Genomic DNA, 117396 nt, shown 5'->3' with positions numbered 1-117396 from the left:
TGCTAGTTTGGATTACTCTTTTGGATTCAAGCAATCTGTGAGTTACCAAGTACCAGATAGATGTTTTGAATAAGTATCAGTATTTAAGAACCTTTAAAAATGACAGTAGAGGATTTTTATTTTAAGAGCTAGCAAATATGAATGTTTCCTTTAATATGGATTGTTGCTGTGTTGATGAAGAATTTCTTAGATTTTCTACTTGTTCACATTAGTTAGGTCATTTTTATTTCCAAAAATGGGAAAAATTTCAAGGATAATTGTTGTTTTGAAAACATTAATAGGACCTTTATGTGACTCTAGCCAAGTATAAAGCACCAGAAACAATCTGGAAAAGGGATGTGCATCAAAATAGATTATGAGTCTAGTCTATTTTGAGGAAATTTCAGAAAAGAATAGAATTCAGCATTTCTTAAGCGAATGGAGGACTATCTTACACTTCTTTACATTTAAAGTCTTTTCTTTGACTAGGAAGTTAACAGGAGGCAAATTAGGAACAAAAGCACTGCGGAAGGATCTAAGGCGTGCAGACTGGAGCTAGTGTTACAATTTATATGATGACAGGTGGCAGCAGGCCCTGTAAGTTCTGGTGCCACCCTGCTTCTGCCATAACTTTCCTTGAGGAGGGCTTGGGGGTTGGTGCCAGTGTGAACCGTGCTGTGGGTCCCAGAAGCACAGGGTTAATAACTGCCTTTGATCCTATCTTAGTATCTTCTAGTGGAGCCAAAGATTTTGAAATGCAAAGGCTGCATAACAGTTTATTTTATCAGACTCCGAAAAGCAGAATTTAATGCTCTTCCAGTGTGGAAGGGGAAGGAATGAGAATGGATTACAGGGGACACGAGTTAGAGAGGGAGGATTAAAAACAAACATTACTGGGCATGTTTGTGTCCTCCCCCTTATCAAAGTAGAGAGGGTCCATTCCTGTTGCCATACTTTCAGGAATAGTTTTCCAATTCTTGGCATCAGGTACTAGTTTTAGCTAGCTTTTTGTCACTGTGACCAAAACACCTGACAAGAACAACTTGGAGGAGGGAAGTGTTTTAGGTGCTCAAGGTTTTCGAAGTCCTGGTCCATAGATGCCACCTCCAAAGCTCTGGGCCCAAGCTGAGGCAGAGCATCATGGGGAAAGGGCCCCAAGGCAAAGGCTTGTTAGTGCATGGCAGCATGGAAGCAGAGGTGGTGGGGAGGGGTGACAGGGAAGATGCTCCTTTCCAGGTTACTCCCCTAGTGACCTACCTCCTCCAACCACTCCCCACCTGTTTACAGTGACCACCCAGTCAGTCCATTCAAACCAGAATGGACTGATAGATTACTGCCCTGTAATCCAGTCATTTCACCTGTGAGTATTCCTGCACTAACAGGAGATTTTGCAGGGCACCTCATGTCCATATCAGAACACTACTTAAGTGCCTTGTGTTTAGTGTGAACTTGCAGCCTTCCCTTGCTCACTTAACCTACCCTTCAGATCTGGTAAATGTCACTTGTTTTGTTTGGGAATGCCTGCTAGTAAGTTGTCATTTGTGCTTGATTGTTTACATGTGTTATTTATTTTTATGTTTTGTTGTTGATGATGGCCTTTTGTTTATTCATAGGCTGTGCTGAGAATCGAACCCAGTGCCTCACACATGCTAGACAATTGTTCTGCTGAGCTACATGTGTTATTTTTTACTCTTTATTCCTTTAAGATGAGTGTGGGATATTTCTTTTTTGTCTCTTCCTCCTCCTCCTCCTCCCTTTCCCCCCTCTCCTCACCCCCTCCCCCCTTCATCTTCATCTTAAAAAATAAAGCAGCTGCCTGAGGAAGGGGCACAGTTTAGCCATAGTGGTTAAGAGAAACACCACTTTCTCTATCTGTAAAAAATGGGAGTAGTATTAAAGTTCACCTTTTTAAATAGAAAATGACACTACATAATTTGAATTTGTGTTTTTTTTTTTTTTTTTCTAAGTGTTCTAATGTCAAAGCCATAAACTTTCACAGAATTGGTGGTAAAGGCCAAACTGACTTTCTAATGAATAATGAATATAATTTTTTTATGGCTTCAACTGTGAAATCTTGAATAGAGCTGTAGGATACTGTAAATTTTTATTTTTTATTTCATTGTCCTTTTTTTTTAAGTAAGAAACTCAAGTAATAGGTGTAGATTTATTTGGGAAAAAGAAATACAGAGGAGGCTAAAATTCTTCTGATTACCTTTTCCCAGTCCCTTTCCCATCTTTTGCTGATACTAGTTTTATGTCTACTTTCTTGATTTTTTTCTATATTTTTGCCTACTTATAAGTATATATCTGCTTATAAGAAAAATGTAGTGTTGGGTATGTGTATTTTACAAAAATAAGGGAGTCCAATATGGTATGTGTCTGTCTACGTCATTTGTTTTAGTTGTTCCATACTGAAGATTTGCTTTTGGTTTGATATAAAAAAATTTTGTTTTTAAAATCCTTTAAAACTGCGTTGTTTAGTGCAGAAGCAAGTAAAATACTGTTATAAGCCGAGTTCTTTTGATTTTTGTCCTTGCATATAAAATACAACTGTTGAAGCAGTGGGAAGAAAACTTTTCTCAGAAAGCTTTTCTGTTTCTCCCCACTGAAGTGAGATCTGACACTGTTTTTAAGCGCTATTATAAATGATCAATTTTTTTAGCAAGTCTTTTTAAAATTGTCCATAAATATACATAACAAAATTTACATTTTAACCATTTAAAAATGAACTTTATTTGTTAGAGCAGTTAGGTTTACAGTAAAATTGAACAGGAAGTGCAGAGAGAGTTGCCATATATGTTCTCACAGGACCTCCCCTTATCAACATCTTTCATGAGAAGGGTACATTTCTTCCAACTGATGAACTTGCATTGATAACATTATTGTCCATTATTTACTTTAGGGTTATTCTTTCCTTTCTTTCCTTTCCTTTTCCTTTTCCTTCTTTCCTACTGGGGAAGCACACAGGGGTGCTTTTTACCACTGAGCTACCTCCCCGGTCCTTTTTTATTTTAAGATAGGTTCTTCCTAAATTGCCCAGCCTGGCCTTGGACTTTCAATACTCCTGCCTCAGCCTCCACAGTTGCTGGTATTACAGGAATATTCTTGGTATTAATGGTTCTATGTTTTTTTTTAAATATGTAATGATAGGTATCCACCATTGTAGTATCACACAGCATAGTTTCTCTGCCCTTGAAATCCTCTGTGATCCACCAGTTTATCCCTCCCTCCTTCAAACTTGTGGCATCCATTGACCTTTGTACCATCTTTATATTTTGCCTTTTTCATAATGTCATGTAGTTGGAATCATATAGTATGTAACCTTTTTAGATTGGCTTTTTTCATTTAGAAGTATGCATTTAGGTTTTCTTCTTTTTTTTGGATGGTACTAGGAATTGTATCCAAGGGCATTCTACCACTAAATACATCCCAGGCCTTTTAATTTTATTTTGAGACAGGGTTTTGCTGTTCTCAAATTTGTGATCTTCCTGCCTCAGCCTCCCAAGTCAGTAGCTGGGATTATAGGTGTGTACCACCTTTTCATGGCTTAATAACATTTCTTTTTAGCATTGAATAATAATCCATTGTCTGAATGTACTAAAATTTATTCATTGACTTAACTGAAGGACATCTTGATTGCTTTCATGTTTGGGCCATTGTGGATACAGATGCTTTAAATAATCAGTGTGCAAGTTTCCAAAGTGTCTGTACCATTTTGTATTCCCACCAGTAGCTTTCAGCAAGGAGTCCCTGTTTCTCCACACTATTGTCTGCACTTGGTGGTTTATTTTGACCCTTTTAATAGATGTGTATCTTATTATTTTAATTTTCAGTTTTCTAATGATATATGATGTTGAACATGTTTTGTATACTTCTTTCTGTATATCTTCTTTGTTGAAAGTTTCTGTCTTTTGCCAGTTTTCAGTAGGTTATTTATTTTCTTACTCTTGTGTTTTCAGAATTTTTTGTATTTAACTCTTCATAAAGTGTATCATATTTTGATCAGAATTGCATTGAATATATAGAGATCAGTTTGGTAGTAATTGACATCATGGCAACATTGAATCTTCCTATCCATGAATATGTAATCTCCATTTGTTTAGTTCCTTTGATATCTTTTATTAGAGTTTTATAGTTTTTCTTATGTTCATCTTGTACATATTTTGTTAGTTTTATACTTAAGTATTTCATTTGGGGAGTGTGCTAATGTAAATATTTTGTCGTTGTTCTTTTGTTGAAACGGGGTCTCCTTGTGTTGCCCAGGAATTCCATACCTGCCTGGAACTCCTGGGCTCAGACAATTCTCTTGCTTCAGCCTCTTAGTTAGCTGGACTATGGGCATGTGCCATGGTACTTGGCTGTAATGTGTTTTTAAAATTTCAAATTCCATTTTAATTGCTGGTATATTAACTTTGTATCCTGCAACCTTGGCATAATCCCTTCTTATGGCAGGAAGTTGTGTGTCTGCATTCTTTTGGATTTTGTACATAGATGATCTTTTTTTTCCCCTTGGGCAGTGCTGGGGATTGAACCCAGGGCCTTGTGCTTGACAGGCAAGCACTCTACGAACTCAGCTATATCCCCAGCTTATATGATCATCTTAATCTGTGAACAGTTTTATTTCTTCCTTCCCAAGCTATATACTTTTAATTTTCTTTTATTGTCCTATCTTGTCCTTGCATTAGTTAGGACTTGGAGCACAGTATTGAAAAGGAATGTCCAGAGGTTATGTCCTTTGCCCTGTTCTTGATTCTAATGGGAAAGCTTCAAGTTTCTGACCATTAATTGTGATGTTAACTATAGATTTTTATAGGTATTATTTATCAGTTTGAGGAAGCTTCCCTGTATTCCTAGTTTTCTTAATTATTTCTTTTCCTCCTGGTCCTTTTGCTGTTGTTCCTGGTGCTGGGGAATCACAACTAGGGCCTCTTGCATGCTACTAAGCTACTGTATATTCCCAGCCCCTCTATTCCTAGTTTTCTGTTGTTTTTATTGTAAATGTTTATTGGAATTTGCCATATGCTATTTCTACATCTATTGATAGGATCATATGATTTTTTTTTTCTTCTCTAGCCTGTTGATGGATGGATTAAATAATTGATTTTCATATGTTAAAGAGATCTGAGGTAAGTAATTGGTTGTGGTTTGTAATTCTTTTTATACATAACTGAATTTGGTTTCCTAATAATTTGTTGAGGGTTTTTCATGAGAGATACTGTTCATGAGAGATACTGATCTGGACTTTTCTTGTAATATCTTTCTCTGATTTTGATATCCTGGTAATGCTGGTTTCATAGAATAAGTTATGAAGTATTCTCTATGCTTCTTTCCATCTTCTGAAAGAGATTGTAGAGAATTGTTATAATTTTTTTCCTTAAAAATTTTGTCTGATTCACTGGTAAACCAATTTGGGCCTGGTGCTTTTTGTTTTTTTTGAAGCTCATTAATTACTGACTCAATTTTCAGAAATGTTGTCTATTAAGATTGTGTCTTTTGTATAAGTTTTGGCAGATTGTCTCTTTTAGGGAATTGTTTTATTTCATCAAGGTTATCAAAATTTTGAGCATAGAGTGATTGTTCCTTTATTTCCCTTTCAATTTAATTTTCCGTCTTTTCTTCCTTCCTTTCCTTTCCTTTCTCTTGTTTTTTTTTTTTTAAATGGTGCTGGGGATCCAACCCAGGGACTTAGATGCACTAGCACTGAGTTACATCTTTAGCTCCTTATTGTTCTTTTAATGTCCGTGGGAAATGTAGTGAGTGTCCGGTCTTTCATTTCTGATGTTAGTAATTTTTTCCTTGGTTAGCCTGGCTAGAAACCTATCAATTTTATTGTCATTAAAAAAAAAAAAAGAAAGAAAGAAAGAAAGAAAGAAAGAAAACAGAGGCTGGGGATATAGCTAAGTTGGTAGAGTACTTACTTTGCATGCACAAGGCCCTGGGTTCAGTCCCCAGCACCACCAAAGAAAGAAAAAGAGAGAGAGAGAGAGAGAGAACAAGAACGCAAGCTTTGGTTTGTTGATTGTTTTCCCCCCCTCCATTGATTTCCTATTTTTAACTTTATTGATTTCTGCCCTCTTTGTTTCCTTTCTTGTTTTCACTTTGAAGCTAATTTGTGGGCTTTTTCTAGTTTCTTAAGGTAGAACCATAGAGTACTGATTTGAGATTTTTCTTTTCTAACATGTGCATTCAGGGTTGTAAATTTCTAGCTAAGCTCTGCTTTGATTGCATCACACAGGTTTTGAAAAGTGTTTTTATTATCATTTAGTTCAAAATGTTTTTTAACTTTATTTTTTTAAAGCACATTATGTAGAGTATATTATTATTTAATTTTCATGTATTCAGGGATTTTTCCATTTATCTGTTATCGATTTCTAGTTTAGTTTGTGGTCTGAGAGAACATTGTATGATTTCTATTTTAAATTTGTCAAGCTCCGTTTTATGGCCCAGAATGCCATCTATCTTGGTGAACATTCCATGAGAGTTTGAGAAGAATATGCTGATCTACCTGTTATTGGTGGGTGAGGCCATTGTGTCTAGTGAATTAATGGTGTTGAGTTTTTTTTTTTTTTTTTAACCTGCAGGATTTGCCCATTTCTGATAGAGGTATGTTGAAGTCTCCAACTATAATAGTAGATTCAAGCACTCACCACCAAGCTACACCCTCAGCCCTTTTTATTTTTATTTTGAAGCAAGGTCCACTGAGTTTGAGTTGTCCAGGCTGACTTGGAATTTGTGATTCTTCGGCTTCAGCCTCCTGAGCAGGTGGAATTATAGCCATGTGCCATCATGTCTGGCTTTCCTCATATATTTTTACACTGTGTTAGTCACATGCACATTAAGGATTGTTGTTTCTTTAAGTATTCACCCCTTTATTGTTATGTAGTATGCTTTTTTTTTTTTTCTTTTTTAACTCGGAAAACTTCCTACTCTGAAATGTGCTCTGTCTGAAATTAATACAGCTACTTCTGCTATCTTTTGATTAGTGTTAGCATGGCTCATCTTTATCACTTATTAATCTGTGTGTCTTCATATTTTGAGTGGGTTTCTTGTAGCTATTTTTTTTATCTGCTCTGAATATCTTTTTTATTTGGTGTTCTTAGACCACTGACGGTTATTGATACAATTAGAAAACATCTACCATAGCAATTTCTGGTTTGTTTTTTTGCACCTGTTCTTTGTTCCTGTTTTTGTTGTTCAGACTTTTTCTGCCTTTTGTGATGTAATTGATAATTTTATGATCCCATTTTTTCTGCTTTCCTAGCATATAAATTAAGTTTTTTTTTCTTTTTGTAATGGTAGTACAAATACACACCACATGTTCCTAGTTCATTCTTTCTGTCTCTTGTACCATCTTGGTTGTTCATTTCATAAATAAACATTAATACAGAAGTGCACATAATTGAGGACATTGTTACTATATTTTGGACAAACTTACCTGGTATCAGTTAAGAATAAGAAATGAACAGTTTCTTTTTTTAAAGTTATCGATGGACAAAGTACCTTTATTTTATTGATTGATTTTTATGTGGTGCTGAGGATCAAACCTAGTGCCTCACACTTGCTAGGCGAGCTCTCCACTACTGAGCCCCAGCTCCAGCCCTTGTAAAACATTTTTTAAAATCTGGTCATTGTCCAGTGCTCTTTTAATGTGTAGAGTCAGGTTTCTGACCTATATCATTTCCTTCTCTGAAGTACTTTTTGCAAAGAATTTCCTTGATTTTCGTCCTTCTAGTAAGTCTTTATTTATCCTACAATTTGAAGGATAATTTTGCAGGGTATAAAATTCAAGGTTGGTGGTTTTGTTGTTTCTCTCGCAGCATTTTAAATGTTTTGTTCCATTCTGTTGCTTGCATGGTTTCTGAGAAGTATATGATTCTTGCTGTGCTCCTGTGGGAAAAGTATGCTATCCCCTCTGCCCCCATCCTTTTTTTTTTTTTTTTTTTTTTTTTTTTGTTTCTTTCAAGAGTTTTTCTTTAATTTTCTGACTCTTAATTATAATAGGCCTAGTTCTGGTTTTTGGCATTATTTGTTCTCTTGAGTTCCCTGTACCTAAGGTTTGGAATCTGATTAATTTGGGGGATTTTCTTAGTCAGTTTTGCTTCAAATATTTCTTTTTTCCTTTTCTTTCTGTGCATCTCATGCATAGGTAACAGACTTTGTAGTTACCTCACAGTTCTTAGGTATTTTGTTTGGTTTCCCTATGCCCCCAGCCATTTTTCCTCTTTGCTTTGCAGTTTTGAAAGTTTATATTGTGATAGCCTCAAGCTTAGTGATTCCTTCCTCCGCTGTGTCTGGCCCAGTCTCCTGATGGAGCCTGTTGAAGGCATTCCTCACTCCTGTCAGTGTGTTTTCTGAGCATTTCTTTTTCTTTCCTAGACTTGCTATTTCTGTTTACATTATCCTTCTGTTTTTATGTGTTGTCTTAAGTTTTTTTTACTAAAGCCCTTAGCACATTAATCTTGGCATTAAGACACTTCTTATGTAATATTGCTACCTTTCCTGTCATATGTGACTGGTTCTGATACTTTCTCAATTTTTTAGGCTATGGATTTTGCCCCACATTATTGCTTATAGTTTTTCATTGGAGGGCGGACCCAGTGCACTTGGCAAAAGGAAGTGCAGTAAACAGGCCTTCAGTAGTGTGACAAGTGGGGGACTGGAAGCCTTCTGTCATGTTGTGATTAATTCTCAGTCTGTTGGTGAGCCTGTGGCCCTGGTCTGTGACCTCTGCCAGTGTTAAGTCTGCCCCTGCTCCATGCCAGGTCTGTTAGATTCTGGTAAAATACTTGTTATTCTTTCTTTCCTTTCTTTATTTCTTTCAGTACTGGAATTTAACCCAGGGTGCTGTACCACAGAGCTATATCCCCAACCCCTTTTTACTTCTTGTTTTGTGACAGGATTTTGCTACATTGCTGAGTCTGTTCTTGACTGATCCTTCTCTCTCATCCTCTCAAGTCTCTGGGATTCCAGGCATGTGTCCCTACACCCAGCTCTGTTCTTTTTTCTCTTCCTTTCCTTTCTTCCCCACTTGAGGTGCAGTCTTGCTGTGTTCCTCCGTCTGCCCTCAAAACTCCTGGGTTCCCGATCCTCCTACCTTAGCCACCTAAGTAGCTAGGAGTACAGGTGTGCACCACTGTTCTTGTTCCCAGCTATAAAATCATTTTTCTTGAGAAAAGGTCTTGTTAAAAACAAAATGATCTGGTATATTTCAGTGTTCTAGAACCATATTCTACATTGCAAACTGGTTCCTTATCCCCTTGTCCTGTGAGAAGCAAAAGGTGGTTTTTTCTCTAATATTCAGTGTCAGAATCTGGTAGAGCTGCTGGAGGTAAACCATGGGGATCTTCTGTCACTAGGTCTACCCTGGAGTTTTTAACTCTGGGTTGTCCATACAGCTCATTATTGACTCCAGCAGTTCATTATAGTTCTTGTTTTCTTACCCTTCCTCCTATGGTAAGGTGTGATGCTCCAGATCTTACTGTCGCTCTAGTCTGGTGGGGTGGGCAGTAGCCCTTTTACCTTACTTTTCTGACAGATCTAAAAGTTGTTGGCTTTTAGTTTGCTCCACTTTGTACTTATTGCTAAGAGGGAGTGGTGACTTCCAAGCTCATAAGTTGTGGACTAGAAACTGGAAGTTCATGTTAACCACTTAAAATATGCAGCTCCTTGGCATTAAGTACATTCACACTGTACCACCATCCAACTCCAGGATGGGCTTTGTCTTCCCAAACAAGCTCCATACCCAGTGAACACTGACTCCTCATTGCCCTTTCCAGCCACTGGCAACCACCATTCAGTCTGTGTAGGAATTTGACTGTTTAATTACCTCATGTAAGTAGAATCATGCAGTATTTGTCCTTTCGTGACTGCCTTCAAGCATGTCTTTAGTGTTCATTCCATGTTGCAGCATATGCCAGAATATCTTCCCTTTTAAAGCTTGAATTACATTCCATTGTGTGTGTGCGTGTGTGTGCACGCGCGCATGCATGTGCACTGACCCATTCATCCATTGATGACACTACAGTGCTTCTGTCTTTTGGCTAGGACAGTAAGGCTGATAGGAACATGGATATACACATATCAGATTTTTAGGGTGTATCCCCAAAAGTGAAATGTCTGGTTTATATGGCAATCTTTTTTTCCTTTTCTGAGGAGTTGTCATACTGTTTTCAATGACAGCTGCTTTACATTATCTTCCCAATGCATTGGGGTGCCAATTTGTCTACAATAGCACATCTTTTTGAACTCATACATATGAACTGTACAAAGGTATTTAAAGCACTGTTGGTTGCTTAAATATTTCTGGCAGCAAAATCCAGGAAAGAGTTTTCTTTGTAGAATTTGCAAGTTCTGTTCCATTTTCCTGGTGTTCTTCCTACCATTTTTGACTTTTACTCTTTAATTTTGTTTCAGGCCACTTGCACATTTTGTTCTTCAGCTTTTCTTATTTTGGACACTACCCCTTGGGAGATCTCTACTTTTAAGGCTGAACTGCATATGTGTGCTTATGATGCTCACATCTACCCCGAACCCTGATGTACTCTGTTCTCAGTTTCAGTGATTACTAAGTGTTTCCACCCATGCTCATTCTGTTCCCAATCCGTTATTACCCTAGTAAAGTAGTGTTTAAGTGCTGCTGAACTTGAATCGCAGGGCTGCTAAATACTAGTTTTTGATCTCTTAGTTTCAGTTTCTTGCACAGTAAGTTATTATGAGGATTAAATAATAGTTCACGTAACGTTCATATTATAGCATACATGGATTATAAATGTATATTCATTACTACTTGTTCTTTGTACAAGTTTTCTTTTTTGATAAATTTATTTTTAAACACCATGAGGTATTTTCAGTTTTTAATCTTGTATATCATACTGCTCTTTAAAAAACTGGTACTCCTATTCAGTGTATGTCTAGTGTATGTCCACTGTATCGGCAGTAGATGAATATACCTGTTGCCTCAGATTCCCCTCTCAATATTAGTTTTTTAACTGTTTATCGTTTGTTTCGTTATTCCCTGGTTATTAATTCCTTGTGGATTTTTCACTAAGAAAACTAATGAAGAATGAGTGAAATGCTAAACATTTTCAGATCTTGGCTTTCACTTTGAGTTCTCCTTGGAGGAGTGTTCTGTTCATATTGTTGGACCATCGCCCATTTTCTGTTTCATTGTTCCCACTGGGCACTGTACAAGCCTAAAAGTGACCCTCGGGGTTTTGAAAGGGCTTCATTTTCATACCTGTACTTGATTATCACTCCCCTGTCATGTGTATTTCACAAGTCCCCCAAAACAAATTTTTTATCAGAAAGTTTTATTGCAATGTAATAATGGTTTAATTAGTTAATTTCTTGGACTTAGTGTTTTCAGCTGTTACAGGGCATAAATCAGATTTATTCAACAAATGTTTAAGTGCCTGGAAATTACCAGGCACAAAAATGTTAAAGAACTGCCTGGCGCATATTAGGTCCCTTGTAAATAGTAGTAGCTGTTGTGGTAGTTCCACCTGTGGTATAGGCTTTACTTTTAACAATTTGGGAGGCACCAGTATGGAGGAAGGAGGGTGCCGTTTCAGTCTTCACCTAGCCATTTCTTATGATATCTGGGTCAGTTAATGTCTCTATAATTCAGATTGTGGCTAGAAAGAAAAAAGAACTTACGATCGTTGTAAAGTTCCAATGAAAATGTGTGACCTACATTTGGTAAAGTGAAGTTCAGATGCTGAAGTCCTTAAAAAACAAACTTTTCTTAGCTTCTTCACAAATATAGATTGTATCATCCTTTTATTGAAAAATAACACAAATACCATAGAGTTCACCTGCTTAAAGCCTAGGATTTGTTTCTTGGTACATTCTTAGAGTTGTGCAACTGTCACCAGTCTCCTAGAATGTTTTAATTACTCTGAAAAGAAACTTTGTACTCTTTAATACTCTCATTTCTCTCCCATCCCCCCAGCCTTAGAGGTAACCACTAATATACTTTGTGTTTTATGTATTTGTTCTGGGCATGTCATATAATGGAATCATGTAATCTGTGGTCTTTTGTGACTGGCCTCTTAACCCTATTCATATTTTGAAGATTTTTCTGTGTCATAGCATGTAACAGTACATCTTTTTTTTTCAAATAATACCCATTGTATGGAAACTTTGCCTTTTGTTTGTTCTTTCAGCAGTTGGTGGATATTTCTGATTTTTAGTTTTTATGAATACTAGTGGTGTGAACATTCGTTTACAAAGTTTCAGTGGTCATGTGTCTTCATTTCTTCATTTATGAATATGTATATGAATGAATGGAATTGTTCAGTCATATGGTAGTTCTATTTAACCTTTGGAGAAAATACCAGATTGTTCTCTGAAGTGACTGCACCATTTTACATTCCCACCAGCTGTTGGTGAGGATTCATTCTGACCATATCTGTGCTGACACTTGTTATTGTGTGTCTTTTTGATAATAATGACTGTGGAGTGTGTGGTTTTGATTTGTATTTCCCTGAGGGCTAGTGATAGAGGATATCTTTTCTTATTGGCTGTTTTTCTGTCTTTGGAGAAATGCCTGTTTAAATTATTTGCCCATTTTTAAATTGGGTTGAATTTATTGTTGGGTTGCAAGAGTTTCTTTTAGTATTCTGTGCACTAGTTTCTTAAAACAGACGTGCGATCTGTGTTTTCTCCACCAGAATTGTCTTTTCACCCTCCCACCCCACTTTTTTCCACTTTTTTTTTTTTTTTTTTTTTTTTTTTTTTTTTTTTTTTGATTACTGGGGATTGAACAGAGGGATGCTTAACCACTGAGCTACGTCCCCAGCCCCTTTTATTTTTTATTTTGAGGCAGGGTCTCACTAAGTTGCTTAGCTTTGCTAAGTTGTTGAGGCTGGCCTGGAACATATCCTTCTGCCTCAGCCTTCTGAGTCGCTGGGATTCTAGGCATGTGCCACTGTACCCAGCATCTTTTCAATTCTTGGTGATGTCATTGAAGCAAAAAACAATTTAACCTAATGAAGTACAGTTTATGCACTTTTTTTTTTGTCTCTTGTGTTTTTGGTGTCGTATTTAAGGAGGCTTTGCCATATCCAAACTATAGTTTTACTCCATGTTTTCTTCTAAGAATTTTGACATCATTTTAAAATGACTTTGTTTCTTTGGATAAAGAACTTCAGATACAGTCATTGTTATTATTACTTATTATTAGATATTGAGGTGCTTGTGTTTGTGAATGACCTGGATTGTTTGCTCTGTGGTGTTCCCCACAGTGTCCTGTGTTCTCTGTAGATTTTTTTCTATGATTTTCTATTATAAACGCTGAACATTTTTATATGCAACTTTGTATTCAGTGTAAACAAACACCTTAAAATGAACATAATGAACACCTTAAAATGGATTAATAGTAGAATTAGTGTGTCAAAGCTTGCATAGAGGGCTGGGGATATAGCTCAGTTGGTAGAGTGCTTGCCCCTTGTACACAAGCCCCTGGTTCAATCCCCAGCACCGAAATAAATAAATAATAAATAAATAAATAAATAATAAATTAATTAATTAATTAATTAAAAAAAATAGAGCCACAGGAGGCTGAATAAGGAGGAGCTCGAGTTCAAAGCCAGCCTTAAGCAACTTAGCAAGACCCTGTCTCAAAACAAAACAAAAAAAAAGACTGGGATGTGGTTCAGTGGTTTAGCCCTAGGTTCAATCCCTGGTACCAAAAAAAGGGTCATATAGATTTTAACACCTTTTGATATCTATGGTGAGAAAAATTACCCCAGTTTTACTTTTAGCAAACTGTTTCAGGCCAGTTTCATATTAAATTTTAACTCCCCTTTTTTATTTAGAGGAAAATTTGAACATGCCCAGAAATAGATCATTATAATGAACCTTCAGTTACCCACCTCCAATAGCTGTCTACCTGATATCAGTCTTGTTCAACTGACTTTCTTCATCCCCTATTCCTCTCCTACATTGTTACTATTTAAGAACTCTGTGGATCTGTAATGAAAATATAGAAAGGTATACATACCATAAGTAAGTTTTTTTTTTTTTCCATAAGTAAGTTTTATAAGTTGAAACCCACCTGAGTAATCAGTCCCCCAGATGTTCCCTTGTGTTCACTTCCAGTCATACCCATCCCTCCAAGGGCAACCAGTATTCTGATACCTAAAAGCCCTGATTAGTTTTGCCCAATTTTGTTCATCAAATAAGTAGAATATTGCAATTATACACTGGTTGTGTCTGTCTTCTTTCTTTGGACATTGTTTGAGATTATCCATGTTATTACATGGAGTCATTCTTTGTTTTTGTTACTGTATGTAATTTCATTGTATAAAATTGTCGTTATGGACATTTGGATAGATGCTAGTGTTGAGCTATTATAAATAACACTGCTCAGAACTTTCAAAGTTTGTATTAACATGGGTAAACATTTCTGTTGGGAATATTCCCAAGAGTGAAATTGCTCTGTCATCAGGGTATGCATATAGTTGGTGTCAGAAAACTGACAGAATCTACTAAGGTGGTCATACACTTTTACCAGCAGTATGTGGAAACTTCCACTCTGATATTTGATATTTTTCATCACTTCGTTTTATTTAATTTTTTGGTACTGGGGATTGAATTCAAGGTAACTTTACACACTGAATCACATCCCCAACCCTTTTTATATTTTATTTCGAGACTGGGTCCTTGCTAAGTTGCTAAGGCCGACCTCAAACTTGTGATCCTCTTGCCTCAGCCTCCCGAGTCACTGGAATTACAGACGTGCACCTGCACCTGCCTCATCTTTTTGTTGGAGTCAGATAACTGTAGTGATATCCTGAGGTAGTTGCAATTTGCACCAGTGAAGTTAAGCACCTTTTCAAACTTTCAGTGGTCTCTTGGATAGCCTTTCTTTATGAAGGATGTATTTAAGTCTTAAGCTGTTTTTTTTTTTTTTTTTTTAAATCAGTTTGTTTATTGTATTAGCTCTTTATTTACGTTTGCATGATAAATTATCCCCAAACTCAGTGACTGAAATAGCAGTGCACATGACTCATTTTCAGTTTCTGTGGATGAGGAAACCTGGGAGTAGCATGGAAAGGCAGAGTTTTGGCTTTGGTGTGATCGTTCCCCTGAAGGCTTGATGGAGCTGGAGGTTCCTTTCCATGGCCTCTCATTCATCTGCTGGCATGGTAGTTCTGGTTGGTGGTGGAGGCCTTGGGTCCTTTTTACCTGGATCTTTGTCAGGCATGCCTGTGTTGTGATGTCAGGACAAGGTGACTGACATGCCCTTGAAAGAGAGAAATTCAACAGAAGGAGCACTGTGGAAGCTAGAAGTCAAACTTCATCTAATTTTGCCACGTTGTATTTGTTAGAAGAGAGCCACTCAAGGCCCAGCTTATATCCAAGAGGAGGGGAGTGGGCTTCTCTTTTTTGAGAGGAGAAATGAGTGTCAAAAAAGTTTTGAACTTACTTTAAAATACAGCACTTGAAGTCTTTTGTTCTAAATCACATCTTTGGGTGGATATACATGCGAGTATTTCACCTGTCCTGCAGGTTGTTATCTTGTCTTTTTTTGATTTTTTTATAGTTTTAGCTGTAGATGGACACAATACCTTTATTTTATTTATATTTTTATTTTAATGTGATACTGAGGATTGAACCCAGTACCTCGCACATGGTAGGCAAGCGCTCTATCACTGAGCCACAACCCCAGCCCAGTTATCATGTCTTTTGAGGAACATAGTACTACTCATTTTTTCCTTTTTGGTCAGCCCTGATCATATTATTTTGAAGGCAATCACTGAGTAATTTCTTTTTCTTCTCTAAGTGTGTCAGTGTATATCTTTAAAAATTTTTAAAGTTTGTTCTAATTAGTTATATATGACAATAGAATGCATTTATGCATTTTGATAAATCATACATAAATGCAGTTAAAATTTCTCATTTTTCTGATTGTACATATTGTAGGATCACATTGTTCATGCAGTCATATATGTACATGAGGTGTATCTTTAAAAGACAACTTTTTAAAATTTTTGTTTTAACCGTAAGTTATAAAACTGCCACATCTTAAAAAAAACCAAAAAAACAAAAAAACAAAAAACACCAAATTGCTTGATATTGTCCAATACCTAGTAAGAGTTGAAATTCACAGTTGTTTCAAACATCACCCAGTTTTCTAATTTTGGCAAATCAGCATCCAAATAAGGTCTACCCTTTTAAAAATCTATAGTTTCCCCATTCTTGCCCTGCTCCCTAGTGTCTGTGGGAAACCTTGACTGTTCTGTGGCGTTTCCCACAGTGTTCTGACCTGTTTCTTGTATACCAATAGTTGGGTCTTGAGAAAGTGTTCCTCCCACCCTCCCCCCCCCCCTTCCCTGGGCCTTAACCCAGGGGTGCTTTCCCACTGAGCTACACCTTAGCCCTTTTTATTTTTTATTTTGAGACAGGTCTTGCTAAGTTGACCAGGCTGGCCTTGAACTTGTGATCCTCCTGCCTTAGCTCTGGGCAGCTGGCATTGCAGCTGTATGCCACTGTGCCCAACTTGAGGAGATTTCTTAAACTGGTGTAGCTTCTTTGGTTGTGTTCTGTCTCTGGGGATGGAATGTGGAGCCAAACTGAAAAATTTTAAGGACTTCCAGTCTAAATCACATTGAAACTCATTTAGGTTTGAGTTGATCTACTTAAAATGCCAGGCTGTTCATTTTGGAATGCAGTTTTCACCTCATCCCTGGTCCATTTTCAAGGCCACGTGACAGTGCATTTTCTCTAGTGAGAACACCGACTAAGCCTTGTCATTTTGAGTGAGACACACCCTCTTAGGTTGTTTAAAGTGGTGCAGGACCTAGTCAGCAGGGTCCAACTCTTTTAAGACAGGACTTGCTGTGTTGTCCAGGCTGGTGTCACACTCCTGGATTCAAAGGATCCTCCTACCTCAGCCTCCTGAGTACTGCAAGAACTGCAGGCATGCATCACATGCCTGGTAGGGTCCAAGTCTTGACAGCCAGACAACAAACTTGGCCTGTTTGTTGTCTACTTTTTTGGTTCCTCGTACTGCTTTTTAGAGTTGATAACCAATGGTTTAAGGATTTATGACTCAGTAGTCTTAAGTTCTTTTCCAGCCATCTTAGATTTCTAGGTATTCTCAATCTCTGTCTATCCTAACAGAAACGTTTGTGATGAAAAGTTAGAAAAATTAATGACAGGTATTTAGCATGAACATTAAAAAAGTAGATGTTATTTATTGAAATGCATGTAGATCCAAACATTTTCTTAATTCCAGTTTTATTTTAACAGTGTCTTTCAACTTTAATTAAATTTTTAGTGTTTTGCTTTTATGTGAGCACACATAAATTTCACCAACTTTTGGCCTTTAACTCAGTTGGCAAACATCTGGGTGCCTGACCTGTGGCAGGTGCAGTACTTTCTATGCTTTGGTCATACCTAGTTAAAGAAGATGGACATGGTGCTGGTGAAAGATGTGATGAAATGCTCAGGACAGTGTCAGTAGAGATAAAAAGCAAGTTGCATAGGTGATCTTAAATTTTCTAGTAGTCAGAGGAAAAAAAGAGAATAAATGTAATTTTGATTTTATATATATTGTTTAATCCAGTATATCCAGAATGTAATTTCAGCATGTAATCAATATGAATAAAATTAATGAGATATTTTCACTTTCTTAGTTTTTGAAATCCATTGCACGTTTTATATTCATAGCACATCTCAATCCAAACTAGTCAGATTTCAAGGGCTCAGAAGCCTATGTGACTGCCACAGTAGACAGTGTGGATCAGAATTTTGTCATCATCATTATTGCTCACGAGTTGCAGGGCACTCTGATCAAGTACCCAAGTAGAAAGTGCCCTGGAGGGGATGACAGGAGAACAGGGAGGTAAATTGGGAGGCTCTGTCCATTTTCCAGGCAGTGGCAGAAGGCGAAGAGAAGGGAGAGAAGAGGAAGGTGAAATTCAAGTTTTGATGCATTGGACTAGGACAGAGAGGAACCAGGGCTGCTTTCCAAACTGTGTTTCACATCTGAGTGTGCCTTTTACTGGGATGGAAAAGACTTGTTGAAGGAGAGGTTTAGTTGGATGACAAGTGTGTGATGGAAGCACAGGTTCTCTTTGGTGATAATAAATAAGATATGCTTGTGAGACATTCAAGGGGAAAGGTCTGCTATTATTCGGGTACCTGTATTTGAAGTGCAGAGATGGTCCTTTTGGCTTTATAAATTTGGATAGAGACTGTGTTCTACAGGTGTATATATAAAACCCATAAAAATGGTTTCATTTATTTTAAAAAACTTGTTTGAGTCTCCTCTGGGTCCCCCCGCCCACCACCACCACCAGTTGCTGGTAAACTGAATAAAATGATGTGAGTTTACTCCCAACCAACTTGGGAGAGTATCCCAGGCATCGTTCACGGGTTGGTCAGCTTGAGAGAGTCTGTAGGAAATGTTCACAGTCCCTACATTATTAGTTGTGAAGAGGAGAGGAAAGGAGGGGCCCCCCAGGCAAGGAGACTGAGAAATGGTCAGGGAGAAACCAAGAGAGCTGCTGTTCAGAGGAACCAGCCATAATGATGTTTTATAAGGAGGGTCTACAGGGGACTGCCCTGAGTGCTGCTGCGACAAGGTTAAGATGAGGACAAAAGAGTTTCATTTGGATTTAGCCCCATCTGGAGGTCATTGGTGACTTGAAAGGGCTGTTTGAGTTGAGTGGTACAGATAGGTCCAAATTGCAGTGAGTTGAAGAGGGAATGCTGTCAAACAAAGAGTTCATTTTCTTATTTTTAAGTAACTACTACAAATCATTGAGACCAGCCCAGTAGAAAAACGGACTAAGGGCATAATAAGCACCATTGGCAGAAAATTGGAGTTGAAGCGGCCCTTAAACGTGAATGAAGCCCGCCCTCACCCATAGGAGTAAAGCAAGGTGTCATTGCTGTGAGCATGGGACCAGGTGTTCACACATTGCTGGTGGGAATGTGGCATGTGTAACCTCTGTGGAGAAGTGCATATCCTCTTATCCAGAGGTTCCACTTCTGGGAACTCTGGCATTCTTTGTAATAGTGAAAATTTAAAAGTAAATGGTCATTAATGGTGACTTGGTTTAGCCAGCAGTAAAACAAAGGAAAGTACATACTATGTAAAACATTATCTTCTCCGAGAAATGATTTTTGGAGTCTTTTCCATCATGCTATAAATCAAGTTCTTTGAGAGCAATTCCCCCTCCCCCGTTTTAAAGATTGAGAAACTTAGTGGTGGGTCTGGTGTAGGCCACAGGAGCTCTGTAGCAGTGTGTTTTTGAAATGAGCTGTGGTGAGCTCGTTAGTCGTTCTGCTTGGCCCTTCTACCTTTTAGCACTTTTGTATAAATCATTGATCCACATTCCTTTCTGCAGATGTCCGTTAAGATGGTTTTCAGGGGACTCTGCTGTTGTATATGTGTATCAAGTTACACACTACAGGAAAGGTAGGTATGGCAAGTCTACAAACTTCAAACTTTATGGGTGAATTCACACTCCAGTTTATCCTACTGAATTTATAACCGAATCAAGAGAGCATCACGTTTTACTTGGTTTGACTCATTGACAAAGTAAGCAAGTGTCTGATGCTATTTGAGAATCTGAATGTTGCAATAGGGATTATCCTGTACCCAGTGTCAGGGGCAGCTCACTGTGGGGGGAAGGGAACAACTCAGACCTCTTTGAGCTGTAAGTTCTCATGCCACCCACAAGAATCTGGCTCTGCTGACCTTTGTGCAGTTTGGCTTTCTTTAAGATAGCAGTATATTTATGTGTGGAACTAAAGTGAAAGAAAGAAAAGAAAAACTAGGCACATCCAAACAGAACCAAACCAGTTTCCCAGCAAGAGTACACTGATACTCTACAACTTTAATTCTCTACCATTGGGACTTTCTACTATTCAGCCTTTGATTAACTTAAATTGAGGTAATGGTGTTCATGGATTAGTTTTTTATTTATTTCTTTGACTATCCTGGTTTCCCTTGTATTTCTTTACTTCTTAGATCCATAAGAATGAAGGATTTTAAGATTTGCATGTGTTAAGTAATCATTTGGCTTAAATCCCCCATTTTAAAGGTAGGAAAACAAGCTCAGAGAGAGGACTTGCCAGATGTTGACTGAACTGAATCTATGTCCCTTCCCCATTAAGTTGGGTGATGTGTGGAGGAATGATATGATAACTTTATATTGTCAGTTAAGGTACCCTACCATCATTTTAAGGGGAGTGTGATTTTAATTACACTGCCACTCTTCCAGTAAAGACTATCACTTTATGTCCTATACTAGTTCATTTGGAATTATGGAGATCTAGTTGAATTTTATTTATTTATTTATTTTGAGAAAATTGAGACCTCTAGAGATGTGAACGTACCTGTCTGGGATTATAGACCTTAAACATTTAGTCTGTGCTGTGTGTGTGTGTGTTGGTGTTGATGTGTGTGGTGTGTGTGTGGTGTGTGTGTGTGGTTTATACGCAAAGTTTTTTTGCAAGGGATACCAAGGATCGAACTCAGAGGCACTTGACCACTGAGCCACATCCCTAGCTCTGTTTTGTATTTTTATTTAAGAGACAGGGTCTCACTGAGTTGCTTAGTGCCTTTGCTTTTGCTTTAAACTGTCTTTGCACTCTTGATCCTTCTGCCTCAACCTCCTGAGTCCCTGGGATTACAGGCATGCACCACCGCGCCTGGCCCTGTGTTTAGTTTGAATATGTGCTTAGAGAGTGATATCTAGTAGAACTTTGTGTGATACTGTATTTTATGTGCACTGTCAGTATGGCTTTTTAATATAAATAGTTAAAATTAAACAAAATTTAAAATTTAGTTCCTTAGCCCTACTATCCACCTTGGAGGTGCTCAGTTACTATGTGTGGTGAGTAGATACTGAATTAGATAGCTCAAGTCTAGAGTAATTACTTTGATAAATGTGTGTGTGTGTGTGTATCTTTGAGAAGTTCAGAAATGTTAGTGGTGTATACCAAGGCAAAAACGGATCACATTCAAAACCAGAAGCAAAAACTGAACTCTTGAGTTTGTGATGTTGATACAGCTGGTTTTGACTTGGGTCTGTCTTTGTTACTGTTTCACCCACTTATTTAAAGGACATATGAAATTTTTAATTTTTTAGCTATAAATTGACAAATTATAATTGTATGTATTTATGGATACAAAATGATTTTATGACTTACTAATATACTGTGGAGTAATTAAGCACAAAACTACTATATCTTCTCAAATATGTTCTCTCAAACATCTTCTCAAAAACATTTTTTGTATTAGAATATTTGAAACTTAGTGATTTCAAATATACATTACTGTGTTCACTGTGGCATACAGTATCTCAAAAGAGGAAATGTGTCCCTTCTAATTGAGGCTTTGTACCCTTTGATTGTCACTCCACTCCCAACAGTCTCTGTACTTTCATCTCAATTGCTTGCCAAGATGCCATATACAAAGTTTTGGTGTCTTTCTTGCTATTGTTCTTTGGATTATGAAAGTTTCAGTTTTCGTGTCAAATAAAATTCGAGCGTGTACTTCGCTGAGCCAATATGTATAGTGTGGTAATTGAGGGTGTGTAGTCATTGGTACCACGCTCTGCATCCTTGCCCATTGTTGTTAGAGCAGGCACAGGTGGTTCTCTGGGCTTTTACTTTGGATGCTAATTTTCTAATTTATGACTTGGCTCCATTTTAATAGCAGTTTAGATCGGGTTGGTTTCAGGTATGCCTGCAGTGATTTGAGTGTCCATTAGGGTGCGTAGCCAGACAGTGATGCAGTCCAACCAGGTGCCAAAGTCCCTCCTTACAGTACTTTACATATATGATATTACCTTCAGAATGTGGCAATAAGGATTTACCTTGGATGCTTTGAACTTTACACAGAAGTATGTTTACATTCTTGGTCTGGTGATTTAAAAAATTTACTGGTGCATTATAATTGTATATAATAGTGTGAGTCATTATGCCAAATTTGTACATACACATAATTTTATCAGTTTTATTGTCCATTACCTTCCCTTTTCCTTTCCTCTTCCCTCCCCCAATCTGATATGGTATTCTTGTCTTGATTTGGTTTGGTGTTTCTGCCCCCAAGCCCCACAATTTTTTTATTTTTTTTATTTTTTTTTTACGTACTAGGGATTGACCCAGGGGCATGTTACACTGAGCTATATACCCAACCCATTTTGACTTTATTTTGAAACAGGGGTCTTGATAAATTGCAGAGGCTGAGTTTGAATTTGCCATCCTGCCATCTTGGGGATAGTTGGGGTTGCAGGCACAGGCCACCATGTTCAAAGATTCCTCTGAAGACATGGAAGTTTAATTTGTCTAAGTTGTATCTCCCAAATATGGGTGTTTGTGCAATTATCTTTTTTTCTTTAATTTTTATTGTAAACAAATGGGATGCATGTTGTTTCTGTTTGTACATGGAGTAACTGCATACCATTTGCGTAATCGTACGTTTACCTAGGGTAATGATGTTTGATTCATTCTGTTAGTTTTTCCTTCCTCCCACCCCTCCCACCCCTCTTTTCCCTCTATACAGTCCCTCCTTCCTTCATTCTTGCCCCCCTCCCACCCCCATTATGTGTCATCATCCACTTATCAGCAAGATCATTTGTCCTTTGGTTTTTTGAGATTGGCTTATCTCACTTAGCATGATATTCTCCAATTTCATCCATTTGCCTGCAAATGCCATAATTTTATTATTCTTTATGGCTGAGTAATATTCCATTGTATATATATACACCACAGTTTCTTTATCCATTCATCAATTGAAGGATATCTAGGTTGGTTCCACAATCTGGCTGTTGTGAATTGAGCAGCTATGAACATTGATGTGGCTGTATCTCTATAGTATGCTGATTTTAAGTCCTTTGGTATAGGCGGAGGAGTGGGATAGCTGGGTCAAATGGTGGGTCCACTCCAAGTGTTCTAAGGAATCTCCACACTGCTTTCCAGAGTGGCTGCACTAATTTGCATCCCCACCAGCAATGTATGAGTGTACCTTTTCCCCTACATCCTCTCCAACACCTATTGTTGCTTGTATTCTTGATAATCGCCATTGTAATTGGGGTGAGATGGAATCTTAGTGTAGTTTTGATTTGCATTTCTCTTATTACTAAAGACGGTGAACATTTTTTCTATGTTTGTTGATTGCTTGTAGATCTTCTGTGAAGTGTCTGTTCATATCCTTAGCCCATTTGTTGATTGGGTTATTTGTATTCTTGGTGTAGAATTTTTTGAGTTCTTTATATATTCTGGAAATTAGTGCTCTATCTGAAGTATGAGTGGCAAAGATTTTCTCCCACTCTGTAGGCTCTCTCTTCGCATTTGTGCAATTATTTTAAAAAATAATTTTAGTTTTGCAGTACTGGGGATCCAGTCCAGGGCCTCGCATGCCAAGCAAGCAGTGAGTTACACCCCCAGCCCTTTTTATTTTATTTTGTAACAGTCTCACTTAAGTTGCCTAGGCTGGCCTCAAACTTGTGATCCTCCTGCCTCAGCTCTCAAGTAGCTGATACTACAGGGGTGCACCAATTTGTCCAGCTGTGCAAGTCAGTTTTGATGATTTTTGTATTCAAAATTTTGTGGATGAGGGCTGGGGTTGTAGCTCGGTGGTAGAACACTTGCCTAGCCTGTGTGAGGCACTGGGTTTGATTTCAGCACTGCATATACATAAATAAATAAATGAAATTAAGGTCCTTTGATAACTAAAGAAATACTTTTAAAAATAAAGGTATTGTGTCCATCTGCAACTAAAAATATTTAAAAAAATTTTTTGTAGATGATTTTTTTTTAATTAAATTCATGGTGTGCTAGGCATTGAAGACAAAATGAACAGACCTTCATAGAGATGGATTATCTTCCCCATCCTGTTGTCTTCCGTCTCTTTAGACTTGAGTGTTTTCAAGAGCATGTATGAGGACACTTGCATCTATGGGATGGTTGGGATCCACATAAGATGACATTGATAAGGATGGTCTGACTTAGGGCTTCTCGATGCTAGTAAGGCTAGGGGTCCGTGCTTTGTGTGTCCAGGCTTTTTACTATCACCTCTCTGTAACTGAGTGTGCATTCATAGTTAGATGTGACATGTGACATAGGAGAAAATGTTTTCTGATATAACTGTGGCTTTCTCCTGTGAATCTGTAGTAGCCAGAATATTGTGGTATTTATATTAAGATTTATGTGATAGCACAGAGAGCAGATCATTACTGCTTTCTTTTCTAAACTGAGTAAGGATAGTAACTAATACTATAATTGAAAAGCACTTGTCCAATGCTAGCACATGCTTGGGTTGCTCCCATGTTTAGCCATTGTGAATAATGCAGTGTGAACATAGGTGCACAAATATCCCTGAGATCCTGCTTTCAGTTCTTTTTGAGTATGGAATCAGAAATGGAATTGTTAGGTCATATGGCAAATTTTTTTGGTAATTCTATTTTTTAATTCTTTGAGCAATCAACATGCTGCTTTCCACAGTAGATGTATCATTTTTCATTTTACATTTCTGCCAACAGCACACAAGGGTTCCAATTTTCGCGTACCCTTGCAGACACTTAACTATTTTTTTTTTTTTCTTCTTTTTTTGATGCTGGGGATGAAACCCCAAGGCCTTGAACATACTAGGCAAGCACCATCACTGAGCTTTACCCCCAGACCTTCATTATCATTTTGTTTTCCTATTTTATTCCTGAGAAATATGCCTATCAGATTTTTTTATTCTTTTGGAGCGACCTGGGCTCTTTTATGACCTGGGTCATGAAGTTTCATGGGGATATTTCTTGGTGTGGGTGTGTTTCAGGAACTTTTGGGAATTATTTCTTCGATTTTTCTCCCATCTGTTCTCTTTGTTATCTTCCAATATTTTGATTCAGTTCTTAATTTTTGCTGTGAAGTTTTAAAATTTCTAGGGCTCTTTCTTCTTTGTACCCTTTAAACAATGTCCTCTAACAGATGGATTTTTAAAATATCTTTCTATATCAATTACATTTTTGTTCTCATTAATTAATCTTTTGTTTGTTTTGTTGCTTTTCATGATAGAAGCTTTCTAGAGGTATGTGTAATCCTTGGTTTTTGTTCATGCTTATAAGATGGGAATGCACAACAGAGAGAGTTGGATCATGTGAAATTGACATTCTTTCCCAGCATTATCTGCTATAAAAATGGTAGAAAAAGTGATGACACCTGGGTATCTAAGGGCATACTTAGTTTTTAGTTCTTCATTTCTAAGTAACATTCTCCACTAAAGGAGCTGGGACTCCTTGGAGAAATGACTGATTTCAGAACTGAGGCAGAGAATGTACAGAAGGAACCTGGAACATGTTGTTACGAGAGGAAAGGAGAAAGTGCTTGAGAAGTATGAGTAGCACACATGAGCCTGTTTGAAAGGGCTCCCACAAGCTGAATCTGGGGCAACTTGAACATAAGAATAAATAATGATGCTAATAAATAAGAATCTGTGAGTGCATGCTGATACTGTACTCAGGAAAGAAAGAAGGTGGGGAGAGAGGAACACACCTTTCTGCAGTTAAAATGTCACCAACACATGCAGAAGGAGCAGTAGACTACAAGTGCTCCATCATGTTCAAGTATCATAGTGTAACTTGCCAGTAGGCTATAAAGCTACTGTATGACCATTCTAAGAACACAGTCTAAGTATCTTCCTACAGAGCACTTAACAAGGAAAATGTTTACTTTACAGTGAAGAAATTTGACAAATCTCTTACCAAGTGGTCAAAGTTACCACCTGTAATGGGTGGTATGGAAACAAAGCTTGGTTCTGTAGTGTTCCTATGAGAAATGTATCACTTTTATTCCTTGAAGATGTTAGTGAAATGAAGGAGAGAACTGAAGAACTGTCTCAGATGAGGAAGGAAGGAGCTGTGGCATTGATATACAGGACACTGTATGGCAGTTGGTCAGACTGGTGTATGGACTGTGTAGTCTCTATTCAACAGTCTACAAGTTAAATTCCATTAAATTCCTGATTTTGACATGTCTTCTGTGACTATGTGAGGGAGTTCCCTGCTCCTAGGTAATAGACTTTGATGGAGGCTATGAGGGTAACCAGCAGCTGGCGGCAGAGCTCAGTGACAGAGCACGTGCTGGTAATGTGGAGTCTGGGTTCAGCCCACAGCTGAGATGGAGGAGTGAGTGAATGCAAGGGATTATGATGGCTCAGTCACCCTCAGTTGTCTGGGTGGGTGGGAGGTACAGGAAGCAGGGCAGTGACTTCATTTACACGTCTAGGTGAAGAGGCTTTTTGAGTGGCTAATTGGAAGCTCCATTCGTGGTGGGGCTCATTGGCTTGACCATGACAGCAGTTGACACCTTGGGTTTGGAGTCCCAGTGAATTTCCAGCTTTTTTGCCCCAGGTCCTTCTTTTATTCATGGTTTTATTCCTGGGTCCCAAGAGTCAAGGTCTTACCTGCTGGCAAGGAGAGGAGGAATCTGTGAGGGAGTCTGGGTTGGGTGCGTGCCTTGGGACTGTGTCTGAGTGTTTGCTCTGTGGTTCACGTATGGCAAGCCCACTCCCAGCTGGGTAGGGGTCTCCCAGTTCAGAGAATGGTCTTTCAACCTGGGGTCCTCTGCTGGTGTGGGATGTGAGGAGAGGAAGTGATTTAAGTGTCCATTAAATAACTTTTTAGTCAATTTTCTCTCTCTCTTACTTTACAGGTCCCCTCCAATTTTGTTGTTTCCTCCTGGTCCTTGTGAATTGTGCCTTTAAGAAAAGAAAACAAGCAAACAACCAAATGACCGAAACAGGTCTTTGTTAGAGTTTAGACCTTATTTTAGTATAAGGTCTTTATTCACTGTTTACCCAGTGTATTTGCCCACCATTGCATTTTTTCAATCTAGTTTCTCAGACTCTTAAATTTTAGAATGAGCAGTTTCTTAGCATGAATGATATAGATCTGGTGTTTTCTACATTAGTCTAAGTGAATAAACTATGAGCAATTAAAGGCCTTTTTCCAGAAGAATAGATTATGTCTCCACATAGGTAAGCCCTGGATTCACATGGTGGCAAAATGTTTGATAGCTGGGTTTTTTGCCATCTCTGAAAGTGAGTGTGGAGCACAGTACTGGTAACACTGCTGGGAGCCTGTGATCAGATCAGCCTGCGAGTGGGCAAAGTGGATGGTTGTGAGTGACATGAGAAATGATTGCAGATTGGCTTGGAAGGTCCTGGAAGATCCTGGAACCGTGCAAATTTAAATGCCAAATTTTGTGCGTGCATGCATTTTGGGAAGTACGTAACTACCAGATTCTTAAAGGGATCTAGAACCCTAACACAGAATGACTGTCATGGAATTACCTGTGACGTTTTGTTTGTTTTGGGAGAGTGGTACTGGAAACGGAACCCAGGGTCTTTCGCTTGCTAGGGCAGCACTCTACCATTGAGTTACACCACAGCAGTAGTGCAGTTTTTGTACTACCATGATAAATTCGTGTGTCTGAGGACTCCAGCAGTTTATAATGAATCTTTTCTTAAAATTTTAAACAGGAATTCTACTTTGCCAGAAATTCAACTTTATTTTCCAAGTGTATGTTCAAAAATAACTTATCGGGTAAAAAGGTTTGTTTTGGTTGGTTGGTTGGTTTTTGGTACTGGGGGTTGGTTGAATGCAAGGGTGCTTTACCACTGAGGTACTGCTACTTCAGCCTTCTGAATTGAAGCTACCACATTTGGCTAAAATGGTTTTTTTTATGATTAAATATACTCCTTTTCATTTTCACCTATGTTTGTTTTTGGTTTTCTTGATTCATTTTGTTTGTCTTAAAAGGCATTTAGCATTGTTTCTGTTTATCTTGAGAGGAAGTTGAGTTGAGATGAAAATGTAGTGTGAGTTTTATGGAAGAAAGGCATTTGATGAACAGCATTCTGCATGTTGCCTTGTAGACTACATCTTTTAGGATTTCTAATGAATGTAGTCTTCACAGTTGGAATCTTTTTCTGCAACACTAAGTTGTATATGAAGTACCTTGGAAAATAATTTATATTCCTTCTCTCTGTAGCATTTGGTTAATTGAGACTGGATTTGTCTACAACTGGACAATGACCTTAATGTTCTACTCCTGATAAAAGTTAAAATTGTTATATTACTTGGGGGGCATGTAAAGGAAAATTCTTTTAAACTTTGTTTTACTATTCTAAAGTATGGCACCTTCATAGCCAACCTTAGGTGGGATAAGAATGTCACTGATGTTTTCATAAAGATAAGAGTACATGCTTTTCCTCTTAACTTGCTGATAGTACTGCTGTAGCATCTGTACTTATTTCTGGGATATTGCTCAGAGTGGGCTAAAAGCCTGGGTAGGGAGATGACAGAACCTTTTTTATTTGTCCTCATAGAATAATTTCAATTAACTGAATTAACTTTTTAAATCTCTGAAGTATAGTTCAATGGGAATCAAAACCCTGAGTCATTGTCTTTTATTGGCAGTTGTCATCAGACCATAAATGAACATGTGTGGTTATCTGCTGCTTTTTTTTTTTTTTTTTTTTTAATAGGAGTGCTTCTGTTTCATACCATATTCCACTTTATTCCTGCGACCCTGCTAATGTGGTAAATTGGAAGACAGCTGTTGCCAGGATAACCTGTAATGGGCAAGGAGCCACAGAAGAGAAAATTTTTCTTTTAATTTTTAACCTTGGTTTGAAAGGTAAGATCATTAGGAGTTTCCTTCCATGAATTATAACAAAGAAATCAATATTTTCTGGGAGGCCTAGGTGAACCAGGTCTAGGGCAATCTCTTTGAACTGTGTATGCTACGATTCTGTGATGTTTTAGGAATAAAACAGCAGCCTCTGTGGTCTGCTTCAATAAATCTAGGAATCTGCAGAATTCAAGGGATTCCCGGATGCCAGGAGGGTTTGAGTTGTGTACTAAGGACCAGCCAGGTCTAACAAACTGAAGAAGTGTGTAAAGAAAGTACTGGTAGAGATCTGAGACCCAGCCACTGTTGCCAGGTCATCTCATTTTGTGTGTGTGTGTGTGTGTGTGTGTGTGTGTGTGTGTGTGTGTTGTTTGTTGTATACCAGCCAAAGGACATTTGATTTCTAGCCAGCCACCCGTCTCCTTTTGAATCCTAATTGCTGTCACTTTGGAACTTTTTTGCTGGAACTTACTTTTTGTTAGATCAGAGATGGTCTTTGCATGTTTGACATTTGACTCAGTTGGCATCTAACAGGAAGTCACACAGTAGAGCCTTTTGCGCAGTCATGCAAACATATTTAATCTAGTTTCATTGGGACCAGTGCATCTCAGGGAGAGGGTGGACGCAAACATTGAAGCTGTTGCCTTTTGGAATTGCTGCTAGCTCCAAGTCTTGCAAGGTTTAGTCACTTCTTACTGTTTTTTTTTCTTCCTGATGATCAGTTACTCAACAAGACCTGATAGTTCTACCCTTGTGGGGACTCCGTAAACTTTCCTTTTCTGCCGATTTCCATTGCTCTGAAGCTACATCAGGCTTTATTACCTTAGGAGATCCTCTAACAGGTCTCTACTTCTAACCCCCTGGGGATTATTTTTTTCCTAGACATGAAGAATGTCACTTGGTGTATGACCTCCCCACCCCTCACCAAAATAGTCCCGGTCAACCTTGGCAGGCTCCTGTGTGCTTATACAGTGATGCTTTGACACCTGGCCCTCAAATTATGTTCTCTAGCTGTGCCTCCACATAATTCTTCTGTATGAATACTGTGTAGAGAATTCTGTCCACGTATTTATTCACCTCTTGCCGCCTTCTGAGTTTTCTTGTTTTATGTATTTGGTTTCACATCTTTGAGGGCTCAACTTTCTTCCTACTTTCTTTCATCAAATCTTTCTGAATTGTTCCAGGTCCTTTGTGAACTCTTTGAGCATCTTAAATTATTTTAAGATTGTTTTTAACTAGATTTTAAGTTCTTTGTGAGTGAGGAGTTATAAATTCTACTTTATATCTTTAGTACTTTTTATATAATAAGAATCACTGATGATTTGATGATAAGGTCTAAAATTTCAAAGACATTTCTCAGGATAATACTTGTGAGACTTTCTTACTGTTTGCCTCCCTCCTCTTTGTTTTATTTTGATTTTATTTGCTGACAGAGGTCCTTAGCTTTGGCAGCCTCTAGAACAATTCCTTACTTTTAATATTCTTCCTTTTTCTTCTTTCATTCATCTCTGAGCATCAGCCTCCTTTCCCCTCCTAAGATAAGGTCACTTTCTTTAAAAACCACTTAGATGTTTCTAAAAGCCCTCACGTCCATTCGAATTGGTTAAGAAGGATTCCTAAAGTAGAACAGCATTAGAGGTGTGGACCAGTGTATTACAGAGGCTAGACAGTAAATATTATATGATTTATAGTACAAAAAAAAAAAAGCTGAGAGGTGGATATTATGAAGGTATTTATATAACAGGAAAAATTTCACAGGCTCTTATAATGATGAGATTCAAAATATAATTGAGTTCAATTTTCTAAAATATAAGTCTGTCTATTAATAGGGAAATTGGAATTCTTTTTTATAGGGGGATAACATTTTACATAATTGGTGTTCAAAGTTAGAGTTGCTCTCTCATCAAAATCTATTGCAGATTTTGTATCTCGTCTATTACCGTGATCAGTGAAAAGATTTTACATACTTTATCTTTGAAAATGCCTTTTTATACAGATAGGTATTGTCATATTTGGTTATTAGTCCCCACGCATATACCTTCAGGAGAGTATGTTCATTTCTTCAAATGCATGTATAGGATTTCATTAGATTCTTTTGATATTTGCTTTTTAGCATGTCATTGCTTTGTGAATTAGTCACTTCCATTTGGAGGTTAGTGGAAGGCTCCTTATTGAACAACTAAATGGATTTTTTAATATGGAATTTTCCCCCCCCTTACATCAGGGTCTGATAAATGCCATTTAACTGTGGTTTGAGCTCAGAAATTATATCCATTGCAAATTGCATGGGAGCGGGGAATCATTTCTTACTTTAACTTTTGATGACAGGTAGTATATGCGGAGCAACTCAACTCCCCTTATGAGCTGAACAAAGTTGTCGAGATGGTATTACGATAGAATAAGGTTTGTGTGTCAACGCTGTTTTACTTTGTAATTTTGGGTTGAGTTCAGTAGGACACAAATGCCTGACTTCAAAGGTGAATTTCCATAGCCATTCAGTGTTGTTGAAGGCTGTTGTTCTAGGTCAGAAAAATTTCAATCTTAGCTTCGAGCTCAAAAAATTCATACTGAAACTTTACCACAGGTAAGCCACCGAGCTGTGTGATAGAGCAAGTCAGAGCTAGTGGTAGTCAAGTCCATGGTGGTGCGGTGCACGGTTGGCACTGCTGATTCAGTAGTGGGCAGTGGAGCAGACTCTCCTCGAACCCACTTACCACTGATCGAGTAGCCATGAGCTGTGAACGCCTTGCGTCTTCATAGTCCTTGTAAATTTGCTCAGCTAAGCCTTTTTTAGCTCGCTACAAAATTTGCCACAGCTTTTTTTCCCTTTATATATCATTTCCCCACATGCAGGTATAGCACATTCTGCTTTAGGTTGTCTGTTTTCAGCTTTGAAAGTATTCTGCTTGTGGCTTCACAAGGACTATTCATAGGCTAAAAATCCAAGCAGCAGGGCTGGTGTTGTGGCTCAGTGGTAGAGGGCTTGCCTAGCACTTGGGAGGCTCTGGGTTTGAGTGGTATTGGGGATCAGGAGGGCTTAACCACTGAGCTACATCCCCAGCCGTTTTAAATATTTTATTTAGAGAGAGGGTCTCACTGAGTTGCTTAGGGCCTTGCTAATTTGCTGAGGCTGACTTTGAACTCGAGATCCCCCACCTCAGCCTCCTAAACTGCTGGGATTACAGGCGTGCACCACTGTGCCCAACCATCTCTCTTCTTGAAGGGTTGTGAAGTATCTCAGTGTATGTGAAACCAGGAAACTCAGAGTTTGGCAGTATTGTAGGTACTTAAAAATTGGTAGCCACAATTAATTATTAATCATGTTTCCACCTTGAGTAGAAAGTCACAGTGTTAAGACAGATAATGTTATTGTGGCTAGAGTAGATTGAAGGCGGTTTTTCATAAGAAACTTTAAAGACCATAGGAAATATTCATTTCTCATATTTTGCATTGAACTTTTATTCCTTTTTATTTTTATTCCTGAGTAGTCTCAACAGTTCATGATTGGACATAATTTTCCTGCCTATTAGGTTACATACTATACAATAATCACAAAAGAAAGCACTTTTTGGAGGTTGTTGTTTTGGGGTTTTTTTTTTTTTTTTTTTTTTTTTTTTGGTACCAGAGGTTGAATCCAGGGGCACTAAACTTCTGAACCACATCCCCATCCCTTTTTATATTTTATTTTGAGATAGTGTCTAGCTAAATTGCTTAGGTCCTTGCTAAGTTGCTGAGGCTGGCATTGAACTTGGATCCTCCTGCCTCAGCCTCCTCCTGAGCTGCTGGGATTACAGGTGTGTGCCACTGTGCCTGGTGAGGTTGATGGTTTGTTGATGCTAGTCTAGGGACTGTTGAGATAGCCCTGAATACTTAATATATAAGCTGATCTAGTTGGCAGGCAAGGAATTTTGAAGATAATAGCTAAAGCTAAAAACAGTGCCTTATGTATTTTTTTTAGTACTGAGGCTTAAACCCAGGGCCTTTATACATGCTAGGCAAGTGCTATACCACTGAGCTACACTCTAGCTTTATTTTAAAATTTTTGAGATGGTCTTGCCAAGTTGTCCAGACTGGTCTGAAACTTGTGATCCTTTTACTTCAACGTCCCAAGTAGCTGGGGGATTACAGGCATATGCCAATTCTGTTTTCTCATATAAAATTGGTTTTTCCAAAATAAACTTGATAGTTAGCTCATTCTTTTTTTTATTTGTTTTCTTTTTAAATCTTTTGCCCTGTAGGGACTGGAACCCAGGGCCTCATGTGTATTTGTGTGCTACCACGTGTGACTGTTGAAAACATTTTTGTTATCAATATGCCAGTTCTGTCTTATAGTATTGGTTATAATTCCAAAATTAACTTGATAGTTCTCTTTCTCTTTCTCTCTCCCCTCCCTCCCTTCCTCCCTCTCTTTTCCTTTAGTTTGTAAAAGCTTATAGTCCATGATGTTTGCACGGTGACAGACTTGCCTAATGGTGTTTCTCAGAATGTGTCTCTGTGGGAGGGCGCATGACTATACATTCAAGCTTTCATAACAAGAATTGGTAGAGGAACATATTGTTTGCTTAATTTAATGTGAACTAGTTGACAAAAGTAAATCTGGATTTTCCTAGGATGCCAGTTGGCCTCTCTCCCTCCTTTCTAAAAAGAGATGTGGTCTCATTCTCTGTTGGCCTTGCTGGTCTGGAACTCCTGGGTTCAAGTCATTCTCCTGCCTCACCCACTAAAGTACCTGGACTACATTGTGTTCATGCCACTAAAGTGAAGTGGATAGGATGTTCCCTGTCTCCTTGCTCTTAGCATCTCAGCAGTGTATTTGACCAGAATGTGAGTAGGTATTTGCTTTCTGGTCATTGTGTATTTCCCAGGTGACTCAGAATTCCAAAGGCAAGCCATAAATTTATCTCATTTGATACCAAAGTGCTGCTCAGGAATGAAGAAAAAGTGAAAACTGGACTTTGAGGAAGAGGAATTATGGTTGACACTGGAGGAGGAATGACCATTAGTATGAAATCTCAGTTGATAACCTCGGTTTTCAAAGTAGAGGCCATCACAAGATCTCACCAGCTTCTCTTAACTGGTCCCTCTTGCACCAGAAATGTCCCTCTTCAGTCCATTGTTCACATTGTAGGGTGCCACATAGTTGGACTCTGGCCTGTGCTCGCTTCCTTTGCCCTCCTTGTTGATGGCTTAGCATGGAGGACAGTGCCCCCAGCACTCCACCAGTAGTCTTTATCATTAGCTACTCCCTTTCCAGAATATGTTCGTCTCTCTGTCTCTTCTCCTTTGTAGGAACACACCTCTGGGGAGAGTACTTGGCACAGCTTCTGTGGACTCTGCTGTCTACTCCTATTCTCAATTGTTTCTGTTATTAAAATCCTTTGATCTCTTCCATAGATGATGTACTGTACATTCTCTCAGTTAGAACTGTGGTTCTGTCTCTGCTTCGGCAATAGCCCTGCAGAGTGCTGTGTGTTCATGCACAGCCCTTTGAGATCTGGCCTTGCATTGCCAACTTATTCCTGTCACCTTCTCAAAGGCTCTTTCTTCTTGTCATCCGACCCTTGGTCCTTCTCCCTAATGTGAATTTCCTAAAGCTTTTGGGTCTTCTGTCCTCTCTGATTTTAGGCAAGTCCTGGAATACTTCATGCTTCTCTGTCACCCACCAAATCCCATCTACCTTTTGAGTCTATGCTTAGACTTCATGGAGCTTCCTCGCTGAGGAATGAGCTTGGAGTTTGAACTTCCTTTGTCTGTATTTTGTTTTCAATTTTACTGTGTTTTTCAAGGAATCAATTAGGTTACTCCTGTTCCTTAGTGCAGTGCCTACTACTACTTAAAAAGTACCTATTGATTAATACAGCACATAGTAAATGGAGTTGATCCTTACTATTTTCAACCAAAGGATCAAATATCAAAGAAGTAACTAATGAAAACTGGGAAAGATTCTGGCCACTTGGGTGGTGCAAAGCTGATTGCTTTTGACATGTTCTTTGGAAATAGTGGCAGAGCAAATAAAATGAAACTGGCTGTGAGTTGTTTTACCCTCTAAAGAAATTCATTGTTTCTGATAAACACTCTGATATTCAATCTAATTAGTGGGAGGAGGTGTGAGCTTGGGTGGTTTTATAAAATTGATATCTTTACTAAACATACACTTTCTAGTTGTCTTAATGGTCTTTTCCTTTCTTACTTTGTGAGAACTCCCTTCAAAGGCAGGCTTTTACTTACTTCTGCCTCTGTGAAAATGACATTTTCTTGGCATTGAACTTTGCTGCCAGGGGGAAGAGTTTATCATTAACTCACCATGCTGAGAGGTATCCTGGCATCATAGTGACTCTGCACTCTCCTATTTATAGATACTTTCCTCCCTGTCCTGTTAGCTACAGGCTGTTTTCAGAAAACCAGTAGCAAACACCAAACCCTTCTTGAGTTCAGCTCTTCATTTGGATCTTGTCACACTCTTCAGTTAGTTCCCTGCATATGTGAATGGGATCCTGGGAAAGTGGTAAGACTCAGGTGTCTGAACACTGCCTGAGTAGAGGAGCCAGCAAGAACAGCCCTGCAGCAGCTTGGTTTGTTCAATACATGCTGTTCCCAGCTTGCTTATAAATGCAGCCAGAGGTCTGGGGTGGCCGAGTCTGTTGCTCCAGGATTAAGCAAGTTGTTTTGGATCCTAAGGGAGGCTGTGAGGACTTGGTTTTCTCAGGATGAGTAAGGAGTCTAGATTTCCCCCGCTATGTTGATCAGATGTCATTATTCCCAACGTGTTTGGAAGACCTGAGCATTTTTTGTTGCTCTTTTTGAGTTAGCTTATAAAACAGAATAAATTCTCAGAGACATGTACTTATTTTAAAATTTGATTAGTTTAATTTAAACCATTACTGACCCATCTGCACCCCTCCAGATCTAGCCTTCTCCATTATTTCAAAATAGAGAATTTGAAAACTTCCTTTCTATTGCTATACATATCCTAGATATTAGAGAGTGAGAAAGTTTTTGGGTTGTAGGGAGGTTGGTTGGTTTGTTTGGTATTGGGGATTGAACCCAGGGATATTTTACCAATGAGCCACACCCCTAGCTCCTTTTGTTTTATTTTGAGACAAGGTCTTGGTAAGTTGGTGAGGCTGGCCTCAAATTTACAATCCTCCTGCCTTAACCTCCTCAGCTGCTATGATTATACGCATCAACCACCATACCCAGCTAGTTTTGGTTTTCTTGTGATTTTTTTTTTTTCATTGAAAAAAATGTCAGCCAAAGTTGTTGTATTTTAAGAATATACATGATTTCTCTTATATATTGTTAATTTAAAAGGAAGGGAAAATATAACCCATAACATATCCCTATCTATCCGATATTGGCCCTTCAGTGAAAAAGTTGCTAATGATTAACTTCGACTGTGGAGATAGATGGAGGGACCATTTTAAGTTACAGAGAGGGATTTTGAATCATGATTGTAGAATAAAATTAAAGCTGCTCTATGTAAATCTGTAGCCACTGGCCACATGTTACTTGTGAGCAGTCCAAATTGCAGCTCACTAGCTGGGCATTGTGGCACATGCCTGTAATCCCAGTTAATCGGTAAGCTGTGGCAGAGGCAGAAGATCGCAGGTTCAAAGCCAGCCTCAGCAAGCGAGGCCCTGTCTCAACATTAAAAACAAAACAGATTACATTGTTTAAGTGTAAAACACACACTGGGGGTTCACCAGTTTTCCTCTCACTTTTACTTTCTGATGTGGCTCTGAGGAAAGTTAAACTTATGTGTGGCTCGCATGGTGTTTATTTTTCTTTTTTTAACCTTTTTTTTTTTTTTTTTTTCTTTTTTCCTTTTTTGGAGTGTTAGTTTTTGTTAAGGCAAGGTCTTGCTATTGTGTGGGCTGGTTTCTAACTGGTGAGCTCAAGTGATCCTCCCACCTCAGCCTTGCTAGTAACTGGGGTTACAGCATGCAGCACCACACAGCTCTCACGTGCTATTTCCACTGGGTAGACTTTGGTTGGATGATAGAAGGAGCTAGTGTTCTAAGAGAGTGGCCTGAGAAAGGGCTTCTGGGGAGGACTGAAAAGGGATTTGGGGTACATAGGAATTTCAGCACGAGTAATGTGTGCTTGCATGCTTTTGTGGACATAAAATCATGTAAGATATGTATTTTAAAGTATTCCCTTCATAGCACATTTTAAAGAAATAGTATTAAAAGTTTCTGACATATTTTGTGGTCTTACTTAGTCTTTCCCATGTGCTATTTGGGCAGAAGCAGCTGCTTCTCCTATTTTTGTACTGTTTGTTTATACTCCATATGTTTAGGTAACTGCAACTATCTAAATTAGAAATATGCACTTTATTGCAAATCAGAATATTGATATCAGATACTCACTTTGAGTTTGGAATCTTAAGGATTCCGGTGGGACCAGTCCTGCAGTGTTAAAGACTGATTTAGCATCATGGTGTATGACCTGTGCAGTCTCACAGGGACCCCACATTCAGAAGTGCTTACTTTAATGCTTTGCTGGTGTCTTGAAATTCATCATAATCTTTGTCTTTTTTGGAACTTTGGGACATTTGTGTTCTGGACCCAGCCAGTCCTGGGTTGTAGGTATTCCATTGTTGGTATAGGGTGGAGACTGGAGGCTTAGCAGAATATAGTTGCTCCTAGTTAGATAGAAATTTGCTAAATTTAAGCAGAGCAACTTCATAGGAGAGTGAGATTTTGAATTTAGAATTCATTAGACTTCTTCCTTGTCATTCCTACATTTGCTACTTATTTGTTGGTAGACCACAAGCAGTTCTGTTTTCAGGGGAAACCAGTAGCTTCTCATGGAATATGACTTTTGGAATGATCATGGGGCATTCTGTCTTTTGGGGAAAATTCACTAATACCAACTTGTCCAGAGGGAGTTGCTGAAATAAATAATACAGTCACGTTTGCTCAGTGTGTTTTTCATGATTATATAAACATTTGAATATGCTTACCGGAGTTTTTGAGGATGAAGACTAAAATGATCTTGATTATTTCTGTGTGAATTAGTTGATAGTGGTTTAAAGTGGTGATGTCAGTAGCATCCGAGAGCCTGTTAGAGATGCACAAGCTCAGTCTGGAGCCCTACAGAATTTAAGCACTATTTCAAAACCCCTGACTGGTTCCTGTGCCTGTGAAAACTTGGAAAGCTTTGCTTTAAAGCCCCCTGGTTGCACTGTTGTGCATGTTTACTGAGTGGTAGCCAAGTGCCTATAGGTTGCAGTTGCTCATTGCCATAACCACATGCTTTGGTGAGGATACTGAGGGCTAAAGATGAATTTCCCAGAGCCTCTGAGTTAGCTGGTAGTTTACCTGGCATTGGAATCCAAGTCTGTTTAGATACCTAGTAGACCTAAAAAAGTTTTGGGGGAAGTGTTTATTTGATGAAAACAAGTGAGTAGAGATGGTTTGCATAAACCATAGTCGGGCCCCTGCTCTCTATTAGCAGTTCCTAAGCAAATTCTACCCATGCTCTGATGTTTTTGTCATACATCTTGCAGATAGTTTACCCACATCTCTATTCAGTTCCTGTATCAGAGACAGGGAATACCTTCTCTCCCAGAGACACTTACTGCTTGAAAACAAAGGGACTGTGCCCCGGATTTCACTCCAGGGAAGGCATTGGTATCACAAAAGTATATTAATGGTTTCAGAGAATCTTTAATGAACACACTTGATCTGAGGTGAATAGGTTATTTTGTCCAGCTTTGTATAAGATGTTATTTTTCAGTAGTCTGAAGTTACTAGTCTGATGACCTCTAAACAGCAGAGGTTATCCTTTGTGACATCAGGTAATAGGTGACTCCTAGGGATCTTCTCCCTTATATTCTAGCCCTTTTGAAGAAGAACTCATTTTCAAACTGTAATCTAACTTAAGGCAATTCTAGGATTTTGAGGAAAGATGGAGGGTGATTTGGTTGCACCAAACCTTTGGTTTGGTGATTGGTTTACTGTATGAATTATATATCCCTAAATCCTATTTAACTGTAGTGCAGGGTATGCATTTAAAGTATATTCGTTTTTACAAAAGCAGAGGCATTTAAAGTATATTCGTTTTTACAAAAGCAGAGTTGTTTAAGTTCTGACTCTTCAGATTCTGCAAATATTTTTAAAAGGACTCTATTTAACCTCAGTGCAGGCATTTGAACTTTGTAGTTGCTTCTTTCTACTTCAAAGGGCACAAATAGAAGCAAGGGCCAAGTCAGGGGTAACTGATTTACCAATCATTTATTTCTAGTCACTTGTTGTTTGGCTAAAAGGAAAACTACATAATTCTTAAGGAGTCTACTGTGGTTACATTTTGATTTTGAGTTTGTGGTATGCCAGTGTATAGAAAACTCCGTGTGAAAATGTCTGTTTCAAAGTGTTCTAATTTGAAAAAATGCTATTCTAATGTAGGATAATGAAGGAAGAAAAGGTATTAGTCATGTAGTGATCGCTAAAAAATATCCTTTCCTTTTGTTCAAATCTTGTGCTTAAAATAAGTATAGTAAAACACAGAGTCATAGGCAGGGGACTGGGAAGCCTGGGTCATGGTGCAGGCCACGCTGCTGGAGCACATGGACCAGGTGAACAATGGCTCTGCGACGGTGAAGGCTGCTTCTGGTTTATTCTCACAGTTTTCTTCCACGTGGTGATTTGGGGACCAAAGCCCCTTCCTTTTCCATTCTTCCATCCCTGAGGGCCTTTCTGGTCTCCATAATCTAGCTAGATGGAAAGAACGTGGAGGTTTTTTGGTTCATGGTATACTGGAGAAAACTTGTGCTCTTGTCATAAGCAGCTGGGGACAGCATTTATGTCTGAGGTTTATGTCCACTGACCTTTTCCCTAAAGTTCCTTTTCTGTTACTTGTATGTCATCTTTGCCCCACTTTTTTAATAATTGTAGAATCAGATTACTGTTTTCTTCACTAGCAAATGTGTTATGGGGTGCCATTCTGCTCCTGTTTTGGGCAGAGAGGTCACTTGGCAGCCTGTGAGTGTGGCCATAGCTTTCTCTCTGGGAGTTGTGTTTCTCTAGCATGTTCTGTGATGTTGTCTGCACTTAATTATCAGCCTAATCACTAGGAGTAAAGAGACAGCTGTACCTCACACTGTTGGCCCCTGCTTTGTGTTGTCCCATGGAGCTTCATGTCCGTCCCCATGTGGATTCTTCTTGTGTGAGGTGTTGAGAGTCTTCCTGGGTGAACCAGTGTGGCAGCTGTCCATCCGAAGGTAGTCTCAGTGCTGTTGCTGCTGATTGATTGAGGATATTGCCAGTGTGTCCTTGAAAGTACGAAAAGACTTTTTAAAAAGAGGTGACTTATGATTCTCTTTACTTTTCATTATATTATCATCTAAAACTTGTTTGTTACTGAGCTTTTTTGTGCTTTCCTTTAAACTATCATATTTTGAATACTACGAACATATACTTACCAGTGAAGTCCAGTGGTTAGCAGCCCATCATGTGAAGTGGATATACCTTTGTAGATTTAGAGTAACATGCTTTGTGCAGTTTTTCTTTTTTTATTCCTGGATTGATCAGTTTGACCAGCAGTGTAAATAAATTTTGCTATGATCTCTATTGTTTGAAAAGTTATTTTGAGGCAGATGTTCATGAGATCATCAAATCAGGATATGTTCCTACCTAATCTAACATGGGTGAGTTTAGCAAAATATATATTTGCAAAAATACATGTGCTTTTCATAAGTTATGTCCTTTCTTTCCTTTACCCAGGACTCTTGTTAGTCCCATGTGAATATTGACATGCTTTTTTGGTGATGATAATGGGAACACTCGGTAGGCAGTGAAGTGCCAGTAGATGTCAAGGTGTTGATTGGGGTTACATGGCATGAGCATGCCTAACAGAACTCAGGTTTAGGAATTCTGCAGTGAGCATCTCCGACAGATAGCAGTGGCTTTTGAATGGTCCTATTCCTACTGAAGACTTTGGTTCCTGCCATCTTGCTATCTCATTGGCCAGAAGTGGTCTTTGAGGTCATTTCATCATAGCAGCCATTAGATTAAGTAGTGGGCCCTCTGTTCATGTTTCTGTTTGTTAACAAGTGAGCACCTTCTTCATCTCTGTAACTTGAAGAAAAGACACTTTTTTCCTTGTGTGGGGAGGGTGGAGATGAACTAGAGGAAGGAATATACATGTAGCATTGTGGAGTAATTGTTTTAAGTTTGATTGTCAAGTGATTTTCCTAATAACCTAGGAGACTCAGTTTCTCTGGATCTTTTTTTATGCCCAGACTCTTTCATGACCTGTCAGAGACTAAAAGTGTGAGTTTGCAGTGGTTAATTTCATAGTACTTCAGAGTTCTAGTTAGGCCTCATCACTTGTCATTGGTTGGTGAAGACAGTACTTCTGTGTGCGTGTGTACTTTGCCCTTCATATAGGGCTTACTTTCTGCCTTTTCCAGCATTAAATTTTTGGCAAAGTGGATGAGTTACTTTTACAGGTTAAGAACATCCCAAGTTTTTAGCTTAGAGCATTTTAGAGCATTTTCAAGTCAACTTTTTTTTTTTAAACCATGGAAAACTGTTTTCTTTTGAGAGGGGGAAAAAAAAAATCTTACCAGTGTTACTCATTTAAAAAGTGTCTTATAGGTTCAGTATAAAATTTATTTTACTTACATATGAGCTAGGATGGCATTTTAGACTGTAAAACTGAACTGAAATTTGAAGTATGAGAAGTTAATATGTAAAGTTGAAATTTTATGAAATACTCTCTGCATTTTGTTTAGACCAGCATGTTTTGGAAATTTGATCTTCACTCATCATCCCACATAGACACACTTCTAGAAAGAGAAGATGTAACACTGAAGGAGTTAATGGATGAGGAAGATGTTTTACAGGAATGTAAAGCTCAGAACCGCAAACTTATAGAGTTTCTGTTAAAAGCAGAATGTCTCGAAGATTTAGTCTCATTCATTATAGAAGAACCACCTCAAGACATGGATGAAAAGATCAGATACAAGTAAGAAAATTCAAACTTCTCTTTAGGGTGGGATGAAGTGAAGTGGGGGTAGAAGATTATAGTTCTTTCTGTCCAAGAATCCCTTAGAGCCATCATAACCATTGACAGAAGATTATGATGGTCAGCAGTGACATCTATAGTGGGACACATAGTTCATTCTAGAACTGAGTTCAGTGAATCACAGAAGTCTAACAGTTATTGTTCCAAATATCACCCAGAAAGTTTTGTGGAAGAGCAATGTGCTTTGTAAACGGTGATGACCAGTTTCTTAAAATAGAGACAGTTCGAGTAAGTATTTTCCCTACTTCACAGAGAGGAAGCTAGAGGTTATATGACTGCCCAGGATCATACAGCAGGTCTGAGTTGGAGCTTGGGTTGTAAAGAGCATTGCTGATAGAACAAAGGCTGAACTTCTGTTACCTGCAGATTAGGGCATGGGTCTTGGTGAACCTTATCAAAGCTATGTTTAAATAAGTGACACTACGGATAACTGCAGTGGATTTATCTACTCATCACTGGTTTAATCTACTTAGAAACAGAAAGAACAACACAGTAGAGCAAGAATCCTTTAGTACCATTGCTTATAACACTTTTATACATACCCCTGGAAACCCTTTGTGAGGACTCCATAGGTCTGTTAATATTGGGGTTTTGGTTATTTTTCTGTATCCAACTCTAGTGAAGCAGTTACTCCCTGCCTCCAGAAAACAGCACCTTCAGGAACAAAACATTGAGGATGCATTAAGTAAACTGAATGGAACAGGAAGGGTCATGACTCCCGCGCCTTGCTTTTCAAGTATCTGTTATTTTCTTCTTGAGAAGCTTATGCTGTCAGGAAAATAGTCCCCGTAAATGCCCTCAAATTGCCTGTGGCTTGTATATTCAAGGATGTCATGTTTTCTGCCGGCCATTAAAATGGATACCTAGCATTTACTGAGAGCCTCCAATAGAAATCAATGCCTTAAAAAAGAAGAAAGAAATCTAGCAGTAGACATACTGGCATGCTTGTATCGCTCAAAAGATAGACACTTTGCTATTTTGGAATTCCTTCCACTGTGAAGTAGCATGTGGGTGAGCACTGCCTGCCTTGGGGCTTATTCTTGCTGGAGGTGCCATGGGTCCCAGAGCACAGGCCTGTGATCAGGACACTTGGAAGGAGCATAGCCCTCCCTTGGTACAAGTTTTGAGAACTCTGGCAAATGGGTTTCCTATCTCGGGTCTGTTTCCTCACATGCTGAATGGAGCTAAGAGTTCTTTAGCTGCAGAAGAGAAGGCACGCCATGTGAAGTGCTTGCTTTAGCAAAAAGAACAGTACTCCCTTTCCCCACCTGTTATGACATACAGTGGGACTCTGAATCTCAACCGTTCTCTTGCTTCACCAATGTTACTGTTTATACTGCCTTGAAGCTGTGGAATCAGGTGTGCCTCCCTGGATACATGGTCTCCTGGATGTTCTGGGTGGCCCCATTTGGAAGGAGCATAAAGAGTTGGGCAGAACAGTACACTGCCATGCATCTGGCCTGGGTAGAACCACCAGCAGTGTGTATGTGTCCTGGATGACTCAGACACCTAGATTAGCATAGAGAGGTTTTTCAGATGGGATAAAAACATTTTTAGGATTAAAATTGACTACAGTCATCCAAGAAAATTTAGGATTTTATGGTTTTGGGATAATGGAGTGATTACTGTATTGGGGTGAACCATGTTAGAAAAAACACATTGCTTGTTGGCTAAGTCCTTGGAGGAAACTATAACAGGATAAGATAAGACAGGCCTGCTGAAGGTATAGGGTGGGAGGAGGAAGTTCAGGAAAGTCCTCATTAGGAAGGTACCATTTGATCAGAGCCATACAGGAAATGAGCGGGTTGCCATGAGGGTCCTTGGTAACATCCAGGCGAAGGGAATAGCAAGTACAGAAGCCCTAACATACATGTGTACTTAGTTTACCCCAGAAACCACATGGCAGCCAAAGAAGGGGCAGTCTTGCTAATGGAGAACAGGAGGAGAGAAAACTAGGCATGAGATCAGCGTGGTCCCAGAAATAGGCCACACGGGGTTACTGGGCTTCATTAGGACTTTTACTTTACCCAGGATGAGACAGGAAGGATCAGGATTATAAACAGGGGTAGTGTTGCCTGACTTGACTTTACAGGGTCCCTCTGCCTGTTCTGGGGCCCTAGACCATGGAGGACTGGAGTGGGGGGCAGGAAGCTGTAGTGATTAGCAGAAAAAGAGCTCAGTGGCTCAGCTGCGGAGGATGGCCAGATTCCTGTTGGACTCTATGAAGTTAGAACTGTAGGGGTCTCTTTTGAGTATTGGGTGGCAGAGGAAGGGCCGAGGATGATTGTCAGTTGAGGAGTACAATGGCTTTACAGCATTGAGGACAGATGCCAGGAAAAGGTCAGGCATTTGGCTTTGACCGTGTCAGGTTTGAGATGCCAAGTGGAGTGTCAAGTGGAGACAAAGGGTAGCAGTAGGTGGTTGGGGGGGATCACCTGCAGAGCTGAGGCAGATGGAAGGGAAGGCTCAGAGAATGGAAATGAAGGGCAGTGTCTGGACCAAAGTTCCACACACACAGGGACTGCGGAGTTAGCAGATGCAAGAGGAAGATCCAGGAGGGGGCTACCACCCTGAAAGCCACAGAAAGTAGACTTCAGAGAGAAGAGAAGGACAGTGGACAGGGGCTGCCACTCCCAAGACACGCTGGAGTTTACAGTGTGGAGATGTGGGCCTCATTGATGGAGGTCTTTTGACGTGATTGAGGGGAAGCCGAGCCTAGGAGAGACCAGTCCCCCAGGCAGGTTCCTCTGATGGGGGCAGGGAGAGCAAGTGGTGGCTAAGGCAGATGGTGAGTCAGGAGAGGTACAGGATGGTTTTGTTTGTGCTGTCTTCCTGAGTGGAGATGATAGTCTGTGCATGTCCTGATTAGAATGAAGGATTGGGCTGTCTTGATGCCTTTTCTGGAACAAGTGTGAGGACAAGTGGAGGGTGACCTCAGGAGCAGGAATAGCCCCCTGCAAGGGGGAGGAGGAAGGCACTGCAGGTCAGGTGGGTAGGGCTGGGTCCTCTGGTTGCTTCTCTGTTTTCAGTATAAGGAAGAGAGGTTGGGGCCACTTGCCCAGGGTTGGAGTGGAGGGCACCTTTGGGTACCTTAGAGACTTATTGAATGTTAAGGAAGGAGGGAGAGACAGTCCCATCCTCTCTGGAACCAGAACTTGGGCTTCCATGTCATGCCCACTTCACAATACATTCTTTTTTGAGTAGGTCACACCTCCATGTCACCTATGGAACATGAATAGCCCCAAGGTGCCTTGCTCAGCTGTGGAGCTTCTGCTCAGAATCTGAGCACACCCAGGTGTGGCCTTTGCTGTGGGCTTGAGCTACCTTTTATTAATCCTTTATTTTCCAGCAAGTTTCACTTTGGGACAGTTGAGGTGGTATGTCCCCCATAACCTCTCACAGGAGCATTTCTGCAAATAACGAGGAATACAAATACCTGTCATTCATTAAACTCTTAATTCGCTTTATGCCAGGCCCTCTGCCCATTTATATATTGTGATCCTCCACAGGATAAGGACCATTGAAACTGACGAACCTAGAAACTGAGGCAGAGAGAGGTTAATTTGCTCAAGGTACCACCAACTTGTAAGTGTGGAGGTAGAATTTGAACTAGATAGTGTGACTCAAAAGCTATAACTTAATCAGTGTATAACCCTGCCCAGGGAAGGAGTTTACGTCATGGCCCCTTTGGTGCCTGTGACATTAAGTGAGTGAGACTTTATGTGAACCATTCCCTACAGAAGACCACTATTCAGAAATGTAATCCTTGTGCCCACACATCTGCCTCCTCCAAGATTTCATTTGGGGACATTCATTGTCTGACCTGACTGGAGACCCTTGGGTGCTGTGGCTGCAGTGTGTTGCTGTTTGCTTCTGAGCCAGGCACCTCACACCAGGCAGTTGCAGCTTGCGTCAGATGCCTCCAGGTGTGTCTCATTCTCTGGCCTGTGCTGCTCAACTCTCACTTTCCTCGTGCAGCCACATTTGGCTGTTTTGTCACTTTCCTGTCCTGGTCAGCGTTTAAGCTTGCTGCTCCTGGTGACTAGTTGAGACTATGGCTCTTGGTTCCTGATGAGAGGAATGTTGGAGCGGAGGAGGGATCTGGGTCAGATAGAGCATTGTCTGGAAGGGCTTCCACTGTGACTGTTGACGACAGATGAGAAGTAGTTGTGGAAGGAGTGAGTGAACCCATGGCTCTCTTGTCTGTCTTTCAGAGTGAGTGGTCTGGCTGTCAGAGGCATGGAGGTGGTGCAGGTATTTCTGAAGCTTTGGGGTCTCAGAGCCAGAGGTGGTTGCAGAGCAGATGTCCAGCTGCTTTGGGTTTGGGGGGGGGGTGCTGTGTCCTGCAGAGGGAGATAATATCAGGGAATGACAGTGGGCTGGTTTGGTGTCTACTAATCCCCTGAAGATCTGGCAAGGTGGGGGTGGAGAGCATGGCCTCTGAGTGTGACTGGCCTGGTAATGGTGGTGTCCTGTTGTCCCGTTCAGTGTATTCTCTTGAAATGTAATATAGGCTGAGCACTTGGTAGCCAAACAACAACTTTGTAATAACATTGTATCCCATCTGAAAATGGAACTGGCCAGTCCAGGTACCTGCAGTGCACCTCGTCATTTAACTAGGTGCTGTGTGCAGCACAGTTTCCTGGACTCCAGTGGCCCTCACAGCCTCTTGTGGGCTATGCTGCTTCTGTGCCAGAGCAAGCTGCTGAGGCTATACCTCTAGCCTCTGCCCTCACTGATAACTGAGATGGTCTACCCCTGTAGTGTGATTTCCTTTGGTTCTTGAGTCCCAAGGATGCTCTAGTTTGTTGGGGAATATGTGTTCTTCTTACAATTTGGTTTAAAAACAAGTTTTTAGACAAAGTAGAAAATCTGTTATAATCTAGAGTTTGGACAGAATAGATCAAAATGATTTTCTGATTCCCAACAGATGGTTTTGTTTTTGTAAACATTAAGGAAGCCTTCCTGCTTTGTGTTTTATTTAATGTGATTAAACTGTTAACGTAGATGAAGATATGATGTCCTGTTCTTCTAGGTATCCAAATATATCTTGTGAGTTGCTCACTTCTGATGTCTCCCAGATGAATGATCGACTAGGGGAGGATGAATCCTTGCTAATGAAATTGTACAGCTTCCTCCTGAATGATTCCCCCCTGAACCCACTACTCGCCAGTTTCTTCAGCAAGGTGCTAAGTATTCTTATCAGCAGAAAACCAGAACAGGTAACTATTGTTTTCTAAAAGGTAAGTGTCAGGTCCACTCATCGCCTAGATGATCCCCAGTAATGTTAAACTCAGTGTCCTGAGTTTGCCTAATGTCCAGGTTCTGTAAAAGAATGTATTTTAAGCATTTTGAGCACTCACTGACTTCACACTGATTTATATATATATTAATGAGTATTTTTCATGTGGTATATTCTAAGTACCTCAGATCTCTCTTAATTTGTTAGCTCACTTTGGTTTTCTCTTTTTAAAATTTCTTTAGTAGTTGATGAACCTTTATTTTATTCATTTATTTATATTTGGTGCTGAGAATTGAACCCAGTGCTTCACACATGCTACCACACTCTACCACTGAGCCACCACCCCAGCCCTGATTTTATTTTTGACAAGTACTTGGAAACCTGAGAATATTGGTACCCGTTTGTGTAGATAGCCCTGTGGCTTGTAAGTGAGCAGTGGAATATATGAGCAAAGTCCTAGTAGCCCTGATTGCTTTGTTTAATCCCCTGACCATTCATCACAAATGAAATTTTAAAATCTTTCCCGCAAATGTAATTGATGATTTGGTTTGTACTAAATAGTGATTCACTTTGATTCTAAGAATTGTAAACATTTCACTTGAGACATCAGAATGTAGATGAACATACAGCTCTGCAGCGTCTGTCCAGTCGTGCTGCTACCTCCTTTCTTTCTTTCTCTCTCTCTGTCTCTCTCTCCCCCCTTAATTCAGATCTACTTAGGACATTAACTCCAAGTATCCCCTGTATACAGTGGTTGTGCAAGTGTCATCCCTGAATTATCAGTGTCACCTGAGAATTTGTCAGCAATGCAAATTGCTTCTGAATCAGAGACTCTGGGGGTGGACCCAACCACCCAGGTGTTTGAGTTTTTTGTTTATTTGTTTTGTTTTTGTACTGGGGATTGAATCCAGGAGTGCTCTACCCCTCATCCCCAGCCCTTTTTATTTTTCATTTTGAGACAAGATCTCACTAAGTCGCCCAGCTGACCTTGAACTTGCAATCCTCCTGCTTCAGCCTCCCAAATCAAGTAGGATTTCAGATGTCCTTCACCATACTTAGTAGCAGTTTGGATTTTTAACTGGCCTTCCAACTCAGCTCTAATGCATGTTAAAATTTTGAGTACCATTGCTCTAGTGGACATTGATGTGAAAAAGGATTTGCTTACCAGGTGATTGTAGTCCATTTATGGGAATAGATGCCCAAGGAACAACCAGAACTTCACATGCTCAATTACAAACTGACATTCTTGGCAGAATAGGGGTGTGATGATGTGGAACAAAAGTAGTTAAGCCTGGTGACCTTCGTGGTAGAAAATGGGCTCCGGTGACCTGTCCTTGCTTATCAGCACACATGGAGGAACTGGAACTATTTTGGTCCCAGCATGTTCTGTCCTATGCCAAGACAAAGTGAATACATGTTTTATTTTAGAAGGACGATGTCATTTCTCCATAGGATAACTTTCCTAAGTATATTGGAAATGATGTTCTTTTGCCTTAGGTAATAATCCCAAATTGAAGTTTGCTAATATTGATCATCTCCCATTGCTGCCTTCTGTTAAGACATAACAGTAATGCTGGCTGTTTTAGGAAAGTGCAAACCATCTTGTCACCCTAATGCTACTAGGCAGTATGCTTCACTTCTCATTTTTGTGCCAGTGATCGCATGTGCCAGTGGGGAGAGAACCCTGTCACCTATGCTCCTTGCAGTTCTATGCAGAGCTCCTTGAATGATAATGAGAGGATTCGGCAGCCCTTGCTCTTTTAGCTGCAGAGAAAGGTCAGATAGGGATCCTCTGTCATTTTGAGAATTACAAGTGTAGGTAAAGGCATGGCAGTATTAGTTAGGTTATGCAGCACAGGTGGTGACAGATATTCAGACTGAAGTGGCATGGCCAGTAAAGACTTTGTCCAGCTTGTAGAGCAGGGCCCAGCTGTAGGACTTCAGTGCTGCGTCATGGCATGGCGTGGCACCTCTAGCCTCATCCACGGTACATTCTTGTCCTCACTGTGCTGTCTGTAGCAGTTGCTGGCGTTCCTTTAGGCTTCAGGTTTAGTGCTTCTGCCACTGAATCATGGAGGGTTTGGTCACATGTGGCTTTCTCCTCCTTTCTTCTTCACTGTACTTTCAAAAACTACTGTGAGACTTGAGAGTGGTGTAAATATGTCATTTCTTGAGCGTTTATGTCACAATATTTAGCTTCATAGTTTGGGAAGCAGCACGTGATGATGGATCCTGTATTTGTGCTTAATTGTGTGAAACTGTTGTAGTTGTCATCTCTGATTACTAGACTTGCTCGTGAAGGATTCTGGAAGGCCTGTGGATTTTACAGGATATAGGTATGAGATTGAATCACAGGACAGCCACCTTTTTGCTCTAGAAGATACTTAGCCTACTTGAGTCTTGGTTTCCTCATCTGCAAATCTTAATCTCCAGCCCCTGAACTTGGTGAGATTCTCTGACAGCAGTTGCCACACTGGGCCATGTTGCTCCTGGGACAAATGGGAGCGTTTTGGAGGGTGTTGGATGCACACAGACAGGAATCAGAGGGCACAGAGAACTCTACAGGGCAGGATAGAGCCCTGGTTTCCATCACTCTTTCAGCCTGCCTCGGCCTCCTACCAGCACCCTCCCTGTGTTGATCAGGTGGATCGCAGAAGTGAGATCCGACCTCGTGCAGCAGGGGCTAGTCACTTCCAAGTAGAGGTCTTTATGTTCTGGATTTTTTCTCTTCTTTATTAGCATGAAATCAGGATTTTGGAATATTCTGCAGTTTGGTGTTAAGTCTAATAGAATTACTTGGTCCCTAGACTATAAAATGGTATATCTTCTTGCTCTCTATAGGACTGTTAAGTACCCCCCCCCCCCCAAGTACTTTTTTGAATTGGTTCAGGACTGTTAAGTGTTTGATCCGCATTCTTTGAGAATTAACAGTGAAAATGAATAGAGATATAAGATTCTGTTGTGTTCTATTTGCTCTAGGGGATGAGTGCTAGTTAAGGAGCTTTCTCCTAAGGGTTTTGAACATTAGCCAAGGTTTCTAGTTTGATATCTAATTTCTGACTCAGCACTTTCTTTTCTTAGCCTAAAGCAGTGGCAGGAGTTTGGAGTGAGTGGTGGTCGGAACTTAAAACCTTCTCAGTTTTGTAGTTCCCACATTACATGTTCCATATTTTACTTGTTCTCCTATAGATTGTGGATTTCCTAAAGAAGAAACGGGATTTTGTAGACCTTATTATAAAGCATATAGGAACCTCTGCCATCATGGATTTGTTGCTCCGGCTCCTGACGTGCATTGAGCCTCCACAGCCCAGACAAGATGTGCTGACTGTGAGTAGAATTTGGATCTGCCTCAACTGGGTTGGGTGATGGTGTGGACCTGGGCTGCATGTCCTGGGGATCCCAGGGGATTGGTAGCAGAGGGTTGTCAGGGGCACTTGGGGGCAGGGAAGGAATTATTCCAAGAAAGAAAGAGGTTGACATTTTGCAGGAGTAGAATTCAGGAGGTACCCTACCCTTGTTTGTGGGACATGGTGTGTGAGCAGTTCTCTCCCCTTTGCTGGTCTGTGATGTGTGTGGGTGACAAGGTAGAATGGGTTAAGACTTAGAAAGCTAGGTCTGGTGGTAGAAGCAGATGTATCAGCAGAGTGTGCTCTGTGACTTTCCTGAAAGGACAGATAGGCCTACCTCTGAAAGTCAGAATGGAGGGGCATGGGATAAGGAAGTCAGAGGTTATGTGGACACATGTTAAAATGGAGACAGATGGTGACATTAGGATGTGTGTCTCTTGAATAAGTGAATGTCTTAGGTGGGAGAGGGTCATTCATACTGAAAACAGGCTTCTCCTGGGCTCTCCCCTGCCATTTTCATCTGACTCTTCCTCACGTCTTTATCCCCTTCCCCTTTTTCTGCCTCCTGGAACAATTTCCTAATCCATTCCATCTCTTAATACTCACCCTGAAACTTTAAAACTTGTTCATTTCACTAGAAATGAGTTTTGTTGAAAATGGTATTTTAGAGACTCAGGAGAGACCGGAGGACCTGTGAGAGCAAGGTCTGTCAGGTGTTGTCCAGTGTGGAGCACTCTCTACTGAGGTGGGTGGGTGGGCATTTGTGTGATGGGGTCAGAGCTGGAACTGTCAAGGTGACCCAGGCACTGAAGTCACTGTGGGGAAACCACCTGAGTGCACTTAGTGGGGGTCCTGGGACTTGCCTATGGGCAGGGGCCTTAAATTGGGACACCTAATTTAGGCATTTTTTTCTCAAAAGAGGTTCAGAATGCTGGGAGGACAAGGGGGAGGAGGGTCTTCTTCATGTTGGATCATTGTAGAGGAAATCTGCTCAGTATTCCTTGGTGAAATGGATTTATTCCTTTGGCCACTTCCAGGTTGAATTTTAGAGCTCATTTACAAAAGAATAGATGGCCTTCAAGAGAGAGAGGAACAAGTGACTAATAAGAACACAGACTGGGGGAAGGTTATTTAGAAACTCCTGAATGTCTGTCTTAGCTTTTGAATCCTGAGTTGGGGGATAGGCCCAGAAGTGGGCTTGGAAGGTTGGTACTTGTGAGTAGCTATGCCGGGGTAGGCTCTAAGTCTGATAGTTCTCCATCAGGGTTCCTGGTTTTTCCATGGTAGTCAGAAGTATCCCTCCTCACACAGGTGTCTGGCATCCTCTATTTTCGAACATTACTAGCAAAGCACAGTAGCCCCAGGGGGATATCACCTGTGAACTTCTAGAAATCCATAATCTTAGGCCATCCCTAGTCAACTGAATTAGAACCTGCATTTGAGTAAGATTCCGGGTGGTGTGTGTGCACACTTAAAATAGTTCTTGAAGTTCAAAATTGGGCCTTTCTCTTTGTGCTGTCCGCCTCATAGCATTTGTTTGCATTTTTCTTTAGGGATACATCCCCCTTGAGTAGCCAGAGATGGCATCAGGGTTTCTTCTCTGTGCCTTTAGCAAATTGTGTTTGGTTTCTTGCCCCCCAACCCTCCCTGCTCCAGTCTGTTTCCTTTAAACTTTGGGATTTTTTTAGTGGCCTTTCTGGATACTGAGCTGTCTTTGTATATGCTGTTTCAGGTCCTTAGGGAACTATATCAAACCAGCTGGGTGTTTTTCTTATTATAATCCCCTTCATAGTCTTATTCATTGCATTTCATATAGAGATTAAGAAGAGATTGTTAGGATTGTAAAAATAACTCTTTGCCAACTTGACAGGGCAGATGAACTCTGATTCCATGATGACTTCACTGCCCAGCCCCCATATTTCCTGCAGTGGGTTTGGTTTTGGAATCTAAAAGGTGGTTTGGTTCATTCTGTTTTTTCTTGACCCAGAAACTTGATATTAAGTATTGCTTTTCTCAGTTTTTCTGAAGCTAGGAACACACTCTCTTACACAGAGTGTGCACATTCTAAACTTCTCAAACTCTTCAACCCCCCACCTGCCAAAGTAAGACACTTGGAGTGCTCTGAGTGTCTGGGCATTAACCCATAGCTGAAGAGCTGGGGTATAGAATTTTATTATGTGGGTACTGTAATTTGGGGAGTTGTTGGTATTCTTGGTTATTGTTAAAATAATATATTCACTGGCATTTTCCTTGGGGGACTTTTAATTTTCTATAGTGTTCAAAGTCCAGAGAAACCTGTAACATTCTTCTTAAAATGTGATGGATATTTCCAAGTGTGCTAATCTTCCTTGGGGCTTGAACAGGAGTCGCTCATTGGTATGATTGCTTCTACAATGTGTTTTGCAGTGGTTAAATGAGGAGAAAATCATCCAGAGGCTTGTGGAAATAGTTCACCCATCGCAAGACGAAGATGTAAGTCCTCTTGTGTGCCTATAAATTTGACTTTTAAATGAAAAAGGACAAGTAATGTTTATTTGAGACAGAACACACTTGTTTGGATAGCTGTGAAGATGATCAGAGAAGGGGGGAAGAACTGATAATTTGGCATTCTTGAGTTGACAGTTTTCTAAGCTATTACATTTTGCTTGAAGCCAGAAAATTTCTAGAAATGATACAGCAGTCCCCTGGTTCTAGCACCATCTCCTTTTCAGAGCTGGGTTTCATTCCAAACCTGCTGCCTTGGTTACAAACCTCTTCTGTCCACACTGCTTTTTCTTTTATATCTGTCTTTGACCCAAATGATGTGTCACATCTGTGTTCATTTCATCTGGTCTAGCTAAAACTTTACGCTTCAACAGGATCTTGGTCACCATTATACCCTATGGTGACTTGGTTGTTGTTCTTCCTGATCCTGGACTTCATGTTCCAATGGATTTGGCCTTTATCCTGAGTGCTAAAGATTGACTTGGCAGTGGGATTGAAGCTTGAGTTGGAGCTTACAAATTGAGCCCTATGCTGAGGAGTCACCTGTCATGATGCAGTTGTTGTGTGTCTCTGAGGTCTGTAAAGTTGTCACCTCATATATCAGGCCAAGTCATGTGAGTGTCCATATTTGACCCTTACCATCTACAGACAAAGTTCCATATGGCCCATCATGATTTCTAGGAGGGAGTTGGTTTAAAGGTGATGTGTGGTGTGTTGTGAAGCCTCTAGGTTTCAGATTGGGCCAGGGCAAAGGAAGGAGAGCATAGCCAGAGGGTTTTCATGCCCCAGACATGAATTACCTGTGGAAATTAAGTGATTCTAACTACTTGTGCTCTGTTTCATTTTATTTATTTACTTACTTACTTACTTACTTGGGGTACTGGGATTGAATTCAGGGGTACTCGACCACTGAGCCACATCCCCAACCCTATTTTGTATTTTATTTAGAGGCAGGGTCTCACTGAGTTGCTTAGTGCCTCACCCTTGCCGAGACTGGTACTTAAACTCATGATCCTCCTGCCTCAGCCTCCCTGGTCCATTGTAAACCTTCTGGTCCTTGGAGTTTGTCTGAACCAGGCTTTGAAAAGGAGCGTCACCTTCTCCTCTGTTCCCTCTTGGGCAGTGCAATACATGTTCTTTTGTGACAGCTGTTGCCAGAGTTGATATTCCCTCTGCATGCCTGCATATGCCTATGCTGGTTGCTAAGCAGGTTCCCAGGGGCTAGAAACTCCTGTCTGGAAGGAGCTCTTGGGCTCATAGGGGTGCTGAGCTATCCTGCTGTGGGCACAGGAGCACTGTTCCCACATGTTTCAAGTGTGGCCACTGCAGAGTGTGGTGAGCAGTGACAGAGCAGGGCCTGCTCCACCGTAGGAGTGATTTCCACACCAGCACTGCTTACACAGAACCTGATTGCTTAACAGGATATAAGACATGTTGGCAGGGTACAGGAGAAATTGATAAAGGGAAATCCCAGTTCTGCAGCAAATCTTTGAGAAAGACAAGCACTGTGGACGTCAGCACCTCCCTACTTGACTCTCAAGAAACTCAGTTTTGCCTTTTGGACAGAGTTGCTGCCACTCATGTTTTGCGTTAAGTGATAGAACACAGGTTAAAGTTGTATGACCAGTTACTGCTCATCAAGGAGTGTCAGGCTCCTGATTCCACCCAGAAGTTTTGGAGATCATGGTGCGTTACCATCTGTGCTAAAGTGGAACATCGTTCACTGCGAGCTAAGCTCAGTTTTTCATGCCAGAGTGTAATACACGTGGATCCTGAGGTTTCAGAACTTCCCTGGAAGGAAGGCAAGCCCACTCTGCAGTGTGAGGCAGGGTAGTGTTCTACCCATTTGTGTCTTCCACAAAGTTGTATTTGCTATTATTTTGAGGACTTTCTTTTCTTTTTTAAGCTAATGTGTCCATGTGTCCATATTGATAAAAGTGTGTTTGGGGAAGATTTTCTTTCCAAGTGTTTTAATTGCAGAGCTTCCCCTTGTCAGAACTTGAATCACATGTACTGCATGTAGGGAGACAGTAGTGTGCTGTGAAGGAAAACCTCTCAGCCTGCACAGCCAGTGCTGATGTTGAGCTGCTTTCCAGGTTGACTTCTTGTTCATGGAAGCTTATAGCAGTGTTAATTTGTATTATTTGTTAAATTCCTGCCCCACCCCCTGCTTTGCTATAAAGTTAACTTTCAACAAGTGTCATATCTAAAATTGTACTTTCTTTCTTCAGCGGCATTCAAATGCTTCCCAGTCCCTTTGTGAAATTGTTCGCCTGAGCAGAGACCAGATGTTACAAGTTCAGAACAGTACAGAACCAGACCCCCTGCTTGCCACTCTAGAAAAGTATGTTTAAAACTCTGTTCTCCTTTTTCTCATTGGTGCTGTTTGATGTGTTACCTCAAGAGTGACTGGTAAGTGAAGTGTTCTTCCTATTGGAATTGTGTCCTGAAAACGCCCATGGTGATAAGAGGCAGGAAGCCTGTTTCTCGTACAGCATTTGTGATACACAGCAGAAACCTACAGGGGATGAAGGTGAACTTTTATGTGTAGACCTTGAACTTGTTAAATGGGTAACATGGAAGTCCACAGAGCCACCCTAAAATATGGTGGCATAACTGTAGTCAGAATCTCCAAGGGGCTTTTGATGAAGAATAGTCTTGTGTACATATGGATTTGACCCATTTTAATTGGCAGTTTCTTTTGAAGATGTTACTAGGGTTTGCTGGCTTTGTGGCTGACCAGGGGCAACCTGAACACTTACTTATTCAGGTTGAAGGGAAGACACCTCAGGATTGGGGTGGTTTATTTTTATTTATTTATTTATTTTTTTTGGTAGTCACAAATTCTCTGAAAGAATGTTTACTGTCAACTTGGGCAGGCACTTGGCCTGCATCCAAACAGCCAATAGTTATTTTAATAGAGAAGAATCACATTTCCCCATCTTCGGTGAATAACTGGAATAAGTACACGCAGTTAGCATTAAGTATCAAAAGCAATCTCACTTCAGTTCACTGCTATTGGTTTTTTAAATGATTCTCTCAGTCCTTGTTGAGTCCTCTTACATAGGGAAACTCTTCTGCATGTTTTGGCTTACTACATGTAATGCCCCTTTGCCAAATAAAACATTGGTGTGTGTTTGCTATTCCCCTGGTAAGTGTGAGACAGGCAAGGAACAAATTAGAGATGAGCTAGCTTGTTTAAAACTGCCTTGTGAGAAGGAAGGTTGTGTGTTGCCAGCATGTCTTACAGAGTGGTAGGGATTCAATGAATTTCCTGAAGTGGCCAAACTGGAAGCAGTTATCAGCTGCCATGTAAAATAGCATTTTACCTGTTCTGTTTTAGCAATTCTTGGCATTTTGGCATAGGTACTTTTTGTTTTCTTCTGTTTGTTGTGAACCCATGGGTGCTTTACCACTGAGCTACATCTCCAAACCTTATTTATTTATTTACTTATTTATTTTTGAGACAGGGTCTTACTGAGTTGCCCTGGCTGGCCTCAAACTTGCAGTTTTCCTGCCTCATCCCCCCAGGTAGCCAGGATTACATATGTCCACCATTGGGCTTGGCCATATATATGTGCTCCTTTTAAACATACAACACCTTCCACATCCAAATATTTAATGTAGCATTCATTAGATGGAACCTTGTAAAAGTTCCATTTGGGTTGGTTAAAAATGTCAAATATCAGCAATTTCATATGGTATACTATGTTGCTGTCCAATAGAAATAAAAGCCACATATAATTTCAATGTTTTTGTACCAAAGTCTTGAAATCATGTCAAATTAGATGAGTTCCATTTTGAGTATCACTTGGTGGCCACATAGTACGTGGCTTGTGCAGTGTCAGCCCAAACAATGGACAGTTCAATAGTGATCTGATTTCCTCAGGCCACCACAGCCCTCCATCCCCACAGCTTTATTTGAACCAAATGTGTGAGCTGTAGAGCCAGCAGGGACCATCTTTCATAGTGCTTCCCACAGTCTCATAGGGAATGAGAACCAAACCTGCAAACACCTGGCATGCTCCCACATTGTGGTGGTTCTTTTATTGTCCATTGATTGTGAAAATACAATGACAGACTTCTGTGAGTTTAGAAAATCTTTATTAATCATAGTAGCATCCATATATATTTAGTAAATACATCATATAATAATGTATAATATCTGTATTTAATAATGTAGTTATTACATAATAATGATGATTTTAAGCCAATATTCTGGCAATATATAATACACAAATAAATTGCCATATTCTGTATTACAATGGCCAAGAGCCCACAGATGGGGTACTGTTCATATGTAACTATGTGTGTGAATGTAAGTTTGCACTCAGGGATGAGTTTGAAATGAGCTGAGGATAAAGAGAATGGTAAAGGATGTGGTAAGTGGATTGAAGTGTTTAGTAATCGATATTTAGCCTGGGAGGCAGCCTGGGCAATGGAGTACGTTTCATTTAGTAGCTCTGGAAAATTTTGGAGTTCAAATATTCTTCATATAAACAGTTATTTTAGAATTGGACTATGTATGTCTTTATCCCATTTTAACCAATTTATTTTTACAAAAGTGGACCTTTTCTATGGCCACCTGTATAAAAGACAGAAACCAAGATGAGCCATTTCCCACAGACAGGGGTAAAGAACCTAAGTGGCTTCTTACATAAATTACTGATGCTCCAGCCAGTAAATCCTGTCTTTTAAAGCAGGAAAGTGAATATATTCTCACATGTAAATAAATGCCTTTTTATCTAAAGAGTATGAAGGCATTTCTTTTACCCTATTTGATAAGCTTAGTCCTTCCGAGTGTATGATTTCCTGTGTATTTGATGATACTTGGATCTTTAGGCAAGACTCCGAATATGCTTGCTGTTGTTTTTTCCATCAGCAATTCTTTCATGGAGATGGCAGATTTCCAATTTGATGTAGCCATGAAATGCTCAGGCCGTTTAGCCTTTAACTTTAGGTCTCAGCAGTATGGACGTGTGGCGTTGCTCTCTAATAGAAAGAGTGCTCTTGCTGTTGATGAGGAGAAGGTGGACAGGTACAGGTGTGTGCTGCAGGACCCTCCACCTGGAGTGAGACCACCATTTTAAGAATGCACATGTCTACTGGAGAAGGCATTCTATTTACCAGAGCACAGTTCCCGACCGTGTTTATTCTGTAGACTTCAGTGTCTTGTGTGACATTCACAGTATGCTTCTGATCAGTGCTGGTCTGCGAGTGTGAATCTGAAGTTGACTTCCTGCAAGGGAATCCTCTGAAATTACATTAGATGCTAGTTTTATTTGCTTCTCCCAAATAGAGATTCTTTCTTACTTGCTGCCCTAGTCTGGAAAGAGATGGTTAGTGGAACTGATGTGCAGCACGGTGAGCACAACTATACCTTGGGATGACTAGCAGCTTTGCCAGATGAGCAACCAGGGGCAACCCAGCTATGTGGCACATTATGAGGGAGCTCCTTTTCTTAATTCACATAGATTTGGAAAATTACTGAGATATTAGGAAGTGGTAGTTTTCTTGGAGAATGTCCATTATAAATTGAAGTACCCTTGTGTCTTCCGTTACCTGTGATCTTAAATATTTGAGAGAGAAGTGTAATGGGAAGAGCCTGCAGAGAATGCTTTTGGGTCAATAGGTTACCAAATTTTAACTGTGGAGTAAAAGGCAGTGATTGATGTTCTTTTTTACCTGTTTTAGAGCTTTCTTAATTACTATTTTTATTACCTTTTTTAATACCTTTGTGGGAAAACATTTATGGCTTCTAATTTTCTGTTTCAAAAAGTGTCCCTCCTTTTGTGGAGGTGAGGAGTTGTCTTTTTACCTACCTCAGCTGTCACCCACCACTACCCTGGTCTGAACTGGAGGTAACTTCCAGCCTTGAAATACTTGTTGGTCAGAAGAAGGTTACCAGAGTCACACAGGGCCCAGATTATTTTGCTGAGGGAATCGGGTAGGAATCAGTAGCTATGAGAGTTGTATTTCTAATCTTGCCTCACTTAATAAATATCTTAAAGTAAGTTATGTGAAACAGCGATGCCCACATGCAGTGAGTCCTTCCTGAGCTGTTGTGTGACATGATGTTGCAGTCAGTGCATGACTGTTGATTTGTTTCCTTAGGCAAGAAACCATCGAGCAGCTTCTATCAAATATTTTCCACAAGGAGAAAAACGAGTCAGCCATAGTCAGTGCAATCCAGATTCTGCTGACTTTGCTTGAGACACGGCGACCGACGTAAGCTTTCCTTTTATCATGTGAAGTGATCCATGTTGTTTTACTTTCAGATTTTTTAAAAGCTAAGTTAAGGTCTTGTTAGATAAGCTACAGTAGCATGCTCTTAAGTATCAGGTGCTGAATCTTCTTCTGTTGTGTGAATGAAAGCAGTTACAGGAATGCTGTGTACTGTGGGGATGCAGTTGAAAAATGTGGTTTGATAAATACTATTTTTTAGCAGTATTTAGACTCTAGTTATTTGGGTTTTATAGTACTACTGAAATAAAAGCTGTTGTAGGCAAATAAACCACAGATAATGGTTCAAACACAGAGTAGCTTATTTCTTGCTCATGAAAATTGGAAGTGCATGGTTGCTGCAAGTGGCGATTCAGGGACTCTTGGCATTTCGTGATTCTTTCTGCAGATCCTAACTTTGGGTTGTTTGTTCTGGGTTTTACCTGTGAGGATGCTGCAGTTACCAAGGCTGTTTAAAATGAATGGACAGGTGGCTGAGGTTTTCAGGAAAGATTTCTGCTGAATATTTCACAATCAGGAATACAGTATGTTTTCCCCATGTGTAGCCTCCTGTCCCTGTACCAGTCATTAAGTGTGTGTCCTGTTATTCTTGACAGTTTTGTCCATTGCTCCTCTACTTTCTTTTTGTAATGATTTTCTAACTGCTCTTGAAGCAAGAGAACTTGAAAAGAAGGCATGTGTATGTACCTGTTCCAGGAATATGTGGTTTAGAGATTGGAATCTTCCCTGCCTCATTGCATGTATCCAGTGAACCAGGGGATGTGAAAAGACAATCTGCCCTCAGCACATGAAACCTTTAGCCTCCTAGGTTTTTATTTTCACTTTTTTTTCTTTTCCATCCTGGGGTGTGAACCCAGGGGTGTTTTACCACTCAGCCACATCCCTGTCCCTGTTATTTTTTGTTAGTTTGTTTATTTTGAGAACAGAGTCTTGCTGAATTGCCCAGGCTGGTCTGGAACTTGAGATCCTCCTGCCTTAGCCTCCCACGTAGCTGAAGTTACAGGTGTGTGTCATCATACCTAGCCTGTTTCCTATAATGAAATTTTGTTTCCTTCCACAATAGTGAAGACACCTTTACCAGCCCCTGCTTCCCAAGTTCCCGACGTCTTTGTTGGTTTGCTTAGTGTTTGGTCAGTAATAATGGGAAGTCAGTTTTGTGGCACTGCTTCAAGTGTGTGGTCATGTGGGGGTCATATCTGCAATTTTGCCTTTCTGTGTCTTGACTGGTAAATCATATTTTAAGTTATATAATCGACAATTTAAGTTTCATTAATCAAATGGTGCAAGACTGCCTTGCTGCTTATGCTTTAAGGCCGTCAGACCATCGCCATCAGTGGATTAACATGTCAGGTGGTCCTGTGAAGTTTATACAGACTACTATGACCTGAGAATGAAATAAATCTGAGGAAAAGCCTGAAGTTTTGCATAGGAAAGTGAGAAAAGACACATAATTGTACCACTTAAACAGAGCACAGAATACAAGAATAAAATAAAAAACAGAGGGAAATTTCTGACCAAAAGGAACTTTGGTCCTCACATGAGAAAGATTTACAAAATACCAAACAAGATCAAGTTTTAAAATACGACTCAAATCTTACCTTTTTCCTGATAAAATTTCTGAATCCCAGTGGAAAAGAAATAGTCTTACAAATGTCTGGATAAGGAAAATAGGCTACTTGTGAATCCGTTTGGTTGCCAGACCTCTCCTTTGTAAGCTGAATAAACACTGGCAGCCAAGGGCAGGGCTGTGAGCCTGAGGCATTCTGGTTATGTGAGGGCAGAAGAGGCATTTCACCCCCGTGGGAACTCAGTGTTCCATCTTCTGCTGTTCCTGGGGTACAGATACTTAAAGATGAACTTCATCAGAACCAAACAGAAAAATAAAAACATTGAGCTTAAGTTAGGGAAACATACTGAAAAGTTATGGTCAAGAACAGGTAGAACCAAGTACAGGAGTGCATGCCTAGCCACTTGGGAGGCTGAGGCAGGAGGATCACGAGTTCTCGGGCAGCCTTGGCAACTTAGCAAGACTCTGACTCAAATTAAAAAGGGCTAGGGCTGTTGCTCAATGGTAAAATGTTCCTGGGTTTAATCCCCAGTATCAGAAAAGAAAAAAGAAACAGGTAGAGGTGTGTAAATTAATATGATCATAAATTTAAATGTGAAGAATAAATAAATAATTGAAATAAGAAGTCACATGTTGAAAAAATAGAATAAATTCCAGGTTATTTGGACAAAACTCCAAATATAAGAAGAGGTAAGTACATATTACAGTTCAGATCTTAAACTGTGACAACTGAGGTATGTTTTCATACACAGTTTTTTCTTCATCTTGATAAAATTATAGTTCAGAGGGGATTTTTAAAATAAACATTGAAATAATAGATTATTTAACTCTTGGAGTATCTGAGAAGATCAGCAGAGTGAAGAAACCCTGGAAGGTAGGGATACCCACGTGATTCTACACACCTGCCATCCTGGCGAGAGGGGAGGGGCATAGGAGAGGGCAGAGCACAGAGAGTGAGAGCTCCCGAGGAGGTGCTGCCTTCCGCAGTGGGACAGCAGCCTTTGGGGAAAGGCACAGTTCCCTCTCCTCTCTAGCATTCTTCTCTCCTCTTGTCCCAGACTCCTAAGCCCCTGAAAAAAGGGAAACAGCCCCTTTAACTCTGAAGACAATAGAGACCAATAGAAGGAAGAGATGGGAGGCCAGGGCAGGGGCAGGGGGACTACCCCATGGGAGAGGCTAGAACGCATTCTGAGTCCAGACCCTTAGAGCTTCCCCACCTGGAGCGAGAGAACGATCACTAAGACTGAGGCCAACCCCTCCCCCAGATAGAAACACAGCATCACCCCTCCCTGTCCCTCTCCTCCAGGCCTCCAAGTATTAAGGAACAAGTAACAATAGTTCGTGACCATAGGGAAGGCTAGTGTGGGGAGGAGCCAGTTTAAAGGGAAGCAGGTGGAGCAGAGGTTGAGGAAAAGCTTGGCACACTGGCCCTAACCATAAATACAAAGTAATTTGAGACAAAATTGAAGTCTTTAGTGCACTGAAGGAAATCATAGTACAATAAAACTCAAACCTAGCTCAGCTGCCAACTAGATTGATTTAGTTACCCACTCTGACTCCTAAGAAAAAAGAGGTGAATCCATTCTTGTATAAATGCTGTGTGTCCCACACAGCATTTCTACTCTCCTATTCAGGGTGTCCATCTGTCAACCAAAAATTGTAAAATGAGAAGAATCCTAACAAAGTCTTCAAAATATTAATGCACCTCAACTCAAAAATGCTAGAACTGCCAGAAAATAATTTAATATGAATATGATCAACAAATTGAAGGCAGGTAGGAAGAGTGGACAATTTGCAAAGAGATGGGGATCTATAAACATGCTGGAAATGGAACCAACAGCACAAATTAAGAATGCCCAGGGCTTATTGATAAACTGTGATGTAACTGAGGAGAAAATCAGCATGGGACATCAGAAATGACCCATGATAAAATACAAAGAAACAAAAAAGACAGTTGCTGTGAGCTGAGTTGGCCCAGAAGTAATGACATGGCACCAGAAACAAACACAGCAAGTTTCCAAAGCTTGGTTTCTAATACTATTTTCGGTTGAAAGGAACCAGGACTCCTTGGATAAATGACTGTGACTGGACAGGAAATGTACAGGATGAGTCTGGAATATCGTATAGCTACAGGAGATAAGGAAGTGCCCAAACACACACTGCTCCGGATAGCTGAAGCTGAAATAATTTGTAAAATAAAATTAAGTAGTATTGTATTACAGCTGAAATTATAAAATAACCTATCCATAATGATCAAATAAATAAATGAGAAGAGACAAATCTCTCATATAGAAGATTTCCAAGTAGATTTTATATGTACTCCATCCTCAGGAGTTAGAACGTAACTCCCAACTCTTAAGTGTGGGTTGCATGTAGTAACTTTCAAAGGAGTGTAGTGTGGAAAAGAATAAAAAGAGAAATTTCTCATTAGAGAAATCTTGACAGACTGCCTGAGACAGGTAATCAGTCAACAGCAGTGTTATGTCATGTTGGCAGTGCATGCCCTTGGTAGGATGCACTGAAGATGTCTTTCTACCCTGTGGTCTTCCTCTCAAAGGCCTTGACCATCAGAAAGTATCAGAACATCCTAATGGAGAGACATTCTGCAGACTATCTGAACAGTACACAGCTATCAAAATATTCAAAAAGCAAGAGGCTGTCACAGCTAAGAAGAGTAAAGGAGATAAACAACTAAATATGATATATCCTGGGATTCTGGAATGGATAAAAAGACATTAGGGGAAAACTTAAAATCTGAATAAAGTATGGATTTTATGTATCAGTATTGATTTGTGAATTGTGATAAATATACAATGCTAATATAAGGTGTTAATATAGAAAATTGGGTGTGGGTATGTGGGAACTGTACTGTTCATACTTTTTATGTATATCTAAAATTATTCTAATGAAGTTGATGGAACATTTAGACAGAAAATCTTAAAGAGTACAGAAGATTTGGACGACACTAGCAATTAACTCAGGCTGATTGACACCTAGAATACTCCCCAGCAAGAGCAGAATGCATATTCCTTTCAAGTCACATGGAACTTTCACTGAGTGTCTTTGTTAAGTTGGGCTGCTTTTACAAATTACGTAGACTGGGCAGCTTAACAGAGTCTGAAGGCTGAGAAGTTCAATATCAAGACATTGGCAGATCCAGTGGTTGGTTACTAAGGACCTACTCTCTGGGTTGCAGATGGCTACCTTCTTACTGCATCTTCACAGAGAGAAAGGCAATCCACTCTGGTTTCTCTTTGTGAAGGCCCCACCTTCATGGCCTAATTACACCTCCCGAAGGCCCCACTTTCTTACACCCTCATCCTGGAAGTTAGAATTTCAACATAAGAATTTTGAGAACACACAAACATTCAACTGATAACTTGGAGATAGTGTCAGTTTTCAGCTGTGAGACAAATTTGAAGTAATAAAAATCATGCAATATATATATCTAGATCATAATGCTTTTCAAGTATGAATCAATAAAAATGATTTCTGAATTAACCTCAAATATTTATAAATGGAATTATACACTGCTGAATAATCTAGACGTCATAGAAGAAATGACAAGGAAGAAAATATTATTGAATACTTGATATGGAAACAAAATATACCAAGCTTGTAGTAAGCAGTAAACTGCAATAGAGGGACATTTACAGCATTAAATAGTTACATTAGATAAAAAGAAAGAGTGTGTCAGTAATTAAGCTCTCCCCTTAAGAAACTAAATAACAGACTGGATATGGTGGCTGGTTGGTGTAATCCCTGTGACTTCCGAGGCTGGGGCAGGAATAGTGCAAGTTTGAGGCCAGCCTCAGACTTGAAGACTGCCTTAAAATAAAAAAATTTAAAAAGTACTAGAAATGTAGCTCAGTGGTAGAGTGCCCCTGGGTTCAATCCTTAGTACCCCCTTCAAAACAAACAAAAAACCCCAATGAACAAGAAAGAACAAATTAAACACAGAACAAATAATAAAACTTAAGAGTAAAAAATCAATGAAATTATAACTCAGTGAGACCTTGTCTTCAGATAAAATAAAAAGGTCCGGAGATGTAGCTTAGTGATAGAACATCCCTGAATTTAATCCCCAGCTCTGTGAGTTGGGGAGAGAGTGGGGTGTAGGGAACTGTGAAATAAGAAGAGAAAATTAATGAAATCAAAAGGTAGTTCTTGAAAAGATCAGTGATTGATAAACCTTTAACTAGATTGACTAAGAAAAAAGTATAAAAGATACAAATTACAAAAACAAAAAAGAACAGAATGAAAGAGGGCCACCACTGTTCCTGTGGATGTTAATAATAGCAGCTCATTAAATAAATTGAACAATTTAGTAAAGGGAGTAATTTAACTTCCTTAAAGAAAAAAAAAATGCCAAAAATCATTTGCATGTTGCACACTATGTAAAGGTTAAATTGAAATAGATCGTAGAACTAAACGATCCTGCAATTATAGAAGTTCCATGAGGAAAGAGAAGAAACTCCTGTCAGGCAAACTTTTCTTACATGTATCACCAAAAAAGAAACGGTGGTATGAAAAGTCCCATATCCATTGTAGAAACTGAATTCATTCTTCAAACCTTCAACAGCAAATTTTCTACCCACCTAGAAATCCTCCATTGATGAGTTCTAACAGTCTAACAGTGTATTGGAAGTATGATACATCATGATCACCTGCAGTTTATCTTGGGAATGCAAGGCTCTTTTGTCCTTCAAAAATCCATCAACAAACTAATGGAACTGACACACCCCTCTATGAGAACTCCATTGATAGGATAATTCTTTATATAAATATATTTTTTTCTAGTTGTTAATGAAGCTTTATTTTATTCATTTACTTACATGTGGTGCTGAGAATTGAACCCAATGCCTCACACCTGCTAGGTAAGCGCTCTACCACTGAGCCACAACCCCAGTCCAATAGCATAATCTGTAATGGTCAAAGACTGAAAGGTTTTTCCCTCAATGGAGGTCAGAGCTAGAAGAGTCACCGCTGGAGTGCCTGCTTACCTCCTTGCAGGAGACCTAGCCAGTGCAGAAGGCCAGAGAGGATACTCATCCAGATTGGAAGAGATAGTATAAAACTGTCACAGGTGTTGTCTTCTAAAAAATCCTGACGACTGTCCTAAAACAAAATCCTCTTAGATCTAACAAGTATATTTAACAAGATTGCAGGTTACAAAGTCAATATTAAAAATGTAATTTTATTTCTATGTACTAGCAATGAATAATTGGAATGTGAAATTTTAAAAAAAATGGAACTCAAACATTTTTAAAATGTACATATGTTTTAATGCTGAAAATGGTAACACTGATGAAATCAGAACTGACATAAATGGAAATACTGTGTATTAAAACATTCAACATTAGATGTCATTTCTCTCCAAACTGATTTGTAGATTCAGAGCTGTTCCAATCCAAATCTAAATGAGGATTTTTTAAATAGAAATCAAGCTAATTTTAAAATTTATGTGGAGATCCAAAGGAAATACAGTAGCCACTAAACAATTTTGCAAGAAAAAGACCAAATTGGAAGGCTTATACTCTGACTTCAGGGATTATTGTAAAGCCAGAGTAATCTCAGGACCCGTTGGTAAAAGAATAGACACACAGACCACTGAAACAGAACCTGTAGTGCAGAAGGGACCTGCACATGTGGGATTTGTGACAGATGGGGAGGTAGTTCAATGGAGAAAAGGTGTTATTTTCTGGAGAAAAGGTGGTATTTTCAACAGGTGTTCATGGAACTACTGTACATCCATGTACAAAAAGACTGGACCTCTGTAGGTACCTTGTGGATTATGAAAAATTAACTCAAAGTGGATTCTAGAATTAAACATTAATGCTGAAGCTATTAAAGTTCCAGAAGAGAAAACAAGAGAAAAATCTATGTAAGAAAAGTTGGGCTGGAGGTATAGCTCAGTTGTAGAGCTTATTAGGCATGCACAGGGCCCTGGGTTCATTCTCCAGCATTACAAAAAGAAAAAAAATGATAGCTCAGTCTACATTTTAAAAATACAATTTTGCTGTTAGAGAAGTAAGACAGGTTGCCAGAAAATAATTACAAAGCAGTTATGTGAGAAAGAATTTACATTTAAAATGATAAAGCGTGCATACACACACACACACACACACACACACACACCTTGAATAACAAGAAAACAACCCAATTTTAAGGTCAAAAGATTTCAGCAGAACCCCAGGGATTCAGGAGGCTGAGGCGGGAGGATCCACAAGAGCAGCCCCAGCAATTTAATGAAACCTATCCCAAAAGAACAGGGCTGGGAATGTAACTCAGTGGTAGAGCACTCCTGGATTTCATCCCCAGTACCCCCCACCAAAAAAATAAAGAGTAGATAGCTAAAGAATAAAAGGCATATTTATATGTATATAAATAAATACATGAAAATTGACCAACATCACTTGTCATTAATGAGATTCAAGTTAAAACACATTGGGATACAACTACATACCCTTTGAAGGACCCATATTTGTTTGCTGTGGCTGTAAACAAATGCCCCATACTTTGTGACTTTTTAGCAACAATTTCTTCTCTCACAGTTCTGAATGCCAAAAGTCAGGATCAGGGTTGAGCAGGGATACATCCCCTGGCGGTGCTGAGGGAGAGCCAGTCCTTGCCTCTTCCTTCTTCTAGTGACTCTTGGCACTGCATGGCCTCTGGCTATTGCTCTGCCTTGTCTTCATATTGCCTTCTCTGGATGGACACTTGGGATGGCATTTAATCCCCTTGCATAATCCAGTACACTGTCATCTCAAGAGCCTCCATTAATTACCTCTTCAAAGGCCTTTTTCCTAGGAAGGTGGCGTTCATAGGCTCTGACAGTTAGAATGTGGACAGTGCTCAGTTCTGGTAACACTGGAACAATTGGAGTCTCACATGTCATTTTTGGACCTGCAGAGTGATACAGCCACTTTGTAAAGTATGTGCCATTTCCTGTAGACGGACATATTACAATATGTTACCCACATACCTCCTGCGTGTTAAAATGCACCACTGTTATAATGAAAAGCCAGCAAGCGTGAGACCAGTGTAAGTGTTGTAAGAGCACCACAGACACCGACGATAGCGTGTAGGTCAGGGCTGGTGCATACATCAATGCTCACTAAGTATTCACTAGTTGAATGAATAAAACTTAAATGAATGATTAAGGAATAGTATGTAGCTTAATATGTCTCTTTTATATAAGTGAGAGAGACCAGTTTGTTCTAGAAACATGGCTAAGAAAATGGAAGGAAAACAAACTTGCCTGTTCCTGTTATTTTATACAAAAGTAAATTTAGAAGAAAAAATATTCACAGAATTATGGGCATGACCCTAGCTAGAGACTATAATGAAAGCTATATTTGGCTATATTAATTATTAAACCCTTACACATTAAAAAATAACAGTAATAAAAATCAGAGGTCTTCTCTGTTCCCTCCTTCCTAATAGTTGAGGTTCAGAAGCTGTTCCACATGGCTCTCAGGCTAAGAACAGCTCACCCTGGGTCCTTTCCCTGCGGTAGTCGTAGCAGCAGGTGTGCCCTGGGTGGTGGCTGTGTCCTAGGTAGTGCTCTCAACCCTTTGGTTCCAATGCTTCTCGTAGTGGTCCCAGGAGAGATGCTCTGGCATGATCCCATTTTCCACATTTTACAGAATAACTGGTAAGTGAAGAGGTGAACTTGAGCTCAGGCTGTCTGGCTGCAGCAGTGACATTGTTAACCGCTGTTTTGCACTGCTGCGGAGTTGGCACGCCACTTTCTGGTCTACCTTTTTATTTGAACTTCACACTCTCACTTGCAGACCCTCCTTCTGCTGTCCTCCCTCCCCTCAAGGGACTCTGTTCTTGTGTTCACTTAAACCCGTTGGGAATTTGGAGTTTCATTCCATTTCTAGTTGTTTTCATATAAGGAGAGGGCTGTAATGCTTGTAGGTTGATTTTTCATGTAGAGGAACAATTTAAACCTTTCCAGTAAAACAATGTTGATTACCCAGCATGACTAAGAAACAGGTACAGGCCTGTTTATTACTAACATCTCAAACTGGTGGGCAATATGATGTCCTGTACATTTCAGGGATCAGATTGCTGTTTGCTTTCCAGATTTTCTTGTCAGAGACATGCTATCAATGTAATAATCATAGGAGTTGCGAGATTTAGGAGAATATGGAGAAATCACATCTATTTCTCACTGGATACGGTAGCTCTTTTTGGGTTTCAGGTCACATCGGCTGATCCTCATCAAAGTTTTAATACACCCTCTTTTATTTTATTGCGCTTTTTGTCCCTTCTCATAGCCTGAGATGTTGATGTCATCATTATGTAATTATGTAGTCAATAAGTGTTTGCCTACATGGGTATAGGGAGCACCTTGAAAGATCTATCCTGAAATTGTAATAACTAAGGTAACCTTGCTTTGTTTCAAGATTTGAAGGCCATATAGAGATCTGCCCACCAGGCATGAGTCATTCAGCTTGTTCAGTCAACAAGAGTGTTCTAGAAGCCATCAGAGGAAGACTCGGATCTTTTCATGAACTCCTGCTTGAGCCACCCAAGGTAGGCGAGCCATCCTGAGCCTGACTGGCCAGCTAGCAGTTGTGTCATTGCAAAGTGTGCGCCCTGGGAGTCACAGGACCAGCTGTCGTCAGCACATGCAAGATAGGTTCACAGGTGTGCTGGTCCTTCTGCTCCCAAACTCATTGTAAATTGGCTCTTACTACTTTACTTACTAAATTGGTGATTGAGGTAGAATTTGAATTAAAGACTTGTCTGCTTAGGAAACAGATTTTTTGTTCTTTCTGTCTATAAATTTTTGGATCCTTATATGCCAATACAATAAGCAGTTTTCTTCTTGTAGCATGTTCTTTTCACAAGTTAATTTTTTAGGCTCTGATCTTTGAATTACATTTTCTTGTTAAGAATGGAGACAGTTGTGAACAAATGAATTAAGAAATAGGAGGTTGAAGTTTCATTGTACAGCATGGAAAGTGTAGGACCTGGGTGTGACGTTTTCAGGAAGGGCCCCTGTGTGTGCAAGTCTAAGAGTGTGGACACAGTGGAAGCCTGCAAAGGAGGGCATCAGCAGTGTGTGGGTGGCCTTCCAGAACACCCGTGGAGAGCTGTGGCAGGGTTCTGCAGGCTGAGTGGTGTTCATCCGTTCATATGGAGTGGGCCACAGGTTTAGAGTAGGGTAAGAGACACTCACTTCTGAACTCAGTTGGGCTCTTCTGTTTGTGAGAGTCCTGCTTCTGCACCGGTTCTCCCACATTCCTCCTTCCTTTTGCCCTGTGTATTTGGATCCACTGTCCTATGTAGCGTGTATCTCTGTGACAATCTTCTATATGGGTTATTGCAACTTTAGGATACTAGCTAGTAGGATACTCACTTCATCAAGGGGATGATTTCTGTTAAACTATTTGGAGGAAGGGGAAGCACAGAATAAGTTGTGTCCATACCCTTTAGTCCAGCATCCTGGTTCTTTTCAGATGTTCTCTGGTGCTATCATTGAACAGATAGGAGTTCCCCTTTGGCACTTAAACAGTGGCATCCTGCCGGGCCCTTTCAGCCATAGCGTCACGTCTGCATTCAGCCTGTTTTGGGTGTGGACCATAGTGTGGGCACTCACTCTTGTGGAAAGTGCTTCTGTTGGTGCTTGAGCATCAGTGGCATCCCTCATGTCAGTCCTAGGAACAAGAAAAGGAGGGTAGTGAAAGAAGAATGGTTTAGGAGAGGAGAACATACAAATGGAAGGATGGAGAAGGAACAGAGAGGAGAGGTATGTGGTGAAGGACCTGGCCAGTTTCCTGTGTGGTCCCCAGCTTCTCCCTCGGTGGACAAGTAGACAGCATTGGATGGTTCTTGGCCCAGATTCAAGACTGAGGTGCATCGTGTTGGGACTTCTCGTTTACTCCAGGTTTGAGCAGCTGACCTGGTTTTGTTATATGATGATGAGTGTGAGCAGTCTACGAAGGTTTTGCTTTCATCATTGTTGTGAGCACATAGTGCTGGGGACTAAACCCACTGTCTCACACATGCTAGGGAAGGATTCCACTGCTGACCTGCACTCAACCACGGTGAAGCTTTGTTAGTTAACCTTACCATCCCACTAGGCCTCAGGAGAAGGGAGTGAGGCATCTACTGGTGTTGATGGACCTTCTGAAAGGGCAAGCATGGCTGCCAGGGTATAATTTGTCACTCTTCCTGTCAGACTTCTGAAATTCTGCAACATTCTGCTTCTGTTCTTTTTTTTGGGGGGGGGGGGGGGGGGGGGGTTGGGCAGAATATAGATGGACAGTATGCCTTTAGTTTATTTGTTTTTATGTGGTGCTAAGGATCAAACCCAGGGCCTCACACATGCTAGGCAAGCACTCTGCCACTGAGCTACAGCCCCAGCTCCTGATGCTCCGTCTTTAGTAATTTCAAACTGTAGAAATCCCTTTGATGAACAGGAACAGGTTTAGATTGGTCATCTTTCTGAATTATGATACAGAGGCATGTATTTTTATCATGAATTTGGTACCAACTGAGGACTGTGTTCCAAAAACACTTGTCAGCTCTTTTTAGTTACTAGATTTCTAGTCAAAATCTGAAATACTCTAGTTTTGTTTTTGTTTGGTTTATGTGTTTTCTGCTCATGACAGTTTGGAATGTTGGTAGGGGTACACTTGATTTCTTATAAATTTATAGTTCAGGGAAATTGCTTGATTGTTTCATCATCTGGTAAAGCTATGAACAGCAACTTATTTTCTTCTAAGCATAGAATTCAGTTTGAATTGTTTGTGGGGTTAGTTAACCTATGTGTGTCTCAGCATATACACCTTTTGCTTGTTTGTTTCTTAAACTGAATTTGATTGGAAACCTTTTCTTCCTCAGAAAAGTGTGATGAAGACCACCTGGGGTGTACTGGATCCTCCCGTAGGGAACACTCGGCTGAATGTGATTAGGTTGATTTCTAGCCTGCTGCAAACCAATACCAGCAGTATAAATGGGGACCTTATGGAACTGAACAGCATTGGAGTCATATTGGTGAGATTCTCCCTCACTGAGATTTGAATTTCTCTGAAGTTCATGGATATATAACTCAATATTACAAATTGACACTATATGTCAATGACTTTCTTGGTCATATCATAAATTTTGGATGCTGCTAATTGTTAAAGAGTCACTTGTTGTGTTTAAAGAACTGTATGATAGAGCCTTTCAAAGATAGCTAGTAGACAGGCCTTCCCCCAGAAGCCTGGTCTCACACACACCATTCCCGAGAACTGTAGCATTGGTTTCTTTTCAAAATTTGCAAAATAATGAGCCTCCATCTTCTTTACATTAGGATATATCTCATGGATCCGAGGCCATAAGGGCTTTTTAGCTTGAAACAGCTGTTAATCTGCTTATTAGTGGAAAGGAGGAGGAAAACCTCAGGAGTGATCTGGGCATTCCCCAAGGCCATGGTTTGAGCTTAGAATGCACAGCCCAGCTCCAGAGACCGTGTATGTAGTGTCCATTCTGCCACCCACAGCGCAGGAGTCATAACAGTTAACACTTGGCAGGTTTCACAAGGCATCTGCTTTTAGCATACATTTAGCAGATCTGAGGGGATGTTCCAAAGGAGGTATTTGCTCAATATAAGATTGGCATGATAACATGTACCTTATTATACTTCCTTATGCTACTGGGTATAAAGCTCCTGAATGTGAGAGTATCTTTTTCAGATCATGCCCAGAGAGGGCATACCTTCTGTGGGTACTGAGTGGTAAAGCCAAAGCTGAAGTCACCCAGTGGCAAGCCCATACAGGCCATCAGCCATGCCACTGTACTTCCTAGGGCCACTGAGATGTTTTTGGTTTCATTTTGGGAGCTGATTAAGTAACATATTATTCTGCAGCATAGAAAGTAGGAAATATTTGGGAAAAGAGATGAAAATTTAGAGGATTTCAGTTTGGTAGCATAGTCATTGCCCCCTGGGTTCATGGTTCTTTGCCCTTCCTTCTGATGGTATATAAACCTTAGGCTCTCCCTCAAGTCGTTGGTCACTAGTCTTTAATCTTACTGATGAATATGTACAACCGTTGTTAGGTTATCCTTAATTTTTAGAGCTTTTGAATGGTGATAAATCTGAATAAGACTTCCAGATGAGTCATTAAGCCTTATGTTTTCATATGGAGATAATTGGATTCAGCCATATTGTAAATACATTTTGTGTTTGTAGAAATTGTCTGTGACATTTTTGCCTTTTCTGATACTAATATCAAGGGTAATTTGGAAAACCCTGTGGTTCTGGGAGAATCACATGCCATCACCTCAGTTTTGCTGCAGTTCTGGGAGTTAACACAAGCAAGAAATGGTTATTCTTTGTTAGATTACAAGTACTCTTAAAATGGGAACCATGTTTTTGTCTGCCTCTGTCTCCCATATTATACTTGGCACAGTACCCTGCACAAAGGCACCAATAAATACTTGTTGGATCAAAATAAAATTCTTACAAATCTCTGAAAATTTGCTGAACTTATATTTGCATTAGTTGCTTTGAAAACAAAGATACTTCTTTCTCTGAGAAATTTACTACTGTCTTTTCTTCTTATACTTACTGTTGGTTTCTATTGAATCCCATGCAAATTCTGGCATGTTGCATGAAAGAAGATGTTGTTTAGGCTATTGAGTGGCATTTCAAACCACTAGAAAACAAACTCGTCCTGTTTTTTTAATTGAACTGAGGAGCACCATTTTTCCTTTAATAAATCACTATTCTGTAAAGATATTAAAGAGGTGGTTTAAACATTGAGGAAACTAAAGAAAATACTGTTTTTATTTTGTAGGACATGTTCTTCAAATATACATGGAATAACTTTTTGCATACACAAGTGGAAATTTGTATTGCACTGATTCTTGCCAGTCCTTTTGAAAACACAGAAGACGGCACAATTACTGATCAGGACTCCACTTGTGACAATTTGTTATTGAAACACGTGAGCTTATTTGGTTTTCTTATGCTTCCACTGTCTCCTCCTTATAGCACTTTTCCACTTCAGTATGTAACAAATTGAGATTTCAGAACAGATTTCAGAGTCCTAAAATTTTACTGTCATGTGTTCGTTCACTTCTAATAAATGATTGTACAGGTCAAATTCTGGATAAAAATTCATTGAATGAACTTTTAAGAAAAAAAAATCTAAGTTGGCCTGTTTGATTGGTAAAATTGAGTCTTTAAAATACATCCTTTGGAGCTGGGTGTGGTGGCACATGCCTATAATCCCAGCAGCTTGAGAGGCTGAGGCAGAAGTATCACGAGTTCAAAGCCAGCCTCAGCAACTTAGCAAGACCCTGTCTCAAAATAAAATATCTTTTAAAAAGGGGCTAGCAATGTTGCTCAGTGGTTAAGAGCCCCTGGATTCAATCCCCAGTACCAAAATCAATCAATCAATAAAATATTATGTATATATTATATTCAACATATATTTAACATATATAAATATATGTGTGGGGGGGTGTTTTATGTTCATCCATTGTCCATCCTTTGAAGATTAAAAGAACCATAGAAATTTAAATACTTCAGAGAACATCTTAACAATTCTTTGGCATACCAGAGTTTGATTTCTGGTGCTGAACACAGGACTGAAAGTTTGGAGAGGCAAGTCCTATGTGATGTTGAGGGATGATTTTACTAGTTAGTTTTCAGATTTCTTCTGACGTTCTGTGGTTTCATGAAATTTTCCAGCTCACCCTTGGTTTATTGTCAGACCCAGAAGTTAGGAAAGACTAGCCTGAAGTTGCCAAGTAATGGGCAGTTGGAATGCCATCTGAATGAAACTGGCCTTGCACATCCAGTGATACAGCCCACAACAGCTGTTATTGACTTGCAGGACTCTGACAAGACATGCCTGTTTTTAATATCAGTACAAGAACGTTCGTGCATATGGAAGTCTGAGTAGCTTGCATTTTTTAAAAGTACACATATTGGTTTAGATTGAGTTAGGTTCTTGCCAAACAATACTTTTTATTCTGTTTTAATTTTGGTCAGACTCTGTATTCTTGACCAAATTGTCCAAGCTACCATATCCTTCTTGGCTTTGCCTCAGGTCACAGGGTTTGCTCATTTGTGACAGCCCTGAGGCAGTGAGTGTCCCAGTACACATTCTTTGGGGCATGGTCCTGTTGACTTCTGCAATATTCTGAGGGTCTAGGGCAAACTTGTCACCTGGTTGCATGTGGGTTGACCAGTCACCTATAAAACTTGCTGCCCACACACACCCCTATCTGTCCTGCTGGTGCACTGCTTGACTGTGAAGTTTTGATGTTTTGACAGTTAGGTAAATGCTAACTAGATTATTATTATTATTATTATTATTTTTAGCTTTTCCAAAAATGCCAATTAATAGAACGAATACTTGAAGCCTGGGAAATGAATGAGAAGAAACAGTAAGTAAAATCTTTTCAAAAAGGATTCAGTTTGATTTAGAATTTGAAGAAAATGCCGCCCCGCCCCCATACCCTGCCTCCTTAGAGAAATAACTTACATTGTAACAGATGCATGTCTATATGTTTTGATTCCCCTCCCCCACTCCCCTCCTGTGTTGCCTTTGGAATCCCCAGGCCTATTCAGAAGTCTGTTTTTCTGAGAATATGGTGTAATTGAATAACAAGGAGTCATGAATTCAAGTCCTCCTTGATGATTGTTAGCTGAGCATATTTGTTTTGCTCACCCCTATTCATCACATTCTCAGTGTAGATTTGAGCCCCTGGGTACATGAAACTAAAGGGCAGAAATTGTTTAATATTTTTTCCTAGAAAATTTGTAGCTAATTGACAGGCTATGTGAAATATTAGTTGATATGTGTAAGCAGTCCTGTCATAGGACTGGCATAGTGGCTGTGTCTGTAGCAGGCATTCCTCTGACACCTTGGGAGCTCTGAAGCAGCACAGGGCAGGTTTGTGAAACCCTCTCAGATATGCTTCATATGGGTGTGTGCGTGTGTGTTGATTTTTACAAATAGTTGTACATATTAATGGATAGTATGTGATTATTTGCATATCTGTGTGAAGATCCAATCAGTGATAATCAGCATTTATATAATGCTGGGAACCTCAAACTCCATCTCTTCTGGTTGTTTTGAGATTTGTGGCAAGTTAAAGTTACCCCACTGTGCTGTAGCACACCAGGGTTCACTCTCCGCCCTCTTCCTGTTCCCCTTCCTGGCCTCTTATGACCACAGTTTGACTCTTGACTTGTTTGAGATAACTTTTTTAGCTCCCACGTGAATGAGAACATACAGTATTTGTCTTTCTGTGCCTGGCTTATTTTTCTTTTAAGATAATGACTCCAGTTCCATCCATATTGCCACAGATGACAGGATTTCATTCTTCTTATGACTGAATAGTATTCCATTGTGTGTGTATATATCATATTTTCTTTCTTCATTCGTTGAGGGACATCTTGGCTATTATACACCGAGCTCCAGTAAGTGTGGACGTGCAGGCCTCTCTTCCACAGCCTGATTTCATCTATTTTTATAGATTCCTGATAGTGAGATTGCTGAATCCTATGGTATTTCTACCTGTCATTTTTAAAGGACCCTCTCTACTGTTCTCCTAGTGGCTCCACTAATTTGTGTTCCTACCAGCTGCAGAAATACAGTTCCCCCTTCTCCTCATGATTGTTGGTGTTTATTTGTGTGTGTGTGTGTTTGACAGTAGCTCTCTCACTGGGGTGAGATAGTTTCTCCTTCTGATTTTGATTTGCATTTCCCTGGTGATTGGCAATGTTGAGGTCTGTTGAGAGATGTCTTTTGATATCATTTGCCCCACCCTACCCCTCTTTTTTTCCTAGTGCTGAGAATGGAACCCAGGGTTTTGAATATGCTAGGCAAGTAATCTGCCACTGAGTCACATCCCCAGGCCTATTTGCCCATTTTTAAATCAGATTATTTTGCTTCTGAGTTCCTTAAAAATAATCTAGATATTAATCACTTTTTGGATGTTTAGCTTGTAAATATTTTCTCCCATTCTGTCTCTTCACTCTGTTTATTCTTTGTTGTACAGAAGCTTCTTAGTTTGATATATCCCCTTTATCTTTTATTGCTTCTGTTACCACTTCGCAAGTCTTACCTAAAAGTTTTTTGCCCAGCCCAGTGTCTCAAAATGTTTCCCTTATGTTTTTTTCCTAGCACTTTTAGTTGCAGGTCTTGCATTTAGGTCTTTGGGTACATTTTTAGTTGATTTTAAGAAGAGTCTAATTTCATTCTTCTACATGTGAATCACCAACATCCCCAGCATCACTTTTTGAAGAGACGGTGCCTTTTTTCAGTCAGGTTTAGTTAGGTAAAATTTTCATGTGGCAAGATTCATCCTTTTCAGATGTATAGTCCTAAGAATTGTGGCTGTGGCATGAAGTCACATAACAATCACCATGGTCAAGACAGAATGTCCCCATCTCCCCAGAAAAGCTGTCTCATAGTCCTTTAAGGGCAATTCTCTCCAGGGAGTTTCTTGATGCATTATCTCTACTTAGATTTGTTTGTCTGTGGTCCCCCGGAGAGCTAGGTGCTTCATGGCAGATGTCAGCTGTACTTTGTGAAGTTAGATTTTTTTTTTTTTTTTTAATTAAGCATTTGTGTGCACTAACAGGGTTTTGATTTGACTCTATGTGGGAAATTGGCATTTAGTTTGTGCGGCAAGGGACTAGTGTGGGTAGACTTGAGAAACGTTTTTCCAAACAGAACTCTTTTGGGGGGGTCCTGTGTGTGACCCATTTGACATCCAACTCCATCTTAGCCCCTTTCCTTACCTTCCAGTCTCTCTTCACCTCCTCACTTAAGCACCTGAATATTCTGTGGACTCTGCTGTCCCTGTGAGCCTATCCTCTGAAGGCCATCTGAAAGTGTTGCCCCCACTGAGAGGTGTCCTGAAGCAGCTTTCCTGATGTTTCCTTACACCAGAGACTTGGAACACTTTGGAAACCCCAGGCCAAAGCCTTGCTGATGGGACTTTGGTCTCACCTGTGGGCTTATGAGGTAGTGCAGGAAAGTAAGATGTCCATAGGAGGACTTGAGTTTCTGGATCTTCTTTTTTCCCCCGTATTTTGTACTCTACCACGTGCCTACCCCTTTTCGTTTTGAGACAGAGTTTTGCTAAGTTGCTCAGGCTGAAGTATCTGATTTTTATTGTAGAACTAAAAGAAGCTCTTAGCATGCTGAGCTCAGCCTTATGCTTGTGAGCATTAGGTGTCCCTAGGCCATCCAAAATTTTCCAGCAGATATTTTTTTCTAGGCCAGCCTCCAAGCATAGTACGAATTTTTAGTGGCTTCTGAAAGGTTTTTTTCTCTTAAGAAAAATCTCTTCAGTTTGTACCCCACTACCTGCAATCAAAAAGAAAAAAAATCTTTCATTTCATAGAATTCAAAGTCTTGATACTTTGTAAAGAGGCAGAAAAATTATAGTGATATGAAAAGTTCGTCTAAATGTAAAGATTGATCATGGTTGGGAAGATTAGACCCCCAGGAATGAAAAGGAATGAAGACTAGGTTTACATGCTTATGTCCAAAGTGGTTTATTGGCAGGTTCACTGTCTGTTTTGGCTGATCCTTCAGATCACCAGGAGCTTAACTTGAGGAGTGCTACTGGTAGATAATTATTTCTGTTAACTGATATGACTAAAAGTTGATGTCTTTTAGGAAAATAGACCAGCAGAATTCTTACCTCAGTTCCTTACTCTTACATTAGACATCAGTGAGAGGTGTGTTTCTTTTAAGATACTTTATTTGGTAATTAATGATTGGTTTGGACGTTTGAAAAGACTGTCCTGTAGTGAGGCTGCCATATGTTCTTCCAGGGACCGGTTCAGGCCTCCCTGCTGTGCTGCTTGGGGATGCTCTCACATCCTCCGTTCCTTTGTTTCTTCTCCTTTTTCTGTCCATTGTCACTGGTGCCCTGCTATCAGAATGTTGTGCAAAGTCCACAGTATTTGCTCAGTATTCATCCTGTGTGGAATATGAACATTTGTTCTTCCCATTGTCAGGGCCGAGGGAGGAAGACGGCATGGTTACATGGGACACCTCACAAGAATAGCTAACTGTATCGTGCACAGTGCTGACAAGGGCCCCAACAGTGCTTCTGTGCAGCAGCTTATCAAAGGTGAGCTCATACAATCTGAATTACATCTTTGTTGGATCAGTGGAGGGCTTAAGGGTAAATAGAAGCCCTTGGTTGCATTTTTAATAGCTGGCTGTGGAGTTTGTTTTTATTTTACAAATTGGGGGTTTAAATATGGGTCTTCACTGTTCATCCTTCTAGTAGGTGCTGGCTGACTTAAACATGCTGGGATTACCCATTGTCCCACTGATAAAAGAACATTGCTCACTAAATTGTTCTTTGGAGTATTTTGAGTATTTTTTATGTCCCTGCCCCCACACACTTATGAAGACTTCTGTCTCACCTATGGTTTAAATTCCTTTAACTTAAATACTAAGGCATTTGTCAACATTTCTTCGATATTTCCATCTTTATAATGAAGGGTCTTGACTCCTAAAGGACACTTTTTCCCCCCTACCATGTAAATTTAATCAGCCTAAGATTAACTTGGAAGTAACTGCAAATACCTTTTAACGGGAATGCAGGCCCTGAGTCCTCTTCAGAATGGAAGCCTCAGACCTCTGTGGACTCTGGGTTTGTGTCCGCACTCTGAAGCAGTCTGTTCACAGTGAGCTACAAAATTCACTTCCCAGTGTATCCTATTTCTCTCTTATAAATGTTTGTTCAAGAGACTGTTACCTATTGCATGGGCTCTGAAAGCTCAGTTGTCACCCATTCCTCCTCATAGTTGATGTCCTTACCAAGGAGAAATGGCTGTGTGATGCGATCAAGTGTTCTAGATTATTTTCAGGGAAGTTGCTGCTGGGATGTCTTTTGTGCCTGTATGAATGTGCATCCGTGGGTGGGTATGATGACCCACTTAGTGTAGCTAGGCCTCCAGAATCACAGCCCTGGTTTTGTTTTATCTGAAAAGTAGTTGTTTATCATTTTCTTTAAAGTCTCTGGAAGGTTGAATTTCTCTATTGCATACGTAGCCACATGTTGGCTCAGAGACATACATTTAGGAGATATTATCTTAGAGTAGTTTGAGAAGCTAGTCAAGTCCCAGGCTTGGCAAGTCATCACGACTGTCTTTGTGCTGTGTGGGTCACTGTTCTGATAATGCTTTTCTCGTTTTCTCACTCCAAGATCTTCCCGATGATGTCAGGGAGCGATGGGAGACGTTCTGCACAAGCTCCTTAGGAGAAACAAACAAGAGGAACACGGTAGATCTAGTAGGTTTTACAAGGTTGCATTTCTATTTGTTTTTAGTGCTCTTAAGTCTTTCCCATTTATTCAGAAAAATGTAAAAGATCTTCCATTTGGCCCAGTAAGCACCAGCCACGGATGAGTTCATCTTCCTTGGAACAGAAGTCAGTATTCACAACATTCTTGCTCATTGTCCAATTGGCTCCTAATTACCTGCTTTGGATGACAAAAAGGCCCTAAAAAGCCACCAGTTTCCGCTTCCCATCATTTCCCTTCATGCCCTGCTCCCTAGGCACCTCAAAACAGCCTCTGCCTTCCTTTTATTCTGTGGGGTTTGTGCCTTGTTTCAGGTAACCTTGGTGCTTAGAAATCGTAAATATTCCTGTGGGTGTTTTCTAATGTTACTGAGTTTACTCTCATTTTAGGTAATTCCCAGTGGGGAAAAATTTCATAGATGACTTTGAAACTTAAGCACTAAAACCCTTAACAGAATTGGTACTTTTAGCCAGGGAATAATGGCATTGATAATTTCTTAAAAATTATATTGGACTTTGGAATGTATTTTTGTTTTTTTAACGCATTAAATTTTAAGGTAAGTATTGCTTTGTTTTTTGCTTTTAAAGATAAGGAAAGCTTTTTCTTTTGTAAGCATCTGCCAACTGATAAGGTGGCAGCCTTGACCTAGGAGTAGCGCTGTCCAGCCTTTAATTTGTCACTTGAAATTCAGGTGTACTCTTAAATTTCTAGAATATAATAACACCTGAACGTTGACTTTTCAAGTATCTGGCAGCCTTATCTATTGAGAACATTACTGGAAAACGAGAGGGACGCAGCTCTGAGAGCAACAGAGCAGTCACCAGCTCACCCATCCTGGGCCACAGCCCCTCAGGGATCTGTGCCTCTGACTTGGTGGACTCTCTGACAGATTTGGTTACCCTTTTCCAGTCTTGACAGTGGTAGGGTAATTGCTTTTTAAGGTGAATATAGTGATAGAATTAGGAAGTGGGAAAAGTTGGAAGAGTCATGAAGTAGACCTCACTATAGAGAGAACTCTGTGGGACCATTTAATTAAAATGAGTGTAAGAGCCTAGTGTTTCTGTGGGAGCTGCATCCCATCAAGAAAAACTAATGTTCATACTGATGCTCTGGGTTGTCGAGAAAAGGCTAAGGCATTTTTGTAACTATATTACCATTGTAGTTAGTTTTGGGTTCTTTTCACTAATCAAATTGATTCAAGTAATTTAAACTGGACTAGAAACATATCACCTGGGTGTTCTAGGTAGTCAGTTTTTTTGTACATTGACTTTGTCCTCCAATTCTGTGAGCTTTAACCATTTAATTTTAGAGACTTCCATATTAATTCCTTATTAAAAATGCAGGCTACATGGTCTCCTTTAAGGAGATTTTTTTCCTTGTTATCTTATGAGAAAGGAATATTTAGAAATGTTCTGATTTTGTTTGGGAAACTCTTTCTTTTAAAAGTATCCTTTGAATTACTTCAGAAGAAGAAGTCAAAAGTGTCCAGTTAATTTGTTATCAGGCTTTTTAAAAAGACTTCCATCTTGGGTGACTCAGCAGATTCCTCTGGTGAGCAGTTCTGTAGTAAAGGAGGACTTCATTGTAGTCCAGACAACACTCCGACCCCTCATGTCGCCAGTGAATCTGCCGTGTGAGTATATAGATCCGTGCATGTCCCTATGGAGGGCATAGACCCACATCACCCAGGACAGGTTCTGCCCCTTCTGAGTCACTCATTCATAGGCATTTACCCCTGTGTTGGAAGGAAAGTCACCATGAGCTCCATCTGTCACTCAGAATGGAGCTCAGTTCTCCAAATAAAATGAAGTAGGGGGAATTACCTGTGTGACAGAGTGGTCAGATATATCATAGAGCCCTGTTACATTGTCACCACCATGTTGAGTTAGCCGCACTCCATGATTTTGCTGTCTGTTGAGACATTCAGGTTGTTCTCCAGACCTCTTCAATTCTTTGGTCCCAGAGCATAAGCCCTTCCAGGAAGGAATTTTGCTTTGTATTGTTCGAGGACCACTGATCTTCCAAGTGTTTCAGGATAACTAGATATTAATCCTAGGTCACTAAGGATATTGTAATCGCTTCCTCCCAGCTCTTCATTTTTTTGCCCAGTTGCTTTCTAGCTGTTATCTCAGTGAATATGGGCACTATGGGGAAATAAGCTACTGTGAATCAGACTATAAATACAGCTTGTTAAATACAGGGTGCTTTACTTGCCCTTGGAAAGGTAACAGAGAATGGCCACACATGAAAGCAGCATGTGGTCTTAGTGAAAGCACTCCTAACATGTTCATCACGGACTAGGCAGTTGGGTAGTAGATTGCTTATCCCTGCCTCTTTCCAAGTAGATAGATTAGATCTACTCCTTTGCTTAGTTGGTTTTAGGATGGCTCAGATATCTGCCTGGTGTTTATTTCAGTTTGAGTTCATATGTTGGTTTGTTGCCCTGGCTTGTTCTTATTTTTATGTTCATAACAAAGATGCACTCATTTATACGCTGAGCCCTTACCTGTCCTGCTGGATCCTGGCCCAAGGACTTTTTCACTTACACAGCCATGCCCAGCTACAGTTGCTTGTACTACAGCATTTTAATTAAACCCTGAGACATTGCTTTAGTCTTTTTTTTTTTTTTTGGTGCTGGGGATCAAACCCAGTGCCTTGTGCTTACAAGGCAAGCACTCTACCGACTGAGCTATCTCCCCAGCCCCTGCTTTAGTCTTTTGACCCCCATTGTGCCAAAACATGTGCACAGTGGATTCACGTACTGCCTTTGTTTTTATCTTGGGGGGTTTTCTGTAAATAAAACTTCATCTTTTAATGATATGCAAAGACTTTAGTGTTTTTACCCAAATTACAAAATTATGAAAATTGGCAAGGATTTAGGTAGATAATGAAGTTTTGTACTAACTTTGGAAAATTGAGTTTTGTTTCATTCTCTGCTTCTCTCCAATGGGAAAAGTGTACTTTAATAAAAGTGTCGGTGCTTCTTTCCCATCGTTGACAGTGTGCGGAGGTGGCATAGAGTGGTTGGAGCACACATGGGTGACATGCTCGGCAGGAGGCTGGAGTGGAAGCAGGAGTTGGTGTCACCAGCCTGAGGGTGGGCAGATGCTGGGCCTGCAGTGGGTCCACTGTAAGGAGATGAGGAGATGAGCCCGAGCTCCCACTGCTCTGATGGGCCTCAGAGTTTCATGGTCACATTATGCTTGGAGTTTTCCTTGGCAGCCCCCATGAAGAAGGCACCTGTTTAATTTTTCTTCTAACAGTTAATAAAGCTAAAAGTTTTATTGTGGAAAAAGGCAGCACCTCAGAAGCTGTTTTCATGGCAGCAGCAAGCATGTGCTTCACTTCCAGTACATCTGTGTGGCCCGAATGTTGTCTTCTCGTTAGGTTTTTGTTGTATTTGTTTTCGTTAGTGGTATGTTGATTTCTGTTCATTCAGAAAATGTTTGAGTGCCTGCTGTGTGCCAGGCATGGAAGGTAAGAGTACTAAAAAAGACTGACAAGGCCCCTGCTTTAATAGACCTAGATAGCAAATGAGTGAGGCACACACAGTTTGTCATCTGCATATTCCACATGACAAATGCTCAGGAGCAAATGCAGGGAGGGAGTTAGGGAACATTTGTACAGATGTGCAGTTTAAAATAGATGGTCAAGGAAATCCTCACTGAGCAGGTACCATTGTGGAGACTTGGAGGGAGGCAAGAAAGGATAGCATAGAGGCCCTGAGACTGCTGGTTCCCAGTTTATGCAGGCAATGTGTGCAAGGGAGACAATAGGAAGACACATGGCCAGAGATGAACTGAACAGCCAGAATGTGTGCACCCTGTTGTCCATGGTAGACACCTGGGGTTCTTAATGAGATGAGAAACCATTAGGTTTTGAACTAACAAAAAGTGATGTAGTTTGGACTGGGGTTGTGACTTAGTGGAAGAGTGCTTACCTAGCGTGTGTAAGGCACTGGATCTTCAGCACCACATATAAATAAATAAAATAAAGGTCCATTGACAACTAAAAAAATCAAAATAAAAAAGTAACGTAATTTGATGTGCATTTTGAAAGAACACTGTGGCTGCTGGTTGAAAACAGAGTTAGGAGCAGGAGACTGACCCACTGGCTTGTTAGCATTAATCCACAAGACAGGTGGCATGGTGGCTCACTCATGAACTCTAATGGACTTGCTGAGGAATGATGGGATTGTGGGTAATGTGAAAGTGGGGGGCAGGTGTAGGTGGCTGCAGGACACACCATGACCAAGGGTTTTGGCTAAGAAGAGGATGAAGGGGGCACTTGCCGAGCTAGCACCACCTCAGAAGGTGTGGTCCCGCAGCACAGATGAGGACCTCTGTCACGTGGATCTGAGTGGGCACTGGTTGGGATTCTGCTTACAAGTTTTCCCACAGGTAAGCTGTGGTCTTTCCACCTCATTCTGTCAGTGTGTTCAAACTGGAATGGCTCAGGTAGACTTACACCCTCCCTCAACACAGTGGAAGAGTGTGCTTGCCGTAGTGTTGCTGTTACAAAGAGTAACTTGCTGAGGAAACAAGTTTGCTCTTGGGGAAGTTCCTATGAGTAGGGCATGTGAGGGCATCACTGGGTCTGGTACAAAGCAGTTGCTCTGCAAAACTTCCTCAGCAAAATTGTTGAACCGATAAACTGGTTTTCTGGCAAAAAAAAAAAAAAAATGAGGATGCATTGCTTCCTGCTTGCACTTAGACAAGACCTAGCTTATTCTTTCTCCTTCAGTGCATCTGACTTGCTCTTTGAATCATTCTGTTTCCACACCCCACCCGGAAGTTGCACCTCTCGTGCTCACTTTGGCTGAGCGTGATATGTGCCCAAGGTACCTCTGAATCTGCTTGACAGCAGTTGTCCTATAGGATGGCAGCTATCTGAACCAAGCAGGATCCCATACCAGGGCTGGGCTTTCTGAGGCCTTCCAGTCCGTTTCTTCAGCTGGTCCCTGAAGTCGCTCTGGACTCAAGCAGGTGCCCCTCGGTGTTAGCAAACTCTGCCTCTCATTTTGTCAGACCAGACCAACAGTTGGAAATGCAAGTGTTTTACACCTTCGGGAGGGCTGGGGAGGTGGGGACAGGTCACTGAAGACGTTAGCTTATTGCAGCTACATTTCACTTGGGCTTAGTGTCTTTACCAACGATGGTTAGACAGAACAAAAGGAGTAATCTTTAGGTAGTGGTTTACTGAGAATTTCACAAGCCATACTTCATACACACCTATTTGAGAATATGCACTGGGCTTCTTAAACACAGTGTGGGAACAGCTTCCAAAGCAGACCAGGCCAGTCTCTCTAATTTCAGGCTGTTAGGCATAGTCTCAAGAGTTGGCAGTTGTCTTCTGCTAAGCATAGTGTTCTCTGCCCACAACACTTCTATGAAAAATACAGGATAAATAGCTCTGAGAATATAGTGTGTTACCCTCAGAAGTATAATGTTCATTTCTAGAATTTTATAGACTTCATATTTACCTCTTGCTGTATAGCAGTTACTATTATTAATGCTGTACTCAGTCATTTGTACATCTTATTTCTAATTGTTAACACATTTCCCCCTAATTTTGTGTGACTTTTATGAATTAATAAAAATCACTTATCCATGAATTGGTGAGCACCTTTGTTTTTCCTTAATTACTGAGAGTTGGTTGTGCATTCTGGGGATACATTTCAGGGACAGGAAATCTGGGGTCTTTTTATGAGCAAGGGACTGTTGACTCAAAGTTAGTGTTTATGGACAGTGCTATTCTTAGTGTGGGCAGGAAATTCAAGAATTTAAGTGACACGGTTACTACCTTTTTCATGGTTCATTAGTAATCCCTGGGATTGCAGTTTTGCCCTGCAGCCCTGGCACACAACCATTTTTTGTATCTCGTCTGCACCATTACTTCAGCCTTTCTTATTAACATTTAATTGGCAATAATTATTCAAGTAACCCCTTAAATGGAGTGACTCGTCTCCTTTTTGACTTTAATTCCTGGTGATGCTGGTAATAAGGAGTGAAGTAACCAGAAGTGGGCTGCAACGGGCCACGAAGCCAGACCACGTCTCGTGCCCTGCTGGTTGGGTGGGTTTGACAACCTAATTGTTACTTTTGTTTTTTCTGTTACACATTGAGAGAAAAACTGAATGTGATTTTTTTTTCCATAAAAATGCTGATACAAATGTCCAAAACTTTCCTATGTTAAATAGTTTTTTACATTTTTATGCATATAGGTTACAACCTGCCATATTCATTCATCCAGTGATGATGAAATTGACTTTAAAGAAACGGGTTTCTCACAGGATTCCTCTTTGCAGCAAGTGAGTCATGCCTAAAGCTTTGCTCTTTGTTTTTATTTTAAATGCTTAGTTTAGTTGCCATTTTCAAATCACCTTGGAGTCAGATCATGTATTAGAATGTGGTCTGGGTAATTAGTTTGGCAGAAGCATTTAAAATAGTGAGAAACTGGGTACGTGAGAAGTAGGTTTATTTCTAGGGACTGTTTCATACTGATAACAATGATGAGTACATTTTCAATCAAATTTTCAGGAAAGTTGAATGAACTGAATAATTAGCAAGTCATCTCACACATGTGTATTATGCAGACTTTTACAATAGTTGAGTTGTTGCTTAAGTAGATTCACGTAGTAGAGAACTGTGGATACGAATAATAGAAATAAGACTTGAAAAATGTAAGTAAGAGTGAACTTTTACCAACATCCCTGCACCAAATGGCTTGTTAAAACGATTCCTTATTAATGGTATGTTTCTTATATCTTTAAGTGCTATTACAGTGACATATAAATTGTTTTGCTTGAAGTAAGTCCTTGCCACCCCTACCCTTCTGTCCTCAATTCATCTCCATTTATCAGCTTCTTTTAATTGTTGGGGGGGAAGCAGGGTATAACTAATGAAGCAGCAAATTATTTTACTTTTCTGCTGGTTATCAAGTTTGGGAACTAAAAATAGAAGCGATCAGCTATTGTATGGGGAGGTCTACATGCTCTTGGCCTGTAAATTGCTTTGGTGTGACAATAGAGTTAAGGAGACCCCTTCCCACTCTGCACTGGATGTTGCCTGGCTTCTTTTTTCTCAGTCTCTAAGCTTTGTCTTTTTTTAAGTGTATTTTTTAGTTATAGATGGACACAATACCTTTACTTTATTTTTATGCAGTACTGAGGATCGAACCCAGGGTTTCATGTGTGCTAGGCAAGCACTTCACCACTGAGCCACAACCCCAGCCCTAAGCTTCATCTTTTACTAGGGCCCAGGAAAGGATCTGAGTCTTAATGCTCCCCCGTCTTTTGGCTTCCACATTGCATGCCTGTCGTGTTCTAGTGTTGCTGAGGCTAAGCAGTTGTTTGGTTTTGATACAAAGGTGGTTTAGCATTCACCTTTTCCAAATAGATCTCAAGTGGCATGTCCACACTTGGCTGGCTTCCCTGTTGGTTCTTGACATTTCTGCCCCTTAGTACCAGTCTCCTGAAGTCAGAACCAGAGTGGCAGGCCTACAGGGAGCACTGTAGAGCAACAGTCCGTACCTTCTCAAAGAATAGCACCTTGCTTTCAGGAAGCCCTGATCAGCCAGGGGGTGCACTATAGCTGATTGTGAGACCTCACTCCTGTAAGCAGCCCTGTCTCGTTCCTAGAGCTCTCTGGTATTTGCCTCAGGAAGCAGTTTGACAGCAGCCTCTCTGCTGAAGAGTCACCCAGTCAGGAGTGCTCTCTATGTTCCTGTACCTCTGGAGTACAGGAACTTGGTGCTATTAAATGTAAATCATCTGATGGAATGCCTAAAGCATCTATTTTTAAATATGCTAGTAAATTTGGAACTTCCAAATTCCAGGATTAAGAAAAAAGTTGCCCTAAGCTTTTTTCTTTTTCTTTTTTTTTTTAATGGGGCTGGGGGCCGAACCCCCAGGTCCTTGCACATGCTAAGCTTGCACTCTACCACTGAGCTGTGCCCCCAGCCCTGGAATCCCAGCTACTGATTGAATGTAGAATTGATTAATTTTAGATATCTAGAAAGTGAGTCCCCTTATTTCTGGTGATATGCGGTTCCAGGGTTCATGTCAGTCCTGGAGAATTTTCTTCTGTTTTGTTTTCACCGATGCTGATGTGCATATGAAGCAATCCAAGTCATAAAACTGACTGACTTAAACAACCCTTACCTCGATCCTGCCCAGTCTTGTGAATTTTATCCACACCTCATAAACCTCTAGAAGTAGGAATAATAATAATTACTCTTTTCAGATTGACAGACTTCCATTAACTTTTCTTTATATAAGCCAACAATGGGTCATTTTGAAAATAAGAAATAGGATCCAAAGCATTATTTATTTATTCATTTTTGGGAGAAGGCAAGTCTGCATTAATTTGAGATTTTATCGTAATTGCCATTGTAAGCAGAATATTAGCATGTATAGCAACTTTTTCTCATTCATGTGTGAAGTTGGGCCTTTCATAGCCAAAGCTCCCAGGTGTAGAGAGCCCAATGAAGGTCTCTTTGCAAGATGAATGTGAGTGCCTCACAGTGTCTATGCCTCTGCTCTGCCCGTATTGTCCTTTCCCAGCCCTTTTGAGTTTCCTAATATCAGGTGCTTATTGCCCATCCTCCTGGTTCTCCCTCTCAGGGTGAGACCTCATCCCCTGCAGTGTTTGGAGAATTCAGGCCCACCACACAGAAGTGTGCCAGTGATTGTCTGACACTTCCGCCACCTCACAGTGCACCATAGGCTATGTAGTCAGTCAACTCAAAGTGAGGTCACTAGCTGGTTTTGTGGCCCAATGGCAGTACTGGTAGGAGGTCTGCGTAATAAAGCGAATGACTCACTTGTCAGTGCCTTGCCTAGTCCCAACTTTGACCAGGGTGACAGTCCTAGAAAGTGTAATATTGCACAGCTGTGTGGTGCTTTCCAGATTTGGAATTCTCCAAGTTCAATGCACTTTCAATAACACTAGCAGTCTTGCTTAGTGGGTTTTGCAGCTTTGACAGCTTTGTCAGTAAAAGTCAGGATGAAAAGTGAAGTTCTTTGCTAGTTGTCTTTTCCTAGAAGCCACAGTAGACCCAAAGCTGGTGGAGATGCCCTCTGAGCTGCCCTCTGAGGGTAGAGTGGTGCAGACTCACTCCTGCAGAGTGCACTTAGGCATCTGTGCACAGGTTCGAGTGCATTTGCTGTTGGCTTACTGTCTACATTTTGCTGATGGAGATTTGAGAGCAGAATGCTTTGGGAACGTTCTCCCCCTTTTCACCCCCAAAAATCTTAATGTGAACAACACTCACCGTACAAAAATTTTGAAGAGAGAACCAAAATCAAAACAACTGGGAGAGACCTCACCCTTATATGACCAAATTTCTAGCCTGTAGACTCAGTGTGGCTTGTGCTGCCTGCCTGGCAGAATGACTTCCTGGTTCTTTAGCACATCTTGAAAGTACCAAGCATAAGAGATAATGGCTATGATTCAGAGGAGTTGGTTTCTTTGTTTTTAATTTAACGGATGTGAATGTTGCCTATCATGTTTTCCATTCATATGCCCAGAGTTCAGCTTGTCACCAAGAACTTGTTGCCCCTCTTCTACGTTCAACCAAATTCCCACAGCTCAGTTTTGGTTTGCACTCCATGCCTTACCCTGTGCTGCAAAGCCACCTCTGCAAATATACCATGAATGTCCTGCAGCCAGCTGCCCACTAGCCACATGCCCCCATGTGCCCACATAATGTCATCTCCATGGGCCAGAAAGGGAATAGTGTGGAGGTGTGTGTGAACAGGGTGGCGGGCATGCCGTGGTCTTGTGTGAAAGGCAAGTGAGGTTTGGGGTTCTCTGTATCTAGCCGAACAAGATGCAGCTTTTTTCAGACCTAAGCAAAAGATACCTTCCAAAGCCAAATATAAGGTTTGTTTTTTAATTACCTGCCATCTGGATTATCTATGCCATAATTCCCTGCCACCAGAATGAACCATCAGGAGTTAATGGTTAGGGCGTTTCTGCAGGATGCATCTGCAGGGTGGATTCTGGGCTATGCTCAGCTGTGGACCCTAGAAGTCAGTTTGACTCAGTTATGGCTGCCTCCTTCCAGCAAGTGGCCACAGTGGTGAAGCTCAGGTCAGCCAGCCACCGCTCCTGGGGCTGGCCTGTGGGGATGGCACCTCTGTCCACAGGGCAGCACACACATTCTTTGGTATGTGTCCTGTTGATTGTCTGGGTTAGAATGAGGAGGTGACACTTCTTGTCGTAGTGCTTCTTCACTCCTGATTCACACGAGAGCAAAACTGTTTCCAGCTGCTTTCTTGGGCGTGCGAGTTTAAAAAGTCAAGAGCGTCAGCATGTTTTGTGGAGCCCATTAGAGCGTTCCCCCATTATTCAGTTAAGAAAACACTCATGAGCCTGGCACTCACTAGATAATGATGTGAGGAAGCAGAACCAGAAGTAGCTCCTCCTCAGGCCTCTGATGTCCCAGGCTTTCTCAAGTGCTTTCAGATGAGCTTGGGAACTTTGCCTCTCTGAAGGTAGGTAGTGTAGGAGAAGTCACTCTCACAATCTGCCCAGCCTCTGAGACTTCAGTCTGTTTTTTAGAAAATGAACTATCCCTGAACGTTTTGTTGGTAGGGTCATGATTGTATTCATAGTTGTTTTTGCTGTGGTGGATTGAGTGCCTGGGGGGTGGCAAGGCGGGAGGGGAGCGTGGGTGGTTGAGTCTTAAGGTAAAGTTGGTGTGGCAAGAGATGGCTGATGTGCTTTGTAATTTGAGACTAGCCACCAGATTGCTTCTCAAACCTCTCTCTAAAGATGATTGACAACAGAGGACAGTGTGGTCTCTCAGCATTTCTCACAGTGACTTGTGCATTAGAACTAATTAAAGACCAAATTTCAAACATGTTTGGCAAAATGTGTCTGAAATTATTTGATTAAAAAAAAAAAAACACACACCAACTTTTAAAACCATATGGCTATGTAAATGGAGTGATTTCTGGAACAAATGGGCAAATAGTATGTAGAATGTCATTAGAATCATTATATCACTGTCACTGGTCCTGGGGTTGCCAGGCCTTTTCTGATTATCAGATGCAACAAATGACGTCCAATTTTATTGACCAGTTTGGCTTCAACGATGAGAAGTTTGCAGATCAAGATGACATTGGCAAGTGAGTATGTCTTCCTTTTTCTAATTGTCGCATGCACTGCTCTTCTCTATGAGACCTTTTTTTGATTGTGGGGATTCTTGAGTTGGGAGGAGCCTGCTCTCCCTGGTGGTCCTTTAGTTCCAGCATATCCAGCCTTAAGACTCTGGACAGCCAGGGTGTAATGAATCCCCAAAGAAAGACTTTTGTGCCACCCCAGGGCTTGAGCTCTTTCACAAAGGTTGGTTTTTGTTAGATTGTTGTTCTTCTGGAAACCCATGTCCTTGTTCTGCTCTTCTACATAATGTTTAATAGAATTCCCCGAAGCAGGCCGTGACCGTGCCTCTCATTTCCTGGCTCAAGGCATACTCGTGAATAGACTGGGCAAGGGGCATGACATTCCCAGGATGACTGGGTTTGCAGGGGCGTCTCTGCCCTGCATGTTTTCTCTGCTCTCAGGGCCTCGTCATAAGGGACTTTTGGATTTTTCCTGGCAAGAACCAGACAGTTGCACCATTCATTCTGTAGTCAGGATGAGAGAGGGAGTGGGAATTATAGGTACAGGACAGAATGAGGGAATACAAAATGTGTAAGTGACTTGCAGATGAAAATCAGTGGTCTAGCTTCTGAGCTTTGGAAAGGCCAGCTCTGTGTCAACAGTGTTTTTGAGATGAGTTTTAGAGCTTGTTGAGAACAGAATGGAAGCAGCTGGGATTTGAGTCCTGGGCGGTGCCTCTCATGGAGACACTGATTGTGCCATGAGCTCCCAGTGCCCGCTGTGCGGCCTTAGCGGCCTTCAGTTCTCTATTGTTTGTTGAACTGCCACCAGTGGAAGTTGTTGTTTATTACAAATTGCAGTTTACAATAGATGAGCAGCTAAAATATTTTTGCAGCTTACTATGTGCCATAAACGTGCAGTATTGGCGGGGGAGCGGAGGCTCCGCTGTAAACAGAGGCTTTGAGGGCTGTCAGCTGCCTTAGGGACTGGCTCATCTCCATCCAGAGAGAGAGAGCACTCCACAGAGTCCCCTGCTTAGCCCGGGAGATTTTACCCAGGCTTGGATTCCCCTGCCCTGGGAACCTGCAGACCCCCACTTGACAGGCTGGCTTGTCTAAACTCAAGGATGGTACTCATTAGGAACCATGATCTCTTTAAAATTCCATGTTTGGAGTAATCGTGGATTAGAACAGATCTCTTAAGTATTAAAAAAACCTTGCCTGCTCGAGAATCGCATTCACAGTTTTACTCCCTGTGAACGTCTTACTCCCTTCTCTTCCTGGATATGCTGTGTTAGTAGCAGAAGCTTCCAGAGGAGCCTGTGTATTAGCATATGAGGTTAGCGATAGCTAGAGAAAGCCTGGTGCCTGGCAACATGTCTGTACTTTCTCGTGTTTTGATGTGGTTCTTCTTTGCAGGTAGCTTTTTTCTTGATTGCATTGGTATGATCCATAGAACTGTGGTTGTAGGAAGGCTTTGTCGGAAGGCTCTCGGGTTTCTCAGACGCTGATGTCTCAGAGTTCTCATCCCACCCCTGGCATCCTTAATACTGAAAGGGGTGCATCATTTAAGACAAGATTTTAATGATATTGTGAATGCTTCAAATTTAGAAAATTTCATGAATACTGCTTCTGGGAGTCTATAGGTAATCAACAGTTCTTACACTTATATTCTGTTTACAGTGTTTCTTTTGATCGTGTGTCAGACATCAACTTCACTCTCAATACAAACGAAAGCGTAAGTATGAATATTTGCTGTTGGGAACAACACGGCATATGAGGGGTAGAAGGGTGGATTCAGGTTTCTTCGGAGCCCAGGTGTGGTTGCCCTGGGCACTGGGACCCTCTGCTCTGGGGGCCTACAAGTCAGATTGACATCACATATGTCACCTACTCCTGACACCTGCCTAGCCCTGCAGGTGTGAGGTTGCAACCCTGGCTTAAGCTGTGATTGGGTTCAGAAGCCAGGGTCACTTGTGATGGCAGCATGTACATTTGGCTTCAAAGGGAAGGCTGCAGTTTGTCGCCTTTATACTATCAGGAGAGAGACTTGGATGGGACCAGGGCCCACCTCTCACTGCCAGGCTCCTTAGGAAACCCAGAGGCAACCAGCATTGGAATGAGCACAGCTTGATTTCAGGGTGATTAGCATGAGACAGCACTGGTGTCCTTGCTTGTGTGATGAGCTAGAAACAGCTGGTTGGGGCCATGGCAGCTCATTGTCAACTGGACTGGGAGCAACAGAGGGAGCACAGGTTGCTTGTCCTTTTTGGAGAGCTCTGGGCCTCCCTGGGGTAGGAGGGAAGCTTGACCACAATGGTGCTTCAATGAGGTGAAAGTGGGCTTCAGGGAGGCATGTGGCCAGGCCACCTGTGAGCAGGCTGTGCACAGTCTTCCTGGGCTTTTTGTTACTTATATAGAAGCTGAAATTAAATGCTTACGTTTTATTTTGGTGTAATAGGCATCATATTTTAAAGGAAATGGAAAAAATGCAATTTATGTTGGTAACTTTGGGGAGAAAATAAATGGGATTTAAATTTTTTCTTCTTGTTTTTATTTAGGGAAATATTGCTCTGTTTGAAGCATGTTGTAAAGAGAGGATACAGCAGTTTGATGACGGCGGCTCTGACGAGGAGGACATCTGGGAGGAAAAGCACATTGCATGTACGCCAGAGTCCCAGAGACGATCCAGGTGAAGGCGGGTTCGCTCTAGCCCTGATTGCATGCAGCTCGCACGGCAGACGAGTCGCGAGGTGCTGCTGCCGTGATGAGGAGCGAAGCCTTGGACCGAGGGCAGCTGGTGCTGGCTCCCCTCTCTGCAGCGCCACAGTCACCGCCACACATGGGAAGTGCTGCAGGTGTCCGGCCAGTGTCGCATCATCCCTGTGACTAAGTAGTGCCCCAGTGAGAGCAGCAGCTCAGTTCTTATTATCTCACTTTATCTTGAAGACAGGGTCCCAGCAGTTGGTACTACCTGGGTCCATCTTGTCACAAGAATGGGAAGAGGTGCCACTTCTGTAGGCTGGCAGTTGTTGTTATGTGAGCATTCGTTGTCAGGGTCTTCACCGAGCTGAGCAAGGGACAGAGAGCAGCTGGGCTTTCGTTTTCAGTGACTTATTTCTTAATAAATGGTGTTCTTCGCATGGTATACAATTCGAAGGTAACAAAAAGTAAAACCCCACCCCATCTCCCAGGTGTCCAGCTCCTCTTTCTGGATAGAGTTTGTTGGCGTCACCTGGTCCCTGCATGTACTGGCACTTAGGTTGTAGCTCTTGATGCTTACTGCCCCAAGTCACAGGACTCTGTAGTGGCTTAAGCAGCCACTAATCTAAAATTGACCTAGGGTCTTTGTTTTATCCCCAGCGTTATCTTCTGCACGTTCATTCATGCCCTTATCACAAGGTAGCTGCTGCAGCTTTAGGGCCAGACAGCAAGAGGTCTTTATGGTGATGTTGTAAAGACAGAGTTTCACTCAGGCTTGTTGGTCGCCATTTACGCTAAGGTTTTGGTTCTTGTGTGGAGCGGCTTCTCTGAGTGACCTTGCAGAGGTGCAGTGCATCCTTGGAGAGCACTCGGTGTGGAGAAGGCTGAGGGATGTGTGGTGGAGCTGTACCTGGGGACAGCGCTCGGCGCCCAGGAGGAGCACAGGCCACAAAGGCAGGGTTGCCTACATGACTTGACACAACTAGGCTGCACGCAAAAGAACTGCACATGTGACCCATGAAACCATCACCGCAGTCAGGAACACAGGCTTGCCCTTCATCCCCAAACATTTTTACGCCCTTTGTGACCATCCTGTTTCTGTGCCCTGTCTGCTTTCTTTTCCTTTAGATTAGTGTGCGCTTTCAAGAGCTGTATAAATGAAGTGATATGTTACACACTTTTTGTCTTCACTCAGCATCATTATTTGGAGGGCCATCATGCCGTGTAATGCATCAATACCTTGTTCTTTTTTATTGCTGAGTAGTATCTCATTAATTGGATATACTGGTTTGTGTCTTCTTTTCCTATTGATGGACATTTGGGTTGTTTCTGGTTTCGGGTTCTGTCACTTGAAGATGGACCATGATGAGTTAAAAGATGTATATACTACAAACCCTAAAGCAGTCACCAAAACAGAGCACGAATTCATGTTAACAAGCCAAAAGGGAAATAAAATCATTAAAAAATTCCGAATGAAAGCAGAAAAGGAGAGCAAAGGGAAGCCGGGCAAACTAACAGTAAGATGATGAAACTAATTCTAAGTACTCCAGACGCCCCCACTAGAAAGCAGAGGGTCAGGGAGGTCTGCTCTGTGGCAGAGTACTAGCATAAGGCTGTGGGTTTAGCCCTCGCACCAGAAAATAAAAATAAGTGAAAGGCAGATACTGTCATATTGGACAAGGAAACAAGGTCTGACTTCATGTGCCTTCGAAACATTCAGACATGCAGACAGAAACAGTTCAAAGGGAAAAAGATAAACCACATCAGTACCAGTAAAACCAAAAGCTAGGAAATCTCCAAGTTGATTACAATAACAAAGGGGTCGATTCATTAAGAGGACATGGCAGTGCTGAGTGTCTAATATATCTGATACGCGTAGCAGAACTGGTAGAACCGCACAGATACACAGCCAAAAGGGTAGTCACATAGTGGAACACGCAGAGGCTGAACAGCACTGACCCCTGACACGTTCCACTTACACATTTTTAAAGCAGTCTGCCCAACAGCAGAATACTCAATCCTGCAAGTTTGTGAAATACTTACCAAGAATCAACCATGTTCAGGGAATAAAGCAAGTCCCAACAGATTCTAAAGAATTCAAGTCACATTCTAATCAAAATGGAATTAAATTAGAAATCAGTATCAGAAAGATCTCGGGAAATCTGCAAATATTTAGAAATTTCTGAAAAGAAGAAATCAAAGGGAAATTTTCCACAGTACTGTGCTTAATTTGGGAGATGAAACAGAAATACTACACAGATAATTATTTTTAGCATTGACTTGGTATATTAGAAATGAAAAAACGGTAGCCTCAGCTTCTATGTTAAAGAAACTAGAAAAAGAGCAAATTAAACCCATGTAAGCAGAAATAAGTAATACAGTGTTTAGAATGGAATTCAGTGAAATACAAAACAGACAAGCAATAGGAAAAAATTAGTAAAACCAAAAGTTGTTCTTCAAGAAAAGCAATAAAATTGATAAACTTCTAGCCAAAATGATCAGAAAAAAAAGAAGATATTAGTATCAGGAATGAGAGAAGTGACATCAGTATAGATTCTATAGACCTGAAAGATGAAAAAGATAATAAGAAAATTATGAACAACTCTATGCCAATAAATCTGAAAACCTAAATGATGTCTTAAAGATACAAACTACCAAAACTCAAGCAAAAATAACCTAAATGATGCCATTAAAGAAGTCAAATTTTTAGTTAAAAAACTAAGCACCAGAAAGTACAAATTCCAGATCCAGGTGATTTTGCTGATGAATTCTACCCAACATTTTAGGAAGATGCTAAACCAATTCTATGCAAAATCTCCCAGAAATTTTTACCCATCTAATTCTTTGAGGCCACATTAGTGTAGCAGAGTAACAAAATTTGGCATTTTATAAGAGAAGGAAAGTAACTTGTAGTTCTGAACATTCAAAAACTCCTTAAAAGCATAAGATCAAATGCAATAATCTACCATGACCAGTGTTCACTCCCATAGTATAGAATTGCATCAGCATCTTAAAATCTGTTCAGCGAGCACATAATACAACCTGATCGGCGTCCATTCCTGGTAGAAACTCAGCAATTAGAAACCAAAGGAGTTTTATTCATCCTGACTATGATATGTATAAAGCTGTTGGCATCACACCTAGCAGTAAAAACCAAGTTCCTGAGATTAGGAATGAGACAAGAATGTCTGCTCATGCAACTTCTCTTCAGTATTATCCTGCACTGCTAGCTAGTGCCATGAGTAGAAAAGATGAGAGGCATCTAGATTGTAAGGCAAGAAGTAAAACTACTCAGAGACAACTTGACCATTGATGCAGAAAAGTTGCTGGAATATGCATAAAAGACTACTGGAATAATTTTCAAATGCATTTAGCAAGGTTGCTAGTACAAGGTCAACATAATTGTGCATTGTACTGACTGAAGCTAACAATTGGAATTGAAATGACTAAATAGTGCTATTCATAATGGCATCAAAAACATTAAATATGTCGGGATAAATCTAACAACATGTGTAAGACCTGTGCGCTGAGATCCATTAAACATAGCTGAGAGAAATTAAAGCTTGATAAATGTTGATGAATTGGAAGACTCAGTATTGTAGCAGGTGCCAATTCTCCCAGACCAACCTATAGACTCAGCGCAGTCTTTGCAGAATCCTTTTTAAATTGATGTGATCATGCAGAGAACCTAGAATGTAATAGTCAAGTGACTGTAATAAAGAGCAACAAAATTGGAGCGCTAGTACTTGATTTCAAGAGGCAGTCATTGAGACAGTGTGATTGATATTTACAAGAAGATAGCGGGTCAATGGGCAGATGGAAGAGCCTGGAAATAGGCAGCTCGACTGTGGACAGCTGATTTTCATGGGTGCTAAGGCAGTGCAGTGGAAAAAGCAGTCTCAACAGGTGGTGCTGGGACACTTGGATGTCCATGCTCAAACCACCTCTTAACCACAGACTCACTGACACAGTGGATCTTACATCCAAATGTAAGACAAAAAAACAGAGCTGATGAGGAAAATGTAGAAAATCAGGTAATTTGGGTTCATCAAACATTTCTTGGATGCATCTCTAAAGCACATTCATGGAAGAAAAAGTTCAGTGAGTTGAACGTCAAAGTTTAAACCTTGACAAAAATCTTCAAGTTTTTAGATGCTCTAAAATTGTGAAAAGACTTAATAAAGGACAAGGTGACAGATACACACACGGAAGCATGGTCGTCATCCATGGTCACTAGGAAAGTGCAGCTCACCCCCATGGTGGGACACACTGTGCACCTATTGGAGCAGCTGTTCAGATTGTGGTCTGTACCTTCGAAGGGACCCCAGCTGGGGAGCAGGTGCTGACGTAAGTGTGAGGTTCCACACGCACAGCATTGTCTTCCTCGTGTCCCAGTGAGATGGCCGCAGGCTGTGATGAGGTGGAAGCACAATTGATTTTATTTTACTAGGTGACATTTAGCATGTTCTAGATTTAGCTGGTGACTGATAAGCAGCATTAAATATTTCAGTCCTTTTTCTTTCTTCATAGCTCGGGGAGTACAGACAGTGAAGAAAGTACAGATTCTGAAGAAGAAGATGGAGCAAAGCAAGACTTGTTTGAGTCCAGTAGTGCCAATACGGAGGATAAAATGGAGGTAGACCTGAATGAACGTAAGTTGCCTTGTTCTTATGTGTTAGTTGTGGTGTGTTAAATTTGTATTTTGAAAAATAAGCAAAATTGTCGTCTGCCATGTCTGAGGTGGCGTCTGGAATAGTCAAGTTGAAGCACACCTGATGGTGTGACTCCCTTGCAGGTTTAAGTTCTGGCACCTGGCCTCCCAGAAGGAACAGGTTAGGCTTTGGTCATGGGTGTCATCGTCCGGGTGAGTCTGAGCAGAGAACTTGGTGCCCTGGGAGGTTCCACCTTGGCCTCTGCAGACCTGTGCAGTAGCAAAAGGGTAAAGACCACAGGTCAGCAAAGATGAGGAAATGTGTTTTTTGGAAACATAAATAGAAGAGAACAGAGAAAGCAACATAATGCTTAAGCATCTTTAAGTGGGTTCTTCCTAGATTCTTATGAAACTTACCCATAAAACTTGTTCAACTAAGAACCGGTCTACCCCCTTCTACTTACCAGGAAGAGTTCACTGGTCTCTTACAAACACTACCGACTTAAAAAATTGGGAAAAACCCTCATGGGAAAGAGCCACACAGGCTGACAGTGGGCTTTCCCCAAGCCTGACCAGCTTCCTGTCGCCAGGAAGGTCTTCATGTCCTCAGTCCGTTATGGGACCTCAGAGTGTCATCTAGCATATCTGCTCTGCAACCAGGGAGGAGAGGAGGGTTGCCCACTGGCCTCTAAGTCTTTCCCAGTCAATTCGACTTGCCTTGACCCAGTTCTTCCTGTGTGCCAGGAGCAGGCTGTACCCCTAGGACCCAGGGCCTGTCGGGGAAGCAGAACGCTGGAGGGGGGAGACCCAGTGCTGCCCAGCTTCTGCTCAGACTTCCCTGAGGGTGTGGTGCACAAGGACAGCCAGGAATTAGCCAGCTTGAAAGACAGAACGACTAACCAGAAGGCACAGAGATCCAGGTTGTTTCACATAGTTCCCAAACAGGATGAGAAGCAGAGGGGCAGTAAGGCCAGGGCCAGATGAGGATCCTGTCTTAAGTTTTGGGGACCCTGAGGACTAATCAGGCATTTGTGGCAGCACTGCAAGAGCTAGACTAGCAAATCCATGCTGGGGACAGGAGAACCACAGAGCTGCTGTCGAGAGGGGACAGGGCAGATATGCCTTGTCTTGGTCCAGAAAGGTCAGGTTAGTGGAGGCTGCAGTTCCGTGGTCGTGTGCGCTTCCAGACTGTGCAGCAGACCGCCAGAGCTGCTGCATCTGACCAGATGGATACGTGCTGCCCACTGGGCCACCTACCTGTCGCCTGCCACCTCACCCTGGGCACCCCATCCTGCTTTCTGATGCTGGGAGCTTGGCTGCTGCAGACAGCTCCTTTGAGTGGAACGTCACCGTCATTCTCTTGTGGCCGGCTTATGTCACAAAGCACGCTGTCGGGATTGGATTTACCGTGTCGGAGCGCTGTGGGATCTCCTCCTGCAGGTGAAGGATGTTTCAGAACTGTGACGCTCTGAGGTGGGGGTGTGACAAAGGACTTGGAGAAGACAACATTCTAGAACTGGGTGGGACGGGAAGGGACCAGAGCGCCCTGGCTGAGGTCACACTTACCCTGACTGCCTGGGTGAGCACGACAGGACCCCCGCCATCCTGCGTCCCTGCTGCTCGGGCAAGGCTTCCTTTCATCAGATCTCTGAGCGCACAGGGAGGGCTGGCCTCTGCTGTCTTTGGGGCCCTGTGGGCTGTGGAGAGTAGTTTCTCTTCTTAGACTGGCTCTGAGGCTAGTCTGGGAGGGACTGTCCCACAGATGACAATGGAGAACTCCTGTGTGTGTGTGTGGCTGAGTGAGCCACACATGCGTGGAGCTCTGATTCTGATGGAGTAATTCCAGCACTCTGCATGAGGTAAACAGGCAGAAATACCTCTCAGGTCCACTTTTCTGAGGTTTGAGGTGAGACTTTCAAACGTTCAGATATTATCCCTTTGCTGTCACAGAGCTCTGTCACACTCACACAGATTCAGGGAATAGACATACCAAACCCTGACTCGGGCCCTTGCTGTATAGACAGTCCTTACCCGAATTGAATGGTGAGGAAGGAACTTGGAGAGCTTACACTTGCCCAAAGTTCCAGAAGGGTCTGTCTCTAAAATTGGAATGTTTCTATTTGGCACAGGTACGTGTCAGTCATCCCTAGGACAAGCCCCCCCCCCCCCCCCCCCGCACCCCCAGATGGCTAGCAGGTTCCCTAGCATTCCTTCCTGACAACCTAGAGGCTTCTGACTGTGATAGGAAACACCCTGGTAGAGAGCAGGGCTTCCCACAGGGTTTGAGGGCTTGTGGACTGTGAAGGAAAGAGCGTTGGGTGCAGGTAGAGCAAGCAGAGACATTGAAGGGACATGTCTCAGCCGAAGGGACATTAATGGACCTCTAGTTATACCCAGACTTGGGTAGCAGATACAGGTGCTCCAGTCTCAGAGCGGCCCTAGACCTACAGGCCAGTAGCTTTCCCACTGTGAGCTATCCACAGGGCCTTGCAGGGAGACCATGGAGCCTGGAAGGTGCAGCCAGACCTGCACCAGCAACCTTCCCGAATATTTCCAACTTACTGTAGTTGAATAACCAGTATATGCTTTTTTTAAAAAAATAGGCTTAATACTTTGGAAGTTGAGATTTACAAAAAATTGCAAAGATAGTCCAGAAGGTTTCGGAGACCCTTCAGCTACTTTTCCCAATATTAATAGATCCTTGGAACATTCGTCAGAACTCACAAGTTAGCATGAACACACCCTTTTATGTGTGGCTTTGTATCCTTGTGTAACATTTCTGTTGGAAAAACCTCTTAGGAACAGACCTGCTGGCTGAAAGGAGAGTCTGCGATGATGTGGTATTGTCGCACTGCCCTCCAGGTGGCTGCCCTTTCCGGCCTCCCACTGGTCGGCTAGAATTCCCTTTACCTACAGCCCCTACTCTTCCTTTGTCATTGCTAATCTGTTAGGACAGTATCTTTTTCTTTCTTTCTCACCTCCTCTTTTCTCTTCTTTCTTTATGAGGGGATCTCTGTGTTGCCCAGGCTTGAGCTCCTTGGCTCCCTGGCTTAAGCCATCTCTTCCTCCCTCAGCTGGACTGTGGGCACAGACACCACATCAGAAATCCTTTGTGTTACACCAACCTACTGACATAGTCTCCAAATGAAATTCCTTGCCTTGTTTCAGCACCCAGCTGGTCAGCCAACTTTGATGTCCCCATGGAGACCACCCATGGCACTCCCTTAGACTCTGTGGGGTCTGATGTCTGGAGCACAGAGGAGCCAATGCCAACTAAGGAGACGGGCTGGGCTTCTTTTTCAGAGTTCACGTCATCTCTGAGGTGAGCCCGTGTGTGCTGTTCAACCCTTTCCTTGGGAAATGGGAATGATACATGTTCACTCCTGGCCTGTCTTCTTACCCTACCTGACCTCAGAATTGAAGTATCACCTTCAGGTAGATTAAAAGCTGAAGTTGGGGGAGGTACTGACACAGCTCTGTGTCATAAGCAGAGAAGTCACCACGTTCCTTTACTCCAGGACCAATTGGGAAAGGGGGAGCTCTTAAACAAGTGGCCTGGGGAATTGGTTCCCCAAGCCTTGAACCTTGGTGGGACATGGCCAGAGGTGGCAGCCCTGTTGACTTTTCCAGCTCCACAGAGCAAGCAGGACAAGGTTGAGAATTAGAATGAGCTCCTGACAGACACCTTTGTGTGGAATGTTGCTACAGAAAAACGCAGTGTATCTTGAATTCAATAGTTAGTAGGGACTTGTATCCCACTTGCAATCAGGCGGGTCTATGTTAGTCTTGTTATTTGTATTATTCTGTATGACAGAAGCCTTTGATTGCATAATTTTCCTGAACAGTATTGTCAGCATTTGAGTACCAACCATGAATTTTCAAGTCCCATTGGACTTAGTTTGATTTGCTGAATTTTTTTTTTTTTTTTTTTTTATGTACTAGGAAAAAATAAAGAACAATCTCCATCACCCCATTTGAAAGGCGTTATTGCTTTCCCTTTCCTAAATACTTGCCTGGTAATGCAGAAAATAGGAAGACAAACTCTGACCCCTTAGTCACCATCTTAGACCAAAGCATAGGAAAGCCCGCAGTGCTCCATAGCACCCCTAGTTATACTAGTTGTAGAACTAAGCTCTTCTGAGCTACAAGTGAGATTTGTGAAAGTGTCTCCAAAATAGTTCTTTCATCAGCCCGCCCCAGCACAGGATCAGGTTCAGCTTCTTGCCTTTTCCTGTCTCTGTGCCTGGGAGAGAAGAGCCTGTGGTTATTTAGGAATGCTTCCCTTGAACCCTGCACAGTGGTCTCTGGGGGCTGTCTGCATGTGAGAGTGGGGATGAAAGAGAAAGTAGAGTCACCTTCTCCCCCATAGCTTGGTCCCCTGTTGTTTCTTCCTGTGCTTTCACAGTTCCCACAATGAATAGCATTAAGAGAGCCCGTGCATCCAGGCAGTTTGGCTGGAGGTAAATCAGGAGTTTTGTAAAAATACCCAATCCAGTAGGTAGAGTTGACACTGTAGAAGTCTGTCACCCAGGCCTCAGGAGCATGGTGGTTGCTGTGGGATGGGAGGTGGAGCCTGTTGAGCCTGCCTCCTACCCTCCTGCTCCTCCAGACAGCCCCCTGTGCTTAGATCCCCGCATCCCTGGAGCATGCAGCCCTGCTCCTCCTACAGAATCTGACTCTTTTTCTCCCCCACTTATTCTCAAAGGGTTTTTGTGAATAGTGGGGTAGCTGAAGACTATTCCCCACTGCTGACATCTGAATTTTCTCTTTTCTGAAAGCACAAAGGATTCTTTAAGGAGTAATTCTCCAGTGGAAATGGAAACCAGCACTGAAGCCATGGACCCCCTGACTCCCAGTGTCACTGCCCTGGCAGCACAGCCTGAGGGTAAGCACAAAGCAGGCCAGCACACACCCGGCGAGCGGGCTTAGGCACCTAGACCTGACTCGGGCTTGGGTCTCACAAGACCAGGAAAATGAGAGAGTGGCTCTGAGGTCCACAGGGCACCCAAGGAAAAGAAATTGTGTGTGTCATTCCAGAACCACAGCATGTTGATTCTAGCAATAAGAGGTCTAGATTGTCAGACCCGTCCATGTGCAGGCAAGGATCCTGAGTCCTAGATTGCAGGACTACTGTAACCTGCAGTACCCAGAATGAACAGAACCAGAACCAGATGCATGCATGCCAGGCCTGTGCCCAGTTGTCCCTGGACCTGTTTAGACTGTGGATCTATTTATTTTGTCCTCACCTTTATGAGCAGATAAAGTGGTTGTGGTGTCTGAAGTTCCCATAATTTGCCGTGTTGTTGTTACTGTTTTTTAATATTTTTTTAGTTGTCGACGGACCTTTATTTTATTTTTATGCGGTGCTAAGAATCCAACCCAGTGCCCCACACATACTAGGCAAGTGCGCTCCCACTCTACAATCCCAGCCCCATAGTTTGCCTTATTGCTCAAAATGTTCATAGATGTTCCTCGCAATGGAACCCAGGGTCTCACACATGCTAGGCAAGTACTTTACCACTGAGCTACACCCCAGCTCTTTTTAAAATTTTTATTTTATTTCAAAACAGGGCCTCACTAAGTCACCCAGGCTGGCCTAGAACTTGCCATCTCCTTTCCTCAGTCTCTCTAGTAGCTGAGATTCCAGGCATGGCCACCATGCCAGCCTCTGAACTTTTCAACCAGCGACTTTGGTTTTGGGAGGTGGGGGTATGATGGGGAGTTGGAAGTGTGTAGAGGGAACAGAGCATGAGTCCTTGGAAAAGAAAGATGTGGGTAGAGGCACCAGAAGCAAGGGCATGGGGAGGACTAAAGTCAGGGGCTAGTGCCGGTTTTCTTTATCAGGTTCCTAAACATTTGAATAGGTAGCCAGCATTACCCTTCAGTTGCTGTAAGTAACTTTCCTGGTTCCACTTCATGGGTAAGGAAATTGAGGCACTGGTAAGGTTCCTTACCTGAGGGTTACACAGTCAGGAAGTGGAGGTGCCAGGGTTGGAATCCAGGCAGTCTGCCATCTGCACAAATTTATAGCCAGTACAACCACGTGGTTTCGTATTACAGAGCAAAAGAAGGGACAACCATAACAGAACAAGAAAGTAACAATAAAAAGGCAAGAAAAGGCTAGCAACCAATTGGACAGGCAAGAACTGGTGACTGTCCTCTGCCCTGTGCTGTGGATTGGGACCATCAGGAGCACCGGGGCTGTTGTGAGAAAGCTGAGTCGGAGATGGACACAGCTTCGAAGGCTGTAGGGCACTCACCAGTTCTCCAGTGAGGAGACGTGGCTCATCACCCCAGTGGCCAAGCAGCAGCAGGCAAATGGTCTCAGTGTCATCGTCATTGTCAAGCAATAGATGTGACGTGGGCGGGGGCCTCTAACAGAGGACAGTCAGTTCCAGGTGAGGTTTGGTGTGTGTGACCATCAGCTGTGTGCTCTTTTCAGCGCCAAGCAGTGTGGCCATGGAAGCCAGCTCCGATGGAGAGGAGGATGCAGAGAATACAGACAAGGTAACTGAGACAGTGATGAATGGCGGCATGAAGGAAACGCTCAGCCTCACTGTAGATGCCAAGACAGAGACTGCAGTCTTCAAAAGGTAACTGGGCTAGATGGTCCTCAGCGTCAGTTGTTCGGGAGGATGGTTGGGGTGAAGCCTCAGACGTGGAAATGTTTTATTTGATTGACGTGAGCATTGAGACATTAGCCTGACGTCATTCTAACGTCTTCATTAAACTCATTAATCTTAATGAGGAAATGGAAAGTTTAGGCACCGGAAATGCCCTTTTCCCTCTGTGTGTGTTTGTGTTCAGAAAGACTGTATTTTGAGGTTAGCAGATTAGCAGTTAGGAAAATTGACACACTTTGACTCCTGGTAGAAATTGACGTGTATAGAAACTATGTAGCTCAGGCCAGAAGGCTCAGTGTCATACAGACAGGTCATTGTCTCCAGATGTAATGCAGTCATTGTAATTAAGTAACTTTTAAAAAACTAAACATATTTGAAAATTAGCAACCTCACTTTTTAAACTGATGGATCAAAAAAGGAATCAGAATGAAATTTCAAAACTGAGAGAGTAATGAAATAACTTCAGCCAGGCATGGTGGAGCACACGTATGATACCAGCTACTCAGGAGGCAGAGGCAAGAGGATGACAAGTTTGGGGCCAGCCTCAGCAACTTAGCAAGGGCCTGTCTCGAAATAAAAAATAAGTGTTGGGGCTGTAGCTGAGTGGTAGAGCACTTGCCTAGCCTGTGTGAAGCACTGGGTTCGATCCTTAGCACTGCATAAAAATAAATAAAATGAAGGTCTGGTGCCCATCTACAACTTAAAAAAAGGAATATATGTATGATATTTATGTATATATGTATATATAAAAGAATAGAACTTTAACGAGAAAAGAATTTAAAATTTTATTGGAAGACTGAAATATCAATACAGAGATTTTCCATGTTTACTAACAGAACGATGGCATTGCTCATCCAATTAATCTATAAAATTAATAAAATTCCCCTCAAAATCCCAGCACAAAGTTGCATAAAAATTATGCTTATAGAGACAAGACAACAAAGAAGAGCCAAGGTCATTTTATTCCGAAGGAAAAAGGTGTGGGCATCTCCGTGTCGGCCTCCAAGGCTTCCTAGTAAGGCTGCCATCACGGAGACACCACAGCCTGGCAGGCGTGCAGAGGCCTCCACTGCAGGGACGTGGTGCTCCTCGGAGTGCACAAATGAAGGGCGACTGCCAGTTTTGGGGAACGAGGAAATTGGGCTCTTGTCTCAACCTAAATATGAAAACGTAACTGTAAAACTTGAGGAAGATGGCATAAAAGAGACTCTCTTTACGTGTGAGGGATGAGGTAGTTTTAACCATAAAAAGCCAAACCATAAAGGAAAATAGTGATAAATTTAATTTCTAATATCACAAAAGACACAGTAAAATGAAAAAACGAGCCACAGCCAACAATCAGTAGCCAGGATATGGGAAAACCCATATCAATAAGGAGACACCTAATTTTAGAGATGAACAGAGGATGCAAACAAGAACCGTATGAAGGTAAACACGGGGCAGAACAAACCCAGGGTGATGCCTAAGCACGTGGGGCCTGTGCCTTACAGTGGTAAGCACAGACAGTGCCTCTTTAGGCATTCAAGGCCATCAGTTCCTGTCTCAAGTTGCCCCAGAAGGTAGAAGTGCAAGTCCTACCCAGAGCACTGAAATCTTCATTACAGATTAAATTAAGGATAATCACAGAAACTCATCAGCTCATGTTACTTAAAAGCAAACTAAATGCAAAAGTCCCAGTGACTCAGGAGGCTGAGGCAGGAGGATCACAATTTCAAGGCCAGCCTCAGCAACTTTGTGCAACCCTATCTCAAAAAATTAAAAGGGCTGGGAATGTGGCTCTGTGACTTAGTGATTAAGTATCTCTGGGTTCAGTTCCCAGTACTGCCCCCACCAAAAAAAGAAGTTTTGTAAGGTATTTACTGACTGAGTCCCAAACAATTCATAATGATTGGTTGCAGTTTATCCTAGAAGGTAAGGATGATTCAGTGTCAGAAAAACCCATTGGTATAATCCTCATACATTAGACTAAAAAATTAAAAAATTACTTTTTTACTCAGATTTTATATTTATACATGATTAAAACTCTGAGCAAACAAGTCACAGTAGTGAATTTCCTGAACTGCTTAAAAATTAAAGACCAAAATGCCACAGCAGCAACTATACTTAATGAAGAGATTTTTAGGTGCAATCACTTTGAAACAAGGACCAAGTGAGGCGATCCCTTATCACTGCCAGGTGTAGGCAATCCTGGAAGAGGAAGGAGGCAGAGTCATAGAGGAGGGTCAGGAGAACACTAAACTATAGTTATTTACCCTCACACTGATCAGCCACAACCAAGTCAGTACAGACCTTTGCAGTTACTAATTCAGCAGAACTGTTAGTTATGAGTTTTTTTAAAATCATTAGCTCTTTTCTACGTCAGTAATATGCAACAGAATGTACAATAAAAAGCAGAGTATCAACCACAAAATATAACAGTCTGTAAATTAAAGAGTTATCCAGATCTCTGTAGAGAGAACTTGAAGGTAGCCTGGACGTGTGGGGGCAGTACACACTGCAGAGCAACAAGTGTCGGGCTGCAGAGACATCTGCCACCGTCAGATCAGCCCTGAAGTTTAATGGAATCCCAGTAAAAATGTCCCTAGGGTTTGGGGAGGGAAACTTGTTAAATGTACTCTAAAACCTCATGGAAAAATAACATTCCCAGGTTGCTTAGGTAACCAGGAGTGATTGAGTAGGAGACCGCCCTGCCAGACGTAATCCTGCTGCAGCCAGTCACTCAGACACTGTGAGGTCCGCGTGCACAGGTGCTCAGGGGTGAGGGTCCTTCTCAGCCTCGTCCTGCAGCAGGTCCTGGAGGACTAGGGAGGTAGTGAGTGAACACGTGCGGGCTTCCTGGGCTGGGCCTGTTTCAGGTATGATGTGGCCACAGTTGCATGGTAATTAGTGGAAGAAAAGAAACTCTTAACGAAACCCTAGAGGAGTTCCAGTTGACAAAGTACTCTAGACAAAATGAAGAGGCTCCAGCAAATTGAAGAAAGACGCATATACCTGAATCAACAAGATACTGACATTTGGTGTTCAGGGAATTCCTACGAGCTAATAAGGAAAGGGAAAAAAAACTTAGAAGATGGTGGGTAAAAGATGCCTGTTCACGACGCGTAAACAAAAAGTCTTTTAACAAAAAAATGAAGAGGTGCTCAACACTCGCTATCAGAGAATGTGTGTGAGACTGGCTTCCCACTAGAGCAGAGAGTTATGCTGAGTACTGGGGGCTATGGACCCTGGGCCCAGTGGGCCTGCTGGCGGGGAAAGCAGATTGAGGGCCGCTCTAGATAGTAGTAGGCTTTTTTCTCACTAGAGGGAGGATGGCCCAGAACTTTCTACTTTTGGGTGGAAAGAGCCCTGAGAAATGCCTAACAGGCCTGTTAGGGGCCATGGACAGTGACTATCACTGTGGCACTGGACTCCGAAGCTGGAGGTAGAGGGCAATTGGGGATCCTTGCTGTGGGAAGCCAGGCCCTTTGGTGGGCACTCACAGTGGCACATTGCTGCATCTGGCAGGAGCAGGTGGAACTTGCAGACGTACTTAGTCCAGAGAAAAGTACAAAAAGAGGTGTGCTTCAGTGCGAGTCAGGTGACTCGGTGCACACGGGTAATGAGGCATTTTACAGAGATTTAAACAGCCGGGGTAGAACAGTCGCTTCAGTTGCAGGGAATAGAGAAGAGCAGGGGAGTGGGGGGTTCTGAGAAGAAGAAACGAGGGGTTGGGGCGTGGCTGGTGGTAGAGCCATGATTACTGCGGGGAGGCCATGGGAAGAGCGAGTGACCTTTGTCACTCAGAGCCTTCTGCATCACTAGGTTTCAGTTTATTTTTCTACTTACAAATTAGCTGGAACCATCTGAAAAATCATCCTGTAGATTAGTGTTTCATAAGCAAATCCGAATCTTGTTTCTAAGAATGACAGCCCTTCCTTGAGGGGACCTCTAGCGGCTGCCACTTTATTTTTTAATTTTTTAAAACTTTTTTCTTAATTAGTTGTTGATGAGTCTTTATTTATTTGCATGCAGTGCAGAGGATCAAACCCAGTGCTTCACACACGCCAGGCAGACTCTCCGCCACTGAGACATAGCCCAGTCCTTGCTGCCACTTCATTTGCGTAAAGATGGGAGTCCCAGACAGAGCAGGCGTGCGTGCACATTTCCAGCCCCGAGTGGGGGAGCCGTGCCCTCCTACACCCACTCTCCGCAACCCGTGCCCTTGGAGTCTGCTTTCAGCTGCTCTGGCAACGCCTCATGATCCCACTTTTCCTTCAGGGTGTTCATACATTTCACCTTTGTTAGAGGGACACTCCTCTAATATTGGGGGTTGATCCCAGGGGTGCTCTTTATACCTCTGAGCTACATCTGCAACCTTTTTTATTTTGAGACAGTCTCACTAAGTAGCTGAGATAGGCCTCAAACTTGCCATCCTCCTGCCTCGCATCCTGTGTTGCTGGGATTCCAGGCGTGCGCCTCTGTGCCAGGCTTTGAGAAGTCTTTAAATGTGGCTCAGGCAGCAGGGCGCCTCCTATCCTGACCAGGGTTTCCAGCCCAGGAGCGGAGGGGTGCACCCTCTGGCAGCTGTGTTAGTGGTGGGCTCAGCCTCAGGAGCACAGGCTGGAACTAAAGACTTGTTCCTTCAAACAGGTTCTCTTGACAGCCTTCACCGACTCTGCGGTTTTGATTAAGTGCAGGCGTGGACATAGTCCCCCAGTCCTCATTTCTAGGAGTGTTCTGAAACTCTTGTACATTTCTTTTTCTGTTTTGCACACTGGGCTTCAGAGTGTTGAAATCCTACCGGTATGTACGGTGACGCTCCGTCAGAACCAGCCACATTACATCGTCCTCTCTTGTCCCACCTGTGTGTGCCCTTCCTTTTGTGCTTCCCCCGTCACCATCTATGTCCCTGTGAACCTTCCACCCTGAGCATGCTCAGCCCCAGGGTTGCCACCACAGCAGTCATGACTTCAGAGCCATTTGCATGTGACCTCATCCTTTGGCACCTAGACTCTGTCCCTGGGGTGTGTGATATGCCTGTCGTCCTCTCTCCTGCAGTGAGGAAGGAAAACTGTCTACCTCTCAAGATGCTGCTTGTAAAGAAGTGGAGGAGAGCCCTGAGCCAGCGGAGGCCAAGTGCGCGGCCAGCCCCCGGGCCCCCAGCAGTAGCCCAGAGCAAAGGTACTACCTGCACCCGTGTGTTCTTCCCAGGCTCCACCCTGGCCTTGCTCTTGTCTCCTGGGAGTCGGGAGGGGGTTGGCATCTGGGTGTGGGACTGTAGGGTCATCACAGCCAGGCCCAGGCCTTCAGCAATGTACTTGTCACTTTGTCAGTCCTTTCAGTGATCAAGTGACCCAGGAGAGAACCTCGGAACAGCACTTTGTCTCCTCACCCGAGGCCGAGAACTGCCCAGGTGCAGAGATTTGGCAGTGTAGCTGGCTCTTGGGAACGTCCCGGGAATGGAAGGCTTGCTCAGGCCACACAGCTTTCTCGGGAGGCACCAGGTTGAGAAGTATTATCAGGCCCCTCTGGGAGCCTCAGTGCCCCTGGTGAAGTCACTGAGCTGCCAGGCATAAGCAGCTCTGAGTGACTGTTTCCCACAGTTGTGCCCATGTGACATGTGAGGAACTTGCCTGAGGCCATTTCCTGGTGCCCCTAACTGTTCTCCAACCCTCAGTGAGTCCCTGTGTGGTCTTGTTTTTTCAAAGTAGTGATTTTGTTTTGATGAAGTGTGAAAACCTCACTGCCAGAGCCGTGTGATTTGGACTGTGATGCTTTCTTTCTAGTCACCTTTTGCTTAGACTGAGCCAGTGGCCTGAAGGAATAGGCCAAGCCAAAGCCTCTGTCGCCAAGGGCCAGCGTCCGGCCCATTCGCACGGCCTCGCAGGTAGAGCCAGGTGGCCTGGGATCGCACCGGAGCTCGCGCCAGAAGATGAGTGAGGATCCCCTGAACCACGAGGAGCTGTGTCTGGCACGTCCCAGAGTTAACTTTTGACAATATATCTCAGATTGTATATTCCTTTCAGAAGGAATAAAGTGACCTTTAAATCTATTTCAAAGGAGTCATGCTTTCCCCCTGGCCCTGCTGTCCCCAGATCTTCTGGGCATTCTAAGACCACAACCAGTGGGAGCCAGCAGGGGGTGCTCTTGGTTCTGCACTCAGGGCAGCGCAAACCCTCTTCCTCTCATATAAATTCTAGCCCAAACGAAGTTTGCTCTGTGCCTTTAGGGCTCTTGCATCCGAGGTCGATCACAGGAGCTGTTGGGGCAGGCTGGCCTCACGGGCTTTGGGAAGCAGAGGCAGTCGCCCTCTGACACTGGGGGTGGTTCAGCCCAGGTTCTCCTAGGGTCCGGGGCAAGTCAGTCTTTTTCCTGGGTTTTCAATGTGGGGGTTTTGTTTGCTTTTTTCCTTTACTTTTTGGTTCTGTGGGTTGAATCCAGGGTGTACTTTGCCACTGAGCTGTATGCCCAGCCCCTTTTATTTTTTCTTTGGAGACAGGGTGTCACTGACTTGCTGAGGTTGGCTTGGAAGTTGCAATCTCCTGCCTCAGACTCCCAAGCTGCTGGGGTCATTGTCAGCACTGCCAAACCCAGAGTTCAGTGTTTTTTGTTTTTTGGTTTTTTTCCTTATTTTGTTTTTTGCTTGTTTCATTTTTTGTTTTGTTTGTTTTGCTTTATGGTCCTTCATAGGTCTGATTCCCAATCGGTTATGTCATCTCTCATTTCTACCTGTTAACTTGCTTTATACTGAGGAATGCCCAGGAGGCAGGATGGTCGGGTCTTTGTTCTTGGCTCTCTGACATGAGTGGTACAGGAGGCTATGGGGTTACTTCCTGGCTCTCTGCAGTACAGAAGAGCAAGCAGCCTACTTGCTCTTCTTTCTGGCTAGAAACCTCAGGTATGAAAAGTCCTGCCCTCCAGTTGCAGGACTGAGGTGGTACCCTGGAGGAGAATATTGGGGTGCACCAGTGGAGGAGTGTGGAGCCAGGCTCACACACTCGCGTCCACGGGTTTGTCTGTTCATCCTTCCTCCATCCGGCCCAAGATGAAATGGTGGTTGCTGGAGGGAAGCAGGAACAGACAGACACCCAGTGGCCTGGGGCAGAGGGCAGGAGCAGGGGCGGGAGTACCTTGATAGGAGGGCTCTCTGAGCAGACAGCGTCAGGATAGGGGAAGGGTAAGCGCTGCGATGCCTCCCATGTGTTTGCCAGTGCCGTGCGGAAGAGCACCAGTTCACCCCAGCAGTGCCTGCCACAGGCCTACTGTGACCGCTGGCCAGTGCTCCAAGTGCTTCACACTCTCGTGTGCTAAGTCTGTGGGGTGGGGACTCTGGTCCCCGTTGCAGGGGAGGAAGGAGAGCAAAGCTGAAGATGTTTGCTGGGGAGCACTCGGCTCGTGAGTGCAGAAGGCAGGAGAACGGTCTCCGGGTCGGTGCTGTGACATGTCGGCTGTGGTAGATGGCTCTGCGCTCCCGGAGGGAGGCCGCGCTGCCGGCCAGAAGGGCTGTGCGCACCAGCTGCCACTCTCGCATCCTTCATCCTTCCCAAGTCCACTTCGTGGAACTCGGGACAGCCTTAGAGAGCCTCACGTCCGTGAGGTGACTTTGCAGGAAGGCCAGACTCAGATCTCCAGCCTTCACTTTTACACACTGTTCCACCGCTTCTTCCCTCCCAGTTTTGAGCCTGACGTTTACTTTGTGAGAATGTATTGTCAGTATTTCAACAGACATTCGTCCTGTTTACACATCTTGTTTTCCTCTGATTTTTCTTTCCCAGTACTAAACCCTGCTTCTCAAGTGAAATTTTTTGAGAATTCCACTCTGGAACAGATAAAAGCTTTTTGAAAGAGGGATGAGCAGAGTGCTCCTGTGGGCTCTGGGAGCAGCAGTGTAGGAACCTCCATCCCAACTGTGCGCGTGGTCCTGCGAGGCGACGGAGGGTGGCTTCCCTCCGAGGCCCTTGCTTAGATGCGTTCCCTGCCCTCAGGACTAAGCCAGGCTCACTCTCTCCCATTTCTGCTTCAAGTGCCTCAGACTCCTGTCTCTTACTCTGCAGGACTGACCAACCAAGCCTGCCAGGTGACACATCAGTCAACGGCCCTGTATGATGGGTGGCGTCTTCTGCTGACTGAGGACTGCGGACTGCTACCACCCCAGGGCTCTGGAGGGGTCATCTGGAGCCACCAAGCCGTCACTGCTGCACTCACTCTGCAAGGGATCAGGACCAGCAACCTTTATATTCTAGATTCTAAGACATTGTACAGAGAAATTCAGAAGTGTAAAAATATTGCACATTGACAAATACCAAGAATGTTTGCGTATGTTTATATTGTATTGTTCTAAATAATGGGTAGCCTGTGAAATAAGACCTTGCTGCCCCTGTGATGATAGCAGTACTACTATAGTTAAAATGGCTGTAAGAATAGTTTTATAAAAGTGAATACACAGATCTATTGTATTTGAAACACAACTATTTGACAATTATTAGTGTGACCAAAGTATTAGGCAGTTTTCATACATTTTTCACCTTGTACAAAATTCTGATTCCTTTTCTTCCAGGTTGGCAAGGAGCCGTGGGATTGAAATGCCCTCTCGGTGTTATTTTGGTTGTTCTAACTTACAAAAGTGATTTTGAATAAGAAATATTTGGTGTTCTTTTTATAACCAGTTTCCAATTGGTAATTGTTTTCTGTATTGTTTAAAACGGATCAAAAATGTAAGTCTGTTGGTAGAGATTATAAGTATTTATTGCCGCGACTTAGTTGATAAACCAATGTTCTTGTGAAGCCATACGTTCTGTTGAAGTCTTGTTGCTTGAGATGACCCTCTTACCGGTGACACGCTAGAGCACGCGGAGTGTCTGTGGCTGTGGGTTGGGTTTTTTTGGGTTTTGTTTTTTTGTTTTGTTTCGTTTGGTAGTTCGTCTGCCTTTAACCCATTCACCAAAATCAACCTTGTTAACAAGCATCATCAATGACCATTTCAGAGCGATCTGCGTATTTAACATACTAAAATCACATCGGTGAGTCCGTTGAAAATGCTCGTGCTGCTAATGGAATTGGAGTGCGTCATTTCACAGGCTGGTGGCTTAAAAGTGGAACTCAAAACCCGGCACCTGCGCATGTTACTTGTCTTACTGTACCTTGTGAGGTTTTCACTCGTAAATTCTAAACCAGTGTATTTTTTTAGAACTGGTTTGTGTATATATATAGTGATTATGGATACTAATTCAATGTAATTTATAATTTTCTATGTCAATATAAAAATATGTCACAGCCTTCTCCAACAGCTGAAGCAATATACTGTATATTGCCATATCGTCTGGTGAAAGGGTTAAATCACTTCACCTCTTGCACTTTTAGATGAAAATCAGTTTTTCATTTCTGTAATAGAAAATTATTCACGTATTTTTACATCATTTGTTTTTCCTGACCAGTATTTAAAACCAAAAGGATATTCTGAAAAATGGCCAACAAATTTTTTAGAAACAGCATCCCAAGCAGCGTGCCTAAACATTACATTGCATATGGAAATAAAAGAGTCAAATGTTGATGCCTTACTCCTTCTTTGCTTTTCACTTTCGATAGTATGGAAACTCCTCCTGGGGTTTCCAAGGCATGGCTGGCACACCAAGGACAGAGGGTCGGCAAGAAGCCCTGGGCTGGTCACGGGGGGCTGGCGTGGCCTGGGCACTCCACCCGGACCCTCTTGCTGCAGGAGCTGCTCTCGGAGAGACCGCCCTCCTGTTCTCTGTGCCTGGCACCAGCAGCGGTCGGGGCTCCTTCCGTTTACCTCAGGGATGCCTCGCTGGTGTGGCCCAGGACCCCGCGTTCACCCAGCTAGGCTTTGGCCCCGTGGGTGGGCCTCACGGCCTCCGCAGTGGGATTTGGTTGGCCCTCCGTGCCTCCCGAGGTCACGCAGTGCCGTTTCATCTCGCTTCCTGCTAGGGAAGGAGCAAGGGTGGGTGGTTGGGCCGGCTCCCCTTAGGTGGCAGGGCACGGGAAGGAGGGAGGAGCCAGGCCTGTGGAGTGCGGCAGCCCCCGGGCGGCAGCGAGGCCCACGCTCCTTCAGTTGCTACCTGAATCTCTGTATTGGCCGTGTGGACTGCAGGACTAACGATGTCTACGAACCTGTATTAAAAGTGACAAAAATAAAGCCTGATTCTTTCTTCCAGAGTCTCCTCTTGTGCCTTGTGTGGGCTTTATGACCAGACAGGGTGTGGGCTGCAGGGGGAGGACACTGCTGGGCCTCCGCATTTTGCCACCACCCGCCCCAGGCCCCTATGCTCGCTCCCTGGGAGAGGAGCCCAAGGCCACCGTGGGACAGGCTCATGCAGCCGGAGCTGGCACACCGGGTGCTCAGTGTGCCCTCCCGGGTGTGCTCGGCTTCCAGCCCTGCGCAGAGCACTGTGGCAGTTCCCAGCTCAGGTGTCCCGTCCTGGTTTAAAACACAGTTGTGCTGGAGCTCGCCCTCCCCCGCGCGTGCAGAGGAGAGCGTCCCCCGGCTGGCGTCAGCCTTGGCAGTCCTCTGCACTCCACGGCCGCCACACTGCCCTGCACACCTGCCCTGGACGCTGTCACTGCCTCGGGCACTAAAGGTGACCTGGCAGGTTAACTTCTGCCCCAGCTGCTTTTCCTGTCATGGACTCAGAATATTCCTTCGAGTAAATGTGCAATGAAAGGTCACTGTTAACTACTCCTGGGCCCCAAAATGTCACCGGCTGGCCTTCTGAATATCTGCTTTGATCTCATCATTTTATCAGAGACCTCAACCTCCAGAAACATCAGGGGTTCTCACCGCAGTCATGGATTTGATTGCTGTCCTGCTTCAGGGTCACCTGTACTCCATAAGCCACATCTGGCCCACCACCTGGATGGGCAGCGTGTGCATGTGGAGAGGTGCCTGGCTGCTACTGTCCACCATCCACAGAAGTCGGTCTAAACAAGCTTCTGGAAGAGAAAAACGCCCACCCTGGGAGAAGGCAAAGGTGCCTTGGGACACAGTGCAAGCCACAGGAGGGAGGTGTTTGGCCTCCACACGGAAGGGAAGATTCCTTGGCCTTTGAAAGGACGAGGCAGGCGTGTCCTGACAGAGGCCTCACTCTGAACATAGAGAAAGCAAGAAGGCAAAGCCCCGTTGAACACATTGCGAGAGACTCGGACACGGTCCAAGAGAAGACACCATGGGAGTGGCCAGTGAGGACACCAGAGCTGTTTGGCCTGTCCTTGGGCGCGCTAGTTACAGCCCTGTGCAGACGCCACCACCATCCAGCTGAGCAGCTACCCCTGAAGCACTGACAGCAACGTTGCCGATGAGAACCTGCAGCCCCTGCAGCGTGCCCGTTACGCCTGTGACGTGGCACGTCCGCTTTGGGAAACAAGCAAGGCAGGGGCTTCTGTCGGTTTTCGGGCCTGTTTCATTAGGCACGTGACTCAGCAATGCTAGACATTGCGTAATGAAGCAGGTCCACCAAAGGTTTGTACGGGGGTGCATTCGCTTTATTCATAAAAACCTCTTAAACTAGAAACTGGACTGATCAAGATAAGGCATGGCCGGGATTCCACTCAGCAGCGAACAGGAAGCTGGGGGAGGCAGGGAAGCGCGTCGAGCTCTGTGCGCAGGCGGACGGGGCGCCTCTGCCCCGGGCCGGGCACTCAGTGTTCCATTGTAAATAGCACTGCCACCGACTGAGTCACAGAGAAGGGGTGTGGGCTCGCAGCCAGGTCAAGGCAGGGGCCACATCGGACCAGAGCCGGGCTGAGCTCCCGACCTCGGGCCTTGAGTTCTGATGAAAGGAGGGTACAGTCAGCGCCAGAAGCCATGCAAGTGAAAGTGAGGATTAAGCCGTCCCCAAGCAGAGACGCACAGAAGACAGGGTCCCCAAATTCGTCACTGTGATACTTGCCAGGAGAGCTGGACCCCCACTGCACTCTGCCCATCAGGCGTTCATCTCCTCCATGTGGGGAGACATTCCGACCTTAGTTCCTCTCCAGAATGTCACGGTGGCCAAGTCAGCCCATGCTCATGTGGGCACTAGGGTCAACAGCCCGTCAAAAGGAACCTTAGTCACCTGTGCTCCTGAAGCCATCTTCCTAGACGAGTGGAGACACCGCAGCCTCAGCGGGCCCTGTCCAGAGTGGGCCGTGGACCCTGTCCTCTTGACGTGTTCTCATTAGCTCCTTTGCTTCTGCTTATTCCTCACATTAACCACCACCTTCGCTTCCTCGGCCACTTGGACAGTACAGCTCTGAAAGTAACCTAAGGAACGCTTCGACCTTACCACGCACATCGCTGCGCACTGCTCGCTACTCCCTAACCAAGGCAGCACCAGCACCACGTGGGGAGACAGGAGCTGCGTCTCCTCCAAAAGCCATCCTATCCAATCGTGGTGGATCCGCCTGTGGCCCCATCTGACCCTAGTCACCTCCCACCACCACTGGTTCTTCCCGCCCTCCTGCTCCTCACCGTGGGGCTCACTCCCTGGGAGTTTTGAGCAGC

General features: G+C 42.0%; 1 protein-coding gene across 16 annotated transcripts; it reads left to right on the top strand.

Annotated features, from left to right (window-relative positions):
• The first annotated feature begins 41365 nt into the window (after positions 1-41365).
• On the top strand, positions 41366-115065 carry PPP6R3 (protein phosphatase 6 regulatory subunit 3). 16 transcript variants are annotated; one of them, XM_079104154.1, is made up of 24 exons: positions 41366-41598; positions 46694-46880; positions 50090-50227; positions 52654-52719; positions 54963-55075; positions 58846-58959; positions 68959-69088; positions 71405-71557; positions 73345-73494; positions 74880-74944; positions 78540-78655; positions 79742-79827; positions 86061-86147; positions 90874-90971; positions 92628-92682; positions 93506-93636; positions 98178-98299; positions 101467-101620; positions 103077-103183; positions 104741-104891; positions 109686-109703; positions 109959-110081; positions 110687-110871; positions 112955-115065. In XM_079104154.1, exons 1-23 carry the CDS (start codon positions 41372-41374, stop codon positions 110838-110840), a joined length of 2745 nt encoding a protein of 914 aa, XP_078960280.1. In that variant the 5' UTR covers positions 41366-41371; the 3' UTR covers positions 110841-110871; positions 112955-115065. The 16 variants fall into 16 exon arrangements, with proteins under 16 accessions (XP_078960280.1, XP_078960272.1, XP_078960285.1 ...); XM_079104146.1 differs by lacking the exon at positions 110687-110871 and having other exon boundaries at positions 90925-90971; XM_079104159.1 differs by lacking the exon at positions 110687-110871 and having other exon boundaries at positions 90892-90971.
• The last annotated feature ends 2331 nt before the right edge of the window (positions 115066-117396 follow it).

The sequence above is a fragment of the Sciurus vulgaris genome (assembly GCF_902686455.1).
Source record: "Sciurus vulgaris genome assembly, chromosome: 11".
NCBI classification, from domain to species: Eukaryota; Metazoa; Chordata; class Mammalia; order Rodentia; family Sciuridae; genus Sciurus; species Sciurus vulgaris.
Note: the sequence above shows the minus strand (reverse complement) of the source record. Positions and strands in the feature narration are given on the sequence as shown.

Coding starts and splice junctions, on each gene's coding strand:
- PPP6R3 (XM_079104145.1), top strand. CDS start 41,372: ATGTTTTGGAAATTTGATCTTCACTCATCATCCCACATAGACACACTT. Junction 55,076..58,845: donor CTGCTTGCCACTCTAGAAAA/GTATGTTTAAAA, acceptor TTGTTTCCTTAG/GCAAGAAACCATCGAGCAGC. Junction 86,148..90,873: donor AGGATTCCTCTTTGCAGCAA/GTGAGTCATGCC, acceptor TGGGGTTGCCAG/GCCTTTTCTGATTATCAGAT.